Source organism: Mytilus galloprovincialis, chromosome 6, assembly GCF_965363235.1.
Source record: "Mytilus galloprovincialis chromosome 6, xbMytGall1.hap1.1, whole genome shotgun sequence".
NCBI classification, from domain to species: domain Eukaryota; kingdom Metazoa; phylum Mollusca; class Bivalvia; order Mytilida; family Mytilidae; genus Mytilus; species Mytilus galloprovincialis.
The window spans coordinates 82871205-82992646 of NC_134843.1; the positions used below are offsets into that span (position 1 = coordinate 82871205).

General features: G+C 31.5%; 4 protein-coding genes across 8 annotated transcripts; 2 read left to right on the forward strand and 2 right to left on the reverse strand.

The window, feature by feature from the left end:
* Positions 1-9184: 9184 nt before the first annotated feature.
* On the reverse strand, positions 9185-29749 carry LOC143080514 (retroviral integration site protein Fli-1 homolog). Of its 2 annotated transcripts, none has more exons than XM_076256384.1 (7): positions 29594-29749; positions 28015-28999; positions 21915-22118; positions 20758-20862; positions 15615-15671; positions 11231-11281; positions 9185-11001 (listed from the first exon to the last, which is right to left on the reverse strand). In XM_076256384.1, exons 1-7 carry the CDS (start codon positions 29594-29596, stop codon positions 10472-10474), a joined length of 1935 nt encoding a protein of 644 aa, XP_076112499.1. In that variant the 5' UTR covers positions 29597-29749; the 3' UTR covers positions 9185-10471. The 2 variants fall into 2 exon arrangements, with proteins under 2 accessions (XP_076112499.1, XP_076112500.1); XM_076256385.1 differs by lacking the exon at positions 29594-29749 and adding an exon at positions 29284-29414.
* Positions 29750-46775: 17026 nt separating this feature from the next.
* Positions 46776-49649, forward strand: LOC143081036 (uncharacterized). Its single transcript, XM_076257271.1, has 3 exons — positions 46776-46908; positions 47403-47556; positions 49498-49649. The coding sequence occupies exons 1-3, from the start codon at positions 46894-46896 to the stop codon at positions 49647-49649; spliced, it is 321 nt and encodes a 106-aa protein (XP_076113386.1). The 5' UTR covers positions 46776-46893.
* Positions 49650-52516: 2867 nt separating this feature from the next.
* Positions 52517-56090, reverse strand: LOC143080515 (uncharacterized). 2 transcript variants are annotated; one of them, XM_076256387.1, is made up of 2 exons: positions 55973-56090; positions 52517-53960 (listed from the first exon to the last, which is right to left on the reverse strand). In XM_076256387.1, exon 2 carries the CDS (start codon positions 53952-53954, stop codon positions 52776-52778), a length of 1179 nt encoding a protein of 392 aa, XP_076112502.1. In that variant the 5' UTR covers positions 53955-53960; positions 55973-56090; the 3' UTR covers positions 52517-52775. The 2 variants fall into 2 exon arrangements, with proteins under 2 accessions (XP_076112502.1, XP_076112501.1); XM_076256386.1 differs by having other exon boundaries at positions 55930-56065.
* Positions 56091-91066: 34976 nt separating this feature from the next.
* Positions 91067-117758, forward strand: LOC143080520 (purine nucleoside phosphorylase-like). 3 transcript variants are annotated; one of them, XM_076256392.1, is made up of 7 exons: positions 91067-91221; positions 105213-105628; positions 108019-108191; positions 109407-109510; positions 111643-111818; positions 112358-112548; positions 113425-117758. In XM_076256392.1, the coding sequence occupies exons 2-7, from the start codon at positions 105318-105320 to the stop codon at positions 113625-113627; spliced, it is 1158 nt and encodes a 385-aa protein (XP_076112507.1). In that variant the 5' UTR covers positions 91067-91221; positions 105213-105317; the 3' UTR covers positions 113628-117758. The 3 variants fall into 3 exon arrangements, with proteins under 3 accessions (XP_076112507.1, XP_076112508.1, XP_076112509.1); XM_076256393.1 differs by lacking the exon at positions 105213-105628; XM_076256394.1 differs by lacking the exons at positions 91067-91221; positions 105213-105628 and adding an exon at positions 105947-106266.
* The last annotated feature ends 3684 nt before the right edge of the window (positions 117759-121442 follow it).

Below are 121442 nucleotides of genomic sequence, written 5' to 3' on the forward strand. Positions count from 1 at the left end.
GAGTAGCCTATTCCACAATTATCCCACACTTCCGTGGCATATTCAAAAATGGGTCGAATAAAAACTAAGTATAGTTTTTCTAAATTATTTCGAGATAATCGGTATTTAAGTTTACGTAGAACATTTAAGTGTTTCTTTACACTTGTAATTATACTTTCAATATGATTGTTCCATTTTGCGTCACTACTGAAATTAACTCCCAGGTGCTTATGAGATGTACTTAAAGGTATATTTTTACCATTTAAGGAAAAGCTAAGGTCTGGAGTCTCAATATTTGAAAATATCATAATTTCGGTTTTATCTGGGTTAAATGACATAAGCCATTTAGAAGACCAAACATCCAGCTCTTTCAAGTCGCGATCGATAACAGATTTAATCTGTTCTCCGTCGTTACCAGAATAATTGAATGATGTGTCGTCAGCAAATAGCCGACACAGTGAAGTAAGCTTATCAGCAATATCATTAATATATAAGACAAAGAGAAGAGGGCCCATAACTGATCCCTGGGGAACACCAGCTGAGACATTACAGAAAGTAAAAAGAGAAAAAGAAAGTTTGAAAAGTCGTATAATTCTGTGACGATGACTTGTGAATTGATGACAATGATGACGTTCCGTGTCAGTAATAATAACGCTCTATCAAGGCATAAGAAATCTGTTTGACCTTTTTATGAAATTTTGAACATGTTTGAAAATTTGAATATTTTGTTCGATCGTTCGAAAGTTCCAAATGTCCGCAAATTAATAGTTTTGTATCTAAAACAAAGTTTTCAGATAGCCAGTTAAGGTTATGGAATAAGGTTTTTCTACATAATGTGTATTTTGGGCAAACGAAGAAGTAATGGTAGACATCCTCAATATCGGACCCACAATGGCAAGAAGGATCATCTATAATATTAGCTCTAAATAGGTCATTGTTTAGGAACGAGGCGGAACATCGCAATTGCGTTAAGATTATATTTAATTTCCTTGGGCCGTACAAATAAAACGTTTCAATTTTACATAACAGACTATCGTTTTTTAATTCTTTCTTAAATTTAGAAATAGAGTCGACACTGCGAATTTTTGGATCAAGTTTATTCCATTCACGTATAGTAGAGGGAATAAACGATTCAGTAGTAAGGGAAAGTCTACAAAATGGAACAATAATATCATGACCATTTCGCAACGGGTAGTTGGTTGTACTTTGTACACACGGAGGTACAAGATTACATAAATATTCTGGTGCATGCTTTTGGTTCATGTTATAAAACATCTGTAATTTTCTTCTCCTTCTTCTTTCAAAAAGAGATTCCCAGCCAACCTCAGAATATAAAGTTTCAGTTTTTGTAAATATTGGTAGACCTGTTACTATTCTTGCGGCCTCTGATTGCAAATTTTCTAATTTATGTGAGTAGCCTATTCCACAATTATCCCACACTTCCGTGGCATATTCAAAAATGGGTCGAATAAAAACTAAGTATAGTTTTTCTGAATTATTTCGAGATAATCGGTATTTAAGTTTACGTAGAACATTTAAGTGTTTCTTTACACTTGTAATTATACTTTCAATATGATTGTTCCATTTTGCGTCACTACTGAAATTAACTCCCAGGTGCTTATGAGATGTACTTAAAGGTATATTTTTACCATTTAAGGAAAAGCTAAGGTCTGGAGTCTCAATATTTGAAAATATCATAATTTCGGTTTTATCTGGGTTAAATGACATAAGCCATTTAGAAGACCAAACATCCAGCTCTTTCAAGTCGCGATCGATAACAGATTTAATCTGTTCTCCGTCGTTACCAGAATAATTGAATGATGTGTCGTCAGCAAATAGCCGACACAGTGAAGTAAGCTTATCAGCAATATCATTAATATATAAGACAAAGAGAAGAGGGCCCATAACTGATCCCTGGGGAACACCAGCTGAGACATTACAGAAGGAAAAAGACGAGTTATTTAATACTACTCTCTGTTTTCTGTCGTGTAGATAATCCTGAAACCAATTCAATACGTTTCCGTCAACACCATACGCTTTCATTTTACATATAAGACCCCTATGCCAAACTTTGTCGAAAGCTTTAGAGAAGTCACAGAATACAAAACAGTTTATATCTTTTTTTTTCCAAGGAGTTTAATATGCAATTATATATTTCTAGGAGTTGATGAACAGTTGAATTTTTAGGGAGAAATCCTGATTGATACTCATAAATTAATTTATTAGCTTTTAAATGATTGTATAAGTGCTTAAACACAACTCTTTCCATAACTTTTCCTACACAACTAATTAAGGATATCGGTCTATAATTTGATGGCAGAGATGAGTCTCCCTTTTTGAAAATGGGTATCAGATTTGCTATCTTCCAGCTAGTTGGGTATATCCCCTCTCTTAAGGACTTATTAAATATAATATGGAGCGGAACTGCTACCTTTTCTGGACACAGCTTTAGCATCTTATGACTGATCACATCAGGACCAGATGCTTTGTTTGGATCTAATATCTGAATAATATCTATTATTTCTTTTATATTTACTTGGATGTCTGAAAACTTACTATTAGTTTTTGTATCAAATTCGGGCAAATCAACATGATCTTCATCTAGCTTTGAAATCATACTAAAATATTTGTTTAACAAATTACATTTCTCCTCATCTTCATGTACAGTATCATTCAGTTCATTATCATTTATAATATTTTGGAGAGGGGGTATGGTTTCTGAACCTTTTTTGGATTTAATTAACGTTTTCATTAATTTCCAATACGTTTTTGAGTTTGAGGGTTGTTTCGATATTAGACAGTCCAAATTTGTTCCAAATTTTCTTTGGCGATTTTTTTCATATTATTTACTTTATTTCTCTGTTTTTTGTACTTCATAATATTATTTTCACAATTATATTTAATCGCTTTTTTTCTTAATCTATCTCGAATTTGAATTTCACGTCTTATGTCATTATTGAACCAGTGTTTGTCATTATGTCGTACAGTTACTATTTTAGTAGGAATGTATTTTTTAGATTTTTGAGATGTTGATAAGACGAATAAAAAGACCCTGAAATTATTCGCGAACTGTAGTTTGAAAACTAGTTTAAGGCGGGTTAATAACATTTATATTCTTGGAGCACTAAAATGCTATGATACTGGCTGTTTCCAATCGATATAAATGCCTAGTTCTAAATACTTGTGACGCCGGAATTCTGAGAATCATAGAGGATATGCATTTTGCAATAATTGGCATGGTTGGGCAGTGACAAATATTTGAAATTTACACTTTTATTATGTTAAGAATATGATGAGTTAAAGTTTATTTGTCAAAAATATATTCTAGTAATAAGTCATGTTAACAGGGTTTTTTGGTAAATAAATAGTTTAAACATCAAAATGCAAGCCGTTTTTTTGAAAAGCTGCAAAGCTTTGATGTTTGGTACAGAAGTAGGTTGAAATAATAGAAAACTACGTCGACTAACGTTACCAATTACTAAACCGAACACCGTGTGTAACGTCTGTATAAAACCCGCAAAGAAATTACATTTATGGAATAATTGCACAGCTCTGTTTTCTGTTTTATGGTACGTTTCTTTTTATACGGCTTTCAAATGCTCCTAATGTAAAGAAATATGTATTCTTATATAAAAATAAGACGTGGTTTGATTGCCAATGAGACAACTCTCCTTCAGAGACCAAATAACATTAGAATGTAACAATTATAGGTCACCGTACACGGCCTTCAACAGTGAGCAAAAAACTAAGCGTCAAAGTATGGGTAATTAGATATAAGAAGATGTGGTATGAGTGCCAATGTTTTTGTAGTGGCATAAATATAAACAGTTACATCTGCTGATTATTGATACTGTGACAGTTTATATGTATCTATCATTTCGCCCACACACGGGTTCATTATCTGCACATAGTTTAATAAGGTTTTTATTAGAATTATAATCATTCTGTAACTGTAGTTCGATCGTTTGAGTTGTATAATAAATATTAGTATTTACTCGGATTCTACTTTATATATGTGTAGCTAAGTTGCCACAGTTTTTTAATTGTTTTCTAATCAAATATACACTGTTAACGCATCAAATGATAATTGTAAATAATGGTTTATTTGAAATAGTTCATGAATGCGCAGACCCTTCATACGTTGCATAAAAACTGCTGAAAAAAAAACTCTTTTGGGCTTATCTAAAGTTTGACCGTGAAAGCAGATTTTATTTTTATGTGTAGAATTAAATTACTATTCAGATTTATTCCATTTGATTTACAATAAAACGGTTTTATCGACAAAAGTATGTATCTTGTGCATTCACTGTGTTTCTACAATGTGTGTCCAAATTTTGGTAAACCTCTGTTATAAGAAGGAGGATATTTTCAACAACAAAATAACATCCTGTTCTGAAGAGATGTTTCGTGTTTAAGCAGATTCCTTCTGTGTTATAAATTGAGTGGTGATCATTTAAGATGTTTCTGTTTTACTATTATCTTGCAGGTTGCAAGTTTCACAAGTACAATATATCGTGAAACAGTTGAATGTTGCAAATATGACGAATGAAATTCCAGTGTTGGCGGGTTTTCAATACCGCAATTGCTTTTTCGCATGTTTCGTATTCCCCGACTACTATTTTACGTATAGGTAGGTCTCTTGGTTCTATTTTTCACTATAGATGTAACTTTTATATATTTGAGAGTTGTTGATCTGCGTTAATGCATGACTGGAGGTGATGGAAAAGTAAGACCATTTCAATAAGACGACACTGGGTGCTTAAGGAAAATGCATAGGATAATTGTCAGCTAAAGATGACTGCTTCTAAACTGCCTATTAGCAATGTTTATGATGACAACTCTTCTGTAAATACATTGGCATTTCAGCTTTCTCTTTGCGAAGAATAAGTGTAATGGCGCTTTTAAAATTGTAGTGGCATCGAGAACGCATTTTTTGTTTAAACAAAAGTATTATATGTAATTTATTGTCCGAGAGAAAGTTTTTAAAAACCTATAAATATGCGTTGTTCTTGTTATTTGATTTCTATTCAGTTTTGAAAGTGAATAATATTGCAGATTTCATGGCAATCCATATATCAAACGTGATTAATTTTAACGTATACAATATGTAAACTCCTCCGGATGCGTTTTGGAAAGCTCGGAAACTTTTTTCCATTAAAGCTTACCATTTTTATTTCATTTACCATTAGCGGACATTCAGTTGTATTCAACGATGCATTGAAAAATTGTTAAAAACCGGATGTGAGCTAACAAGCCATTTTCCACAACACACAGGTAACAGTTCATTACGCCGAAACGACAATGTAAAAATTCGCTTTCTCAACGAGATTTAATGTTCGCCAAACGCCATTCGGAAAAAAATCAATAGCGCTATACTTAGATACCTGGTCTGTTGTTGAGATAGGTTTCCGGGCTTTTGTATGTTCTCATTTAACACACCGGAAGCCACTTCAAGGCTTTTTCCTCATTCAGGAAAGTGCTTCCATAATATCAGGATATTTGCTACGGCATAAAACACTTTCAGAACCCTGTGATTGTAATAAAAGTTTATGCTATCAAAGATGGCGATTGAATGTAATTAAAGAAGTTTCTTTAGCGGCTTAAAATTTACATTTACCTGTGGTTAATTAAGCATACTTTATTGAGTTTAGTCATATTTTTATGAATTTATTTAAAAAGCTTCTTTCTTATATCACATAGACATGCTATTTGGCATATATATTTGTTAATCTAGAATGACTAACATGCATTAGGAACTGTTATTTATGTTCATCGGGAAATCAACGTATAAACGGTTTGTCTTTTATTAGAATAAATCAATGTTTGGACCATAAAATAGAAATTCTACTGTGTTTGGTTAATTGTGACTTTTAAAACAGAAAACTTCCAGAAAAACCAGTCTACAGCTGTTGTTTTATGTCGTTATGTGCCAAAGAAGAAATTTTGCTAATCATGTTTTATAGAAAAATTAAAATGTTCTTAAAGAGCGTACAACATTGTCAGTGCTACAGCTTCTATACCTTTATATACGCCAGTTTGTTTTATATATATAGAATAATACATGGCAAAATCCGCATCGCATGCTGTATCACCACGAGAAACCAATATCAGTCCCGAGGGTCGAAGGTTTTTACTAAGTAAAAAAAATTGCTGTATTTTGTACTAAATATAACATATATAACGTTTAATGTTAATGTATGATACGCTTTCTACAGTCCAAAACACTCGATGTTATAATTTGCATGATATAAAAAGAAGATATGTTTTGATTGCCAATGAGACAACTTTCCAGAGTAGCCCTTAACAATAAGCAAAGCCGATGCCGCATAGCCAGCTATAGAAGGCCCCAAAATGATAAATGTACAACAATGCAAACGAGAAAACTAACAAACTTGTTCATGTACGAAATAATGATCGAAAAACAAATATGTAGTACAGCAGCAACCAACAACCACTGAATTACAGGTTCCTGACTTTGGAAAGGCACACATATAATGTGGAGAAGTTAAACTATAGATTGAAGGCGCCAACTCTTCCCTAAAACCATGGACAGTGGTGCAACAGTACATCATAAAAACCAACTATAAAAATCAGTTGATAACGGTTTAACTCATCAGATTGATACAAATAGAAATATCTAACAAAACAAAAAAAAAAACACAAAGAGGACGAGTACTTGTACATCCCAATAACAGAACCATACTAAAAAAGATATATTTAGTGAGAACTATGTTCAGAAGCGTATTAGCCTCATGTGATTTTTTTCGTAAACCTTTCGTTATTTTATTTTTTAATTTCATTCAGCATTTTTTAAACAAAGAGGTTAAAATGGGAAACAACTGTCATAATTATGTAAGATATATATTGAGGAAGCTATCAAATTTGATATTCTAGTATCCAGCGTTTAGAGAAATTGTGGAGTTTTTTTTTAGCATACTCATGGCAAACTTATCACAGGAACATGCTGAAGGTTTCGGCGCATACTCAGGGCAAACTAAGTGGAGAGAAATTCTGGAATCTTTAGCGCATCCTCATGACAAACTTATGAGACGGTACTTCTTGAATCTTTAGCGCATACTCATGGGAAAATAATACTAAAATGCATCCATGGACGTATAGTTTGTATAGATTTTTTATATAAATTTTATACTGACCTGAGTGCTGTCAATATGGGAACTCACTTGAGCTCTCTTATAGTAGATTTATTCCTTTGCCATTATGAATCCCGATTAATAACAAAGCTTCATATATTAAAAAAAAAAAAACATCATTTGGTTGATATTTTGCCCAATATCGGAAGATATTTAGATAACCATTCTCTAATAACAATCCAGATTTTTCTAAGATTATCAATGACTTTTTCTACATGTTTTCACTCTTAATAAATTATACATTAATAGTGACCAAATGAGACCTATATTTGAATTTTGCATCGTAACATTCATTCCAAATTTATGATAAATGGGACGATTTTTCCATTTTTAATTTCTCTTTTCATTGATCAACAGGCTCACAGATATCCAAAACACGTTTTCGTTTGTCCTATATCAAAATGAACTATTTACTCTTAAGCATGATACACAACTACCTAGTCACACAAGCCATGGTATAGACTTGGCTTAAACATGCATCAGTTAACGTGTTGTTTCAGAAGTCAGATATACTACGGAGTAACGTACGAACGAACAAATGAACGAAAGAACAAACCCATGACAGTAGTTAGACAGCTCATTACTCCGACAAGATATTTGTCCGACAGGAATGAGTTCTAATGAAAGGAATTGGTAACCAGATTAATTAATTTCTTTTTTTGTTTTGGTGTTTATGTTGCTTTTTTTAAGGGGGTGACAACTCGGGCACTTTGCATCTAGAGACCAGACGAACATTTGTAAATGAACTGTAAGTAAAGTATCAATGACTCAGAATATTAAGGTACTTTTAATTATGTCAAAATTGTTGCATGCCCATAACTTTACTTTTATTGCATGTGTCAATATTCCATAATTCATTGCACAACCTAAATTTCTTTGCCGCATTAGCTTTGTAAACTAGTCCAAAAGCTCCATCTATGTTGTATGATAGGTATCATTATGAATACGAAAGTTTACTATGCAAAATATTTTGATACTCTTGGAGACAAAGTCTACATTACTCGTTGTACATGTAGACTCAGAACACTGAGTCTTACATTCTCTATAGACATGTGCTATGTGAAATCAACTGTGTGATGCATATCACTACATTTTAGAATGTATTAAGCTTGTAAATGAGCGGAAACAATTCCTGTCATTCTTATCTCTTAACATAAAACTAATAGATTTCAATCATTTATCACTCTTATAACTTAATCTATTTTACGTATAAACAAAATTAGGATCTCAGAGTTAGTAAATATGTAATATGTCCTTGTATACGCAATATGTATCTACACATATTCCGAAACTCATGGCACAATTGGAATAAAGACACGATCTCAGTGATGAAGGTCGTTCTCTGAACTATAATTGTTAACTTTTTAAACAGTGTGATGAACAGTTGTCCCATTGGCACTCACTACAATTTATTTATCTATACTTTTTGAAATACATGTAATACATTTTTGAAGGAGTCAACCAACTTCTTTCTACTTTAATGCAAATTAATGTTTTTGTTTTAAATCAAACAGATATAAATAAAATATAATTCTAATGGTTTAAATCAATTTTGTTAAAAAAAAATATTTTGCCTACTATTTTTCAAAGTTTTTCTTTAGTTTTCCATTTAATGTGGATGGGAACCATTGATTTGTTAATTGTCTTTTTGTCTTGATCCAAAATGGTGTTTTTTTGTCTTGACATATAATTTTGATGTTACCTTGGTATTAATTTTTGTTTGTTTGTAAATCATCAAATAGCAGAAAACGTATTGTGCTACAAGTTTAACTAGCTATAAAACCAGGTTTATTTCACGATTTTCTACACAAGAAAATGCCTGTACCAAGTGGGGAATATGAAAGTTGTTTTCCATTCGTTTGATATGTTTGAGCTTTTGATTACGAACTTTTTAGTTTCGAATTTTCCTTGAAGTTCTGCATTTTGATTATTTTACTTTTTATGGGGGTCAGCTTACAAAAGAAATCTAAAAAACATGATTTTTTTAAAACAATGTATCTGAATATTAACAACTGAGGCTTTCCTTAAAACCGTTGAATGATATGCTTCTGAAATAGTGTCAAACTTTATTTTATGATTTTAGTATTTTCTTCAATTCATTCACAATTTGGCAATAACTACGCCCAGACTATAATGACAAACGTTCACGAGAATGGGTTTGCATACAAATCTGGTCAGTAAACTTTCTTCAAGTATCTATCCTGGAATTGTGATTTTTCAAATTTTTAGACGATAAGTACTGTTGGATAGATGCGGCTTATGTTTAAATATACTATCTCTGTGCGGAATATACCATGATTGTTACGTGTTTAACAGAATTATCGACTGAACAATTTATGTTGTCCTTTCTTTGGTATGTGTCGTGTGGTTGTGTGTTTGAGATCCATTGGTTCATATCCTTTCCAATTCTGACAAGAGCCTGCAATTCAATGCTTGTCCTCGGTTGCTGTGCGCTATGTTTGTTCTGGTTTATTGTTATTAATTTTGTCATGTCGGGACCCTTTATAATTTACTATACAGTATGTGTTCTGATAATTTGTTAAGGTTGTAAGGTGACCTAACGTTGCTTTCCTACGCCTCTGTCTTTGATGGATAATGTCTTATTGGCAATTAAACCTTATGTCATAATATTTCTTTTCCCAATTTTTTGGAATTAAGTTTAAATTGTAATTAAAAAGACATTATATATAACGGGATACACTTGTGAACGATAACTTTCGATAAACAAATAAATGTTTAGTAGGTTTCACATTTTGTGAGAACATATCCGCCCCTTTTAATTTCAATAAACAAAAAGCACAATAAAAAACAATATAAAGTCCGTACTGTAACAATCTGCATCTTTTCCTTACAACTCATAATTCCAAAGGAAATAAAAATGGAAAAACCCTCAACTGAAGATATGCATGAAGATAACAGTATTCAGTTTAAATGTTTTCGACGAGATATTTTACAAGTACATTTTTTCTCAATCAATTTTTATTTATGTTTTCATTTTATTATTCCCAGTCTATCTAAATTATATTTCAAAAATGTGTTACTAGCAGTTGAGACTAACATTTGTATTTACCACTAGGAAAAGGAAAGAACCAATGGAAAAGTTTGCAGAATATCACTAATCTTGATGTAGGATTACCAATAAAATATTAAGTATTTTTTTTCAAATTCATTCGGTATATGAAATCACAAATTGTAGAATGATACAAATGTCTCAATAAATAATCAAAGTCTGACAAAATGATTTATTCAACAAAATCAACATAAATAAAACGATTCAAATATCAATAACAGGAGTATTTACAGCAAAAATAGTACATGTAAAATTAATATGTTTTTAAAAGTTACGGATAGAACGACCCCACGTGCGGTTGTACTCCATGCGGGGATAACCCATGTCCTGGAATGTTAGGGAAGATATTATTGGTCGTTGATGGCCAATACGGGCTTGGAGAACAAAAGAGTCCGGAAGAAGTCGTTGGTGGCATAGGCGCATGCGGATTGAGGTAATTAAGAGGAGATGGACCATAACTTGGCATAAACATGTCTGATTGATATCGATGTGGTGTGTGATAAGTTTCAGGTGTTGTCTGTTGCATATTTTGAGCAAGTCCAACAAAATCAAATTTGTATGCATATCGCTTCCCGTGAACTTTTGTCATTATGTTCTTGTCGTAGTAATATCTTAGAGCACGGCTCAGTTTGTCGTAATTCATGTTCGGTTTACTTTTCCTTTCACCCCATCGTCTAGCAACTTCATCGGGGTCAACAAGTTTAAATTCTCCTTGTGTTCCTTCCCATGTTATACATCCCATGTTTCGTCTGTCGGATAAAAGTTCCAAAAGAAACTGCCATAACTGTATCTGACCTGTTCCTGAAAAAGAACGTTTTTATAATATAAAGCAAAATTCATAGGGATTGGAAAGACGTCTATGGCATTATGAATTGGACAAATTTGATATGGAATAAATAATATACTAGTCAATTGTTGATTAATTTAAATAAGACATTTTCAATTTATTTATCAGTCCTCGGTTCTTTTTGCATGGTAAAACAAGAAACGATATTTAAAAAACATATAAATTGACAAGTTGGAAATTTACCTGAACTGGAAAATCGACTCGATACATGGACCATTCGTTGATACAATTGTTCTAAAAGAAAAAGAAATAGAACAATTAGCAACAAACAAAATTACAATGTTCTTTGTACTTTATTGCACAAATACTGGCACACATTATTTCTTTATTTTGATATCATTTTATTACCATTCAAAGTACAGCAATGATTGAAAAAGAACAAATGCAGCGTATTTCAATTATCATATATGATTTCAATGTTTCTGCATTGTATTGAATACCCTTTTTCTGCTATATGTATTGGATACCTGATATCTGATAAATCAAAATGCATTGTAAGCAAGATAAATTAAGAGCTATATGCATCATTACTTTATCAAAGTTAGAATTTAGGCATCGAACAAAGTATTTCGAACAATTTTATTAAAAAAAAGCCGTAGTTATAAGCAAATGCCTGAATACTGCAAAAAAAATTCTGTTAATTTGTTATTTCGCGGGTTAATAGTTCGTTATTTAAGCAGTTTGCTTCATTTAACGTTTTCAAATGTCTTTTAAAAGATATTTTAGGTATGTTCGACCAATTGCTCTCACAACAACTTCAACAATAACGTACAAGGTCCCCACATTAATCAAAATCAATTTAATGCGAACTTTCGGAATCCCTCAGGACGAAAGCTAATTTCCGAGACGTGCGCATATCTAGATTGCTCGCATTATAAAGAATTGAAAAGGCAAAAAGATGGAATGAAAAAGTAAACGTATCGTCGGAATAGAAATCCGATTACACAGATTGTTACATTCATTAACTGTTTAATCGGAGACAAAAGTTAAATACAGTTCGATATTGGCAATTTTCTCTGTTAACCCGTTAATAAGGTTTCATCCAACCATAGATTGCTACTGCTCGGGGGATTGACCGGCGTCATAGGATACACTAATAGATATTTTTCGGAAAACTGATTGTACATTAGGAAGTTGCGAGAGTCTCCTTATTATATTGTTTGAATAGAGATTGAAAATTTTGTGCTATCTCTGTTTCAAAATTTACAGTATAAGCGGTGTACGGGTGAGGATAGGTAATTTGGAGATGTGATCCTGATAGGATGTCCACCGTTATCGGAAAAAAATAATATAATCTCTTCTAAATATTACTTAATACTCGTTTAATTCATATCTGGGGTATTTATACAAAAAGATTATTTAAATTTTCTTTGAATAAAACATAGATCTTAAAAAATGAAAACAACATTATAAATTTCCTGTGTCCGAAGCGCTTTCTGAATTTACCTTCGTCAGGAACGCTCAAAGCCGAATATTTGAAAGCCAAGGATGTATAAGAACCGAACCAGTTGAGCACCTTGATGATAATAAATAGAACCTAATAAATAGCCAAATCCATCTAAAGTCAACTTTGACGGAGGGTGTTGGAACCTTAGTTTCTTATAATTACATATTTTATTTGAGGACAATTTTAGAAAGGTTTGTTATCAAAGACGTAAGTACAGAAGTACTGACTATTGAGCTGAAGATACCCTCGGGGAATGATAGTCCCTCATCAAAAACAGAAAAGCTCTATACAAACTGAAACATTATCAACTTAGAAGTCGGCATTGAAGACACCTAATTAAAGGTGAAGTGTCTGTTTGATCAAATTGTGTAGTAGGTTTGCTGTCTCCTGTCTAAATAATAATGCTAATATTGTTGATGCATATGCCTTCTGTAATAGACTTTTTTGACGAAAAGAGGTCATAATCCGTGGACATTTTGCCTGAGGGTGTTAGGGTCTTCCATTTGCCAAGTGCAATAATCGCATGCAACTGACATCTCTACTCATGTTTGCGACATTCTCAAAACGTTGTTGGAACAACTTATTTCTAATCATTACCCCATCAGCGTTTTCTTTTTTCTTTTTTCTTATTACATTACAAGTTTGCGTGAGCGTGTCAAAACTTTATGTAACTTCTAATGTTTCGAGGAGAGGACTTTTCACCATGACTATCGCAGGTGCGTAGAATTATGTATGTTAATAAGACAATTCACAAATGATTAAATGAAAATCGGAAAATCTAAAGATGACAATTTCAAGAATCCCAATAAAAGAAAATATGAAATTGACAACGACGATCCAGAGACCATGGATAGGATTTCATATGATTAAATCTGTCATTGAACCGTTTTATTTAGTGGAGGTTAGTGACACTTCAAAACGGCGTGTGCCAGTTTCTGGATTATTACGGTAATTACTGGGATAGAAAGTTGAAAATTAGATGTTGTTTTCTATGAATAATTTCATCTTTTATGACTAAATTTGATTTTTAACACGCTTTACTCGAACACTTATAAGATACTTGTGAAGTGTTTGCATCCCCTTGTATTGTTTTATTGTATTTTGAATTTTAAATATGATTTTATTTATTCACACACGTGACCTGAAAGAATTTTTATAAGAAACAAAAAAAAATCAACATTTCTCTTATTGGAACAAAATTTTAACAACTTTAAAGACTTGATGGCTTTAATTTTATATTTTGCTATAAGCCCTCACATGATTTTTAAGCATTCTCATTTTTTCTCTCTCTCTCAGATAAATATGGTCATTAAAGATATGATCTTGTCAGATGATACACTTAGGTGTTGGGGAAATTGTGTCAGTTTATCACTATGTATAAGCCAAAGTATGAATTATATATAAACATAAATGTATCTTATAAAAAAGAAGATGTGGTATGATTGCCAATGAGACAACTGTCCACAAGAGACCAAAATGACACAAAAATTAACAACTATAGGTCACCGTACTTGTTTTTTTCTGATCAATTTTTGGGAGCCCAACATCTCCTTTTAAACATATAATAATTTGTAAACGTCAATGCGCAGAGTTGTTTAGCTTTTTTTTTATTATTTCTACTGATATGTTTTAAATAGTTATTAATAAAAAAAAAAAAAACAAGTTTAATACTTATTTCCGAGCAGGCGACAAGTGTTTCCTGAATAATCTTCACCAGACACGCTCGAAACAAAAAGTTTAAAAAGCATAAAAACATTTGAGAGCGTGAAAAAGGCCAGAACAGAGATCAAAAGTACCTTAAGGTAATTTTTTCTAATACCATTTGCAGCCTACGTTTTTATAAAATTGTCATGCTGGACATCATATAATAAAGCTTGAATTTGGTATAGTTTGAATAGAGTTAGACGTATCCAGAATGTCATATGTAAAAATGCATTGACTTGAACTAGACCGATGTTTCTGAAAACGTACAGCTTATTGCAAAAGTAAAAGCCTTACAGGTTCAGATGCAAACATTTCATTAACTAAAAATAAACAACACATGTAAAAAGCTCCTAACAAATGAAGTTAATAATATATAAGTGTATAGTTAATTGGTCAATGTGGACCACATTTCAGAAATGGATAGCTATATATAAGCCCACAACATTAGACAACATAGATGTATCTTTTTATGGATCTAAAGTATGCCATTAAAAAACCCACTAGAAACTTTTAAAAAGAAAACACCCTCGTCTCCGTATGGCAACGAGAATACCAGTTTAAACAGAATAACTGTTCAACATATACGTTATTGATATTATTACTGCATAATAATATTCACATACTGCTTATGGGACTTGTGAAATAAAAGTTTCAAGTTTTAAATTTGCAAACTGACAACTAGTACAAATGTAAGTCTGATAATCGATTAAAATAAATAAATGAGTTACATAAATTACTTGTTAACAAACTCAATACAGTAAAAAAAGCAAATATAAGCTAAAATGTTCAGTGAAAATTAAGTCGGACATATTTTGATGAACAAACAAATAGATAAAATTAACCCCTTAGTAGAACAATTGTTAGACTGGTGACTGTTAGTCCAAAAGGATAACATTAATTCAGTCATCAGTTCTTTGGTACTGATTTAATTTGAACCACATTTTGGTAAAACATCATCGTTGATAAATTAAGAAACTGTTAAGAAACAACGGTTTTAACTTCCTGAGAAATGTTGCTCTTAGGTGAATTTCTGTTTTCGTTTTGTGTCTTATTTGTTCATAACGTTCATCAAGTCCGATGTTCCTTATATAAAAAGACGATGTGGTAAGGTTGCAAATGAGACAACTCTCCACAAGAGACCAAAATGACACACAAATTAACAACTATAGGTCACCGTACGGCCTTCCAACAATTCGCATAGCCTATACCGCATCCTTATTTGAAATTGTTGGGTTACAAGGTTCTTGAAGGTTTAATCAGAAAAGGAGCTTCGGACACGTATAATTAATATTTTTTTCATCTATATACACATATAGGAATGGACACGTATAGGCACTTATAAAGGTAAAATACCACCCACAATTGGACTTGTAGTGGTATTGTTATTAAGCAATAATTATACATGTATGAACCTACCTTGGCTTGTTGGTGAAGGTTGTGGTGGCTGCCATTGTGACTTGGGGAAGCCTGGATCTGCAGATAGAAAATGGACAATGTATACATGGTTAACGCATAATGCTATCAAAAATACATTTTAAATGTAAGTTGTCTTATCCTTTCAATTACTATGTAATTTGTCTGTTTTTCTTCTAGTTATATACCAATTTGAAATAGTCTATCTTCAAACTAACAATTATAGTTCCTTACATTTTAAATTTAAGAGTGAATTTTGATATTTATAAATGAAAACTACAAATGTATCTGTATAAAAAGAACGGTTTTATTTAATTACAGTAGCTGTATATTTCACTAGATCAAATTTGATAATTTGTATTTTAATGATGATTTTTAAGAGAACCGAACAATAAAAAACAGGTATGATAAATTCAATCAACTTAAGATATTGGTCCCAGACCAAATACAATAAATGTTAAATTAGAAATATACTATCAGTTCCTATAGTAAGAAATTAATAATAATAAAAAAAATAATAAAATCTCTACACCATGGTTTACCTGCAAACATGAAATTATGAAATCCAGATAGAGTACACTGTCTAAAATAATTAGCTTGTTTAAAATAGTCTGGTTTGAAATAGTCACTTTGTTTTAAATAGTTACTATAATAGTCACTCTGTTTGCAGAGGTCTTCTTTCAGATAATCCTGTTTTAAATAGTCTGCATGTTTAAAATAATCCACTTGATTTAGAACCTGCATGTTGAGAAACTTTTAAAATTATTCAACTATTAGTTTTCACTTATTCTTATTGCTCATCTTCTTTTGAAATAATGACGGATTTTAAAAGTCTCGAATCGTTGTAGTTTTTATTTAGAAATATTTGTGATGTTGATTTTGAAGGAGATCATATAAAAATGAATACAAAACGGTAACTTATTTGTAATTATGAAAATGTTTTATTGGTTTCTCATAAAAGAAAAAATTCACGTGGATGATGTGAGTAAACACTGATTTTCACTTGTTAGCCAATCAAAGCCGTCGACGGATGTCACCATCGACCAATGAGTTCCTGTTTGTATTCAGACTTTGGGTCGATACTAGTTAAATGGCGTAACACGATTCCGGGGCACCTAGACACGTGGGTCCGTTGTTTACAAATTTCTTGCTTCCAGTTAAAGCTAAATTTTCTCACAGTCATCCTCAGCTATTGATTATTGGAACTAATAAATCTATGTTTAAAACGTTTAGTAAAACACATTTTAATGTGAGAGAAAACCGAAGTGAAGACAGTCCTTGTGTTAGCTTCTATGGGAAATTATTCTTTCTTTTTTAGGTCAATAAAACTTGTTGTTTGGAAAATGCGTTTTTTTGTTAAATTAGCCCTGACAATTAGCCAAGTAGAAAATACTAGAAACGAATATATTTAGAATCTTCATACGTACTAGCATACTATAAATATTCCGATGATTTTTTCTTTGAGGTCTGTCAGTGAGAAAATTCAAGAACTATTTCGAAATTCCAATATCTTTTTTAAAATGTAACTCTTTTGTGCTAGCTTTACTAATAAGACCAAACTATGATCTAGGTATTTGTATTATAACTGTAGAGCTAATCTCCGTAAAGAGAATCGCCAAAACAGTAAATATGGAAGGATAACGAAATTACTAGATATACATAGATCTACGGTATGACATTTTGGGAGTTGCATATTAATTACGATAGAAAGACCTTTTTTTATCAATTATTATTATTATTATTATTATTATTATTATTATTATTATTATTATTATTATTATTATTATTATTATTATTATTATTATTATTCAATTAGGTAAGGTGTTCAATTTAATCTCTAAATTTCAATAAATGTGATTTCGATAGTCTTTTGTTTACAAACCTTTTATTATCAATCGAAACTTTATGCAATGTGAGATCTAGTGCTTTTAAATTAAAAGGTTTTCCTATTGAATTTAATTACATCTGTGTATCTTTAACCCTAGATATCAAAATTATGCATAAAATCGAGAAATTTAGAATGACAATCAATTAATGTTTAATTTTTATGTATGCTTAAAGAAAATAATTCACTTCTAATGAATAAATTGTTTAAAAATAAACAATATAAAATGTCACTGTCGATATCAACGGTAATCGGAGAACTGCATGAAAAATGAAAATAACGATTAAAATCTAAATTTTATTAAACATTTGATTTTTCCGAAACAAATTTGTTTCATGGTTAAAAATGACAGATAAACCGGAACAAGGATAATTAAATATTTGTTTAATACTTTTTATCTTAACAAATGAATTTCTATCAAATTGGATATTTTATCTGTCAAATAAAGAGTAATAATTCTAGCTATTATTTAATAATATCGAAACAAACTGCTAAATGGTGTTCGATCATTTAACTTGATTTCACGACACGGTGACACCTGGAGGTGCGAATTGGAAATTAACATGTTCCGGTAATTGTCATTACTGCTTCTTATTCTGTCAGCCTTGCGTTCGGTATCGCCCTTAATCCGTCCTTTTCATATAAAATTGTTGCTAAAAAGACGTGATAATTAATTTTATGTATTCAGGAGGGCTATGTGTCTTTCTGAAAATATGAAAAGTTCTTATTTGTAACTCTGCTTCAGCGATTCATTTCTAGCAATAAGCCGCTACATTTTTTTTTATTTGCAGTTTGTTGAAATTTCACGTGTTTGCTAAAATCTTATATTAAAAGGGCTTCGCGGTACATGTTCTTTTCAAATCGTTACATTTTTTTGGTTACTTTTGCAGACGGTCTTGTGCAGTAAAAATTAACTAAAGCATTTATAAAATTTGCAAATATTCTGACACTCGACTCTCAACAGGACACTTTAATTGGCACGTTTCTGATAACTGGATAGGATTGTGAAAACAATTAGCCTCCCCGTACTACAACAGGATGCAGCCAAGCATAGATAATATTCAAAGCCTATATCGGAATAATCAACTTTCCGGTCGATAAATCAACTCAACTGAATGATGTGTTTTTTCGGATCCTTTTATTTTATGTTCGGTCCAAAATCTGGACACACGGTCTGCTTTGACCACTCACGTGCTTAAAGGGTTAACAAGTAGTTTCACCTGGTCAAAACTAGCCAAAAATACATTAAAACAAATTTAATGTCCAAAACTCAAGTTATAAAGAAAACTGACACGAGACATGGTAATTAAACAAAGTGTTTAATTAATAAATAATCTATTTTATTTCATAATTTATTTCAATCACACATTTATCATTTAGAAATATAATTGTATTGGAAATAAAACGAAACCAACAGGAACGAGCAAAAAATACAAACTGAAGAAGGGAAACTAATTTTTCAGAAATCATTTCATATAAAATCATGACTTATAGAAACCATAGAAAAAACAACGTACTGAAATCATGCCATTTGGAAGTGTCGGTAATTCGTTTAGAAATGGTGTTGCCCCGCGTCGTCATGTAAAGACAGTTCAAATCCAGCGACAAATCAAACTGCCTTATAACTTTTAAAAAAATATATATGTTATATGTTTTAATCTAACATATTTAATTTTCTTTATTTTTGTTTCAATCTATTATTATGTTCTGTTTATATTAATATTGAGGAGGAAATAACCTTTTTTTTAAATGACATTCTCACTTAATCTAGCAAAATTATAAAAAAAACGGTCGCAGTCTAATCTCGATAGTTGAAAAGATCCTATAAGTGTCCCCAAGACTGTTACACTTTGTAAAAGATACTATTTACATTTAAAGCGATCGACTACAAGTTACAATAGTCCCACCCTTTCATCCCATTAGAATGTCCTTGTCTGGTATTTAATCTCAGTCTGAAGAATGTTTGCACAATTGCTAATCACCTTAAATCCGATTGCTTCCGCATGTACACGATCATACTCAATCCAAAGTTTGTTTTCATCTTACTATACCAAAATGGCGGATCGCTACTTTGTCGGCATCTTTTAATCCTTGTTTGAAATTATTTGCTTGCAAAACAGGACAAAAAGTTTGTATTTGTATAATATCAAACCCCCCGAGAAAAAGAGAAAATTGTGTTTAATTCGTTTGAAGCTGAGTTTATTGAGAGTATTTGTTTTAATAATATTTACACTATTCAACAGAAATTTCGCGCGAATTTTATAACTTAATTATATGACTCTCTTTTCAAATCAATTCGATAGAAAAAAAAAAGAAATAACTATAAATTCCTTGAACTTTTTAAGGTAAATACTGGTGCTAACTTTTCTAACAACTTTAAGCGCCATTGTTGCATTCGCTTTTGACGGCTTTGAACCTTTTTGGGAATTGTGTCATACCGTGTTTGATATTTATTCGCACTTTCAATAAAGTAAAGGAAATATTTAACTTTAAGGTGTATGTTAGTACTTCCCACGAAATTAACTGTACAATAATCTCTCACTGTATTTTATTAATAATTTTAAATTAAACCAGTTTTTACCATTATAAATTAGCAAACTTCCATATTAATAAAGGTGGTGATAGTTGCTTATAAGACCACACGAAAGTGAGTATCTCCCAGTAGAGTCTTTGTGAACATGGACATGGTCAAAATTATTGAATAACAAATTACATTTTACAGGCTACCTAGTAACTGGGTTTGGAAGTCGGTGATATAAAAAATACTTTAATTGTATTCGCAACGTCTGCATAGAAGTTATTAAAAGTAAAGGACGAAAAGCCAAACCAAACTTATAATTTATAATAATTGTATATTATATGATAGTTCTCGGGTATTATATTAAACCCTTTATACTGAGTTAACAAAATATAAAAAAAAAATGTTAAAAAAATATAATTATTTTGAAAAAAGGTGTTCTTATTTTCCACCATTTTCTACATTTGAAAATGACTGTGCCAAGTCAGGACAGTTCTTGTCCATTCGTTTTTGATGCGTTTTGTTATTTGATTTTGCCATGTGATAATAGACTTTCCGAATTGATTTTCCTCTGAGTTAGTATTTTTGTGATTTTACTTTTTATATATAGAAAAGAGATGTTGATCAGAATAAAAAGAAAGACACACTATCATATATGAGTGGTTCGAATTTATATCTCTTCCTATCCATCTATAGTTCTTTTATTTATTTAGCTCTCGTTTTTTTTCCTATTTATTCATTACCTGCTTTACAAGCCACATAACTTCCGCCGCTGTTATGGTTATAGTTTATTGTAGATAATCCATTTGGAGATGGTATACTTGGGGGATAAGTCTTCTGTATAATTCCTTTAATTAGAAAGAAAAAAAATATACTAATTTTTGAGAGAAAAAAATCAACAACAAAAGAAATGGTTATAAAAAGTTCAGGATTTCTGATTATTAACAAAATTACCAAACTCCAAGGGAAATTCAAAAAGGGGAAAGTGCATAGTAAAATCTGACAAAACCAAACACTCAATGCCTGGGACTATTACACGGTAGTATATAAACCAATGAAACGACTGAAAACAACTATCATATTCCTGAATTTCTATAATTTGTCTTTACTGTTTGTATTATATTTATGAATGAAAGAAGATATTGGATATATATTAATGAGACAGCAACCTAACGATACAAGTATTGAATAACTTTTCTTATTTTCTCTAATTTTGATAGATGTTAAGATAAGTTTCATAGAAGCCCAAACTGACAAAACTTTATGTGAAATATTTCATATCGCTACACATGGTCCGAGTACACAGTTATTTCGTAGTGCATTTCTTTTAGACAATAAATGAAAATTAAAAAAATCCCACCTGCGCTTTCTCAATAATATTTTTACAGTGTGTTGTACTACTTTTGGGACAAATTATATCAAAATTATAGAAAACTTCATCAGCTCTAACTCAAAATATGGACAATCTTATGTTAAGGGGGTCTTGAAATCTTTTGACAGCTTCCGAAGTGCTAATTTTTGACCTTTTTCAGCTGGACCTAATCACTACTTTACATTAATATTTATGACCCAACTTTTTTTACAGTGTCATTTCACCCCCAACTTGCTATATGAGGCATAAAACATGGAGAAATAAATTTGGAAGGGGTATAACAAAAATTGGCAAGTAACACACTGTCCACACTAAGGACTATATTTGTGGACAACGAAAATCAAAGGACGATAACTGTGTACTCGGACCACATGATTTGCAATGAGTGCGCAAAACTTTTATTTCTCGGGAAGATTTTCTTCTGGTCTACAGACTTAAAAATTGGAAAGTGTGAAAGACAGTGATGCTATAGTTAATTTGTAAATAGCATTTACTAGTAATAAATGGGAAGAAAAATAAACTTCTTACTTCTGCGCAAAAAATTCAAATGGCCTAGTAAACAGTTGGCATTCATTTCACCACAAATCTGCGTAAAATCGTCCATCGTCCAAGTGCAAAGTTCAATTCCAGTAAGGGTGGCAAATCTTGATTTATCAACACTTCGTAATTGATATTCTTTCACTGCCCAGTCTATCCACTGCTGAACGTGTTCTGTTGTCCATACAGATGGGTCTTAAATAAAACAAAACATGTATTTACTATTAAAAATTGTTTCTAGGATGGAAAGTTGTCTCGTTAGCACTCACATCACAGCTTCTTATATCTATATAAGCAGTATCAATTGATGTTGAAGATGTCGTATGGTTGCAATGAGAGAATAAAAACTCCATTCGCATAGAACGAGAGAACGAACTAGAGATGAAAAGTTCGCAATATGATCGCAACTATGAAAACGATTCTACCGTTGAATAAACTGCGAAAAGCATCGCGAGCAGAGAAAGACTTTAATTTCCATTCTAGTAATGCTGAGAAAATAAATTCATATTATTTTGATTTTTTTTTATGACAATTTAAAGTAAATAAAAGTTATTATTTGAAATTAAGATAAGGACATTGTAATATTTCAATAACTTCTAATTTATTTTAATTTTACCATCACCAAATGTATCATGGAAATATAATCTAAATTCTACAGTAAATCCACTTGTTAAGACATTTGCTGTTAATTTGACTTTTTGTAGTAAACTGTATCCGTGCATGTGAATTGTGTTATGTAGCAATGGTTTCATATGTAAAACTGAAGATATGTTCAATATATAAAACAAAATTTTGCACAAGTCAAGCTATCATCTTTCACTTTGAATTGTGTTTTTTCTAACATTTACCTCAAACGGTTCGTATTTCCTACACACACGTTTATAATAAAAAGGTCTTTAATGCATATCATTCACAAATGTGGTTATTTTATTGAGAAATGCAACATTTCCTATCTTTTTATTATTATTTTAGATATCCATCAAAACGGCCACGCGACGTCAATAAAAAAATTAAAGATTCGCTGCAGGTTTCACGGAAAGAAACATACTAAACGTTGTTAAAAATTTGGAAACTGTCAAAATGTAAATTGAAGTAACAGCTAACACGATGCCTCGAAGCGGTTTCGTAGCCATATTGGTAATGTGTCAGATTATTTGTTTTCATTGGCACGTGGAAACAATCATTGTCCATTGACAAGAGAATTACATCTGCTGTTTTGTGGGATAATCAAGTAATTTTCAGTTTTATTGACAAAAATGTAGTGGTCATTTAGTGAGTGGACAATGGTGATTAATCGACAGGTGACTATCTTCACACTTTCAATCAAATGGGTACGGATTTTGTAAATAAATAAAATAAAGTACATGGATTTACATTTGTTTACTTAAATGTAAATTGTGTTTGTTGTCAATGTTCATGATTTATTTTAATTGGATAAAGAACTTGCTATTTCTCAAGCACATTACAATGGAGTTTTAATCCTTTCACGAAAAAGAAAAAGAAAATGAAATACAATGAAATAAACCACGCTGCATTTTATACATGTACATATAAGTTTTATAAAGCTATTGACTTTGAAACAACATGTTTTGTGCTTTAGCCAAATAGTTATTACATTGTCCGGAAGAGATTTTTGTATGTATATGCTTTCAAAATAACATAACTTTTTATTCTTTTTTATACTCTCAACCCGCACGATTATGTTTCGAGTCCAATTCAGTATACATGATTAATTGATTAAATAATGCATATACATTGTATCCTTTTCTTGTCTTGTGTAAGACATGCAGTTTTTATCGTATTTTGGTCGTATTTGAACTTTTGCTAAATTTGAATAGGATATTCCCTTAATAAGAGTGGTAATGATATAGTGTACTATATAAATACATGTACGGTGAAGGTACACTTATATTTTTATTTAAAGTGCGTAGTATTGAGTGCGCATATACGTGTTCAACTCTTTGTTCATTTCTTTCCATTAATGTATAAACCACTGACTGGTAAAGTTTCGATGTTATTTGGCCAGATTTTAAAATGATTTTGAGAAATAATAAATATAACAAAAAAATATTCTTTTAATTAACGCTCAATATATAATCAGAGTATAGTGTATTTGAAATGTAGTCAATAAAGAGTTTTGTGTGCACAGATATATTCCCCCGTTCTAGATATTATTAAGTGATTATAATTTTGCGAAAAGAAATATGATTTCCCGATGCTTTTCCGTCATTAACATCGGTTTTTGGATTTTATGTCTTCATCTCTTCACTCGGCAAACATCGGAAGACCCCGCTTCTCTCCGTCAGATGGACATACGGAATCTGCCGAGTTGTGACGAACGTACATCTTATGTTATAAGTGTTGTCTCCCTTTCCATCTAGGAAATATTTTAGAAGGTGGGACAAATCAATTTCCATGATATAATAAACCAGAAGAAGGTCTTTGATAAAAACTAACGATGGTTGTTTAAATCATAGGGGATATTATTACATATATTGGCCTTTCTTTTTAACTGAAATTGGAAAATATAAAAAATGATCCGTCTGCATTCACGTATATCTATATTTAAAGTGTCTTCGTGGGTTACTTCTAGTACAACTGACTTGAGAAAGTCTTTTTTAAATGGTTTTCATTTCACTTTTAGTCTTCCTCAATTTACAAGAGAGGTACTGACAATGGAAGGAAATAGTGAAGGAGGAACAACATTGATTCAGTCATTACAAGCAGTTAAACGGATACAATCTATCTTAACTTCATAATTCTCTATTTCCTTATAATATTTAATGCACTTAAGAGTTGAATATAGTTTTATTACATGAAATCTGAGTGTAATATTATTATCCATTTAGAATAGTAAAACTAGTATGTAGTACATGGAGATTATTTACTTCAAATTATCAATTTATTTTTGCGGCATTTTTATGTTTCAACTTTTAATCTTTCTATAATTAATAAGATGTACTTTAAAAAGAATCGGGGATATCCGGGTTTACGAGGGCTGCATGTCACAGCACTTGTCTTATGGTACAAAACTTCTTACATATAAAATAAATTTTATGATAAATAACTCGTACTGCACAATCGATAACAAGGCAAAACAATAGAGTAGAAAAGCCCTGAATTTAATTGGCAAAAAGGCCATTTTAGAAAAGTATCTCAATTTTTGCTAAAATGTATAGTATTGCAGCTTCATGATTGTTCTTTGGGATTCTTAGTTTTGTGTCACAATGATATGCATATGAACAATTTAGAAATGCTTAATGATTAAAATAACTAACTCTTAATTTGGTGTGCCCGAAGTATGTTCGAAACTCAAAGTTTGTTTTTTGGAAATCTGAGTTTTTTCCTACAATTTATCAGGATAATTATTATTAAATACAACCATAACTCTAATGGAAGGAACGCTTTTTATTTATTTTCAAATATCATCTATAAAATTCAATTAATTTTCGTCCAAAATTTAACCAAAACATGAAACATTTGCAATAGCCTATCTAAAAGTCGTCTTTGACATTAATGTGCCGTATTACACATTTTGTATGTGGATATGTAAACATATTTATCATATGTGGATACTTATAAAAATTTTTGGAGGGTTATATATATTCTTTGTTCTATCCAACTAAATGAAGAAAGAGAAAGCGTCTGAGTGATTGAAATAAATAAACACAATTTCGACTAACCAATGTTAAATAATGTTTCCTTATTTAAACTTTGATCTCCGTAAAATGAAAACAACATAGGGCGAACGAGTGTTGCATGTATATACAAATGCGATCAATTTTACAAACTTCTCAAATGAGATTTATCTTACAATCTTACTGACAGGTACATATTCAGGTTTCAGACTTTTCAAAAGGGAAATTTGCCACATTTAACCATTTCATTGTTGGCACATGCAGACATGAACAATTTATTTCAAGATTTCTCAAAGGGAACTTTGCCACAACTTCACTGACTGGCACATGCAGACATGAACACTTTAGTTCCAGACTTCTCAAATGGAAAACATGAATCACCCACTCCAACACAACCACCTTACACATGCTATCACCAATTCATTCATTCTTAAAATCACTTATACTTTGAATGTTTCAAAAGTACTTTATAGGATTTTTATATATTACAAGTATTATATCCATAAATAGGTCGGTATTAGTCTAACTTGTCAAATAAACATACTAGTAAACGGCTATGTTTACGATTATACACATAAAAGTTGTTCATTTAGTCAACATTGTGTTTTCAAATGTTTTAAGAAATGTGATGCTGTAATATCGCTAACGAAACAATGATCCACATAACATTATTTAACTCACTCAGATATTTAGAGGTCACCGTACAGTCTTGAGCGACAGACAAGCGTTCATACGGTATGACACACACATTCAAAATATAAGGAAACAAAAATGTGGGGCATTAACCAATGAGACAACCTACCAACTCCAAACAGACATATCAAGGTCAATACCAAGGTCAGCACAAGATCTTCAACAATTCTAATATATAAATTTTCAAGTATGTCAAGCCCCGAAATACAATAAAAAGTGTGAATAAATGCGTCATAGGTCACACTCGAATTCTCCATTATGAAAAATTAGCACCGACACCTTATAGTTATTTAAATGAGATGTGATACGAGTGCCAATGAGACAACTCTCGACCCAAATCACTATATAGGTCTAAGTACGGCCTGCTACACGGAGACTTGACTCACACCAATCAGCAAGCTATAACGGACCCAAAATGACTGGTGTAAAATAATTCAATCAAGAAAAACCAACGGTCTAACTCTTGCCTATACAAAAACCAAGAAACGAGAAACACATATGAGACATATGAAGCAACAATTAAACAACAACTACTGAACAACTAATTATATAACTTAATTTCTAAACATGTAAAATGCTGACATTTACATGGTTCCTGACTTGGGACAAGCTAGAAAATAATGCTTAAACACATTTTTAAAGAGAAAAACGTTAAGGGAGCAAAGACAATATAAATTTGAGCGATTAATCTATTAACAATTGAAAATAAATACTAGATTGAATTAAATACTGTCATTGTATCATAATAAAATGGCACTGTAGAGAATAGTTTCCCGAATTTATCTAATTAATAAAAAAAGATATTCTTGTTTGAACAGAAACAATATTTAGTGTTTGAATTTTTAAATTGATGAATCTGAAGTAGACATAACAACACATGTTTATAAAAATTGTATGAAATATAATGCCACTAATACTTTTTGGTATTTCTCATTATTATTTTGTATCAATGACTTAATAACTAGGAATGAAATAATAATTTTATTTTATTTCCTATTTGGAATCAATGTCATCATTATTTCTAATTCAAGCACAAATCATCTCTAATTTAAAAAATATTGCATGTATTTTTTTCAGCCTACACTGAACATTTTAGATTTAATTATTAGTCTGTTATATTTTATTTTATTTCTTTTTTTAAACAATCAAACCTTCTTTATTGTACCAATACAAGTGATGTTTAACAATTTACTTAGAGTACATGTAACTGTAGCATTGGCAAGGATTCCTTGTGTATTAATTAGTATATATCCACGGTGAATATATAATGAAATATATTTTTCTTTATTTATTTTTAAGAGAATGGGGTGGAGAATTGTTTGTTTGTTTGTTCTTTTATGTTGAAAATTATAGATTTAATATCTTCTAAGAGCTTGAGATTAAGCATATTCAAACAGGTCCGTGGGAAATAGATATAAATCGTGATCTTATTCAGTGATTCACATAATTAGAAGGTTTTTTTTTCTGGGAACCACTTATTTCAGAAACTCCAGATTACAGTTTAAATTCTTATTCATATTTTCTAATAAAAATACTTCGATTCTTTATACAGCCTGATTTTTACTTTTAATTTCCTCCATTTTTTCCCTCTTTTTTTAAAAATGTTCCTGTAATGACTAGTTATAAACTGGGAAATAAAATAAAAAAAACACGCATACAAAAAAAAAACAAAAAAAAAAACTGGTAAATGTCTTTCCAATTTAAACACTTGTGTAAAGACAAATCTATATTTCCAAAATACATAAAGAAAAGTTGATTACCTTCTGGGACAATGACTTTTTCTTCTGATGAAAGACTAGGGTTCTCTGGGTCATCACATGACTTTGATCTGGTTAGATTATTTGGGCAACTGAAATGTTCTCGATTATAAATTGTTGGATGAGTTTGATACGGCGTAGTAGAAGATCTACAATCTAGAGCCGATGGAGTTGTTTTTGTAAAATCAGGTCCATAATTATACATAGAGTTTTTGTTTTGGTGGAAATTGTCACTAGCTGAAGATTGCACCGCAGTAGTGTCAAAGGGATGCAACTCGTCTCCGTCATTTAATCTAGCAAACATTGGATCAAACAATGCGTTATTTTTGTTCGGAATCTGATAATTGTTACTTGGATCAAACATTGCCGGAATATTTGCATCAAAAGCACTTTTGTAATATGAAAATGGTTGCATTGTTGTTAACTCCCCAACGTCATTTCCATTCCCATTGAAAGAGTTCCATTCGTTGGAACACACTTCTTGTGTCGCATTTATTCCTGGTTCTAATTTGATTGTTGCTTTTGGTTGAATGGACGATATATCAAATGGTATCTCTTCATTAGTTAACTCTGTTTTTTGTTGCATTTCATTTTGGTGAGGGATTGACATTTGTTGTCGTGAAATGTCATGTTGCTGTACTTGAAAATCTTGAGCAAAGCGTTGTTGTTGTTGCATATCTTGTCGAAGTTGTTGTCCATTTTGTAATAATTCTGACTGATTAGTTAAATCTTGTGGGCCTATGTCTCGTTGTTGTGCCAGCTGTTGGATATCAGAGGTAGGTTGGAGATCGGTTGACGGTTGACTAAGTTCGGATTGAGGAATGACACACGAGGACATCGGATCATTTTGTTCCTGCTGTTGTCGAGATTGCAAAGGCGAGAAATTTTGGTTTTGTCCATCGTCGTTGTTTTCAAGAGAAGATGTTTCGTCATATTCACCATCAGAAGTCTGCGGCGTTGTTGTAATATTAACTTCAGGTTCTTGATCCTTTAAATTTAAAGTTTATGTATTTAGACAAAAGTCAATTTTAAGATAACCAGAACACTATTCAATTACTGTTTTGATTTTACTATGCTTAGTTATATCTATTTAAGAATCCCGATATTAAACAAGATTTATCAATGCAAAAAATAGCTTTAAATTTGTCTAAAATAAAATCACGTATTCACACAACACTGCAAATGTTGTTGACACATCATACATGTACATATACACACCAATAAAGAAACAAAGAAACGTTCTAGTCTCTTATTTATCATGCATGTACTTACTGAATATTTTAAAATTATTTTTTCCAACTTCAAAAATGAAATAAACACTTTTCATATGAGAAACATACGTTGTTAAATGAATTAAAATTGTTTTATTCATAATATATTATTAACTCCGGAATCGTTCTCTCAACTTAGGAAATCCTTGTAAACCGGAGCCTAGGTGGAAGTTTTAACTCTTATATTTCCTACAAAATACTTCACAGATTTCCCCAGTAAGGGGAAGTTTAGAGTATGTAATAGTATCTGTCATCTTCCTAAGCAATGCTAAAGTCCGTTTTACTAAAGAAATAACATTTCTGTTACTTACCATGCTCCAAAAGTTAGGAAAGTGAACACAATCTCTAACGCGGAAATTTTTAAAACTTTACTGTGTAAATTTTAAGCATTACAAGGTTAAAACTGTGTTTAATTGTGATAAATCTTGTTGATTGGGTCAGGCGCTGAATCATAATTCGTCAAACATGGCGACCGTCAAGTACACCGGAAACTGAGACTTATCTTTACAATACAGATAGGGAAGAAAAGTGGCGAACAGGAAAGTCGGTTTAGTATGCGAATAGAGATATACATGTATACATAAAGTTACAAACACTTATTTATAAAACTATAAGCTGATTAGTATTTGTTTCAGTCAAGTTTTCAAAATGGTTACCCAGAACACTTGAATTTTGTGTATATATGATACTGTGTTTTCCTTCCTTCCTTCATCCGCTAGATATGCTATTTTATTTATTTGGTATTGTGCCACACAAGCACAACATTAACAATCCCTGTTTTATTTTTAATCTCGAATCGAGAAAGAGAGGTCATGGAGTTCATAAACATATGCATGTGATTAAAATCTGATGCCAAACTAGGAAGTAACCAATATTATATGAATAAAAACAGCGCCATTATTGCTATTCTTCATCAGGACTGTGCTAATATGTTTGCAAAAGTTAGGTATGGGTTCACATATTCTGCAAAAGGAAACTACATCTAAATTCGACAAGCAATCTTTTTTGGAAATTCATTAATTATTGCTACCGATGACTATTAACAACGAAAATAGAACTTTAAAAATGATGCTTTTGAAGAAGCACATTTGGGATTGACCTTCAAACCATCAAACCACCTAAAATTTTAAAGATAAGACAGTTCAAGCAGTTGAACACACCTTTTTAGGGAGGGGGAGGCTTAATGACTAGTGGGGTAGTGGGGATGAAAAGGTACACGTCCACGGCCACTCTGTGTTTTTGTTAAATGTATTTCTATCTTATTACAATAAATACAGTAACGCAATATAAAATTGTTTCTGATAGAGCGCAAGCTCATTGCTGTTGGGATTTTCTTACTTAAAAGACCAGTGCTAGTAGTTTTTGGCGGTTTTTCATATTTGTTTTTTATAGTCTTGTTAAGTTTGTGTTCGTGTTGTGTTGTTACACCATTGTCCAAGATTAAGAGGTAGCTGACGCCAACCAACTTGTTAAAACCCTCAACAATTCTGTATGTGCCTGTCCCAAGTCAGGAGTCTCTACTCAGTGTACAATGCATGTTTGTTGTTGAGTTACATATTTGTGTTTCGTTAATTATTTTGTTCATAAATCTGGCCGTTAGTTTTCTCGTTTAATTTGTATCACATTTGTTATTTCGGGGTCTTTTATAGCTGACTATGCGGTAGAGGCTTTGGCAATTATACCACACTTCCCTTTGTATAGTCATGTCTAAGGATGGTGAACCTTTCGGATAATTTATCCTGATTACTTAAAACGAATAATGATCATGGGAATAGTAGTTATTTTGTATTTGGACATTTGACACAAACATTATTATTTACATTAGGACAGTTTACCCAGAGATCATATCGTATGTATCATCCTTTAAAATTTCTTAACTGTGAATATGTCTAGATTTTTTCATGTTTCTTGCAACAGCTGGTCAATTCAATTTGAATAACATCAAAAGAAAAAATAAAATAAAATACAAACTTCTTAATCTTGTGTTACTCTGATCAATCTAAGATACTTGCTTGACCTTATCAATTTTAATTTCAATATGCAGCTATATTTGTAAAGGTTATGCAAAGTCTTATCTTAATTAATCAGGCTTTTTGTGTCCCCATAAGACCAGGGTTATTAATTCGTTTGTTTACGGATTTAATTTCAGTTCAAGTCGAAAAAAGAAATTTTCAAAATTGTGTAATATGACCTTATCATCATGATCAGTAATTCCTGTAAACCCCTTGCATGGGAAACATAAAACATCAAACAATTTCAATTAATGATTTAAAATTGTCATATGTTAATGTCCTAAAAATGCAATGTCAATGCTTTGAAACCATCCAATGTATTTAGGCTGTTTTAGAAGTCTACTTGTTTGTTTATGTTTCCTTCATATTTGATTTTAGTACATTTCTAACTGCTGATCTATCACCTTTGTAGCTAGTCCGAGGGCTGTTTTGCCAGACAAGTTGGGGCCGTGTCTGGCAAAACAGCCGTCGGACGTCAGAGTAATCTCGTATCTTGATTTTTAATCACCTCAGTTTATCCACAAAAGAAATTCATCAGACCCCTGAACTTCTCTTCATCCTTTTACTTATACTATTTTTTTTTTTAATTGAAAGTCGTTGATCCAAGTGTCCAAGAACACTTAGCTCACGACCGATGTCTTCCATGGCCGCAACATCTGTGTATGGTAATAATTCTGTCCAGTGAATCTGTCAGCAACTTTTCTAATTGTAACAATGCAACTTTGAACTCTGGTTCTTTCTGGCTTATGTTTCTTACTTTGGTTATTGAGACATACCTATTTATCTACATTTTATAGTGATCTATCATGTTTGGTATTACCAAGGGTTCATTTTAAAAAGCATGATTCAATAAACTCATAACTCGCTTTGCTGAATTTATTTTTTAATTGCGAATAAGTATTTTATGTTATCTCTTAGATTCTCTTCTTGCAGAAAAATCCTTAACAAAGAGGGACGGCATTTTGGCCGGGCTGGATATACAAGTACGCAGCCATGTCCGGTTAGAAACGGGACGTTAAATCTGAATCCTCTTGGATAAAGAATGCCACGCTATTTACCCGTTAAGACCCCTTGTAACACATATTTGAGGGGTCCTTAGGTAGCAGGTTACAATGCAAAAAATCCGTCCCTATCCAATAACCCCCCCCCCCATCCTCCAGTTGCAGTTCTTATTTCCAGACCGGTATCTAGGATGGCCTCTACTAAAGGACCTTCCATTTATATATATTCTTAACTTTTTCTCGTTCTGAAAGTGTGAAAATAGTTGCCACTGGATGTTAAGCAACCAACAATCAATCTAATAACTGACGTGTTTAATCATACCGATTGCTGGGTTTAAAATCTAGTTTCTCCTTGTATATGAAATTTAATTCCAAATCAGATAACAATGTATACTTAAGTAAGTACTTGTTGTAATTGACTCTGTTGGCACTTTTAATACGGAGATTGAAATAACTAGGTTGAGTTCTATATATAGAAATAATTAGTAAAGCCTAAATAAAAATAGCTTTAGGTACTAATGATTGATGTTTGATGATTAACCGTTTTCAATACTTTCATCGTTTATTCGTGAATATCATTAGAAGTATTTTTTTTTCACCAAACATAATTAATTTAAAAAAAAAAAAGTAAAATATAAAACAAACTACTGTTAACTGATATATCCTTGTATTTCAAATATTGGATTGCGAGCGTTCCTCAAAACAAATAACCCAGAAGATCGCTTCGGATGCAAACAAATTCATCAAAGGTTTTTAAAAAAAAAAAATATTTCATGGAAAACTTGCAAAAGGATCATACTAGCAGCATCATATCCGCCAACTGATTCACTACTGTAGTATAAAATCAAACGCGTGACCTAGATTTTTTTTTCGGTCTTCGGGGTAACCTGATCTGTTTTCTCATTGGTATCTGGGATGAGTCAATACGCAGCCACGTCTTAGTGTCCGACTTGTATTATATGTCTATGTAGGACTTTTGTTCTGAAAAAATACCAAACCGACTTGCAACACAACTTTAAGGAATACACAAATATATGTTGCAAGGCAAAATATTTGATCTATCCGATATTAAACCATGTCCTCTAGATTAAAAACCTAGCTCTTCACCCATGCCGACCCCCTTTGTAGATTTACTTGTTATTAATTTCCGTATTAAACATGCATTAGATATTTACCAATGGACAATAACACACAATATCGAAATTAGAATAATTCGAAAATCAAAATAAGCAACGATATTTCCTTAATCAAAAATATTTCTTTTAAAACGTTACAGCTGTGGATAAGACTCAAAATAAATCAACACGTCTGTTTAGGGTGTGACCATGGCTCGTAACTAACTATTCATGACAACATCTAAAAGTGAAGATATAATAAGCATGTTCGCTATGTTTTCTTAGATGCAAGAATGTTATTTTCTTCGAAATCAAAACCTCAGGATTGACAGGTAGCGTCACATTCTGTATGTATGTGCCTGTCCCAAGTCAGGAGCCTGTAATTCAGTGGTTATGTTTATGTGTTACATATTTGTTTTTCGTTCATTTTTTTTTTATATAAATATAAAAAGCCGTTAGTTTTCTCGTTTGAATTGTTTTACATTGTCATATCGGGGCTTTTTATAGCTAACTATACGGTATGGGCTTTGCTCATTGTTGAAGGCCGTGCGGTGACACATAGTTGTTAATGTCTGTGTCATTTTGGTCTCTGGTGGACAGTTGTCTCTTTGGCAATCATACCACATCTTCTTTTTTATAGTGATTGTTGTAGATAAACAACCTTTTAATCTGATAGTAAATAAATCCAATATTATTAACTACAAATTTTACATTTTATCCCAATCAACATAGAGCCGCCATATATCGCCATTCTGAAGCATTTTTTCACCAAACAACCGATATCAAGCATATATACAAATCTTATATTTAATTCATTGTATATAAACTCATCATAGATACCAGGACTAAATTTTGTATATACGCCAGACGCGCGTTTCGTCTACAAAAGACTCACCAGGCGCAACGTCAGATATTGCTACAATTTAGTGTAACAAAAAAATGACGTTAAATTGGAAACACGCACTATCTAATTCTTCCTGCTCTCCTTTTTTGGGTAAATGCAAAGTATAACACACAAGTATAAATACCGTGGGAATCCAATCCAATATGATTTTATAATTAACATAGGATATTCAATTTTACTACTAGTAATTATGTGTTTTTGGATGAATATTACTGCATTATACATGTTATATATTCAACCCGAGTATGATTTTATCCAAGCAATGACATACAGTAGCTTATAGTTATGATACTGAAGTTTTCTTACTTTTTGATAGTCTTATAGATGTGTATTTTTGTAACGTCATTTCGTTTTGTTGAAAGCAGGACAATTATATTTAGTGGAGGAATGAACACGCGAATGCAGTTCATGCCGTCCCTAGCATATTACGCTTGTGGCGACGTCAAATTATGTTAACGGACAAACTTGCAAACATTTTCATTAATCCGTATTTTTATAGATATCCCTGTAATCTGAATGCTATTTGGTGTACCAAATTCAACTTTAAAAGTACTTTTTATTGGTTTAGGTATCAAAGACGAAAATTAATCTTCACGAAATTAAATCTCTGTTTTTTTTTGGGCCGTAAAAGTTTTGTGAAGGCATGAAAGTTTAACTCGGACATTTCCGCAAGACATTGCAAATCTATTGTTTTGAATTGAATATGTAGCTCAATTTATTTTTCAATTCGAATTTTGGAAGCTTAAATTACACTTAGTACAAAACGATCGTGCTTACAATTAAATAACTTATCTGTCAAAATTTTATTTTTGAACTGAAATGTTTCAAGTTTCCAAAGTAAATTTCCGATGGGACATTTCCGTACATCATATTCTTTTGAAAATATGTATGCAAATTTTAAATGGAGACAGCCATGTAAACCAATTCTAAAATATATCACGTCATAGAATGTTCATGCAAAATTTCGAAGAGTTGCGTGAACATTTCGCGAATTGTTCGAGTTTTATGTTTTACATGGGACAACGCTAAGTAAACGTTTTTTTCGGATAATCTGTGTCTTCCTAAGCCTATGAATATTATATTTTTATTCTTTCTCTGTCATAATGTGAAAATTTAAGAATTAATCTTCATGTTCATTTATAATTTGAAATATTTATTTCACCATTTCTATAAAAATTTCCCCGTCAAATATTACTTAACGCTATTTTTCGTGGTAGTAGCAATATCTAACGTTGCGTCACCAGTGACGCTCGAATCCAAAAAAGTTAAAAAGGGCCAAATAAAGAACGAAGTTGAAGAGCATTGAGGACCAAAATTCCTAAAAGTTGTGCAAAATACAGCTAAGGTAATCTATGCCTGAGGTATAAAACACCATAAATAGATACCTACTATTCAAAATCTATATTTTACTGCATGTCTATTGTTAATATCAGCAATGCATATTTGTTTTACTACATAGATCACTTGATCACCGAGGTCATAGCAAAAAATTGGAAGCACAAACGACAAACCACAAGACTTTCATATCAATACAAATATCTAGCAGACCTTATGTTTTATGAACTTTAGAATTTTATAATGCCTATTGATCTTTTTAAGATAAAGGGTAAACAAATTGGAGTTATAATCATGTTTTTTATAGATCCAAGAATAATGTTTCTTTTTATATGCATAAATTATGCAAGTTATGATTGTGCAAAAGCAAGTTTTCCCCAGCAAACCATTCCCAGTTTTGGATCAATATGGTCCAATATAAGATCAGAACCACGATGGCGACCAACCAGGGATACCAGTATAAAACAACCAGATTGGTTATTTCTTTAAACAAAAGAACAGTCAGCATTATGATAGATGATTAAAAAATTCTTATATGGCGTTGAAGTTTCTTGGTTTTGTTTTCAAACTTTATGCCATGCGGATAAATTTCGGGAGATTCCAGTATCAGAAGGCTATACTCATTGTAGGTAAAAATGTCGTATGGCTTTTTATTACTTGGATAATGTTTTTTGGCTTTGCTCATTGCTGAAGGCCGTACGGTGACCTATAACTGTTAATATCTATGTCATTTGGTCTTTTGGGGGAGTTGTCTCATTGCAATGCGCGTCAAATTCGCTTTACTGTCCGAACGACGTTAACTTTTGATTCGTATGAACAAAAAATTCTAATGCGAATTTGATAGTGCGAATAAGCCAATTCGAATCAATTTGAATTAAAAAGGAAGAGTGTTTGAAAGCGATTAGCGAATTTGATAAGCATTCGATTCGAATTAAATTCGAATTAAATGTACGCGTGAACGAGGCATCAAACTCCAAATGAAATTTGTGAATTTACAGTATGACAGGTTTGTATCAGACAGATATTTAAATTTGAGAGAATAACTGAAAACGAGGCTTTCGCATCTTCAGTATAGAATCTATATAATGAGCATGTCAAGGTTATCTAATGCTATAGCGTGGTTGTTAGTTCTCATGTTCTTTGGTAGCTGATGGATTGCTTGTTTTATACTTATTTTCCAGTGGGAAATACGTCATGCATATTCCAGAGGAGGACAATACAAAAAACGTTTAAACCCACTGCATTTGTATGCGCATATCGTTAGTCAGGAGCCTGTTCAGTGGTTGTCGTTTGTTGATGTGGTTAATAAGTGTTTCTCGTTTCTCATTTTTATATAGAATAGACCATTTGGTTTTCCTGTTTTTTTATACTGTCATATTGGAGACCTTTATCGCTCGCTGTTCAGTGTATATTAAGGTTCTTGTAGGCCGTATTCTGACCTTAATGTATATACCGTTGTTTACTTTTATACAAATTGTGACTTATATGAAGAGTTGTCTTCTTGACACTTATTCCTTATCTTATTATTTCATAACTGATAGGTTCCGAAGGTCTATCAAACATGAAGCAAGGGAAGTTTGGAATTTCGTTTAATAACGTTCATACAATGTATGTCTGATAATGGCAGACATTTTGCCCTACATCAGGACACCTTTCAACTGTCATATATAAATGTTGCTGTAAGGATTCTCTAACGTTAAGAGAGCGTGCCACTCTTATAGCACGGGCCATGTCTAATTCACCGTCCTCATTCCAACCAGGAGCGTGCCACTCTTATAGCACGGGCCATGTCTAATTCACCGTCCTCATTCCAACCGGGAGCGTGCCACTCTTATAGCACGGGCCATGTCTAATTCACCGTCCTCATTCAAACCGGATGTGGCTGTGTATTTGTTCATCCGACATTCATTTGTAGTGTTCTTTTTAGGTGTACTTGTTCTTCTATTTTATGATAGTAATGTTGGTTTTTTTTCTGTTCTGATTCTAAAAAAAACCCACACAGGTCTGTATGTATGTATATATAAATATACATTACTTGTATGTGAATCAATTTTGATATAAATTAAATTATCTTCTCGTTTTTATTGAAAATCTAAGCTCGAAAAACCTGAATCGTGGGTGTGTGACCTTTTTAATTTTACTAATGGTAAACACAAGGACACTACCACAGTTTGTTTACTACGTCATTAACAAGTTGTTGTTTCCGCTCGTGTATCGACTTGTTTTCCTGGCGCGGTTAAATTGGTTGTCACCTAACACCGATCATCAAGATATAAGCAAGAGTAGATCAGAACCGATAACAACGCCAAGTCATTCTCCATTTTAATTCAATAAACTGAAAAGATGCTTAGTAAGGTAGTATAATTAAGGCTCAACATGATTACGAAAATTATGTGTTCATGTTGGCTTTTGCAGATTTCTTTCTCGAGTTTACGGATTTGCTATGGAAATATGATTAAAAGCAATCAATTGATATAAGTTGTTTTAAATGCATTTATGGTATCATTGCAGCAAAAAAATGGGGGAGGGGATTGAAATAAAATTTATCATTCGTACCTCGGCTTCAGGCTACGTATTTATTTTCTTTTATTTTTAGCCTGTGCGTGAGCTTGTTTTAAGACATTGCCTTGCATACTGATTTTTGGCAGTATAGGTGGCGCTGCTTGAAAGTGTGGTGAAAGATTGCGGTGAGTACTCGGGTATGATATCAGCAGATTTGAAAGTTATGGGTTTATTTTCGACGCTGCAAATATTCTTGAATTATTAGTGTGTGTTGCCTCTGTGATGTTGATAAAAAAAAAACGATTTTTCAAATTTAAGCAATTCTAAATACGTGATCTTTATAAAAAAAATAATTTTAAGCAGTATTGTTCCGGTCATAAGTTTCGAAATATGTCCTTTATAAATATTCGGACCATTCAATGACCGGAGAGCAAACCCTATTATGAAATCAATTTTTCTTCTTTTTTGTGTCTTTGTGTTAGAAAGGAAGATTATCAGTGTTGTTTTCTTTGAGTGTTTGGTTCTAGTTTTTTCAACCTTAAATTCAATCTTGCTTTAGCCTCGGTCACATCTATACGAATAAAAGGATATTTCGGATATACGTTAATGTGGCAACCAACCGAATTATTCTCCTCAATTCGTGCAGTTCGTTTTTTTAATGATATTTTCATGATTTATTTCCTTCTGATATACCGTATTTCCCCTTTTGTCCACACCTCTTAAAGTAATCTATATAAAATCCATCTTACTTTTGAAGTTTATTGTTTCTGAAGTTTGATAAGACATGCACGCTCTAACTTATTTTACATAACATCAAAAGTAATGAAGATAATGTTTTACAGGAAACAATTTCTTAACATTAACTTGTCGTTCAATGTCAATAGTCAAAAGAAACCTTCAAAGTACCGGATATACCAAGTGTCATTTATAATGATGTTTGTTTCTTCGCCGGAAGTACCTGATTGCGCATGTGATGCATGCAGCACGCGATATTGGATGATTTTTAGTGATGATTTTCTAGGAACATAAAATTGTTTCTTTTTTTCCGAAACAGAAATCTATCCAACTTCCGTTATTATTGTGTTTAATGCATGATGGAGTTAACAAGAAGTTATTTTAGTTATGATTAAACGATGGTTTGCGATACATAGAAAATAAGATACTTCCCTCTTGGTTCATTGACTAGTATATGGAAACATTAAATTAAAAAGGATTATAAACAAAATAAAATTAGGGACTAGTAAGCATGTCGTTTGTGTCAACATATAGTATGTAAACATGACCATGTCTTGCAGGTAAATTATCTTTTTGAATTATTGAAAACGTATCCGAAAACCTCCAATAAAAACTATGACCATGATAGGCGTCAGTTTGGCAGTGCTACGTTTCAAAAAATTGCGCAGTCATATATTACGACTATGATTCAGAATAAAAGCCAATACATTATGTTCAGAGAGCCAATTTTGGTCTTTAAAAACGAACCCTTGAAGCAATTTAATTAGGGTTCTGTTGGTTCATGTCTGTCTCTCTCCGATAGTCTATTTTTTCTGAGAGGTAGTTTAAATGTCATGCTATTTAATTGCAGTATCTCCAATATTTCTTGATATGTCCCTAGAAATTTTGTGAAAAATTTGTCAAATTTTGTAAAATTATGTGTTGCTTGCAAATCATTTATCTATGAATTTGAGTTTTTCATTATGACAAGTAATGTAGATATACAACTGAAATCGATATTTCATAGGTGTAACGATAACCAATACGTGTCTGTCTCAAATAACGTCCGACATGGGTTTTTTCCAAGTCTTATATCTTTAGAATATAGTCATAAAATCTTTAATGTTACCAATTGTCTCCTATTCCCGTGTAATACATATTTACTGAGCGTAAATATGGACGGTAGAGTTTTTGATAGAAGCAGACGCAAGCCCTGTCGACGAACCCGGTGTGTTTCTGTCGTATCCCTCAGATAATTTTACTTATATCTGTATCTGTTTTAAGGATTGAACGTCGTAAGCACCCATTATAGCTGATGTGTTTCCCGCGGATTGTTATCTGGATTTGTTTTCTCTCAATTGTTTTATGACTTTTGAACAGCGGTATACTACTGTTGTCTTCAATGTAAACTACTGGCTCTTCTTTGTGTTTTTTTTATATCAAACTCAGAAACAGTGAAAAGGTCTTGCTTGCCACGGTGAACCTGATATTTAAGCGTAGCAACGTCACTGCTGTTTTATTGTTTGGTTTTATATATTACAGGTCAGTTCATAAAATCACTTGACTACAAAAACCATTTCACCTCATTTGGACGGTACGGATCTATATAAAAGAATGTAATGAGGTTGTTAAATTTGATATTTGCCTTTTGTGCTACTTTGTTACATATTTGTTTGTTGTTATAGTGATAAGGATTATTAAACAAGTTGACTGCTGTTCGCCTATTTTTGACCTTTTTACCTATAATGTCTGTTTGTTTTGTTCACGTATCGTTGTCAACATAATGAAGTTTGATGCGTCTGTCATACAAGTGATAGGATTAGCTAGCGATAAATCCAGGTTAAATCCATCATTTTCTACATAGAAAATGCCAGTACCAAGTCAGGAATATGACAGTTGTTATCCATTCATTTGATGGTTTTGATCTTTTGATGTTGATGTTTTGATTAGGGACTTTCCGTTTTGAGTTTTGTCGGAGTTCAGTATTTTTGTGATATTACTTTTTGGTGTGCTACGTTGATGTTTAGGACATTCGTTTATGAAAAATGTAAAAAAAAAAAAATATCTGACGGTAAAAGTCCGATAACTCTGGAATGACATCTGTTTTTTTTTTCAATGGTGTAATATGGTAACAAATTCCCACAATTAGACCAATTTTTCAGTTTGATTTGATTATATTTTATTGCAATAATCAAGCAAAAGGATTGAACACACATACATGTATGATGACGGCAAGCACATAAATATTAAAGCTTTTGGTTTTATGAAACAACAGAAGGAGTCTCACAATGGCATTGCAGAGGGAAAAAAGCGAACAAGACAATAGAAACAAAAGAGTCAAAATTGCCGACTTAATGAAACATTAATCTATCAGTTAATAAATTCAAACAAATAATTTAAGAAACTCAACTCTTGAACGACAACTCAAATAATTTAAAAAGGGAGCCTTCTTCCGTCAGTGCTAATATGTGGGGAAAAATGGATATCAAGGCAAATTTGAGCTTTCGCACCAAGTGTTGACTGACGGACGAAACGTAGAAACCCACAAATTCCCAAAGCTGTGCAAATGCAAGTGGCTTTCGAATAAAACAATAAGAGGGACACTTTTAAATTCGAGGTTGAATAAAATTGAGAATAAAAATGTGGAATGTGTCATAGAGGCAACAATCCGATCAAAGGACAGAAAACAGCTGAAGTTTGAGAGCATTGAAAACTATGTTTCAAAAGGCCATCTTTGTCTTTAGTGTCTCAGTAATGCTTTAACATTAGATTAGGAACAGAAGTTTTACAGACTGGTTAACCACAATTGGATTATAAAAGTACTTTCATCACAGTACTTCTTATTAATTTTTTAAAAGACATAAGGTAAATAAATTCTTTCTATCAATTTTTTATGATGATAGTGTTTACATGCTGTCAAGTACAACACAATTTAGAAGTTTTATACTTAACTTTGCTGTCAGTTGACAAACATGTCTTGATTATAGTAACAATTAAAGTATACTAATCCATTGACACGAAAACAATTGAATCAATATATTAATTCTGTACGATTGAATTGAATAATTCTCAAAAGTTATGTACCGTGTTTACATAAAAGAAGGATCAAATTATAGTTGTGTTCTAATAATTTGGCAGTTTTTTCAGAATGCTTTTAACTGTTGTTAGATCATTCAAGATTAGGTTCACTTCTCGTTGATAAGGTACAATTAGATTTAAAAGAAAAAGTGATCTTATTTTATCATTTTTTTTAAAACCTAGTCATAGAAATTATGTGTTTATAAGAATTATTTTGAATAATTTGAATAAATGAAAACATGTATTGTTATTACTTTCAAAAGAAGTTATCTCCTGCACCAAACATAAAACGGTGCATTTACAGGTACGTATTTGTCAGTCCAACTTTTGGTGGTTGATTTTTAAGTACTTTTCATACATCATTCCTCTTTTGTAACATTAGATTTAGATAATAACCAATAGTCAATAGTTTGAAATCACACTTTCAGCACCACCTGCCCAATGTTCGATTCAGTTAAATGTTGAAACTGTTCGCTGAATTTCACACTTTCTTTCCCTAAATACTGCCAGCATTTTTTCAAAAAGAGGGGCGAAAGACACCGGAGGGACAGTCAAACTCATACATTGAAAATAAACTGACAATGCCATGACTAAAAAATAAAAAGACAAACAGACAAATAATAGTACACAAGACACATCATTGAAAACTTGAGACTAAGCAACACGAACCCCACCAAAAACTGGGGATAATTTCAACTTTCTGTTCACCACATTGAACAACTAATATTATTTCACATTGTTCCAGCTTCAAGTGGTTATGATATAGAACCTTTAAGATATAGACTCCATCCCCCATTTACTCTATAAACGGAACAGTTTATCTCTGAACATATCGATTAATGCACAACAGGATTTCGAATTTCATTTGTTTGTGAGGACTTTTGCCGATTTTTTCAGTCTGTCCGAAGTTAATGTATTTGATATCATTGCATCTAACGTTGGTTTATAATGAGCAACACAACAGGTACCACATGTTTATGGATCACGATTAGGATTTGCTTACCCTTACGGAGCATCTGAGATCACCAAGTTTTCGAAGGGGTTTGTGTTACTTAGTTTTAATTTTCTATGTTGTGTTTTGTGTATTATTGTTTGTTTATTGGTCTTTTCATTTTTTAGCCATTGCGTTGTTCGTATATTTTCGAAATTGTTTGAATGTCTAGTTGGTATCTTACTTAGAAAGGGGTTTGGGTAAAATATTTACTGTTTGTTTCATAACTGTTTTATTTTATTTTTTTACAAGTTTAGATCATGTTTACAAGCTACGTTAAGACATTGTTTTGGATACCGTTCTTTCTGTGGTGCTGATTGACCCCAAACTGAGATAAATGTAAGAAAAAATCAATTTGTAAAAAGGTCTGACCTCTAAACTAAATTACTTACTGCTTATGTGCTTTATCCATATGCTATTTGGTTTTCTTTGTAGACTGATTTGTCTGTTTTTATAGTGATTACGATTTTCCCACCATATTGACTGATGTACCCTATTTTTTGAAATTTTTACCTAATATGTCTTTGTTTGTGCTAACATATTATTGAAATTTTTACCTATTATGTCTTTGTTTTGTTCACATATTTTTGTCAATAACATTGAATTTTATATGTCATGAGTGAGAGGTTTAGCTAGCTATACAACCAGGTTTAATCTACAATTTTCTACAAAACGGAAATGTGTATACCAAGTCAGGAATATGACAGTTATTTTTCATTCGATTGAGCTTTTGATTTTGATAAGGGAATTTCCAATTTTTAATTTTCCTTGGAGTTATTTTTGTTATTTTACAATTTTTGAATACTAATCATCTGCTCTCTTTATTGCATGTTTGGCTGTGTGGGAGGAGTTTTTAAACATCCATGTTAAGTTAGGCAGACAAAGCCAATACCTTTGACACGATGAGTGTAACGCTCTCTACATTATAAAAGAACACAAGAAACATCTCTTTAGGGGTTCGAAGATGACCTTTTGCTGGACATCATCAAAATCTTTAAAAGAGGTCGACAAACATCGCACAACATACCTACTGAATAATGAATTTATAGGTTCATTATTCTAGTATTGAACATGCATGAACAATTAGCAATGGACATTAAGCATGTCATATATCCGATTAAATCTGAGATATATTGTTAAACTGAAGGTCTATTTAACATATTAACCACTAAGTTCCCTCGATAGTGATACAAAAAAAGAACCTAAAACTAAAATATAAGACAAATGATTTGATTTCATCTTTCTAATTGTCAACTTACCATTTCTAAGCACTAACATTCGTTCTGTACAATCGTATATAGTTATCAAAGGTACCAAGATTATAATTTAGTACTCCAGACGCGCGTTTCGTTTACATAAGACTCATCAGTGACGCTCAGTTCAAAACAGTTATAAAGCCAAACAAGTACAAAGTTGAAGAGCATTGAGGACACAAAATTCGAAAAAGTTGTGTCAAATACGGCTAAGGTAATCTATTCCTGGGATAATGTATGGCGTATACATATTTCAATTATAACGTTACGGTCGTTCATGATCACATAAAATAATTTCGTTAACAGTGGTGTGATACTGGCCAAAATCGCGCCAACAGAGATATAAAGATAAACGACTGAAATCGGCACTTCATAATGTTTACGTTCACTTTCACAAAATTGTTGACCGATACTATGTCGGTGTCTCAACTCACTTCAAACATACTTTCGTGGTCTTATATCTTGAGTTTATCAACTAATATGTAAATTTACCGATATTGTCCTAATCCAGAGAAACGAAATGCGCTTGGTGGTTTTTCTCATAGTAGAAGCTAACCCTGTTGACACAACCGGACTCGCTTCTTTCTTTTCCTATTAATGCGATTCATCAGTGTTTTTATTTTATCTTGCTATGTATTTACTTAAATGGTTTATGAGTTTTGAACATGAGTAACTTACAATAATGATCAGTTCGGAAATCGACTTAATTATTATGATAACGTCAGGCATACGAATGCACAATAGGTACACATAATAACGCAAAGTAAAACATAATTGAGAAAAGCACTGATCACAATAATACCTGGTCAAAATCTCTTTTAACTAATGTAGAAAAGTGAAAAGTATAACAAAATAAATCCTTACACTTTTATTTCGAGACTGTTTTAGAGTATGAAAAAAACTAAATTGTTAAGCTTTCTTCATAATCTGACAGTGTTAGTGTACAAAAATGACCCCTATAAATCAAAATTCATAAAATAAGTTCAACAGTTCATGATACAAATTCGTCAAAGATTACAGACTCATAATTTAGTTTTGTCTTCACATGATCATTGAAACTTTTATAAAACTTTAGGCTCCATAGAGCCTCGGTCAATCACTGGGGTCTATGTTAATTTAAAACAATGACTTTCCAATATCATAGACCTGAATGAAATTCATAACTAGATTATTTTTGTGTTTATCTTAGATTTAGGATTATTTTTGCTGATTACAGTTTTCTTCATCTGCTAGAGTATTTTTTCTTCAAAATACGAAAACAAGGTAAATATCTTGATCGAATATAATTACTACTACAAAAGAGTCTAGGCTTAATTATATAACTTCGCCTATGTTGATCTTTGTGTATATCTTGACGTGTTGGTGATTTTTCTGTTTTTTTGTGGTTTCTGTTTAGTAAGTATATTTTAAAAATCCTTATTTAAGTAAAAGGAGCCGACAGAACATTTTGTCTACATTAGACTAAGCAGATCATGCGTTGCTGATTATTGTTGATGTTTTAAGCTATAATTGTTTTCAAGATTATAGCCAGAAACAAAACAAAAACAAATTTTAGATAATTCATCGTTTTAAATTGATAACTCTTATATGGAGTCGACATAGGTGTTGATATGAATATCAATTATATGGTAATTTTTGTAAATTAACTAAAGTATGAATTATTCGGAGTACTAAGGATTTCTTATCGCAGTCATGAGGGGGATGGGTCCTGATTCCGAAATCCCGGCCCTAAAAACATGAAATCCCGAGGTCCCGAATTTAAAGAAATTTAAAACCCGACATTGCGAAATTGAAAAAAAAATCCCGGATCCCGAAAGGGTCAACTCTGAAATCCCGAGCTTAAAATACCCGATCCCGACGTCCCGAAAAGGTCCTACCAACCCCCACCAGTCATAGATTACCGTAGCCGTATTTCACAATTTTTTGAAATTTTGGGACATCAATGCTTTTCAACTTTATACTTGTTTGGCTTTCTAGCTATTTTGATCTGAGCGTCAATGTGGAGTGTTATATAGACGAAACGGGCGTCTGGCGTATCAAATTATAAGCCTGGTACTTTACATCTCTGGGTCGAAGCCACTGCTCGTTTCGTCCCCGGGGGAATCACCAGCCCAGTAGTCAGTACTTCGGATATCAATTATTTGTCCATTTTTATAAATAAACTGTTTGCAAAAGTATGAAATATTAGAAATACTTAGGATTTTCGTATCTCAGGCATAGATTAGCGTAGCTATATTCGTAACAACGAGCATCTGACGTTAAAAACTATAGACATTGTATTTTTGATAACTATAAATAACTATATTTTTCTTGTGTTAAAGAATGCGAAATAAAAAAAAATATTGTCATGGACTGCATTGTTCATGAATTATAAAGTAGGTTATTACATATGTATTTTCACATACTTTTGATAACCTTGCAAAGTTTATAGTATACTTTATTTCTGTTTATTTAATACAATATAAGTTCAACATGCTTGACTAGTTTTATGACAATATATGATCTTAGATATCAATAGGAATTCCGGTAGTTAAAAAATATACATTGTTAAATCTAAGTTATTCTTTCAATGGGCTGCAAGGTGGTATATTTAAAACCGTCACATTAAATATTATTCCTTTAATTTAAACAGCTTTCATAATTCATATTTTTAGAATAATATAGGATTTTTTTTCCAAACCGAAACTGCTCTGAATTTAACACAACATGGGGGTGTTACTGGTAGGTATAATATATATGTACAGCTATATTCGTTTGGCTTTGTTGTTAGTTTTCTATGTTGCGTTTTATGTACTTTTGTTTTTCGGCTCGTCTTTTTCTTAGCCATGGCGTTGTTAGGTTTTTTTCGACTTATCAGTTTGAATGATCCTATGGTATCTTCGCCTCTCTTTTGAAATCCATCCGTCAATTCATGTTTACAAAACGTTTGTTCATCCGCATTTCCTACCTTGTCATTGATTTATACACAATTTCATTTTTTATTTATTTATTTTTAAACATTTGATTTTAACACAATATCCCACAATAACAGCTCAAACCACAATTTATTTTGTATGTTTTTACTTTGCTTTTATGTATTCAAGAATAAATTGCATCAGGGAGTTACAAAAAAATGTTTTCCCATACTCTATATTTTAATATGCTAAAAGCTTCATACTACATATGTCTAACATTGTTATTGAAGTATATATATGATTTGTTTTTGTTTTATACAGAAAATCCATCGCAATTTAATTAGATTCAAGAGGCTACATTTTACCATGATTAGAGAAGTAAGCATCGACACTTTCAGCATAGCCCTTCTCGACATCTTCCTAAGATTCAGTTACCAGTATTTAGGATGGTTTTCGTATATTTTACGACCACTAGGTAATGATAACTTTTGTATATTCTGATTTTACCATCACCCAAAATGTGGTTGTATAGTATAACTGTGTATTGCGTATTTGTTCGCCATATGATGTTGTCAAAACTTAATAGAAGATGAAATAAAAATAAAAATTTGAAATATTACAGTAAAAGAACTCTAGCTACACAAACTTTTCAACAGTATGTTACACGTTTCTAAAATTGTATATAAAAAAAAGACAAACATTAAACATATGGTTTCATTCATGAACACAATTCAAATGTTTGACCTCAATATTGTGGAACATTGGACATGAGGTGATGTCCTCATCTGGTCAAATCCAATTATTGCACAGCAAAAAATGGACTTGCAGCAGTTACAATTTTTTGTGTACGATTTTAAATCAGCCCGTGCAATATGTTTCATATTTAATTGTGACCATCTTCTATACTGTTTGCGATGTGATATTGCTATTTGTAGAAGACGAAAATTATGAAAAAAGAAACTACAGCGGGTTTCTGTCCGTGACAGAGCTAAGTCGGAAAGTTCCAGACCAACAACACAGCGTTTACACAGATTTTTTAAAATTCGTCGATGTATTGACGAGTAAATGCATTATGCTGCATTATTTTTCATTTGCCTTTTTTTTTTATAAAGTATCAATTTCGAAATTTTATTCAAAAGAGTGTGCTACAGTGTTTTGTGTCTTTTATATGTTACTGTTGGTTTAAAAGCAGTAGGAGGATACATTGATTTATTGACACCTCGATACCCAAAATACAGATATAAGATCTTTTAATGTAACTGTATATTAATTTCACTGCTATTTAAGACTCGATACTTTTTACATCATGACATATTGTAAAGACACCCGTCTACTTGTAAAACCATTCCGTCTATTTTTAAAACCCGTTTGTGTACTCCTGGTTGTATCGTTGGGTCTCTATCGCATTGACATATCCTTATTTTATTTATACCCGTAGAATGAAACTTAGTTATCTCGTTTGTTTTTACGTTAATTCCCAACAACCTTCACTGTCACTCTCTAGACGTAAGTCATAATATGAAATAGAAATAACAGTATCGGTAGTGCTCTTTATTTTAAAAGCAGAAAAGAACATATGCGACCAATGTTATTGCAAAATAATGCTTCTAAAATTAAATTGTTAAGTTGGTAAGAAGAGGACAGTTTGTTTCTTTAAGAATGAGGACTGTCAGATAAAAACACAACATCAAAACGCTACACAAATACTGTCAATTAAAGTAGATAATGTCGGTTTCCGAGATTTTTATTTCGATTCGGGTTAGTTTCCTACAAATTATGATTTGTCCACATATTATACCAGATATTTTCCATAGATATATAATGTTTAATATTCAGTGTGCTTTTTTTTGTTATATGGAAAAAAAATGTAACAAAAGTGAAATTCTTCTGATCCTCCAGGCATTTATTTATTATTGTTGAAGTATATGTTGAATTTCCGAGTAAATTGTCAAGTCATATTCTCCTGCAGTAACTTGAAGTATTGAAATTGCTATTCAACATTTCAACACTTCATTTTAGTCCACCAATTTTTTAGTAAATAACTATTGATGTATTCAAAATATATTCTATTTCTGCATATGCATCTTTAAACTATTGCAACTGGACATGAAAGAAAAACAAATCAATCAATCAATGGCTAAGATCCATACATACAATAACGGTATTGTCTGAGACTTCTGGTTAGACATATCTGTCATTGAAATAAGATCAGTGTATACATGTAATATCATTTGTAGTCTTTGTAGTGATGTGTTTTGTGAGTGTTCAAATTACATGATGATTTATTTCAATTTCATGACCTCACTGCCTTAACCAAATCGTCTACCTTGAGTTCATTGTCATATATGATATGTTTTTCATTAACAATAAACCAGTAAGTCAATAAATCAGTATTTTTATTTATTTTATTTTTTAGGTTTATGTTGCTTAGCAATTATGTTTAATCTGCATAGCCGTTATCGACGAAAAATGTTCGATGTTTTGCTGACACTTGGATTCTTAGAGAAAATGACACAGTTGCAAGAAATATTGTTTTCTACCAATTTTCACAGATTTGCCTCGGTTTGATTGTTTGTTATATTTGTAAGATAAATACACCACGTCGTTTTGGAGCTTATCTATACTGCTGTTTCTTTGCTGGAGCGATTTTGCAGCACGAACCTAGCTGGCTTCATATCTCTGCTGTAACTTTGATTTCAGTTTTGTTGTTTATCTGGTTCATGATAACTGAACATGATTGGATGATTGTCACTAATGTTCTTAAAGACAATATTATGGAAAAAAAGAATTTTAATAGGAAATTCTATAATGATCCTGCCTTTCAGACATATTTTGTGTTAATGTTTATTTTGACATTTGTTTGCAATTACTTCAATACTGATCTATCCGACATTCGGACTTGTAATTTAAAATCGATTCTTTTGTCCACTCTTGGTATGTGTTGTTGTTCTTTATTATCAGCAAACGCTTTGGGTACTTTTATTATTGAAATTTCAAAACGATTATTAAAGTGTTGCTACTTCACTATCTCAGGTTTGCTTGATATAGAACCAGAAAATATTATGGGCATGTCTTATATCTTAGATGTGTATTTGATGTTAGCGGACATTGTTATATATGACATGGAACCTTCTGAACGAGGACAGCTAGCTATTAGCAGGTGTCTATTGATTACGGCTTTGTGTATTGGCTACTGTTTAATCATAATAGAGGCAATGATTTCCAAAATAGAAATAATACAAGGCAATATGTTGACATGTATACGTGTTATTTTTATTCATCTGGTATTTATTTTTGTACCTGTAATATTCATATATGTTATATTTTTTCAATATAAGATGGATGATTTAGGTATCTTTTTAACGATGTCTTTTTTTGTAACACACGCGATTTGTACAATTTCTCTTCTGTGTCTTTTTATTCTATTGAAATACGATGCAGTTCGTCAAAATTTCTGGGATGGATTTGACGACCTGGTGTTTTATATTCGAATTTCTATGGGGATATTTTTTATATTTATACAAATATGTACAGTCGTGTACTCTCTGTGGACATTATTTTTTGGTTTTTATAGCTGGGTAGAGTTGTTGATGTTGGTAGGGATTACTTACGCAAATATATACACCAGAGTTATTAGATTACAACTTGTCATCAACCATAAAAACAAGATCAGGCAGTTTACCAGTAATTTGATTGACGCGACAAGAGATACGCTTGTTGAACATGACGACGCCTGCTCGATTTGTTTCCAAGAAATGGAAGATGCAAAGGTTACACCATGTGCCCATTTATTTCATGAATCATGCCTTCAGAAATGGTTAAATACAAGACTTATTTGCCCAGTTTGTCAACTTCCAATTTTCATATGACATTTTCAAATCTTGTGTTAGTAATATACATGCTTCTATTATAGGCACTTCAAATAATCAGGTTGTATTAATAATCTGTTGAAAAACTAACATTTTAATAAATGAAATATTTTTAGATTTGTCTTACTTAATGTAATTGAGATTGTATTTTCGTGTAAAGGAACCTCTTCTTATATCGAACTACCTCCTACAGTTTTTCTCTATCTTGTATAATTTGAGAGACAAAAGCAAAGCATGATAAAATTATTATTTGAAGGCAATAACTCTTATAAAATGTTTTGCTGAATTTATTTGACTGTTTCTTGTTAAGCAGTTTTAATGTGTACAGAATATAAAAAAACATGGTATAATAGCCTGTGAGACAGTTATCAAGAGTCTCTGTAGTTGATAGGTTTCTCGCGATTATTGCTTATTTTTCAGATATCTTTTCCATTGAGGAATCGGATCTATTTTCCTGTATCAATGTTTTCTGTTTTTCTTTAAAAATATTTTGAAACTTTGGGTTAGGAAAATTTGATTGATCAGTGTAAATGATCTTTATTCCTAAGGTTTAGTGATTCAAATTGTCGAAGCAACTGATTTGTATATGTATTTTTGTATGTGTTGGTGTAACAGTTTTCAATGTTTTTAAATCGCTTGTATTCTGAATTATTAATATAGTTTAGTTGTATATTTTGGATTTGATGTCGTCAACGGTTTATGTTTTTCTTTAATTAATGCACCAGATTTAATAATAAAAAGGAGAGGCGAGACATACGCTGTTGAAACAACAATAACCAAAACATGTTTCAATAGAAACACAGTATTTATCATCAAACATGTTAATACATATTGTGTCTTCAAAACGTCTGAATAAATTTAACAGGAAAATTCAAAATCAATATTTTACACATCACAATTACAGGTGGGGCTCTTGACACAGGACAGTAGCATAAAAATGTTTTATTCAAAACTTCTAGCTCCCATTTAGTATATAGTAAAGAAATCCATGTCTTTGTTTTTGTCTCAGAAAATGCGATTTTCTCAGTTTTTTGTTTATTACTATGAATTGATCATCAGTAAACTATTGTTGCCTGTATTTAACAAATCTCGAACTTTATTTATTTGGAACTGTTTGCAACCGAAATATAAATATTGGATGCACATATATCTACAGGAACCAGACTCATAGTTTCGAAAAGGTGTCATTGTTTTTACACTATCACGTTATTGCCCCACAAATGACCACGGATATGTTAAAAATTGTCTTTCTACAATTCCGCCCTCTTTTTTTACAATTATTACTTCGCCAAATGATTTATATCGCATAATTTTAAATTATCCATGAGAAGCACGATCTATGTCTTATGTGGAGCAGAATTTGCCTTTCGATGCAGCTTCAATCCCTAGGTCTGTATTTAAGTTCCTGTGCTCAGTCATAAGCTTCCATTTATTAATTGGTACACTGATGTTTGTCAATTCGATCTATTAGTATTGATAGTTTCCAATTATGAGGTTTTAAAGTCTTCAACACTGCTCTTTTTGAACTCATTAAAGGTTAATGCAAAAAAAAAAAAAATACTTAAAAACAGAAATTTGAAATTTTATGCCACAGATATTAATAGAACAAAGTAGGTCAATCAACAACAACATAAACACTACCTATGATAAAAGTGAGCACAGTTTTTACGATATTACTTTGCATGCAAATCATTCAATCATCAAGATTTTAAAAAGTTTTGAATGTTGTGTTTCAAAATGTCATCTCCATTATATATCTAAAAAAATTAAAATATATTCATTCGTTGGTTTCATTGAAGTATTTACGTTTTGAATACTTATTTGTCTAAATTAATGTGTCAAGGTATTTCTTTGATATAGACTCTTTAATTTTGTCTCTCTCATAGTCATAACTGCTTCCTGAAAGTCTTTCCATTGACCTCAAATAGTCTGTCAAGGATCTTAGTGAAGTCAGGAGACACAAGTCGCAACGAATCTTTGTTCTATAGTCTACTTTGTATAAGCTAGGGAACTCTGATGTGTTTTCATATCTACATAAGTCGTCCAGTACATCCAATATACATGGTCCTAAATTGACACTGCCGAGCGTTTTACAATTGTAATGGTGATATATCATCACAGTTTTAATCATATACGAGGAGTAAGGTTTATCAAATCTTCCTAGATTATTAAGTTTATCAACATCGCCATGTCCATTTATGAGATATTTCAGGATTCTATAAATTTTTCTATGATTCTCTGATAAGATGGTTCTCATGATACGTACCTCCGTCTGAGTTAAAGAAAAATTAGCTCCTATACAAAAGCAACTACCTACTGACAACGTTTCTTGAGCAAATTCTGTCAATACACACAATTCGTTTACAACCCGATTCAGAACATCCCTGTTAGTTATATGTAAAGCTGCAACATAATCTACATCTATCTCTTTTTTCCTGTTTGATTCGCTTTCGTAAATAAATCTTAACCATGTTGCCGGACCGTGTTGACGCAAGTATTCACTAAAATACAGTTTTCGTTGACTTTTCGGATCAGAAGCAGTATAGATTAAGGCATTTGTATCTACTTCGGACAATTCTTTCACTTTCTGTGAAAAAGTGTCTGAAACTGTATTAAAAACGCTTGCTTCAAGGAGAAACTGTTTGTATTCTTCAAATGTACCTTCACAACAGAAGAGAGTTAGAATAAAATCAAATTCGTCAGGAAAATTATTTCTGGTCCCTTCATAAAAACTTCCAACACCAAATACATTTTTTGGACTTCTTTTCACTATTCCCGTAAAATATTTTTCAAATTTAACTTTCATACTTTCCTGTAAAGTATTATTGTCTAGGATTTTATCAGCAATCCTCTGAACAATGGTCTCTATTCCTGTCTGGATAAATTCAACTTCGTCTTGTTCTATTTTATAGGCACATTCCCTTTCAAATACATCCTTCAAGTATAATTCAACTTTATTTCCCTCAGTCATCTTCTGTCTTTCTTTTACAAATCGATTACCCATGTGTATCTGAAAATATTTTGATTGCTGATGTACAATTTGTTAGTCTATACCGGGTTTGCAACTTGTTTTATAATCACAATTACGAAAATTTGAATCAAGCTAATTTTTGATGGTTGAAAATAATTGCACTTTATTACTTATGTCACTTCTTGAAGGTCATACAATATAGTTTCAGGGGAGGTAATAACGTTGCTACGGTAAAATGTTTTTTTTTCTGCGGTGTCAAACTGTGACATATCGGGAAAAGATGCATTTTTCGACAGATTTTAGTTATTAGATTCAAATCGTGCACATTGGTCCCACTTTTAAAATACAATTTGTCTTGATTACGTATGAAAATTATTTGAACCCCTTTTTTTCATTTCGACAAAAATGTTTGATAGATATAAAAATTTGAAAAGAAGAATTATTACCAAAGAATTGTTACACAAATTTAGAATACTTATGTAAAGAACATATTTATAATGATTTTACAAAAAGCCGCTTGTGTTTTTCTTTTGAAACAAAAAGTTTAATAGGTATAAGATTGAAAGTAGAAATGGGAATATGACAAAGAGACAACAACCCGACAAAAGAACAAACAACAGCCGATGGCCACCAATATGTCCAAGGAAAAGTAATGTAAAAAAAAGAATTTTGAGTAAATGTCTGAAATGATAATCGCATTTATCTCTAAAAGTAGCACATATATTTTTATAACATATTTTAAATGACTAGGTGAAAAATAGCTTGAAAACAAATTTTCGGCAAAAAATAACCTCAGGATCAAACCAGTATCGTGACATTATCGAATTTTTAACATATGGAAAAGCTACGGTGAGACTTAGATCAGAGAGATAATAATGTAATAGCAGTATATTTCAGATGGCTTTAAAAGAAAATCCACATATACGTGTTGTGCTTGGATGGAGATATGTCTCATAGGCACTCACAACACATCTTCTTATTTTTATTCATTTTAAAACATATCTATTCAAGTTCAATAAAAATATTCAAGTTCTTGTTCAATTTCAAAGATCAAATGACGTATAAATAGTAAAATCACCGTTCCTTCATGTGGAGTTCTCAAAAGGATCTCATTTACATGCTATTAACTTCGTTAACTTCATATCAATTATAAGTGTTGCTATATAAAAGCAACAGCTCGGTTCATATAGTATGTTATTTCTTTAACCCTAAAACATGAATATTTGGTTAAAAAGATGATGTTGAATAAAGAATGAAATGACAAAGATCCTGTATTTTTATGCTTTTACTTAGCACACAACAGTATAACAAAATATCGAACTCCAACGCATATTCAAAGAGGGGAGGTCCATTAAACTGACAAAATCAAACTCTACTTTTGACCGAAACAAATAAAAAGCAACTGCCATATTCCATAGTTGGTACAGGCATTTTCTCATGATAAGATGGGTTAAACCAGGTTTTATAACTAGCAATACAAAGAACAAAGTAATTAATATATGCAATATAGGTTCTCAATAAGTTACACAAGCAAGATAAGATTAAAAACTAATGTCACATTATTACACTATTTAGCTTTCTGTAAATCTATCCACCATACGAAAACGCCTGTACAAAGTCAAGAATATGACAGTTGTTTTTCATTCGTTTGATGTGTTTGATATGTTTGATAATGCCATTTAGTTTGGGACTTTCATTTTTGAATTTTCATCGGAGATCAGTAATTTTGTGATTTTATTTTTACATTCGTTAGGTGTGTTTGTGATTTTTATTATGCCATTTGATAAGTGACTTTCTATTTCGAAAGTTATCAAAATGTCTTGTTGTCTTGAATGAACGTAGGACAAGCAATTCTTGCACACCGGCCTTCCGTTTGACAGTGTAGTGAATGTGTGTGTGTGAGTATTTTCGTTTACAATGTTAAAGTTGTGTATGACAAAAGTTAAATTACTTCCTTAACAAGAAAATCAGCGTGGTTGCGCTACGTTTTCTATTAGCAAATGCTTACTGCTAGTTATAACTTTAAAGGCTTGAAATGCTTCAATATAAACCTATTTTAAGACATTTCCCCTTCTCTTGCTGAACTTGTCGACTTCATTTTAGGTCCCGTATAACTGTTTTGATTGGCTTAACTTGTATCGTTAAGATTCTAATACACTATTAACATAGATCGTTTTGGGTCGATCGACTTATTTCCCTTTATACAGGTATTTACTCGTCAGTCATTTGATTTTTACATAAGTTTTATGTAAGAATTAAACACTTTGATGTAATACATGTTTAACTTTATGATCTTGGTTTTTTTTTTTGGCATTGTTATAAACTGCTATTGACGAAGCAGAACTTGCATTTTTTGTAAGACTAGAACGTGAAACAAACCATATATAAAGACAAATAAATGAACATAGACATTTATCAGTATATTTATTTACTTCACCTTTAGTTGTCGTTTTAAAGATAAAAAAAAAACTGTTGTTGTCTTTTTATTGTTTATTATTAAGACGCATGCTGTTATCTGTACAGATATTTGTTGAAATATCTAATATTAAGATTATATGATTGTTATATAGTTAGGCAGCATATTGATACAATGCCATTAAGAGTCATATCTATACTTTTAAACGAGAAGACCTCATTTTGTGTGTCGCTTCTCTTCCTTCCACATTAAATTAATCATCATGACTCTGTGTTCTTTAGGTAACATGCATAGTCGCATTTGTCATCCATTCTTATGATTATTTTGGGAGAAATACGACAAAACAGGTGTCCGGATATTGTTTCCGTTATCAGACTGACTTTTAGTCATAGATAGGACTTCCGGTTTTAAACATCCACAAGAACAACCAATCGTATGATAGATTACAAAAATGAAAAAGAAATAATCAAAATAAATAAGCCAATCAGAGCGTTCTCCATATAATGGTTTTTAGATCGCAAGAACCACAACTATTATGCCTCCTAAGGGACAATTATGTTTTCGCGTTTATCCACCTGTAAACTATTAAACTACTATAATATACAAAGACTCTCTGTATTCTGTCTACTTTTTTCTGAAATATTTACTATCTAATGGGTCATACCAGTTGCGTATATATTGAAATAAGTAAAACATATGGAAACAAGAATGTGTCCATAGTATACGGATGCCACATCGGCACTATCATTTACTATGTTTCGTCGACCGTGATATGGGGTAAAATCTCTAATTTGACATTAAAATTAGAAAGGTCATATCGTAGGGAACATATTTACTAAGTTTCGAGTTGGTTGGACTTCAACTTCATCAAAAACTACCTAGACAAAAACTTTAACCTGAAGCGGGACAGACGGACGGACGAACGAACGAACGGACGAACAGACTAGAAAACATAATTCCCATAAATGGGGCATAACAAGTTATTGTTGAAAGTGAAAACTTTAACCTGAAGCCAAACAGAAGGACGGACGAACAACGAACGGACGAACAGACTAGAAAACATAATTCCAATAAATGGGGCATACAAATTATTGTTGAAAGTGAAAGTAGTGATTTGGTCAAAATGAAAGTAAGGTAGAGATTAGAGGGAGGCAGGACTTATTCGGGACGTCGGGATCGGGTGTTTTTAAGCTCGGGATTTCATGATTGATCCTTACGGAATACGGGTGATGGATTGTCCTAGAAGCATATTTTATTAGAATAATAATGGTATATAAGCCGTTTCATTTATTTCATGTTTGAAGCGGTGCAAATTTTTAATTTAATTTGACTTTTACCAAAAAAAGCATTGTAGCAAAGGGGAAGAAAAATTGTGGTATAATGCCAGAAACACAAAAATAATTGAATATAACAGAAAGGAAACACATAACGGACTTTGGAAAAAAGGGAGAGGGCTTTTGATACCTTATATGAAATTCTCCAGTCATTATATCTTTTACAAAAATTCTTCCTACAACAGTTTACAAGCTGTATATGCCCGCGATTTCGCGGGTGTGTTCTAGTGACTTTCTAAATATGGACTTCAAACTTTGAATAGATTTACTAAAGATATTTCGGGATTGATCTTTACGTCTTTACGGGATGCGGGAATATTTTCTTTTTTAATTTCGGGATGTCGGGATATGAATTTCGTTAAAATACGCACCTCGGGATTTCATGTTTTTAAGCCTGGGATTTCGGGATCAGGGCCCCTCAGACCACCCATCATTTGAGCCTTAGTCATTTATACGATATTCAAATCCTACCATTGGCATGTTAATAGGGCTCTCAAAGGGAAAAGCACTGATTGAGTGTCCTAGAAGCACATTTTATTAAAATAGCAATGGTCTATAAGCAGTTTCATTTATTTCATGTTTGAAGCAGTGCAAACATTTTAATTTAATTTGACTTTTACAAAAAAATGCATTGTAGCAAAGGGGAAGAATAATTGTGGTATAGGGCCAGAAACACGAAAAATAATTGAATTTAACAGAAAGGAAACACATAACGGACTTTGAAAAAAGGGAGAGGGCTTTTGATACCTTATATGCAATTCTCAAGTCATAATATCTTTTACAAAAATTCATCCTACAACAGTTTACAAGCTGCATATGCCCGCGATTTCGCGGATGTGTTCTAGTTTTAATGAAATTACGAATTCAAAGAACCAAAATTTAAATGTTTGGTGAGTATGACAACAGAGCAGGTGCTTTTGAAAAAAAGCTACGCACTAGTAAAAATGTTAAAACAGGAGGTGTATTTCTGATTTTAAAACGTTTTGATCCCTTGTTTTGAAATTTAGACCGATTGACTATTTAGACCTCTTGACTGTTTTATTCATCAACTGTGCTGCCAAAGTAAAAGTAGGAAAACCCGTTCACTAAAACCCATTAAAGTTCTTTACAACAGACTTCTTTTTTATTTATAACTTTTCAATACATAATTATTGCATGTGTGTGAGTGTTATCATGGGTAATTAGTCTTTCATATCTGCACACTTTAAGTTTGCTTTCCATAAAATATACAATGGTTTGATTTATTTTTGAAAATTCCCTCATGACAACTAATAATTTTAATTTAAAAAAGAGCTTAATGGAAAATAATTGTCCCTTTTTTGGAATCTTTGTCCGGAGCGATTTTCTGTTATGGCCGCCTTCAGAATCCCCTGTAAAGCTTTATTGGGTTTATTTTAAAACATTTTTCGCCAACTACCTTAACTCGAAACGGTGTCTTCTGCGCTAACATAAACACTCCGTTTACCTGCAGCAGGGACGAATTGTGAGAAAAACATATTTATCTTTCATAGTTGATATTAAGAACATATTTTACCTTTAAAGGTAGTTATAGATCTGAACCTGTCATTTGACGTTCAATGTAGAATAATTGTGTTTTTTTCTGTAAACCCAAACCATATATAGTCTTTCTTAACTTATCAAAACCTTTTCAGCGTACCTGTAGATCATTTCCTTTCAACTCGTATGATGAAATACGTTTAACGTAGAGAAAGGGAAAATGGGCATTTTAATATTCATCTACAAAACATATTTGAAATATATACAAAATATAAAAGATTCCCTATAACCTTTGGGATATTTGCTTTCATTCAATCTTTCGAAGTTAAATATAATTTGTTTGATAGCAAGTTTGAAATGTATATTTTTTCAAAGAAATTATAAACATGATAAATACCTTGAAGTTCTAAATAAAAAATCCATCAAAAGAACTCGTACATCTTCACTGGGAAAAAAAGGTAGAACAACTGTCAAACAAGGGAGAGGGAGAGAAAATTAGTTCAGCAACCAAAACATAAATAATAGGTTAATGCGACAATAGTTGTGATCCAGCAGTCAAAACTATGTACACATAAATCACAGACATATAACACAACTGACTGATAAATTACAATTTCAAACATAATGATAAATCTAACAAAGACTCCGAAACAAACAAATTAATGTAGTTGATATAAAATTGACAAAGATACCGGAAAGAAGTTTTGTAGCTGATAGTACATACCGTATATCTATAATACTAAAATTACGAGGTCCAATTTGTCAGCCGTCATCACGTAAAAACGATGAATCAAAGAATTCAACTTTATATACAACTAATATAGTACAAAGGTGTAGATTAAAAATTACACCACTCCAGGCCCTTTTGTTTTCCACGTAATTAATATCGCCAATAATTAGGAAGTTCCGGGTCGAGTCCAATATCGATACCAATAGTATAATCACCTGTTACCTATTACCTTATCTGTACGTTCCGCATCTGACAGGCGCACCACCAAACGGTGTATTCAGGATTAATATGCTATATAAACGGGTCATAATCACAGGGTTGACACTACTAAATTGTCAAATTGATACCTATTGTAGCATTTTAATCCGTAAGACTTTCTAAGATAACAATACGAATACTAAAAATCTGGACTAAAAATAAGTTTCAATTTGTTAGCGGGCATGACTTAAAACAGCGAATCAAAGAATTCAACTTTATTTATAACTATTATAGGACAATGCTGTTGATTAAAAAATACTCCATTCCAGGACCTTTTGTTTTCCAAATATTTAATATTACCAATAATTGATAAGTTCCAGTTCGACGGCTTCAAACAGAAAGATTTGAAAGCAGAGAAAATTGTGTATCTTATAATCTGCATGACTTTATCATATGACAGTACTAATACTAAGATAAGGCTTGCGCATAGTTATATACTTTAATTCAGTCACAGACCCGCGATATCACGGGTGTGTTCTAGTAATATATAAATTCCTGAGAAAATACAAATTAAGTTAAATATAAATACAAGGGTCAACAAAATAGAAACAACACTGTAAAAACCTCTTGCGTCCAAAATCCCACTCACATGAAAATAAGAAGGGTTTGTCTAGATAAGTTGATATCCTGTTCGAAGTTTCACTTGCACCATCATGTTAAAGATGTTTTGTATACATATTTCTCATTTTCCGACCCTCCATTATATTCATATCGACAGTGTGTTTCTCATGAATGTTCATTGGGAAAAAATGGAAGGATGCACTTTCAACGATACAAATTTATACTTTATATTGGTTGGTTTTTCATTTTTCATTGAGCAAGCATATAATACAGTGTGCGAACACGTTCTATGTTGTTTTGTTCAAGCCACAAAAGTTAGTTATGGGGGAGGGGGTTTAAACACGTATACGTCCAGAGTCTATAATGTTCTCCTTTTAAGGATCTGGTGGTTTTGCAATGGCAGGTGAAGCTTTTTTATTCAATGAAAACTGTAACGCTTTATCAAAAGTAATCCAATGTCTTTCTTTAAAAAATAATGTGTGTCGCATTTGACGTTGAAATTTCCTTGAGTTCTGTGAAATTCTAACGAATATGTTCCAGTTCCCAGGTAGCTGTTGAAAATAAAGTCTTCTTTGCGATAACTTTAAAAGTAAAACGATTTGGGATTCTATGATTTCAAACCAACAGTTTATGCAGATCCTAACTGTTTTCTTGGTTATACCATGTTTACTACAAAAGAAAACAGTTTTGCACAATCACAATAGCATTTTATGTGTTTTGATATTTCGATACAATGACCGAACATGTTCGCCCACAAAAGACATTATCGTTACTGCGGGGACATTTAAAGTTCTTACTTATAAAATGTAAATACAGTGTGTTATGAAAATCATCGAATTTGAGTTATAAATTCATTACTATGGTTCATTGAAAATTGAAATTTGATAATAGTTTATGGTAATGGATCGACACACATTGTAAATGTTTGTGTCAACTAACCAACTGTACATAATTAAGATCCGTCAGAATTCATGTTATCACGGTAATAGAACAAATATTTCGATTAATTATGTCTGATACTTTGAAATTATGTCAGCATTTTTTATTTTTATCGAAGCATGTTACGCTTCCTGTTGAGTTCTGAAAATTTAAATCAGATTTAGAAAAAAACAATATGTTTATTTTATTTCCATAAACTTGATTTATAAATACATGTCATGGCAATCATACTTAAAAATAAACGGGTGTAATAACTCTATATATAGAGTGTTTTGATTCCTTGTTATTTTCTTTATATTATACAAAACATGGAGCTTTACCAGGTAAGTATATTTTGGCCATATATACTAATAGTAAAACATACATTAAAACTTTATTAACAAATAAGGTTATGTGGTATTATTATCATTGAGACAACTATTCATCCGATACCGAAAGACAAAGAGGTAAACAGTTATATGTCACTCTACAGCCTTTGAATAAGCAAATCCCGTACTGTATAGTGAGCTATATCATGTATATATTTGATTTTTATATCTTGCCTACTTCATTGTCAATATAGGCAATTTGTTAAATATTTATGTTATTGCAATAAGCTTGTACCGTATTAAACTAGGTTTTATACAAATTGACAATTGAGGGGTTCAGTTATTTTAAAATAAATCTAATCGCATTTTAACTGTCTTTAAACTAGTAAATAATAACTTTATATTTAAAACCCAGTCAGAACAATTATATGCATTACTAAGTTTAAATATAAGAATTATGGATATGGCTCTATTAAAAGAAATTATGTTTGGAATTAAATAAACACGGATCTTGAATTGACTATTTTTGATGTTGTACGTTCAACTAGGCGTCTTCTGCAATTAAAACACTTTATGAAAATGTTATGTTAGATGATTCGAAAGGGAGAGTGTATAAAAAAGACAAAATCAAATGCCATCATTCAACGGAAGAAGTGAATTTGCCATATTCCTGACTAGATACTGGCATTTTTAGAAGAAAATGTTTTACCTGGTTTGAAAGCTAGCTCAAACCTAACTTGTATGACTGTTATACAGATTCCCACTATACTACCAATTTGGTAAGCAATCCAAACATAGTAATAACCCGTCGTAATTGCATTTAAATGATAAATCCAACAAAACTTTATCTTGATGAAATTATTCGTTAAATAATGAAGAATTTTTTAAATATACTGCCGAAATTTACCCAAAGGAACTTACTTTAAATTAACAAAATTTAAACAGAAATAACTGTCCTTTCTCAGATTTAGATATTTCGGTTTTACACAGAAAAACCGCACTTTGATTCATGACAAAGAGTACGAATATTGGTTCCCTATTGTTAAGTTTCCCTTTTTGGATGGTGATGTTCGCATCTTACGGTGTTTATATTTCACGACCAGTTCGCTATGCCCGTGTCTAATGTGACGTTTTTGATTTTAACGATTTAATCTATGTATTACTGGTAAATTATTAAGCAAGGGATTTCGTTACAACAAATTCCTTAAAACCTATACTCAATTCTTCAAAAAGATTTGGTTTTTAATATTGGTTTGGTTATTTTAAACATGATAGCACATCTTCATTTTTTACGGAAACGTTGTTTACCGCGACCGGGGATTTTGAAACGATCCTGGTAAACATATTGATCCTTTAAATAAACTTATTTTAAAAAGTTAACAATTAATCACTTTAATTAAATCATTGAATATTGTTTTTATTAGTATTAATATTGATTTTGTTATCAGTAAATTACAAACAAAACTAAATTCTATTGTTGTATACATATAAACATTCATGAATCTTGGTATTGCACAAGGTCATGTTTCCCTATGACTGTTTATGACGTCTTTACACTAGATTCATTGGATGTTAGATGTGTTCTGATTGATAATTTAGTCTAAGATGCATGTTTTTCTTATTAGTTGTTAGTGGCTTTGAACTAGCTCGCAGAAACTGCGAGCACTCTCCGAACTGTACTTAGTGTCTTCTTGTTGTTGGGATATACAAGTACTCGGCCGCGTCCACTCTGTGTAATATTTCTGTTTGTATCTATCTGTTGAGTTAAGCCTTTTTCAACTGATTTTTTATAGTTTGTACTTATGTTGTAATGTTACACCACTGTCCCAGGTTAGGGGGGTTAGGATCCCGCTAATATGTTTAAACCCGCCACGGTCTGTATATATGTGCCTGTCCAAACCAGGAGCCTGTAATTCAGTGGTTGTCGTTTGTTGATTTGTTACAAATTTGGTTTTTTTTTTACATTAATTAGGCCGTTAGTTTTCTCGTTTGAATTGTTCTAAATTTGTCATTTAGGGGCCTTTTATAGCTGACTATGCTGTATGGGATTTATTCATTGGTGAAGGCCGTACGAGGCCTATAGTTGTTTATTTATGTATATGTTGGTCTCTTTTGGTGGGTTGACTAATTGTCAATTAAACCACGTCTTCTATTTTATAAAATGGGTTTATGTGGCAATAATTGGGACCCAGTAGTCAAAAGTCTGTAAACATACATCAAAGAAATACATATTTATGAACAACGTGAGGCACTTGCAATGCATTTTCAAGGGAGACCGATTGATAGGCGTTCTTTACAAGAACTAAGTTCTCATTATACTCTTCTTTTTATGCCGTCTTTTCTTTAAGATTCCGTCCACAAGTATATCCTGGTTTGTTATAATCTTGAGTCTACAAACATGACTGTCTAAGACTTCTCTTGCTTTCAGTGTTTTCACGGCTGCTTTGTTCGTTTATTCCACAACTGCAACTGTGATTTTTACGCATTGTTGCTTTTTCCATTTATTTATTTTTCTAGATTAATAGGTAGGTTCGTTTGTTCGTTTAAACTGACGATATATTTTTTAAGACTTTCTTTCAAAATATTATACCACATACGATTGTTTCATTTGCTAAACATTAAGTCTTCCATCTGAATGCTCGATCAAACGCTAGTTTTATATATAAAGGTAGTTCAGGGGTATACTGCCATCTTGAATTGTACAGTCACATTAAATAATCGGTCTAGTATTATTCCCAAATCTTCAAATTTAGAGACTTTTGCAATTTATTGGTTACACTGTTTATCTATATAAAGAAAACTTATTTATTACGTGCATTATCGAAAATGATTTAACATATACCAAATATATGTGTTTCTAGAATAGTTTTTTTTCAAACAAGCCATTTAAGGGGAGATAACTCTTTTCGTACAAAATTTATACTGGACATATAGGGAAATTTTCTATTTTTTACGTGTAGTGAAAAAAAACAGTTCGGTGACACCATTTTTTCTTTTTATTTTCTTAAAATAGATTATAAAACCTATCTTCTCATTTTTCATTTTAAAATTCTTTCTCATATATTTTTTTAAGGCACACATGTGTGTTTTTCATTAACAATCTAGCAAGTTTTTGCAATTTAGAACGACTGATACCTTGAAATATTGTGTGTTGACTCATACAGTTTGTTTGGCTTTATAAATATATATCAGCGTCACTGATGAGTCTTGTGTAGACGAAACGCGCGTCTGGCGTACTATATTATAATTCTGGTACCTTTGATAACTATTTTATCATTGTTTTAAAACAAAGTTTAGTAAAATCTTCATTTTTGCAAAGTATCAAAAACAATTCTGTATTTTTTTTTTCTATACTCCTGAACTACTTGATTTGCGAACATTTGTTATTTTTGTACATTTCAGAAAATCCAATCAAGTTTATCAAGATTTATGAGGCAGAATTTGACAATTTTACTGGATTCTAGTTTAAACATTTTTGGCATAGCCTTTATAGACATCTTCTCCAGATTCAGTTATCAGTATTTGGGATGGTTGCCATATGTTCTGTGGCCACTAGGTAAGAATGATGACTCCATACGTGTTTTGTACTATTATACAAGACATGATTATATAATATCTTTATTTATCTTACCTCCTATACATTTCCAGGAATATGATTGGTTAAAAGCGTCCGCGTGCAAACCGTGTATATTTGATATTAGGTTAGTAGGGAGGCGGGGCTTATCTCATACACGGTTAGTAGTGGAGTTACGTCCCTTTATATTCCTTATAGGGTAAGAAGAGGGCGGGGCTTATTTCATACACGATTAGTAATGGTGTTATGTCCCTTTATAAAAAACAAAACGGTACTGAGAAAAAATCTTAAAAGTTCCAACAGACGAAGAAATTGATGATTAAGATAGAAATAAGTTCATAAATCACATTTAAACCTTACAAGTCGTTATTGTTGGCATCTGTTTTTGTAGGATCAATGGAAGTATTTTCTAAGTGCTAACAGTATTGAAGACTTGCTCATTTTGAGAAGCACTAGTCTTAATTTCACACGTTAAGATAAATTCGTTACATAGTGTGCTAGTGACGAAATACGGTATATATGGGGTCAGTAAATTCCATATGGGGATTCGAGCTTCGTTTTCACCCCATATGGAATTTACTGACCCCATATATACCGTATTAGGTCACTAGCACACTATGTAACTAGTAGTATTACACTTAAACCTGATATTTATTTCACAAAACTTATAGTTTATCGCAACACCAATACAACATTATGGGTATCTAGTCTATTCTACCTTATATGCATATCCAAGAGTGGAATATTGTTGCTCTGTACATTCTGAATGGTATCAACATTAATTCTCACTGTAGTATTCTCACTGCACCGGATGCGCAATTTAGAAAATCTGTCATTAGTGCTTGGGATCAAAAATACAAAATTACGGAACTCAAAAAATATTATAAAAATTGCATTACTATGAAAATAGCACACTGGTTAATAAAAGTGCTTCAAGTGTTTAATGAAAACTTTCAAAATAGATTTTGGCATGTAAAGAGTGTTCTCGAACTTAAAATTAAAAAAAAAGCTATTGTTACCAAGGTAACAGGATATATGTGAACAAACTTAATAAAGGTAACAGTAGCATACCGCTGTTCCAAAGTCATAGATTGACAGAGAGAAAACAGATCCTACTATTAAACATAGAAACGAACTATTTGATAACCACTGCCATATTCCTGACTTAGTACAGGACATTTTAATTAAAATTACTGTGTTAGAACTGGTTTTATTGCTAGCCAAACCTTCTACGGATATAAAAATGCTAAAAGTACAGTTAAAATGACATCGAACTTTTCTGTATATTAGTATAAAGTATAAAAAAGAAGATGTGGTATGATTGCCAATGAGACAACTATCCACAAAAGACCAAAATGACACATACATTAACAACTATAGGTCACCGTACGGCCTTCAACAATGAGCAAAGCCCATACCGCATAGTCAGCTATAAAAGGCCCCGATAAGACAATGTAAAACAATTTAAACGAGAAAAATAACGGCGTTATTTATGTAAACATAAATGAACGAAAACAAATATGTAACACATAAACAAACGACAACCACTGAATTACAGTCTCCTGACTTGGGACAGGCACATACATAAATAATGTGGCGGGGTTAAACATGTTAGCGGGATCCCAACCTCCCCCTAACCTGGTATAGTGGTATAACAGTACAACATAAGAACGAACTATAAAAGTCAGTTGAATAAGGCTTAACCCATCAGATGGACATAATACGTATATTCTGAAAATAAAAACTAATACAAACAGGTCGAAGGTAATAGACAACAAAAGTGCCAACAAGTTTATCCATAAGTTTCAAGACCCAATTATAACCAGATTTGTATTGAGTAATGGATTCTAGGCACTAAAGTTGTATATCTTTTCAGTATACTTAAATTGCTATAATTTTCTTTTAGTTTATGCCTTTTAACCTGTTTCGGTATTTATTAGTTTAAGTAGCCTCGAGGGTACAAAAATTTCAGCAAAATTTTGAACATTTTTTTTTTCATTACGAATTTTATTTATTACACTATAAGTTGTAACTTTATGATATGGTACAAAAATTAATAAAAAAAAATCGGTTCGTGTTGTCCCCATATGACTTTTGAAATGTGTATATCATTGAAAAAGCTCAAAAATATCTCCTTTTGGTGTAAAAATTCAAATTTGTTTGTATGAACATCGAAATATCGATTTTAACTCATCTGTGACCTATACTTTTTCCTTTTTTTTTCAAATCAGCTGTACTTGAACTATATATTTGTAAAATTTAAGCGATTTCTGTAATTAAGTTCTTTTTTATTTTGATATTACCTCTATTTATCTTATTAGTTCAACAAAAAAAAGTAACTTAACAAAACGCATACTTCTTTCGAATGCAGATTGTGAGCTTAAACGAACGGTGACCCCATTTTTTTCTATTTTTCTATTAAGTATATGATAAAGTTCATTTATAGGGGGAAGCGAAATCCTATATTTAAAAAAAAAAGGATTTGTACCCGCGAGCCCCCTAAAACATATTTATTCTTCAAAATGACAAATGGATCCGCCACAAGTTTTACAACGTAGTAACGTCTTTGGTATTTATGCATTCTACTATCGGGATTAAGAAATTTTAACTCGGGCATTTTTGGTACAGGTAATTCACGAGGTGCGATTCGGACACAGAAAGATTTTTAGAGTTGTTATTTTGTTTAGGTTTACTTGATTTTTACTTTATCCAGAAAGTGTACACTAAAAACAGTATTACTATCAACGACAAAAACTTTTTTGTTGACGCCTTTGTTAAGTTTAGTATCTACTTCATCTTTGCTGTTGGAGTCTTTGTAAGATCCTTCTTGTTTGTTTGAATGTTTTAGTTAGTTTAGTGTTGTATATCTGTAATATATGTTTACATAGTTTATGCTGCTGCATTCCAACTTTTTTCACATTAACCTCTAATGTCTTGTCGGACTGCTCGTTAAATTTTGTCAATAAAACTGCACTGTAAACAACTGCTATACAAGTCGCAGGCTATTAGGGTAGCTATAAAGCTAGGTTTAGAAAGTAAATACAAGTTATACTGTTCTTTTTATTTATCTTAGTATATTTTTAACCTTAACTGTTCGGTCCCTTTATTGAAATATGCTTTTGGCGCCTTTTTCCGCCATTGTATTATCGTCCTAGGGATTTTTTTGTATTCTTGCCTTTCAACTTCTTATATGCTTTGTCTATAAAGTGTCTTTATGACTTTTTTTCTTTTTTAAAAGAGTTGTTTATGTTAGTTTTAATGATTAAGATTATAACACAGTGTTGACTGTTTTATCCCTTTTTTGACATTTTTACCAATTATGTCTATTTGCTTTGCTGTCACTTTGTAGTCTATATAATGGAATTATATACGACTATAATGCAAGTGAGAGGTTTAGCTAGTTATAAAACTAGGTTTAATTTGACGTTTTCTACAAAAAGAAATGTCGATACCAAGGCAGGAGTAAGATAGCTTTTCCATTCGTTTAATGTGCTTCAGCTTTTGATCTTGCTATTTGGTAAATGACTTTCCATTTTAATATTTGCTTAGAGTTATGATTTTTATTATTATACTTTTAATTAAATATGTATTATAAATCTAATAGATTTTACGCCAAATTTACATAAACCCTAGATTAGGTAGTTTCAGTTTCTCATAAGTACAGTTTAGTATGCTGATTGGATGTTTGCCACTAATTTTGAAAGGGTTTGTGGGTTCCTGAAGCATTCATAATTCAGCAAGAAATATCTCATTTATTGTAGTTGTAAGCACACTTTAGAAACAAAAATAAGCAGTGGAGCGAAGGAAAGTGCAGCTCTTCCCCTTTGATTGAAATTTAAGAGGAGCATTGTACAAACTATAATTGTTCACTATTATGGTTGTCAAAAAATGTTCTTGGCGTAACCATCTAAATTGATATTACACACAAAATGTAACTAAATGTCTTGAACTGTTTTTTTTTTTTATATAAAGTGATGTACACACACAAGTAAAACTATTTGGTGTTTTATCTGCAGAGTAAAACTCTGTACATTCTGAATGGTATCAACATTAATTCTCACTGTAGTATTCTCACTGCACCGGATGCGCAATTTAGAAAATCTGTCATTAGTGCTTGGGATCAAAAATACAAAATTACGGAACTCAAAAAATATTATAAAAATTGCATTACTATGAAAATAGCACACTGGTTAATAAAAGTGCTTCAAGTGTTTAATGAAAACTTTCAAAATAGATTTTGGCATGTAAAGAGTGTTCTCGAACTTAAAATTAAAAAAAAAGCTATTGTTACCAAGGTAACAGGATATATGTGAACAAACTTAATAAAGGTAACAGTAGCATACCGCTGTTCCAAAGTCATAGATTGACAGAGAGAAAACAGATCCTACTATTAAACATAGAAACGAACTATTTGATAACCACTGCCATATTCCTGACTTAGTACAGGACATTTTAATTAAAATTACTGTGTTAGAACTGGTTTTATTGCTAGCCAAACCTTCTACGGATATAAAAATGCTAAAAGTACAGTTAAAATGACATCGAACTTTTCTGTATATTAGTATAAAGTATAAAAAAGAAGATGTGGTATGATTGCCAATGAGACAACTATCCACAAAAGACCAAAATGACACATACATTAACAACTATAGGTCACCGTACGGCCTTCAACAATGAGCAAAGCCCATACCGCATAGTCAGCTATAAAAGGCCCCGATAAGACAATGTAAAACAATTTAAACGAGAAAAATAACGGCGTTATTTATGTAAACATAAATGAACGAAAACAAATATGTAACACATAAACAAACGACAACCACTGAATTACAGTCTCCTGACTTGGGACAGGCACATACATAAATAATGTGGCGGGGTTAAACATGTTAGCAGGATCCCAACCTCCCCCTAACCTGGTATAGTGGTATAACAGTACAACATAAGAACGAACTATAAAAGTCAGTTGAATAAGGCTTAACCCATCAGATGGACATAATACGTATATTCTGAAAATAAAAACTAATACAAACAGGTCGAAGGTAATAGACAACAAAAGTGCCAACAAGTTTATCCATAAGTTTCAAGACCCAATTATAACCAGATTTGTATTGAGTAATGGATTCTAGGCACTAAAGTTGTATATCTTTTCAGTATACTTAAATTGCTATAATTTTCTTTTAGTTTATGCCTTTTAACCTGTTTCGGTATTTATTAGTTTAAGTAGCCTCGAGGGTACAAATGTTTCAGCAAAATTTTGAACATTTTTTTTTTTCATTACGAATTTTATTTATTACACTATAAGTTGTAACTTTATGATATGGTACAAAAATTAATAAAAAAAATCGGTTCGTGTTGTCCCCATATGACTTTTGAAATGTGTATATCATTGAAAAAGCTCAAAAATATCTCCTTTTGGTGTAAAAATTCAAATTTGTTTGCATGAACATCGAAATATCGATTTTAACTCATCTGTGACCTATACTTTTTCCTTTTTTTTCAAATCAGCTGTACTTGAACTATATATTTGTAAAATTTAAGCGATTTCTGTAATTAAGTTCTTTTTTATTTTGATATTACCTCTATTTATCTTATTAGTTCAACAAAAAAAAGTAACTTAACAAAACGCATACTTCTTTCGAATGCAGATTGTGAGCTTAAACGAACGGTGACCCCATTTTTTTCTATTTTTCTATTAAGTATATGATAAAGTTCATTTATAGGGGGAAGCGAAATCCTATATTTGAAAAAAAAGGATTTGTACCCGCGAGCCCCCTAAAACATATTTATTCTTCAAAATGACAAATGGATCCGCCACAAGTTTTACAACGTAGTAACGTCTTTGGTATTTATGCATTCTACTATCGGGATTAAGAAATTTTAACTCGGGCATTTTTGGTACAGGTAATTCACGAGGTGCGATTCGGACACGGAAAGATTTTTAGAGTTGTTATTTTGTTTAGATTTACTTAATTTTTACTTTATCCAGAAAGTGTACACTAAAACAGTATTACTATCAACGACAAAAACTTTTTGTTGACGCCTTTGTTAAGTTTAGTATCTACTTCATCTTTGCTGTTGGAGTCTTTGTAAGATCCTTCTTGTTTGTTTGAATGTTTTAGTTAGTTTAGTGTTGTATATCTGTAATATATGTTTACATAGTTTATGCTGCTGCATTCCAACTTTTTTCACATTAACCTCTAATGTCTTGTCGGACTGCTCGTTAAATTTTGTCAATAAAACTGCACTGTAAACAACTGCTATACAAGTCGCAGGCTATTAGGGTAGCTATAAAGCTAGGTTTAGAAAGTAAATATAAGTTATTCTGTTCTTTTTATTTATCTTAGTATATTTTTAACCTTAACTGTTCGGTCCCTTTAATGAAATATGCTTTTGGCGCCTTTTTCCGCCATTGTATTATCGTCCTAGGGATTTTTTTGTATTCTTGCCTTTCAACTTCTTATATGCTTTGTCTATAAAGTGTCTTTATGACTTTTTTTCTTTTTTAAAAGAGTTGTTTATGTTAGTTTTAATGATTAAGATTATAACACAGTGTTGACTGTTTTATCCCTTTTTTGACATTTTTACCAATTATGTCTATTTGCTTTGCTGTCACTTTGTAGTCTATATAATGGAATTATATACGACTATAATGCAAGTGAGAGGTTTAGCTAGTTATAAAACTAGGTTTAATTTGACGTTTTCTACAAAAAGAAATGTCGATACCAAGGCAGGAGTAAGATAGCTTTTCCATTCGTTTAATGTGCTTCAGCTTTTGATCTTGCTATTTGGTAAATGACTTTCCATTTTAATATTTGCTTGGAGTTATGATTTTTATTATTATACTTTTAATTAAATATGTATTATAAATCTAATAGATTTTACGCCAAATTTACATAAACCCTAGATTAGGTAGTTTCAGTTTCTCATAAGTACAGTTTAGTATGCTGATTGGATGTTTGCCACTAATTTTGAAAGGGTTTGTGGGTTCCTGAAGCATTCATAATTCAGCAAGAAATATCTCATTTATTGTAGTTGTAAGCACACTTTAGAAACAAAAATAAGCAGTGGAGCGAAGGAAAGTGCAGCTCTTCCCCTTTGATTGAAATTTAAGAGGAGCATTGTACAAACTATAATTGTTCACTATTATGGTTGTCAAAAAATGTTCTTGGCGTAACCATCTAAATTGATATTACACACAAAATGTAACTAAATTTCTTGAACTTTTTTTTTTATATAAAGTGATGTACACACACAAGTAAAACTATTTGGTGTTTTATCTGCAGAGTACAATAACATATGTATTATCGAGGTATGACATGTGTCTAGTTGCATTTCTTGGTCTTTTGACATACCAAAGAAACCCATAATATTTTAATTTTAATTTTAATTGATATCAAAATTAGAAGATGGTGTTCGATTACCAATGAGACAACTATCCCTCAAGTTTTAATAAAGTGCATGACCTTTAAGCCATAATACATTTTGAAAGATAGATTATGTGGAATATACTGGTATATTAAACTTCACTAAAATCTAAATATTTTATTTTATAGGTCCATGTTGCCTGGGATTGTTATTTCAAATGTCATACATTAATAAACAAAAAGTTATCAAAGTCTTGCTGACAACGACACAGATTATATTTGCCTGGGTGCTTAGAGAAAGTGATATATTTGGAAGAGGGGATATTTTCTACCTGTTATTACAGACGTGCCTTAGTTTGTTAGTATGTTATTTCTGTAGCATTAATACACAATGTCGTTTTGGGGTTTATCTGTTTTGCTTTGTTTTGGCTGGAGCGATCTTGCAGGATGAATTAAGCTGGTTTTATATCATTGTTGTTATTTTGGTTTCATTTGTCATGTTTATACAGTTACTTACACAAAACCATAGTGTAATGTTCGACAACTTCAACAAGCTTTCAGACACACATGATAAAGGGAAAGTAAAGTTCGTAGCGGAGTTCACCTATCCTATATATTATGTGTTGATGTTTATTGTGGCATTAGTATACAATTACTGCATTAGTGACTTATCTGAGTTTGGTGTTAAGGGTCAAATAACCATACTTTTGTCAACACTTGGTATGTGCTGCTGTACAATTTTATCATCAAATGCTATGGCTTCTATAATAGTTTTAATCTCACAAAGATTACTTAAGTTTTGCTACTTCATCATCACAGGCTCGTTTGAAATTGAGGGTGAAATTTTTTTACAACCTTCATATATATTCAGCGTTGTTTTCTTTTGTATAAGCACAATAATATCGGACATGGGACATTATGAGCGCGGACAACTAGTGAGCAGCAGGTTATTATTGATTTTGTCGTTGTTTATTAGTCACTGTTTACTCATGATAGAAACTATGACATCAAAAGTAGAAATTATACAAGGAAGTATGTTAACCTGCATAAGAGTTATCTGTATTCATCTGATATTTGTTTTAGGTCCTGCAATAATAATGTATTATATGTATTGTCACTATACGATGGATAATTTAGGAATATTTTTAACAATGTCAGATTATCTTATAAATCTAATATTCGCTGTTTACATTCTATTTCTTTTTATTCTATTCAAATATGATGCAATTTGCCAAAATTTCTGGGACGGATTTGATGACCTTGTGTTTACTATTCGAATTGGTATGGGGATTTTTATAATGTTGATTCAAATATGCACGGTAGTGTTCTCTGTGTGGACATTATTCTTTGGTTTTTATAGTTGGTTAGAGTTGTTACGTTTGGTATTAATTTCTTATGTCAACATATACATCCATGGAGTCCGATTACAACTTGTCATCAGCCATAAAAAGAAGATCATACAGTTCATAAATAATATGGTAGACGCGACAACAGATCGACTTGCTGGACATCAAGATGTCTGCTCGATTTGTTTCCAGGGAATGGAAGAAGCAAAGGTTACATCATGCGACCATTTATTCCATGAATCGTGTATTCGGAAATGGCTAAATGTCAGACTTACTTGCCCATTGTGTCAAATGCTAATTATCTTATAAACCGTTCGAATTCATCATATTTATGTAATTGTCTTGAGTACATCCGTGTAGTCACGTCAAAGCATATATAAATCATTATTTACGTCAAATATCTACATTTAAATAATCAATTATTGTCAATATTTTTTGTTACCTGATATTATCTAATGATACTTTCTTTTAGGCCTAGGTTTTAGATGCAATATTGCATACGTTTCACATAATTATTCTGTGTCATTATATCTTGTGTGTTGTTTACTATGTATAGAAATATCCGACTGAATAAAATAGTAATTATAGTTTGATAATCATGATGTATGCATCAGACGTTAAACAGATGAACGGTTATTTTTATGAAAAACTTAAGAAATTGTATTAAGTTGAATTTTTGTATTTTAATTTTTTTTCTCCTTCACAACAATTCCTATTGAGTTCTATGAATTTGGTACACGTCAAAGTTAAGATACGTAATATTGTAGACTTCACATAATATGATACTTCATGAAAAAAAAATTAACTGATCACTGTTTACATATTTGTTTGTTTTATAGTTATTGAGATTATAATACAATGTTGACTGATATGTCCCCTTTGATGACATTGTTGCCAATTATGTCTGTTTGTATTGTTCACACATTGATGTCAATAAAATGGAATTTATTAATGCGACTGTCATTAAGTGAGAGTTTTAGCTAGCTATAAAGTTCAATATATAGTTTCTACATAAGGCTTGTACAAAGTCAGAAATATGACAATTAGTTTCCTTTCTTTTGGTGTCTTTGAGCTTTTTGATTTTGACATTGGATAAGGGACATCCCTTTTTGGCTGAAAACAATTTTCATATTCCTGACTTTGAACCAGCATATCCTGACGTAAAAAATGGTGAATTAAACCTCGTGTTATAGCTAGTTTAACTTATCACGCGCCGCATATAAGTTCAAGGTAAATTAATGAAAACAGTTGTATTTGATCCTGATTTGGAATGTTTCTTACATATATTTCTAATTATATCCCCATTAGACCTATTTTGACAGGAAATGGCTCAGGAATGAGATGTTTATGCTTCAAACAAATGAAATGATGCACTATTTTCGAAACCCTCATTTTATATTGGTTGGTATTTCATGGCTTAATCATGTTGGGCAGTCTGCAAACCCGATTCATAATATTCTGTCCTGGCCGCAAAAGTAAAATCCTCCTACAGATCCCATGATCGCTCCTACCAGCCATATCAGTGCATCCATGCTAGCCATATTTAGACAAAGACAACTTTATACACATCGCTAACCTACAATTTAAACTTTATTCCTATCACAAGGGGAAAAAAGTGTCTGTGTCTCAAATGGCCCTGAAAAGATACATTGACAGACTGCATATTCGCTATATATGGAATTAATTTCATATTTGTTCATGACTTTGAAAGTTAATATATCTCTCCAATCTTGTTAATATTTTTTTACCGCTAATATTCAAAACTTTTAATACATGTATGCTAATTAAAACAATCACAATATAGATTCACGCGGTATTTTTTATGCTGTTCACATGGCATGGTGCAAAAACACTATCGTGTTTCGATGGTTTCCTTCGCTTTGCATTAATTCAACTAGTATTCTATTTTGTAGTATAAATTTCAAGTGCATTGAGCATTATTTTATTCACTTTTTAAACATCAGTAAATTACTGCCTATATTTATAGTTAAATATTTATTGGAAATGCTATCTATCAATTAGAATACTAGTAAAATCATAACATTTTACCTTTTTGGGGGATTTTCAAGATATCCTACTAACTTTCAAGTTACAGTATCATAACAAGATAAAAAAAGACCTTGTTAAATCAAATATTGAAATATCAATGTACTAATAAATAATCTGTATCTATATACCCTAAACATAGTCCTAAAATTATCTCTAAAAATATTCCGAAAACAATACTCGGTTGTTCTGTACTATTTTATGATGAATGCTGGTAACCTTCATTAAAAACTGACATTAATTTTGCGATCTTACGTTACTCATACCCGAAAATTCATAGGTCGGTATGACGTACTTCAGGGTAAAGGGGAAAAAAGTAATTGAGGTCCACCTTAAAAATGTATTTGTTGGAGATATTATCTAAATACTTATTGACGATCAGGTCTTCCGGGTTTTTGCAGACAACTCTCTTTTGAGTGTGTGGTTGTTGATGATGTTGATGTATTTACTAGATGTATCTTTAATATGTACAATTTCAAATGTAAAACTAAACAAAGAAACTATATAATGCAATTCTAGTTAATAATATTGAATACGAATTTAAGAAGTCGTTCGGTAAATAGAGGACCTTAAAGGCATGCATCTGATATGCCGTATACTTTCACCAATGTCATTGGCAAGTGTCATGCTTATCAGATCTCCACACAATTGTTTCGTGAGAACTTTAAAAAGTGGCGGATTCCAAAGGATAGTGAGTCGAAGACAATCTGACAACGCCAAGACAAAAAAAAATACAAAAGAAGAATCACAACATAGAAAACTCAAACTCAACAAAAAAACCGGGGGTGATATCATGTTCTCTTTTGGGGTTCACAGACGCAGCTCTATGTGATACCTAAACTGTAACTCCTTTAATATACGACAATAAAGGTTACTACTGTTGCTTTTATTTATCAAATAATCATGATTCACAGTAATAACGGTTTGGTCTGTCTAATAATAAGACATAACCAAATTTTATAAACAATAAGTCGTGTAAATTTGTCCAACCCTGGAGCGTCACATCATATGAAGTTTTGAAAAAGAAACATGTTTTGTGTGGCAAATCTGATTGATAGAAAATAGATATTTGAAGATTTGGTATGAGTGCCAATGAGACAACTCCCCATCCAAGTCATAATTTATAAAGGAAGCCATTATTGGTTAAAGTACGGTCTTCAACATAAGACTGATACTGGTATAAACAACTCAGACATTCAAGTTACAGTATTACTACTAGATAAAAATATATGCTGACTTTAAAAGGGGAGGATTCATACTACATCTTCTTATATCTATTGAAAAAATACCTAAAGAATGAGAAATCTTACTGTTGCTTAAAGATGAAGAACATCAAACAAGATGTACGTTTGTTTGGTTTATGCAATGTTTATAAAACGTGTGTTGTATGAGGTCATTAAAGTGAGAGGGTTAGCGCTATAGAACCAGGTTTAATCCACCATTTTCTACATTTGAAAATGCCTGTACCAAGTCAGGAATATGACAGTTTTTGTCCATATGTTTTTGGTGCGTTTTGTTATTTGATTTTACCATGTGATTATGGACTTTCCCAATTGATCTTCCTCTAAGTTCAGTATTTTTGTGATTTTACTTTTTGATACACCATATCCATGTAGAGGAATTCATTCTCGTCTTGATGGAGCCGCCTTGCGTCGGTTAGATACTTCCCTTCCATAGAATAACAATACCATGAATGCATCAATTAAACCACTGACTTGAAAAGTTGTACAAATCGTTTAGGGAAACCCCGAAACTTAACAGGTGATTAAATTCCACAACATAAACGATCACAGCACGATTTGAAAAAATCACTTAAGCTGTCCGTAACTTCAAAACAACTTGTCCGTAACTTCAAAACAACTTGTCCGTAACTTTTTTATTATACCAATATGGATGTCCGTAACTTTCAAAGAATCGACATACGTGGATGTAATGTTTAAACTTATGATAGAGGATCGAATATATAATCAGAAATGAAGTACATTGGGAATAATATGAAAAAATAACGATAAATCCGTAAAACTCGTGTCTGATTTTGTATAACGTCAAGGTATCCAAATCGCCCAGTTCGAAGGGTGGTTTCCGACCATTGCAGAAAAACTGTTGAAAACATCAATGTTGATTTTTATTTTTGAACAAGTAGACTATACAAGTAATTTTTACACATACATGTGGCGTGTATACACTTACTGATTTTCTGCCAGCAATGACAAGGGTAGCGTGAATCCGGGATTTTGGAGGGGAACCCAAATTGCCCCCGCAGTGGATAGACTATACGAGACTTCAGTGCACAAACTTCTTTCCGTCTTTTAAAGCCACAAAACGTTTCTCTCATTCCCACAAAAAAATAATCCAATCAGCATTGACAGTAAAAAAAGGGGGTTTGGCAATCTGGGCAAAGTGGGAAGTTGCGCACGATATTGCGACACGCTGCTGGGTGATTTAGGTTCCCCAACGTTAGCTACTGTTACTGTTCTGAGTCTCTTTTCTCTTGGTTATTTTGACGCATATCGTTAAATTGTGTAAAACATCTCATGACAATTATCAGCTAAAAACGAGTATATTCAAAAGACATTCACTTCCATTAATTTAAAAAAAAATCACTTAGTTTTTAAGTTTAATGTCATTACGATTCGATTAGAATGTATTTGAGGCTCGAACTTTAAAGATTTGCATTAAATGAGGAAACTTGAAGAAAGGACATTTTATAAAAATGGATCAACCTAGTTTTACATCTAGCTGCATATTTCACGTGTATTCAAGTTGCAATAAATTTCATTAAATTGAACAAAACTAAAAGACACAATAGGTAAAAGTCGGTGACAACAAAAGGAACAGAGCAGTCAATATAGTGAAATAGTATATGAAAATATAAATAACTTAGACAACATGGAAATTTAATAGTATAACAATGTCTGATAACATACAAAGAGAAAAAAAATAAAACCTTAACACTAGAACTAACTGGTGGGATGTATAAATACTGAGCCGCGTCAAAGAGTATTCATCAAAATACACATAAAATAGAAACAGAGGTGAAAGTGAACCGCCAAAAAATAATTAAACTCAGATTTTTTAAAGAGTATGACAAAGCCATCGTCCGAAGCGAAAAATGTCGATAAGACACACATTAGTTTATAAAAGTTCAAACCATAACCAGGATCGAATACCACAAACCTCATATAAAACTTCCGTTGTGTAAGAATGATGCGTTAATAAAATCTCATTTGGCGGTGAATGAGCAGTATAAACGGCCGTGTAGGTTACACAAAAGGGTTTTATGATGTTAATTGTCCTTTATTTGTTGAAATTATAACTCTTTACAATTTTATATCAAAAGTTACCCACATCTGAAAATAAAGTTACGGACAGTCTGCTGAGTTTCGATCAAAATGTTACGGACGTCTTGTGATTTTTTAAAAGTTGGCCTTGCGCTTTAGTGAACTCTTAATTAACAAGCTTATTGTAATTGTTAGTGATTTCTTTATTCAAGAATCCTATAACTATTTACATTCTGCATGAAAAACTTTAGAGTATCATCGCACTTTAGAGTCCTACATATATACAGTAATTTAGTAAGCGGAACAAACAGACACAATAGGTAAAAATTTCAAAAATTGGGGTACACCAGTCATATTTGTGTTTGATAGATATTTATTCGTTGTCCAACTCTACCAAAATATTAGTTTTGAGAATTGTAGTTATCATTTTCAAAATGTCATTATTTTGTCAGGACGACAGGTTTATAAGGTACTTATCACCAAGACACAACATAAAAGATATGACTTTGTAAACAGAAAAGGTACAATTCATATTTGTCTCTTGATGTGAATTTAAAGCGGTTGTGCCTATAGAAAAGGATGTTTCAGATAAATCTTACCTTGATGAATTTTTCAACTTTTTTAATTTGAAAGAAATATCTCTATGTCCACACATTCGAGTTAGTTATCCTTTCACATTTGAATATTAAAAAGTACAAGTCCTATAGAAATTCGTCACATAGCAACAATGATTCAGAACAAACATTAAATCGAAAGTACTATTGGAAAAGAAACGTGTGCATTGATGGTGGCTAGATTTACATGATATCTGTTTCTTTAAAGTTTCCTTTCATATATTACATACTGTTACTAAAATCAAAGTTTCAACTCAAATGTGCAAAAATTGGACTTTTTCTTTTTGAATATATATTGGAATTGGATATCTTTTATACACTTTTCATTAACATCAAACAGCGAAAACAAAAACGAAGTTTTATCAACTTGAAGACTAATTTATCTTACTCTACGCATATTCTTAACGACATACCTTCAAGTTTACTTTGTACTTAAAATGTATCGTATGGTTTAGGTTTTTATTTTGACAAAATCTTTTACCATTTGTAATTTATTATCTTATGATATTATGTAAAACTGCACTGCTGTTTGTAGATAGATTTGTTGTGTTCTGTTAAATTGTTCCTTTTAAAATTGTTATACGATGATGACTGATGTATCTATATTTTGACTATTTTATTTATTGTATCTGTTTAGTTAACGCATCAATGTAAATATAACGGAATTTGATGAGACTGTCATCAAAGTGAGAGAGTTATCGCTATAAAACCAGGTTTAATCCACCATTTTCTACATTTGAAAATGCCTGTACCAAGTCAGGAATATGACAGTTCTTGTCCATTCGTTTTTGATGAGTTTTGTTATTCAATTTTGCCATGTGATTATGGACTTTCCGAATTGATTTTCCTCTAAGTTCAGTATTTTTGTAATTTTACTTTTTACAAATTGCATCTGCATATTGACATGCAATAACCTTTTTGGTTTTTTTTCGACACAAGGGAAGATAATCAATGTTTCCCTATTGTATTCTATTTATCAATACCTGAATTGATGATGTTATGTTAGCTTTAAACTTCGTCCAAACGAATATTAAACATTTCTCAATATTTGATAAAAACCAACATATCCAACTGATTAAGACGAAACACAAACCTGTTCTATATCTTGTTCATAAATACGTTGTGTTGTTCAAAACATTTGAAGTTCTTCATTAATAGTTACAAACATTTACAAAATAAATAATGTTTTATATTAATCTAAAATATTAGGTACTTGTCAGAAATAAATATTTGCATGTTTAATGCGTCTCTGATGAGACTTATGAAGACGAAACACGCGTCTTGTGCATCAAATTATAAGTCTGGTACCTGATAACTATTTACACCACTTGGTCCATGAAACTGCTTTAGGGCGTTTCGTCCCCTAGGGTATCACTAGCACAGTAGTCAGCACTTCAGCGTTGACATAAACATCAAGTATATGGTAATTTAAATTTTATAAATATACTGTTTGCAAATGTATGAATTATTCGAAATGCTAAGGATGTTCTTATACCAGGCATAAATTATCTTAGCCGTATTTGGCACAACTTTTGGGGACTTTAGGTCCTCAATGCTCTTCACGCGTCTGGCGTATCAAATGATAAGCCTGGTATCATTGATAACTATAATGAGGCTTAAAAGTTAGAAAGTTGCTAGGTTTAAAGACCTGTTCAACAGTTTTGTGTAGAAACCAACATCAAAATCATTAAAATCTATGCACACATACCGAAAAATTTTGTTTGCGGATAGATATGTCATTGATATAAAGTGTATTGAATAATTGTTAGGTGTACATATCTGCATCTGGCAGGTATCATATTACTGCATGTCATTTATTCATCATCCACGGGTATAACCTGTGGTCATTCGATGTTCAGTACTTCAGTACTTTGATTAGTTCAGAGTTTGAGTCAAACTGTATGAACTAACAAGTTTACACACTTTGTGTTCTCTTTGATTTTTTTTTTATATCGACCTTTTACAATTTCAAAGTTATGGTCACTTACACGGAATATTGTTTAAAGTTGACGACTATTTAATCTGTTTAGATTGTGCAAGAGTCTTTCAGTTTTATTTCATTGGAATGTAAAAATAAAGTTTTGAGCTGTTATCGATTGTTGAAAGTTTTTCAAGATCAATTTTATCATACTTTTATTAAACACTATGTTTAAAAGATTGTTTACGTGATTTTTTAATAGGTTGAAAAGGTTTATCAAAATCAATTATCATATTCTTTTTCATCAATATCAAATTCTTTAAAAATGTGCTTGGCAAATGTGTACCAAGTATATTTTTCATCTTCAGACATAGACTTATTTACTTTAGAAGCTTCTTTAACAGGAGCATGAGGAGGTTAATTTCTTGGTTTATTTCATGGCAGTAAATTCTACAAAAGATAATATAACATGGTGTTAAAGATTATTGAACGAATAGAAATATTGAATGACCGTAAGATTTAAGTTCAATCTTGACCATAAGTATTGCCAAATATCAATTTATAATCTATCATGTTTCTTGTTTTAACAAATATTTCGGACATTCTAAATTGTTCCTGATGTAAACAAATATTTCGGACATCTATTATTTTCCTGGTGCAAACAAATATTTCGGACATCTATCATTTTCCTGGTGCAAACAAATATTTCGGACATTTTATGATCATTTTAGATCTTCGATCTATGAGTTTGACTGTCCCATTGGTGTCGTTCGCTTCTCCTTGAAATTTATTTTGAATCAGTTTGGAATCATTACTTTTGTCTGACGTACTGAACAAACTAGATAAGCCTGGTACACATGCACGTGTTTTTTATTTTTAGCTCCATAAGGAAGCGGGTCCCATGTGTACCATCTTCGTAGAGGAGGGGACTGGGTCGAAGCTAGCGAAGATGCATCGCCCTTTTCAAAATATTTACTGAGTTGAATTTATAAAGACGAGAACTAAACAAATGGGATAAAACTGGTCACTATAATGGTAAAAAAACATCTTAGATACCGCTATTAAAATATTAAAGCGCTAAACGTACGCGTCGTCTACATGTCGTTGTTTATTCTTTAGTTTTCTATGTTGTGTCATGTGTACTATTGTTTGTCTGTTTGTCCTTTTCATTTTTAGCCATGGCGTTGTCAGTTTATTTTCGATTTATGAGTTTGACTGTCTCTCTGGTATCTTTCGTCCCTCTTTTCTTCTACATCAGACGTATCGATGACACTCAAATCAAACAATTTAAAAACAAGTACTAAGTTAAAAAGCATAAAGAACCATATATAAAAAATGTAGGTGGTGCCAAAAATAACTACGATAATCTAGTTCTAGTACTTGAATTTCAATACAAAAGCTTCTTTAAGGATGTACTTAGGTGAGGTTAAGTGAAAATTAATAAATTAAGAAGTTAAAATTTATACTATAAGCTGGTAGAGCATCAATTAAGGATAAAAATAAGCTAAAAATATTGATAGGTCATGGACCTCCTTTTCGAGATATTTGAGATTTAAAATATGGCGGGAAAAGGCTGACTCGGACTTTTACCTTATACTTGCATTGGTATTATTAGGTCTCAAAACAAAAGAAAGAAAATTAAGAATCTTCTAAAATTTTAGTAAATGACCTTTCATGAGCTATTAAGTCTTATATGAAAAAATAAATGGGTGTTATGGGGCAAAATATTTTACATTGTATTGTATGGAAAAACACCAAGGAGTCCGAACATTTGTCAAAAATTTCAAAACCTCACCTAAGTACATCCTTAAGGTACACATAAATATTATTAGTCTCTTTCGTTAATCTTGAAGATCTTGACATACACATCTCGGAAAGTCAATGAGAAGATTTGAACACAAAAAAGCATAGCATTCATTCCATTGAAAATTTGGTGATGGTTCCGAATGAATTAATTGTCAATAAAAGTTAAATGGAAAAAATAAATTCTAAAGCAATTTCAAAACAGAAAGTCATTGAATGAATGACAAAATCAAAAGCTTGAACACATCAAACAAATGGAAAGCAAATGTCAAATTTCTGACTTTTGCGAATTGATGCAGACATTTCCTTTTGTAAAAATAGTGGATTAAACCAGGTTTTATATCTAGCACTTGCATCACAGTCACATAGAATTCCTTATATATAGACAGTACCATAAATTGTGATAATACACAAGTCATATTTGTGTTAGATAGATATTCAATCGTTGTCCAAATCTACCAAAATAGTAGTTTTTTTGCTTTTTAGTTTTCTTTTTAAAAATAAGGCACATGATAGAAATACGTCATTATCTTGTCGGGACGACAAAAAGGGATACCTGAAGCTGTTACACCATTTATTGGAGTGAAGATTGAAAAGCAGAGACTGATGAAGATTGCATCGGTCTTTAATCAAACTGAATATTTGCTGTGCACTGTTAGGCAAGCCAATCCTATACAAATGGGTTAAGTTTATTTGTAAATAGTTTATGTTATAATTGAGATCGTAGCTTGATATATTTCCGATGGTATATAAGGTACTAGTATATAAAATGTATTCCTTTGTAACAAGGAAAGGTACAATTTTATGTTTGACTCTCAAAATGAATTTAAAGCGGTTGTGTCAGATAAATCTTAGCTTGATGATTTTTTTCAACCTTTTTTTTACTTGAAAGAGATTTGTATATCCTTAAATTCGATCCTTTAATATATTGTGATAAACAAAATTGCTGCGCTTTGATGTTAAGAGTCGAGGTCCTAGAGAGTAAATTTATAATCTGTTTTAAGAATGGAATTTTATTTCATTACTATTTGGTAAATACATGGGACATGTCAATAAACTAAAAACATATTACACATTTCATGAAATGAAAGAAACCATCTCATTTGGATAAATTAGTAATACTTTCAATTAAAACCTCTGCCAGGTATGTGTATGTTTATTCCGTCAAACATATAGGATTTCAAAATGACTGAGTCTCTACATAAAATTAACTAAAACAGTATTTTCTTATTACATTTGACTATTTAAAATTACAAGTCCTATAGAAATTCGTCGTCACATAGCAACACTGATTCAGAACAAACATTAAATCGAAAGTACTATTGGAAAAGAAACGTGTGTATTGATGGGGGCTCGATTTACATGATATCTTTTTCTTTAAGGTTTCCTTTCATAAATTACATACTGTTACTAAAACCTAAGTTTTAACTCAAATGTGCAAAAATTGAACTTTTTCTTTTTGAATATATATTGGAATTGGATATTTTTTATACACTTTTCATAAACATCAAACAGCGAAAACAAAAACGAAGTTTTATCAACTTTCTTTATGAAGACTTATTAATCTTACTCCAAGTTGTATCCTATTCTTAACGCCATACCTTGAAGTTGTCTTTGTATTTGATGTATCATATGGTTTAGGTTTTTATTTTTACAAAATCTTTTACCATTTGTAATCTATAATTTTATGAGATTGTGTAAAACTGTGCTGCTCTAACAAATTGCATCTGCACATTGACATGCAATTACCAGGCTTCTCACAAAAGATATCAAAGTTACTCAATTTATTACGGCACAATATATACACAAGACAAACAGATATATTTCACAGCACAGGACAAACACTCGACTATACCACTGACAGTCACATATAACATGTAAAGTTAATGTTAAAGAGCAAATATAGCGTCTAGCCATTAGAAATGATAAATACAATGTATATTCATCCAAACAGCTCGAATAAACACAAGAGCTAGCCACAGTATACACAAGCACATCTTATAAATAAGTACATAAAATACAATAAAATTCATAACTAACACAGTTGTATGCGGCGGATGGGAGGGTAAATAATTTCAATGAAAAATTTCAAATGTACCGCGAATCCCGAAACAAAGAAATATATAAGAGCGTCCTGTATCCAGGTAACTTCTTCTCTGGATCTTTACACCCTTTATAGGGTAACCATACTTTGTATGTCGAACAGTTCCACCACCAAAAAAATAATTGAAGAATAAATTAACAATCGTAACACAACAACATTATATACACTATATACATTTTTTAAGTCTTTATGTGTTTTTATATAGGAGGTTTACAGGTTTTATTTTGACTTTTACATAGGAAGTTTACAGTTTAAGTCTTTAACATACAATTAAAGGAAAAATTATGATTTTTACTTTTAGCAGTTATTTTTCATATATTTTTTTATTTTTGGTTTACTGATCAATATTTAATATAATATTTACAGTAACAAATTAACCAATCAAAATAAGGAATACTCGGAACAATTTCTTCCGAGTAAATGTAAACAGTGATTCACGTGGTAATTATCCATTTTTATAAAATCAAAAATTACACAATAACATTTTTTTTTAATTTTCGGGGGATAATCAATGTTTCCCTATTGTATTCTACTTATCAATATCTGAATTGATGATGTTATGTAAACTTTAAATTTCGTCCAAACGAATACTTAACATTTCTCAATATTTAATAAAAACAGACATATCCAACTGATTAAGACGAAACACAAACCTGTTCTATATCTTGTTCATAAATACGTTGTGTTGTTCAAAACATTTGAAGTTCTTCATTAATAGTTACAAACATTTACAAAATTAATAATGTTTTATATTAATCTAAAATATTAGGTACTTGTCAGAAATAAATATTTGCATGTTTTATGCGTCTCTGATGAGACTTATGAAGACGAAACACGCGTCTCTTGTGCATCAAATTATAAGTCTGGTACCTGATAAATATTTACACCACTTGGTCGATGAAACTGCTTTGGGGCGTTTCGTCCATTAGGGTATTACTAGCACAGTAGTCAGCACTTCAGCGTTGACATAAACATCAAGTATATGGCAATTTTAATTTTATAAATTTACTGTTTGAAAATGTATGATTTAGTCAAATTGCTAAGGATGTTCTTATCCCAGGCATAAATTATCTTAGCCGTATTTGGCACAACTTTTTGGGGATTTTGGGTCCTCACTGCTCTTCACGCGTCTGTCGTATCAAATGATAAGCCTGATACCATTGATAACTAGAATGAGGCTTATAAGTTAGAAAATTACTAGGTTTAAAGAGCTGTTCAACAGTTTTGTGCCGAAACCAACATAAAAATCATTAAAATCTATGCACACATACCGATTTTGTTTGTTTGCGGATAGATATGTCATTAATATAATGTGTATTGAATAATTGTAAGGTGTACATATCTGCATCTGGTAGGTATCATATTACTGCCTGTCATTTATTCATCATCCATGGGTGTAACCTGTGATTATTCGATGTTCAGTACTTCAGTACTTTGATTAGTTTAGAATTTGAGTCAAACTGGTTAAACTAACAAGTTTACACACTTTGTGTTCTCTTTGATTTTTTTTATATCGACCTTTTACAATTTCAAATTATGGTCACGTACACGGAATATTGTTTAAAGTTGACGACTATTTAAACTGTTTAGAATGTGCAAGTAGTCATTCAGTTTTATTTCATTTTGAAGTTCACTGTAAAAAAAAAGTTTTGAACTGTTATCGATTGTTGAAAGTTTTTCAAGATCAATTTTATCATACTTTTATTAAACACTATGTTTAAAAGTTTGTTTACGTGAATTTTTTATTAGTTGAAAAGATTTATCAAAATCAATTTTCATATTCTCTTTCATCAATATCAAATTCTTTAAAAATGTGCTTGGCAAATGTGTACCAAGTATATTTTTCATCTTCAGACATAGACTTATTTACTTTGGAAGCTTCTTTAACAGGAGCATGAGGAGGTTAATTTCTTGGTTTATTTCATGGCAGTAAATTCTACAAAAATATAATATAACATGGTGTTAATGATTATTGAACGAATAGAAATATTGAATGACCGTAAGATTTAAGTTCAATCTTGACCATAAGTATTGCCAAATATCAATTTATAATCTATCATGTTTCTTGTTTTAACAAATATTTCGGACATTCTAAATTGTTCCTGGTGTAAACAAATATTTCGGACATCTATTATTTTCCTGGTACAAACAAATATTTCGGACTTTTTATGATTATTTTAGATCTTCGATCTATGAGTTTGACTGTCCCATTGGTATCTTTCGCTTCTCCTTGAAATTCATTTTAAATTTCGGAATCATTACTATTGTCTGACGTATTGCACAAATTAGATATTCCTGGTACACATGTACGTGTTTATTTTTAGCTCCACAAGGAAGCGGGAACCATGTGTACCATCTTCGTAGTGGAGGGGACTGGATCGAGGCTAGTGAAGATGCATCGGCACCCTTCTCCTTTTCAAAAAGTTTACTTAGTTAAATACTAGTAGAGACGAAAATAAAAACAAATGAGATAAAACTGGTCCGGAAATGAAGTGCTCCTCACATTTTTAATTATAATCTTGCGAGGGACATGTTAGAATTCTTCCGGTTCGTATCACATGCAGGCGGATTCAGGTGGAGGCCCAGGGGGCTGAAGTCCCCTCTTGTGCTTGGATAAATTGAGTGATATAGGGAGTCACTGTAGCATTACTGGATCGGGTCCCCTTTTAGGTAGTAAATGGTCCCCCACTAAAGTTTTTCATTTGAGGATCCGACACTGCATGTTATCAATTATGCCATCAGATTCACCACTTCTTCCCAATTAAGTTGTCACTTTTAAAAATTCGGACTTAAATTCAACTTTAGAGATGGATTTGCATGGGATGGCTTTATATAAACAGGACCCCTTGTGTTCGCTTATCGCTACACTACGGTGCGAAGATTTAGGCTGACCAGTTTATGCCTTATAGAGCTTCAGCATATGGTAAAATGATACATTTTCCGTTGTTTAGTTTGGGGTCCCTTTCTTCAAATTTTGTATCCGCATGTGAATTTTGACCCAGCCCTTCTCAAATATTTTTGGCATAAAATAGTTGACTGAATACACCAACATATACATGTATGTACTTTTGAATACAAAAATGATTGAAGTCCGGATCATTCAGTGAAATTTGAGAAAACCTAAACCCCGGAAAGATCTTGAAAGAACCAAAAGAGGGACAAAGATACCAAAGGGACAGTCATTCTAATTAAAATATTGATATCTGATTACGTTATACTCATATGTAGCATAACCTAATCAGAGATCAATATTTTAATTAGATTGAGGGACAGTCAAACTCATAATCGAAAATAAATTGACAACGCCATGGCTAAAAATGAAAAACTTGAGACAAACAGACAAACAATAGTACACATGACACAACATAGAAAACTAAAGAATAAGCAACACGGACCCCACCAAAAACTAGGGGTGATCCCAGGTGCTCCGGAAGGGTAAGCAGATTCTGCTTCACATGTGGCACCCCTTGTGTTGGTCATGTTATAACAAATCCGGTAAATAGTATATTTCTGTAGGTCACATTCATGAAAGGGAAATGGATTGTAGTTACGACGTAAGGAACATATCCATATCATTTGAGAAACGGTTATTCTATGAAGGTCAACCAACTCGTGATTGCGTCCGTAAAATTGACGAAGGGATGATTTCAACTTCACCATTTGGAACGCTTGGTTTAATAGCTTCCTAGTGAGCAGCAACCCTCTATCAAGAAAATCATAATGGGAAATGCAAGCACGGGAATATCGTATCAATTGGAAGATATATACCACGTATGGAGGTGCTGCTGGAATGATGCTCCTTAGAAATGGAAAGTTCACACTTGGAAAGCTGAAATCATCTCTTTTGTCGTAAAGTTTTGTTTTCAATCGACCCTCATTGTCAATTTCTAGATGTTAGTCAAGATATGAGGCAGATTTAACCGTATCTGTTGTATCCTTTATCTCTAGTTCGATGGGATATATGCGTTAAACATAGTCACCAAATTTTGAATTATTTAGTGAAAGAACGTCATCTATATAGCAGAAAGTAGTGAGAGTTAAAGGATATTGATAACTGATATCTTGCTTCCTAAGAAGTTCCTGTATGAATTCAGCCCTCATAATTATAACGAAACAAGTCGGCAAGATGAGGGCACAATTGGTTCCCATTGGAATGCCGACAGCCTGTTGTTAGATCTGAGACCATTTCACTCACGGGGGCGGGGGGGGGGGGGGGGTAACTTCCTATTATTGGGTATACGGGGATGTGCCAAAAATATGGGTCATAATGTTGCGAGATTTTATATAAAAATGACCCTCCTTTTTAATGACATCCTATATTAAAATTTGAGATTAAAATGCATTTACGTATGATAACTGTATATTGATTTGGGGTATATATATATATAACGATAAAATATATGTGCACCAAACGATGTCAATTCATATATAAAAACTTAAGGGTAGCTGGTGTATTTATGAATTATGAGTGATGATGAGTTAGTGCTTATATAAGCATGGGTCATATTTTAAATATTGTATATAAGTATAGGTCATTCTTTCTTAAATATTTATATAACTATAGGTACTGAATTTCAGTGAATGTTATATTAAAATGGGTACGTTTTTTGTGGCAAAAATGGCATACCCCTACCAAACAAATATCGAAGTTACAACACCCCAATTAAAAACTAAAAATAAATACTTTATTGTTTGAATTGTTTTGTGGTGATGTAACTGTTTACTCAATGAGTGGGTTATTTTTTGGGAGAAGCCTTTCCTAGCAGTACTTTTGTTGGTGCATGATGCAATTTGATGTCACGTGACACCATCGGGAATTTCATTCATTGTTTGTTGACCCTGTTCGACCTCTTTACAGGCTAAAATAGTACCTCATGTTTAACAAATCTGTCAAGCATCCAGATGATCTTTAATGTAAAACTTATTATATTATAACACAATTCAATCTTTTTTCTAACATTTGAAACTTATAGGTCGTGACAAGTCCATTTCAGGTATTCAATTACAAGCAAATTTTCCATGTTTTCTTCCGCATTACAATTTACCGCCAAATATTACACTATTTATTTACCAAATATTGGATTAGTGGTAAACAAGATATAAACGACAAGGATGAAGAGAAGTATTGACGGCAAAACTAAAATGAATGGAGATTATTCTGGGATGAATGGTGACAGCAAACCAAAGAATGGTCATCTGTATTTAGCTGGGTAAGATTTTGACTTAAATAATCTGCCGGCACGTGTAGCTCAAGCCACAAAAAAATATAAGACAAGAGCAGACAACATGATTTAGCTTCACCTTGGTAGACCATTTTTAATTTTAAAAACATTTCATTTTCTACTCGAGAACTGTAGATATATTATACCAAGGAATTGTATTTTAAATATACAATTCCTTGTTAAAACCAATTAGGCTACTTTTATCTATCTACAAGAAAATGTCATGACAAAAATATGAGGACATAGAAAAGAGGTTAGAAAATGCCCTTTTACTGTCAGGCTTCAATGTTAATATATTTTACTAGTTAGCATCAAATTGTGAGTTGTCAAAATATCCTTGTTGTGATAATTATTTGTTACAGTACGGTTATTTTGGAGAAAAATTAATGTGCTTTGTCAAAATCTGTCATTTTTTTATCGTAATTAAGAAATATGCATTTTATCAGTAGGCATCAAAAATTATCGTTTACATCATTTGGCAAGATTTTCCCCCATTGCTCGCAATGAAAGTACCCAAAACGACCCTAAGTAAAGAACAGAGATTTGGAAAGGAATAAGGATATAACATGCAATTTCCAAGAGTATGTATTGTTAAAATAGATAATGTGTTAAAAGTGCCACGGCATACAAACTGTAAACCTGTCATTTAAATGATATTAGGGAAACCTGTGTTTACCAAGTATAGGTTTTCATAATGGACAAGATGTTAAATTTAATAGTTATATACATGTAAATGTTATTTGTATTTAACTTATTCTTGACTAGCTGAATTTAAAAAATATATATTTTTAGAACGATTTTTATTTTTAATTTAAAGCTGGATATATTTTGCCATATGTTATCCATTTTAATCATGTGTTTAGATCATATTGTTACTAATTAGATTTTACAATGACGGGTTTCCTTGGAGATGATTGTCAATTTCTTCTTTATTACGTATTAATATTATAACTCATGTCTTAGCTGTGCTTTTGGTTTGAAAATTTTTGATCAATATTTACTGTTTTAAATTATGTTATATTTGTTTAAATCTTACAATTTTGTACCAACTTATAACTGCATCATACAGGTACTAAAAACACTATATATTTATAACAGATGTGTAAAAAAAGGACAAAAGTTCAATATCTGACTGAATATCAGTGTGTCAGATGTAATTTCTGTTGTCAGTAATGTTTTCAACATATATATACATGTACATGTAGATTTGTATCACATTTATACAGAATTTCCTCTGGAAACTTAAAAAAAAATGCCATAATATCTGTTCCTGTTGGAACATTCCCTGTATTTTGTTAGGAAGTACATTTTTACTATGCTCTTCAACTTAGTTCTTCATTTGACCTTTTTAATATTTTTGGATTCGAGCGTCACTGATGTGTCTTTTGTAGAAGAAACGTGCAACTGGCATAAATACAAAATTTAATTAATGGGTTGAGGTCATAAAACTTTGCTCAGTGCTGAGAACACATAAATCATGCTCCAAACATGAAATCCAACATTTTGATTGGTTGATTTTGGAGTATGAGCATGATGAACTGAAACAAGGTGATATCTATGATGAGTTAACTTTATTTACAGTGTAATAATAATATTAATGATATTCCAGAATTTTTTTTCCATTTTAAAATAATATGAAGGAACTTGTATTTCATGACAATGTTTCATTCAGAATTCATCTTAATTTCTTGTATGTGCAATAAAAAACCTAAATTCCAAGGTTAAGATTAAATCTACTGAAGGTGTCTGAATTTAACAGACTAAGTTCCTGGACATTTGTAAAACGCTGAGGGTGCAAAATTGCGTTATTACAGCCTTCTATAATTAAATTTCATTTGATATCTGCCCTCTTAGCCTGACTATTTACATTGCCTACATGAAATATTTACATGTCACAATGGATATTGTATACAATGTTTACATTTCAACGATTGACCAAATAGTTTTCTTTTTATTTATGTTTATTCTTTTCCACCCTTTAGATTCAAGCTTCAATCATTTGGGTGGTTTGAATTTATCGATAACCTGTATTTAATTTAATAACTTGAAATGACATTCAGGTTTAAAAGGTAAAATGCATGCTTTGTTGTTGTTCAGACCTGTTAAGTATGTTTGTGATCTTGAAAATACACATGAAAAGAAATGTTCAGTCTGAATTCATTTATATTTTGTGTACATATTGATATTTAGTCGTGTGTTAAATTTCTAGTGATAAACATGAAGGGAAAAATTATGATAAATATGGTGTCTGAAGGTGTGTCATTTTGTTTACAGTAACTAAGCTGTTGATTGGCTCAAAAGAGAGTGTGTGTCTTGGTCAAGGTTAGAACAAACGTGTTCTATTTTCAGGACATTTTTATTATGTAGTATTTAATTTTTGACCCACTTTAAATTAATTCTTAGTAGTCTAATTGCAGGGTCTTTTTGTCATGTTTGTGTTGAATATATAGTTTTTAGGCAAGAGAAAAGGAATTCAAATGATCTTGTGACATTAAAAATAGATTTTGTTTAATTTAACTCACAGTTGGCAGTTTGTGTATACATAACAACCAAAAGCATTAAGTTTCTAATTTTAGTTAAAATATTATAAATTTATTGAGTACTAGGTACAATGTCAATGTAGTTATAATTTCATAAAGTCAGATAAAAATCTGCAATTAAGCAGTTCTTGATATACATAGAACATGTGACAATTGCACGTGATCTGCATTCATGTGGTATAATACTTAATTATGATGCAAGTTATGTCATTTTGATGTTGTAGGCAATAAATAACAGTTCACCTTTAAGTTTTTAAAAACATAAATAAAAAACCACCTTGAAGCTAGGTTTATGAATAAAGAAGATATATATATGATTTCATTTCTTTTTGATAATGTGTTTACCATGTTTACATTTTATAAAAGGATAGAAGTACATTTTGTGACATTTTAAAAACAAAATTTAAACACAGGGGAAGTGGTAAGATTTACAAAGAGATAACTCTCCTATAAAAAACATGTGACGTAGAGGTTAACAGCTATACCTAACCATACTAACCGCAACAATGAACAGAAACTATACTGCATATATAGCTAACTTTTAAGAGAACATTTTCTTAAATATTTGCCTACAAGTCATACTGTCATAATAGGTTGAGCATTTTGATTTGAATGAATATGTTTTTAATAACGATGGGCTATTACCCTTTGAAACTTATTATGATTGTAGTGTTAGAAATAATGATGAATAAGGCAGTACATATAACCCTCTTCCCTCACAGAAATAATCTTTGATCTCTGATGTTAATACACACATATTTGTTTTGACATGTTTGCACATTGAATTGATCAAGTCAAACAAAAAAGTATGTGTGTTTATTCTACCGCCACCTACCCTAATCTTTTTTTGGTTTGACCATTTTTGATATCTAAGCACTGTCAAATTCACATTGTTTTTCCCATAGACTCAATGTAAAACAAATATTAAAAGAAATCCTTACCTACCTACCCTATTTATTTCAGCATGTTACAGTAAACACTCATACATATGTACTTTTTTGTTTGGCCTAGGAAAGGGTTCTCACTTACAGTCCTCAGCTCAAATCATTTAAGACTCAAGTTACCATTTAAGAGTCCCAAGGTACACTAAGATTATGGTACCTTATCTAGAAATATATAATGCTACAAGACTCAAAATGAGTTCCAGCTTTGATTACCTTGATTGTTCAATAAACTGTGGATTACCCAGGGGTTTCATTATCTTTCATGTTGACTGGTACTTTCCACATTTCTAGGTGGTACTTTTCAATTTATTCCATGAATATCTTATATAAAAATTCCTACATTTAGGCGGTACTTGTCAATAGCATAGGAGGGTAAAAGTACCAGGTACCTCCTCCCATTGAATGGCCTGATTAATTGACCCACAGTCAAAATTAAGCTTTCCCTTGATTCATATTTATTGGAAAATAAATCCTGATGTGAAAACCCTGTAAACATGATAAAAGTAAGAAATTATTTTGATAACAAATTAAATACACTGAATTTAAAAACAATAAAACATGTTCTTTTCAGGTGGTGAATTTTCACTTCCCCCTTCTTCTGATGTATATGATTGATATAACATTTAAACAAACCGATAATAAAATTACACAAACATATTTATTATACATGTAACCATAATAACAGGATAGTCATACATTAATAATTAAGAAAAGATTTATTTTTATATCATTAATAATGAGAGTGACGAACGTAAATGACAATATCCTTGACTCGGGTTATTACTGTGCGCCTGTTTTGATTTCACAGGAAAATCACATCATATTTCAACCAGTGTAATTAAACCACTTACAGTTTAGAGTTGTCTTGTGTGATTCCCTGCCATATCCCTTCAGAAAGTACACGCAGTAATCTAAATTTTCCTTTAGTCATGCAAGAAACAGATTTGACCACGATCTCGGATTAGTACAATATTTATCCACTCAGAATAGTTAAAAGTTATAAGTCTTATAATTGAGTGGTATTACCTCCAATTTTAAGTTTTTAAATTTTAAACTATCTTGAGGGCATGGAGGGGATAAATATCCTAATCAATGTGGTTGTGTTTTGACTATCCTCATTCAAGGATTTGTCACTATAGGCCCGAAGGGCCAAGTGAGCTTTTCCCATCACTTTGCGTCCGGCGTCCGTCGTCGTCCGTCGTCGTTAACTTTTACAAAAATCTTCTCCTCTGAAACTACTGGGCCAAATTGAACCAAACTTGGCCACAATCATCATTGGGGTATCTAGTTTAAAAAATGTGTGGCGTGACCCGGTCAACCAACCAAGATGGCCGCCACGGCTAAAAATAGAACATAGGGGTAAAATGCAGTTTTTGGCTTATAACTCAAAAACCAAAGCATTTAGAGGAAATCTGACATGGGGTAAATATGTTTATCAGGTCAAGATCTATCTGCCCTGAAATTTTCAGATGAATCGGTCAACCCGTTGTTGGGTTGCTGCCCCTGAATTGGTCATTTTGAGGAAATTTTGCTGTTTTTAGCTCACCTGGCCTAAAAGGCCAAGTGAGCTTTTCTCATCACTTGGCGTCCGGCGTCCGTCGTCGTCCGTCGTCCGTCGTCGTCGTTAACTTTTACAAAAATCTTCTCCTCTGAAACTACTGGGCCAAATTAAACCAAACTTGGCCACAATCATCATTGGGGTATCTAGTTTAAAAAATGTGTCCGGTGACACGGCCAACCATCCAAGATGGCCGCCATGGCTAAAAATAGAACATAGGGGTAAAATGCAGTTTTTGGCTTATAACTCAAAAACCAAAGCATTTAGAGCAAATCTGACATGGGGTTGAATTGTTAAACAGGTGAAGATCTATCTGCCCTGAAATTTTCAGATGAATCGGATAACCCGTTGTTGGGTTGCTGCCCCTGAATTAGTAATTTTAAGGAAATTTTGCTGTTTTTGGTTATTATCTTGAATATTATTATAGATAGAGATAAACAGTAAACAGCAATAATGTTCAGCAAAGTAAGATTTACAAATAAGTCAACATGACTGAAATGGTCAGTTGACCCCTTTAGGAGTTATTGCCCTTTATAGTCAATTTTTAACCATTTGTCGTAAATCTTAGTAATCTTTTACAAAAATCTTCTCCTCTGAAACTACTTGGCCAAATTAATCCAAACTTGGCCACAATCATCTTTTGGGTTAGTAGTTTGAAAAATGTGTCCGGTGACCCGGCCATCAAACCAAGATGGCCGCCATGGCTAAAAATAGAACATGGGGTAAAATGCAGTTTTTGGCTTATAACTCAAAACCCAAAGCATTTAGAGCAAATCTGACATGGGATAAAATTGTTTATCAGTTCAAGATCTATCTGCCCTGAAATTTTCAGATGAATCGGATAACCCGTTGTTGGGTTGCTGGCTCTGAATTAGTAATTTTAAGGAAATTTTGCTCTTTTTGGTTATTATCTTGAATATTATTATAGATAGAGATAAACTATAAACAGCAATAATGTTCAGCAAAGTAAGATTTACAAATAAGTCAACATGACTGAAATGGTCAGTTGACCCCTTTAGGAGTTATTGCCCTTTATAGTCAATTTTTAACCATTTTTCGTAAATCTTAGTTATCTTTTACAAAAATCTTCTCCTCTGAAACTACTTGGCCAAATTAATCCAAACTTGGCCACAATCATCTTTTGGGTTAGTAGTTTGAAAAATGTGTCCGGTGACCCGGCCATCAAACCAAGATGGCCGCCATGGCTAAAAATAGAACATGGGGTAAAATGCAGTTTTTGGCTTACAACTCAAAACCCAAAGCATTTAGAGCAAATCTGACATGGAGTAAAATTATTTATCAGGTCAACATTTATCTGCTCTGAAATTTTTAGATGAATCGGATAACCCGTTGTTTGGTTGCTGACCCTGAATTGTTAGTTTTAAGGAAATTTTGCTGTTTTTGGTCATTATCTTGAATATTATTATTGATAGAGATAAACTGTAAACAACAATAATGTTCAGCAAAGTAAGATTTACAAATAAGTCAACATGACTGAAATGGTCAATTGACCCCCTTAGGAGTTATTGTTCTTTATAGTCAATTTTTAACAATTTTCATAAAATTTGTAAATTTTTACTAACATTTTCCACTGAAACTAATGGGCCAAGTTCATTATAGATAGAGATAATTTTAAGCAGCAAGAATGTTCAGTAAAGTAAGATGTACAAACACATCACCATCACCAAAACACAATTTTGTCATGAATCCATCTGCTTCCTTTAATATTCACATAGACCAAGGTGAGCGACACAGGCTCTTTAGAGCCTCTAGTTGGTTATTATCTTGAATATTATTATAGATAGAGATAAACTGTAAACAGCAATAATGTTCGGCAAAGTTAGATTTACAAGTAAGTCAACATGACCGAAATGGTCAGTTGACCCCTTTAGGAGTTATTGCCCTTTATAGTCAATTTTTAACCATTTTTCATAAATCTAAGTAATCTTTTACAAAAATCTTCTCCTCTGAAACTACTGGGCCAAATTAATCCAAACTTGGCCACAATCATCTTTGGGGTATCTAGTTTAAAAAATGTGTGGCGTGACCCGGTCAACCAACCAAGATGGCTGCCACGGCTAAAAATAGAACATAGGGGTAAAATGCAGTTTTTGGCTTATAACTCAAAAACCAAAGCATTTAGAGGAAATCTGATGTGGGGTAAAAATGTTTATCAGGTCAAGATCTATATGCCCTGAAATTTTCAGATGAATCGGTCAACCTGTTGTTGGGTTGCTGCCCCTGAATTGGTAATTTTGAGGAAATTTTGCCGTTTTTGGTTATTATCTTGAATATTATTATAGATAGAGATAAACTGTAAACAGCAATAATGTTCAGCAAAGTTAGATTTACAAATAAGTCAACATGACCGAAATGGTCAGTTGACCCCTTAAGGAGTTATTGCCCTTTATAGTCAATTTTTAACCATTTTTCATAAATCTAAGTAATCTTTTACAAAACTCTTCTCCTCTGAAACTAATGGGCCAAATTAAACCAAAGTTGGCCACAATCATCTTTGGGGTATCTAATTTAAAAAATGTGTGGCGTGACCCGGTCAACCAACCAAGATGGCTGCCACGGCTAAAAATAGAACATAGGGGTAAAATGCAGTTTTTGGCTTATAACTCAAAAACCAAAACATTTAGAGGAAATCTGACATGGAGTAAAAATGTTTATCAGGTCAAGATCTATCTGCCCTGAAATTTTCAGATGAATCGGTCAACCTGTTGTTGGATTGCTGCCCCTGAATTGGTAATTTTGAGGAAATTTTGCCGTTTTTGGTTATCTTGAATATTATTATAGATAGAGATAAACTGTAAACAGCAATAATGTTCATCAAAGTAAGATTTACAAATAAGTCAACATGACCGAAATGGTCAGTTGACCCCTTTAGGAGTTATTGCCCTTTATAGTCAATTTTTAACCATTTTTCGTAAATCTTAGTTATCTTTTACAAAAATCTTCTCTGAAACTACTGGGCCAAATTAATTCAAACTTGGCCACAATCATCTTTGAGGTACCTTGTTTGAAAAATGTGTCCGATGACCTGGCCATCCAACCAAGATGGCCACCACGGCTAAAAATAGAACAGGGGTAAAATGTAGTTTTTTGCTTATAACTCTGAAACCAAATCATTTAGAGGAAATCTGACAAGGAGTTAAATTGTTAATCAAGTCAATATATATCTGCCCTGAAATATTCAAATGAATTGGACAACCGGTTGTTGGGTTGCTGCCCTCCAATTGGTAATTTTTAAAGAAATTTTGCTGTTTTTGGTTATTATCTTGAATACTATTATACTATAGATAGCGATAAACTTTAAACAGCGATAATGTTCATCAAAGTAAGATCTACAAATAAGTCCACATGACCTAAATGGTCAATTGACCCCTTAAGGAGTTATTGCCCTTTATAGTCAATTTTTAACAATTTTCATTAATTTGGTAAATTTATGTAAATTTTTACCAAATATTTTTCTCTGTTACTAATGGGCAAAGTTCATTATAGATATAATTGTAAGAAGCAAGAATGTTCAGTAAAGTAAGAACTTCAAACACATCACCATCACCAAAATACAATTTTGTCATGAATCCATTTGTGTCCTTTGTTTAATATGCACATAGACCAAGGTGAGCGACACAGGCTCTTTAGAGCCTCTAGTTTGTCAATCTTATTAAATTTCAATTTGTTCTGTATGATCTGTTTCTGATTGTGTGTTAGATCTGAAAACAACCCAGAAGTGTCATCTTTAGATGAACTTGTACATGTATGCAAGATTGTTAATCAACCAATTGTTTCAAGTGACACACTGGCATATTGATTACATACTGGTATTTTTAATCACAATTGAAAAACAAAATTTCCTTTATATTCATTCAAAAGTTTATTGGACTTTTGATTTATGATATATATAAAGTATAGAAATGTTTATTTTAAGGATCAGAGCATAAAATGCAAATAATCTACATGTCTTCAAGAAACATAATTAGAACATTAGATTTGGGGACTATATTCTGAAATATTTCACAGTTTAATTGACTGTTTAACATAGTTATATGCAATGTTTTTGATATAGAAATAAAGAGATCGATGTGGTATCTGGTATGGTTGCCAATGAGACAAAAGGACTCGATCATCTGATATATACAAAACAGAAAAACATCTAACAAAAACACAGACCAGACAGACATGGCAGTGTGTTCATACTTCTATCTAACAAAAAAGTCACAAAGTACAGATCAGAGAGTACTCAGAGTTACTGACAGCTTAGGGTCAATATAAATAACAACTTAAATATAAAAAAAAATCCTGTATGTCAACTCTCAAGAAGAAGAATTATCAATTAGTACAAATGAACTAGTTTCCTTCTTAATAATTTCTTTACATGATCTAACAAAGTACATCATACCTAACAGTAGTCTCAGATCATACATGTATATATATTGACAATACAGATACTTAAAAACTTGCACTAAATACTGTACACCAACTTCTTTTCACGAGCGATTTATTTTTTCGAATTTCGGGAGTAAAAAAAATACGCGAATATAAATCTGCGTGAATATATAAATGTGTGTCCGTTCGAGGTATTCATTTATACATTTAAAAATTAGATTTTTCCTAAACAAACTACACAAAGTTAATTAGAAAATTGAGAAATTAAATAGTTGCAAATTGGACTTGAAAGGGAAAAACGCGAGATAATTCACAAAAAAATAAGTTGGTAAACAGTAATTTTGACTATTTTAAATGAAAATAAGAAATTGTTGACTGAATGAAATGTAATGGGTACTTAAAACATTTCATCACATTCACTATTTTATGATTTCAGAATAAACAAGTACTTAAAATTATGTTTGATTTGAGGTTTGATAGATAATCAGATGTTATTTAGTGAAAATCATATACCATTACCTAGTTAAAGTGTAAAGTTTAAATGGTAAAGAAAGTTATACATTATATGAATAAATTAATTCTTATCTCTCTTTTATGGAAAGTCATAATGACAGGAGAAAAATCGATTGCAATCTCCTGCACACTTAATTTGATAAGAGTACATCTGTCACTCTTTGTTTTTTTACATGAAAGTTGAAAAAGAACATTTAAGTGTGTTTTACCAAGATATATGAACTTAAATCTTTATTTATCATAATATGTTTTCTTGGAACATTAGTTGTACATATTGTACAATTAAAGTATGGATTTTAAGGATGTATAACTACTACCAAGTAGTATCCCTCTAATATATTGATAATGTCCTTATGTGTCATCATACCTGATCATTGGATGTACACCTGATGTCTTAGTTTTTCTTAACTCTTTTACTTTAAATAAGCTGTATTTTGGAGCATACAAATCCACTATTTGTGTGGGTTAAAACTGCTCAAGATTGTTTATATTTTCCACAACTTTGCTTGTGTCTGAATTGAGCTTTCAAAACTTTGCTTGTGTCAGAATTGAGCTTTCACAACTTTGCTTGTGTCAGAATTGAGCTATCTTCAAATAAGGGGTTATACGTATACATGAACATATACCATGTATTTACAATTTGATCTTTAATGATGAAGAGATACTGATAAACTCTTTACTAACATTTTATATTTCACAGTTCAAAATGTGCATGTTCATCATTTCATGACTTTCATGTTTATATTCTACAAATTCACTGACTTTTTATGCCCCATTTATGGGCATAATGTTTTCTGGTCTGTTTGTCCGTTCGAGGTAGTTTTTGATGAAGTTGAAGTCCAATCAACTTGAAACTTAGTACACATGTTCCTTATGATATGATCTTTCTAATTTTAATGCCAAATTAGAGATTTTCCCCCATTTTCAAGGTCCATTGAACATAGAAAATGATAGTGCGGATGTACTAGGGACACATTCTTGTTTATAATTATTTCAAACTTCATGTCTTGATGTGTTTGATATTTGGATTCATTATTAGGCTATGGATTGTCTATCATTATCTCATTTTAATGCATCAAAGGGTCAATCAAAGTTTTCTAAAATCAAATCTTCTACATTAATTTTCATTATATGCATGGTGATTGAACAACGATTTGGATATTTATTTGTTTTGACAATTCTGTGTCAAATTGCTTGACCTGTTTTTGGGGAAAGACGGCTTCAAGCCGTCAATTCCCTAATGGGGTTGGCCAGAGTATCATTCCCTCACGTCAATCATTTTGTTTTGATAGTTTGGAAACCTCTCAAAATGTCATACTGAAATTGATGACAAGGAGAACAGATTGACTTTAAATACATTTTTTTACACATTTCCCTTTTGTTTCTCGTGAAATTATCGTATAGTAAGCTTTCCCTTACACTATATACGTTTCTTTTACAGTCCGGAAAAATCAGTATTACGAAATATTCTAAATATATCTAACCTAGTGACGTCATTGTTGGAATGCCACACTACACAGGGATATCATTCACAGTATTTGTATACTAATTCAAAATCCGTATTTGTTAAATGTAAACCTAATGATGTTTGCTGTAGTGTAGATGATTCACACACCAACATGCAATGATAATCTGAGGCTATAATCAGATAATTTGTAGGTCAACTTTCGCGGTAAACAATGTCAATGAGGATACATGAGATTGGGGAGAGAAACTGCAGTTTTCATTGTTTCTGTAAAGTTCTGTTTTTAGAATCTTCCTCCAATTCAGGAGCACCTCAATTGATGAGTAATTATACACTAAAATCAAAGTAAATGTTTCTGAACACTTAAAATGTGACATTTAGTATATGATAAGTAGTCTTCTACATAAAAAAATTTTTGTGTACCAACTTAATTATTGAAATGGTTAAAACAAATATGAAAAAAAAAAAAAAATGTTGCTTGTTGTAGTTTATACCTATTGAAATTGGGGAGAGCAACTGCAGTTTTTATTCTTTCTGTAAAGTTATGTTTTCAGAATATTTCTACAATTAAGGAGTACTTGAATTGATGAGTAATTACCCACTAAAATGAAAGCTAATGTATCTGAACACTAAAAATGTCACATTAAGTATATATATGATAAGTAGTCATCAATTAAAAAATAATTTTGCGTACCAACATAATTGTTGTAGTGGTCATTTTTTTTTTTTTTTTTAAATATTGCTTTTTGTAGTTTAAAGCTATTTATTCATGAATTTTACAGATATATCAAAATGTGGGATCTGGAAACAAACTTCACACAGCTTATATCAATCATATTTGATTTTATAAATGCATGCATGTATTCCTGTGATGAGAGTTGTAACTGGGAACTTTATCAATGGAAAATTAAAACTGAATAGATTTTTCAGTCCTCACATTCTTGAGAATACTGTCATAAAAAAATGAAAATGGTCTTAGCCTGCCGTTCAGTTGTATATAATTAAAATTCTAAAATATATTGTAGAAGTTGTTAAATTCAATTGAATTTTAGATAATAAACTCCCAACTTTAATCAAATGTTTTGATTTAGAAGGTGCAGATCTCATTGGTCCAAATTGTCTCTATGATGAATTCTTGACTAAGGAAATGAAATAACAATAAACAACAATTAGTTTCATTATTGTCAGCCTTTCTATATGTTCTAGCTGTTCTTTTGCGATTACTTTGTATGTAGACTATCAAAAGATACCCCCTAAAAATTGAAACAATGGCCGTCTTTTCCCTCAGAGCTCTTCAGCTCTTTGATTTTTTACTGCTTTGGTCAGTTTTTCTTTATTATACCCCATGCAACGAAGTTGCGGAGGGTATAATGTTTTTGACCCGTCCGTCCGTCCATCCGTCCGTCAGTCAGTTTCTTGTCATCGCAACTCCTCTCAAACCACACAACAGAATTTCACGAAACCTTTTCAGATAATAAGGACATACTATGTAGTTGTGCATATCGACTGGAAATTGCGATTCAATTTTTTTTCTAGGAGTTACGCCCCTTTGAACTTATTTACTTTAATGTACTACTGCAACAGTTTGTCATCGCAACTCCTCTCAAACCACACAACAGAATTTCACGAAACCTTTTCAGATAATAAGGACATACTATGTAGTTGTGCATATCGACTGGAAATTGCGATTCAATTTTTTTCTAGGAGTTACGCCCCTTTGAACTTATAAATTTACTTTAATGTACTACTGCAACAGTTTGTCATCACAACTCCTCTCAAACCACACAACAGAATTTCACGAAACCTTTTCAGATAATAAGGACATACTATTTAGTTGTGCATATCGACGGGAAATTGTGATTCAATTTTTTTTCTAGGAGTTACGCCCCTTTGAACTTATTTACTTTAATGTACTACTGCAACAGTTTGTCATCGCAACTCCTCTCAAACCACACAACAGAATTTCACGAAACCTTTTCAGATAATAAGGACATACTATGTAGTTGTGCATATCGACGGAAAATTGTGATTCAATTTTTTTTCTAGGAGTTACGCCCCTTTGAACTTATTTACTTTAATGTACTACTGCAACAGTTTGTCATCGCAACTCCTCTCAAACCACACAACAGAATTTCACGAAACCTTTTCAGATAATAAGGACATACTATGTAGATGTGCATATCGACAGGAAATTACGGTTCAATTTTTTTTCTAGGAGTTATGCCCCTTTGAACTTATTTGCTTCAATGTACTTCTGCAACAGTTTGTCATCTCAACTCCTCTGAAAACACACAACAGAATTTCATGAAATTTTGTAGATAATAAGGACATACTATGTATATTGACAGGAAATTATTATTCAATATTTTTTCTTATACAATTTTTTTTCTTATACTTATTTAATTTCTCCAATGACAATGTGGGGACATGGGGTATGTGAGCGTGCTCACTAAGGTTCTTTAATGGTACATTAAATTATTAAAGTATTTGTTTGGATAAGTTATTTATCTTGTTACTATATGATTTTGTCATGTGACCATGGTTTTCTTTTTCATGCTTTGTAGGTAAACTTCAATGACAGCAACCAAACAATAATGAATCCAGGAAGGGTCTCCACAGATTTAAATGTCTGTGTCTACTTCAATTGATATCAATTTATACCTTATACCATGGGCACTGTGTTAAACAGACTGTTTAAGGAAAATTTTGAACCGGAGGAATACTGCAAAATAGCTTTACCCTTCAATCACAGAAGTGCTTTCGCCAAATTTAGATGTGGTGTTGCTCCCTTAAGAATTGAAACAGGGAGATATGAAAATATTGTTTTAGAAAATAGAGTGTGCCATATATGTGACGTTTTTATTGAAGATGAAGCGCATGTTTTATTAAGATGTCCTCTTTATGACGATTTTAGAAACCATTTATATTATGTTGCTGAAACTTTTAATGACAATTTAAATACTTTAGATGATAATCAAAAGTTAGTGTTTTTATTCTCAGATGTAAATATGATACGTGTGTGTGCCAAAACCTGTCATTTGATTTTAAAAAGACGTAGAAATTTTATATATTGTAAATAGTATTTTATTTCATATTGTGTATTATATCTATGCATTTTAATAGTCTCTTATAATTCTGTATAGAATGGCTCTCATTTTATCTAGTGTTATTTTACAATGTATAAAGATTGATTGTACTTGTTGAGAGATGAGACTTTAATAAAACATTGAATTGGAAAAAATTGAATTGAATTGAATATAAACAAATTAAAAATCTTGACAAGTTTTGAAAGCAATTTAGATAAAAAAGTAAAGTTTTTCTTACCAAAAAAGGTATAGTTAATTCTGGCTATAAATAATACCAGGAATAAATTAAAGGTGATTACTAAATTATATCATTATATACGTAGGTATACTGAGGACATTGTATAAGAATAACTAGGATTAAAGATTTGATCACATATTTATATACAGGATATTTAAAAACTGACACATTCATACATGACTTCTGGTAGAACACTAAGATCAAAAATAAATCCATTGTTATTCTGGACGACAGTTAATGTAAAGGTCGAAAAAAATAACTGGACTTGATTTTTAAAATGAATTTGTTAAACAAGTAAGTTGCCATATGTGTTTGCATTGTACATACATTTTTCTTTTTGTATGTTAGTATCTTCTTAATAAGTTTTAGGTCACTAACTGTCATACTGTATGATATTTACATGGTAAAAATATACAGTGTAAGACAATTAATGCTTAATAAAAATAAAAAAAATAAATTTACAATATTTTTTTTGTTTTTTGGTGTGCAGAGAAGCATACATATTACATAAACATGTAGGTTAATTATTTGATGTCTATCTCTTAATGTTTTAAAGGCAAATACCATGGTTAATATGGTGACCTTATAGTTGTTAACTTCTACTATACATGAATGTTACTTGGTCTGACTGGTAAGTTGGCAATCATAAAGGTGGTACCTACTAATTATTTTTATATATTTAAAAATAAACAATGAAACCAAGTTTAAATTTTCAAAAAAAAAAACTGTTATAAAATATAAACTTACAGTAATAAGTATTAAGTATGACGTTACAAATTTTTATGAATTTTTATGATTTTTTTTTCTTTTATCTATATTTTGACTAATAAGTGCAAAATGTAAATAAGAATAAGTCAGTGGTATTATTTTATAGATATAAAAAATCCTAAATTTAAATTATTATTTTGTACACTCCATATTGTCAAATCAGAAAGTGTTATAAATTTCTTGGCAATTTTCCTCAAGGCTTTCATTAAAACTATATAATTAAGTCAAACACATATATTTATAATAATGCATTTAAACTTTTTCTTGCGTTTAATTATTCTTAACATGCAACACATATTAGTAATAATTGATTTAAATTTTGTCTTTCATTTTAAAAGTAGACTCAGTACATGTATTTATTTTCATTGTTGAAGGCTTTAGGGTGAACAAGACTATATTTGTTTACTTCTATGTCATTTGATATCTGGCAGAGAGTTATCTCATTGGCAATCATTCTGCATCTTTTTATTTGTATCATAATATATAAGGCCCTCAAAATGTTTAACAACCTTGCCCCATAATACAGTGAAACCTGGCTAAACCAGATCCTGCATAAACCGAAAACCTGTATAAACCAAACATGTTCCTAAGCACAGTCATATCAAATTGTATGCACTGTGAACCTGATAAAACCGAACATCGGCCAAAACCAACAAAATCTTCAGTCCCGAAGAGGTTCGGTTTAAACAGGTTCCACTGTACAAAAATATTTTCCTACAAGATGTTGATGTAATTTTATTTTTTTGTTCATCGATACATTTTTGTAACTAAAACTACAATAAAATTTTGTGCAATACATTATATATTTAAAGAGTTTTTAAAAGATTATTTAATCATTGTTCATTTGAAAATGTCATCCAAGTTGGTCCATTGAACCATTATGTTTTTTTTTTGTTTTTTTGCAACAATTCCACAGAAAAAAACATGAAAGTTTAATGGAGTGAGGATTTTGTACCTTCATACATATATATATATACTACAGATTCATTATTAATAGTTGGATACCAATTTTAGGGGATTTGTTGTTAAAGGTGATCTACAAATTAAAATGCTCAAGAATTACATTTATTAGCTTTATATGCAGAGATTGACAAAGCCAAGAAATAAAATATCCACAAATTTGTTTTCTCAATCCATGGAAACTGAATCACATGAAAATAAAGGAATTTATAGTATCTGAAATTCCTATAGTTCTATTAGAAATTTGGAGAGTTGTCTTATTGGCACTCATACCACATGTTCTTATTTATCTATGTAGTATTTTTAATTATATTACAGGTATGACACTTATGAAGAAATTGATAAAATAGCAAAAGACATCCTGAAGCGAGTAAAATGTCGACCGCAACTTGGAATTATCTGTGGTTCAGGACTTGGTGGGTTAGCAGATTTAGTGGAAGAAAAAGAAACAATTAGTTATTTTGATATAGAAGGATTTCCTGTTAGTACAGGTATGTACAAGAATGATCAGGTAACTAGATTAGAACATTCATGTAGCGGAAACAGGAGAGATGGTAATTTATTACAATACAGGATTTTTAGTTGTTACATATCGTTACATGTAAATGAACTCAGTCATATGTAATTAATATTTAACCTGAGCTATCAAAATGTAATGTTTGACAGACTTTATAAATGTACAACGTAAAAAAACATGATGAATTATTATCTGTTTTCACATCTATTTTATTTTAGAAATACATATTATGAAACTTCTATTAACACTTGCAATCAAACAATACAATTAGCAGGTGTTTAGTAGTAAAACTTGTCATTGATTTTTCACTCAACATCAATAAATACATCAAGGTTTTCAATACACTTTATCAAGCTATTGTGTCGTTCAATTAAGTATAGTATGAAAGGAAAGTACAGTCATTACAGAAGTCAGAGCCTTCAAGATATTCCCATACACCACTCATTTCCAGTTGTACTTGTTTCTGTGTAGTTCTGAAAGTACTAACGCTTTGCTGAACCATATATAAGATAAGGAAATGAAGGAGATGGGGTATGATTGCCGGTGAGACATCTATGAGTCTATCCATCCCGAGTCAAAATGACATGGATAAAAGCAACTGTATGTCATTTTATGGCCTTCAACAATGAGCAAAACCAATATTATGTAGACTGCTGTTAAAGGCCCCTACATGACAATTTAATCTTTAAAAATATAGTTTAAAATATTTGTAGTATATATATATAAACCCAGAGACAGATTTAGAGTGGGAAAGGGTGGCCTGGTCTTCCTTGTGTTGGAAAATACTTAAATTTCTGGATACGCCACTGAAACTTTTAAGACATTCTGTCGCTGAACTTATTTAGTTTCACTTTCATGTCTTTTATCTTTCTAATTATATAAATAACCTCATAAATGAGTCACTGTGTTACTACAAACATAAATACAAAAAAATTTTTTTTTTTGAAAAATTCAATCAAAATGCTTTGACCGAGGTAGTGCAGGACTTCAAGTGTTGTTATAAAACATGTGGGTATATTGACATTTGCTCTCATGCTATCTAAAGCAATCACTGAATCACTACAGATCTGCTTTCCATTTTGCTCTCATGCTGCCCTTAGCAAACATCAATCACTCAACCATTCAATTTAATGCTACAAATTTCCATAAAACATTTTAAATTGTGAAGAATATTTGTTTTTATTTTCAGTACCTGGACACCAAGGCCAATTTGTGTTTGGTAAATTACGTAATAAACCGGTGATAATAATGCAGGGACGAGTACATGTGTATGAGGGATATCCATTGCACAAGGTAGAATGATACTTGTCATGCTTGTCAGAGGCTGACTAATAAAATTGAGAATGGAAATGGGGAATGTGCCAAAGAGACAACAACCCAACCATAGAAAAAAACAACAGCAGAAGGTCACCAACAGGTCTTCAATGTAGCGAGAAATTCCCGCACCCGGAGGCGTCCTTCAACTGGCCCCTAAACAAATATATACTAGTTCAGTGATACTGAATGCCATACTAATTTCCAAATTGTACACAAGAAACTAAAATTAAAATAATACAAGACTAACAAAGGCCAGAGGCTCCTGACTTGGGACAGGCACAAAAATGCGGCTGGGTTAAACATGTTTTTGAGATCTAAACCCTCTCCCTATACCTCTAGCGAATGTAGAAAAGTAAATGCATAACAATACGCACATTAAAATTCAGTTCAAGAGAGGTCCGAGTCTGATGTCAGAAGATGTAACCAAAGAAAATAAACAAAATGACAATAATACATAAATAACAACAGACTACTAGCAGTTAACTGACATGCCAGCTCCAGACTTCAATTAAACTGACTGAAAGATTATGATTTCATCATATGAACATCAGGCACAATCCAGACCTGTAAGGGGTTTAGTATCATACCATCATAAAATATATGAGAAGAACATAACCCGTGTCATGCCAACAACTGTTTTTTGAATAAATGTGTTTAGTTCCGATGCAAAGACCCTATAAGTGAATCAAAATTTACGCCAAAATATGCAATCTTTAATGACCTGACAACAGTATCGTAACTATAGCCCTTCTTAATAAGTCTATTCAAAGGTTTTGTTAGTTTTTGAGGTGAATACTGACACCTTTGTGCTTTATAAAGAATATTTCCATAAAAAATTGGATGTGAAATACCTGAACGTATAAGAAGCATGCATGTTGAGCTATATTTACGAATGATGTCCTTATACCGATGATAAAATTTAGTAAATGTTTTGACTAGTTTGTGATATCGAAAACCCTGGTGTAATAATTTTTCAGTAAGACATAAATTTCTCTCGTTAAAATCTAAAACATTGTTACATACACAACGAATCGTACAAGTTGAGATGGTGACAAGGGAACGTCACCATCTACAAATGGATAATTAACGATAGGAAATGAAAAATCATCTCTTTTATCATAAATTTTAGTATTCAGCTTTCCGTTAGTGATATAGATATCAAGATCAAGGAAAGGGCAGTGGTCATTGTTAGTATTAGCTTTATTTAAAGTAAGTTCAACAGGATAAATTTCTTTAATATACATACTGAAGTCGTCATTATTGAGAGCCAAAATATCATCCAAATATCTAAAGTATTATTAAATTTGTTTATAAGATGTTGTTTCTATGGGTCTTTGCTTATTTTTGTCATAAATTGTAACTCATAGCAATACAAAAACAGGTCCGCAATAAGTGGTGCACAGTTCGTCAATTTTTTATTAAATGAACGTTGATATTTATGTTTAAAAGTTTTCACTTGTATAAATTCATCACTGATTTCACAGTCACCGGTAGATAAATTTGAGTTAGTTAAAAATTTTGAAATGAGAAGAAATTCTTTGATAAAGTTTAGCAATAGACTTAACTCCTGGTTAATATTTCCGAATAAAATAACTAGTAGAAATTCTAAAACAAATCTTCAGATGATGATGCAGACCCTAGTAAGATTGTTAAAATAATAACCAATATACATCACTAGTATAACAATTATGATTAAAATTAGATGTTGATAATACATTGACACTTAATGAGTTTCAGATGATCATGACGATTTTGAAGAAATTGTAAAAAAAAAAATCAACAAGTTAATATTTTAAATAATTTTTTTTATAAATAAGAAGATTTCTTTATAAGCTTTAAAGCAACTACATGTCTGTCTTAACATTGTGATTTATGATTTAACAACCTAAAATAGGGTAACCAATGAAGTTTAAATCATATGCATAAGGTTGTTTTCTATCAGACGCAGCTCATACGTAACACTTACTGCCCTTAAAAAGTAAAAAAATAAAAATTTTAAAAATGTAGTGTCATCTGCCACAACATATTATTAAAGAGCATGCATTAGCACAGTATTAATCTTATTTTTTTATCTGCAAGTATGTAAATTAAATACTTTTTCATTTCAGGTAACATTACCAATAAAGATATTGAAACTGATGGGCGTTACAACGCTTTTTATAACAAATGCTGCAGGTGGTATTAACAGAGACTATAACGTAGGGGACATCATGATTATGAAGGACCATTTTAATATACCAGGATTCTCAGGTTTAAATCCACTAATAGGACCAAATGATGACCGGTAAATATCTCCTTATATATTTAAAGGACCCCCAACCCCACCTCCATCACTCTCTTGAGTTCAAACTGGCACCACAAAATAGCTGGCAGTGCTATAAGTGACATGAAAATCTATATCATTCTATCATCTCATTTATATATTGGTAGATACAGATAGTGGAGAACTTATAAACTAAACTCTATTTTAGCATAATTCAAACTGAAATATGGCATTTAATGAAAGCTTCATTATATAACAATTCTTTCTAGAAGTACACTTGTACTTTCATCTTATTTGCGTCTGATAAAAAATAATATGAAACATTTATTGATTTCTTTTATAATTAGGGTAGAAGTAGAATGAAGATGTTTTTCATTTTTATTCCTGATACAAATAGTGTTCAGCAATAATAAGCTGAGGATTCAGAATTAAAGGACGTAAGTAGTTATGAATGGAAAACCTGAAAACCTCTTATTGGCCACTTATATAAAAAGAATTTGTTCTAAACATTGTTGTCAAAATACTTGTAAAACAAACATGAACTTTGTCTTCTTTTGTAGATTTGGACCAAGATTTCCAGCATTATCTAATGCTTATGATTTCAATCTACGTAATCTGGCAAAGAAATGTGTCAAAGAACTAGGTTATACAGATTTCTGCAGGGAAGGAGTTTACTCTATGTTAACGGGACCATCTTACGAGACAGTCACAGAATGTAAATTTCTACTCCAATGTGGGGTTGATGCAACAGGTAAGAATAACATATACTTTTCAATGTATGCAGTTTTACCTGTACTTTTTGTGAATCGGTGATTAAAGTTTTATAGTCTAGTTACTTTTTAAATCATTGGCACTTTTTTGAAAACTCGCCTCATTTAATTATCAAATACTGTATATATTCAGAAAATATTGCATGCATTTGATATTGAAATTTTTTATATGGACAATAATGCTAGATTAATTATAAAAATTTCAGGAGAATTTGAATGCATATATATATATATATATATATATATATCAGATATCAGGATGGGATTTCTTATTATTGCGATACTCACCCAGTGGCATTATTCACATTAATAAAAACTTCGCAATAATTTCTGAATTTATAAGATTAGAAAAAAAAGAATTGTAAAAATCCTTAGGCTAAAATGAAATCTTTACCTGATACATGTATAGGAATATCTATTTTTATCAGACTTTTTATAATTTAGACTTTTTGTATTGAATTTCTTCAATTCATGGATATAAAGCAGCTTTAAGTGGTCGATTTTTCAGTAGCAGTTGAAGTTATTTCTTCTCTCTTCTTTTAGCAAGTCTAGTCCAACACTTGATTAATCTTAAAAATGTATATGTTCATTCTTTTTAAATCTTCAAAACATGCATGACATATTGCCATCACATGATAATTAATCAACAGCCAAGAAAATTAACAAAGTTTTCATCTGAACAATGGAGACAATAAGATTTCATGTTTAAGAATTTGAATTTATAATCAAGACTCTATTGAAATACACCTCACAATACACTGAATGCACAGGACTGATAAAGTTACCAATGTTCTATGTTTTTATAAGTCAGACATGAAGATTTGAGTCGAGGTTAATAATTTGTTTATTTTCTATAGGTATGAGTACAGTACCTGAAGCCATCGTGGCTGTCTATTGTGGCATGAAAGTGTTTGGATTATCTCTGATTACAAATAGCTGTATTATGGAGTATGACTGTAAAACCTGTGCAAATCATGAAGAAGTTCTAGAGACTGCAAAACTCAGAAGTAAAGATGTACAGACTCTCATTTCCAAAATGGTGGCTGAGGTTGAAGTGTAACAGCCAAATCACAATTCATATGTTGTTTATCTCTTTGTTGATTGTTTTTCTTGTTAAAATTTATTGTTATACAAAAATGGACTAAGAAAGTGAGAGAATAAATCCTTGAAAAATGTCTTCCCCTCAAAAAAAAATAGAATCCTGTAGTTGTAATGAGATTATTTCACTCAGTTATCAGTTTTCATGGTTACAATAGAATCTCAGATGTTTTTTTTTTTATAAGCTAGATAATAGTAGATTTTTTTCAGAAATATTATCAGTAGGTTTGGCCATGTAATGGGTGGATTTATGGAACTGCATAAAGTCATTTTCATTCATAAGGGGAGATTTTTCTTGTATTTTAGATCATGCATCAATTTCTTGTGCTTTATTTTCTGTTTTGATGTTAATAAAAAGATGTTCAAGGGAGACAATTGCCTGTGTAAAAAAAAAAATGCAAGATTACTTCCCTTTAAATTTATGGTACCTTTCTGATTTAAAGTAAAATAAACAGACAATTACTCTAAAAATCTATCGAAATTTTATACAAATTTATAAAAAATAATAATAAAATTGTTTAATGAATTTCTGTTAAAATGTCTATGTTAAAAACAAAATTTGAGCTGATATACTGAAATAAGCTGACTGTAGTTGTATATCAAATGGCTGTGAGTTTATTTGTATATGGCATAATAATTTTATAATTCTAACGACTTTTGTATTGAATCTCTCTATATGTTGAGACTGTGGTTCTTATGTTGTAAATTTTAGAGGGTTTTCGGATGACAACTTTTCATTTGAATTATGTTGGTGTAGAAGTAAGCCTCTATATTTTATAAATATTTTGTGTGATACTTGTTTTGTATAGTATTTTAAGACTGTAATTTATTGTTATATGAATGAATGAATTAAAAAAAGGTAAATTAATCCTGTTTATAAGTTTAATGATCATAAATATTATCCATACTGTCAAAACCGTTAAAAAAACAGCATTTGAGAACAATTGATGAAAGAACTACTTATAGTTTAATTTTTCTGTGCACATTACTGAAACAGCATGGGAGTTATAGTTCAATATTCACATATATGGAATATATTAAAGAAATTACCCAACATTAGAAATGTTTTACAAACATTGTTTTAGGTATGGATATTATAATTATGAATTGATATTGAATGCTTAAATGATCAATTACTTAGTGCTCTGTATGTAAATATGGTATGATATATTTCAAGCAGTTTGAGTAGGATGTGTGTGCTTTATTTAATTTGTAAAAAGTTTTTTATTCATCCACTGAATATGTAAAAATCCTTGTATTTTGCAGTTAACCAAAACAAACAAAAATCAATTTAAAACAATCAACCTGTTTTGTTTCAAGTACGAAATATATATTTTATTTTCATATTTTATAAACATATAGTGAAAAATGTCTCAAAAAATTTAAATTGAATATTTTTTATCTATATAAGACTTTATTTCATTGTTTTTTGTTGAGAAAGGCAGCTATGTTCCTATGAAATGAGTTTTGAAACATAAACCTTTCATAAATTCTTCTTTCACTTTTATACTTAAAATGGCTCTACTGAAATTTTAGGTCCAGATTGTTTTCAATGACATATTACTTTCAGTATCCTGGTTTAGGATACAGAAAAAGAAACTGTTCTGTTTTTTAATATTTTTTTAGAAGATTAGCTTAATTATTGAAGATTTTATCATCAGCTTTTCCTTTGAAATATCCTTTTAATATGTAACAATTAAATTAAGATACATCAATACTTCTTTTCACCAAAGATCATGCATGGCAAAAGATTAACAACTAGTAGCTACTTATTTAAAAATTAGAGATAGAATTTATTTATTTGAAAATTAAATTTTTGATGAATCTCATATATTGGTAGAGGCCAAAAAAAGATACAACTATGTTTCTTGCATCCCTACCTATCCAGAATTTCCAATGCTTTTCTAACACGTGTAATTGACCTTTATATTGCAGTTCCTACCTGGTACCCTATTTTTTTCTTGCAGGAAACTGCACGGAAACTGGTATCTAAATTTTTATGTTTTACCATCATAGCTATAGAAAGTTTCTGAACATAGTGTGTAGTGTTGTGAATCTCAAATAGTACAGGAAATTAAGTTTGTTTTTAGAGATTATTTTTTATATTATTTTTTGTTATTATATTTAATCACTGGCTAGAAATTCCCTCTCATCATGATAATTTATTATTGACACCAAGTTAAGATTACAAATCAATGATAGTACAAAATGGTTACTGTTACTTATTTTGAGTTTCTTTGACAAAATTGTAGTGTCTTCCTGTTATACAGGACCTTGATGACACTTAATAAAAGACCAAAATCATATGAAAAGATTTCAGGACCATTGTACGACATACAAGTCTCATGATTGTTTTTTAAATAATATTCTGCAAATGTGAAAATACAGGTATATTTTTCAACTGCCTTAAATACACAGGTTAACATATGATTGTTTGTATTGAATGTTGTTGACTTGAGCTATGCTAATAACAAAAATGCAATTTATATTTTTGAATCTTGATGTTTATATTTTTTCCCGGTGATGAAGATCTCATGAAGAAATATATATGACATTATAAATAAAATATATTTTATGCCTCGGCTGTGATGGAAGGGGCAGAAAGGTTTACCTGTGACAATATGTCTCTAACTTCAGTTTGTTGACCAAATGTTATTGAATTCTTACACAATGATTATTACCACAAAAATGCATAGATCAAATTTGAACTTGGGTGTGGTTGCTTTCACTGTTCTTGAGTTATGTCCTTTTATAAATAGAAAAATAGCTGAATGTGCTGTTTTTTCATTCCAAACTTTACTTTTCTACAATCTGAAACTTATATACAATGCTGACTGCCGCCAAACACAGATCATTTGAGGATTTGAGGAATAAATTAAAAACATTTTGCGGTTTGACTCTCAATACATGTGTAATAGTGTATTGTTATTGTTTACTCTTTAGTGCATAACTTGTTGACATTAAATATTATTTTATATGTTTTAATATTGTTATTTTCCCCAATCATTTGGTTGGTCATATCTCAGTTAGTGAAGCCAGATTTATTTTTGTTTATAAATATTATTTTATGTGTGCATGCCTTTATTTAGACACACACCTTTTGTTTATTTTTTATCCTCTAATACTAAGTGTAGCATACAGAATGAGTAAATCGGATATTTTCAGTAATACTAGATCTCAAATACCAAATAATGTCCAAAGAAGGTAGAAATATAGAGGTAGGCATTGTGACATATTGATACTTAATCTTGTTTTACTACCATTTACCGTTAACATGTTAATTTAACTTTATATTTGAACTCAGAAGAATAAAGAAATTGGGTCATTATGGTCAATTTACAGTGAAAATGCTCATTCCTGCATTCCCTTATCATTATTTATTTATAAGCATAAGTTTTCATATCCAAATTCACTTGTAAGTAGGCTTTCCCATTTGCTGACAAAGAATTGTAATAATTATTCTTTCTGAACTTCTAAAATGTATTTAGAATAATGTGTGCTTAATTTAGATTGCTGTGTATTTATATCTTGAGTATAATGATTATATGCTATTTGCTATTGTTTACATACTATTGTTATGATTTGAATATAAAGCTAGGAACAGAAATGTCTACATGTTGAGTATGTATAAGTATGATCTCTTAAGTGAATCTTTTTAAAAATTACTTAAACATTTGACATAAAGGTAGGTCAGGTGTTGTCACACTGAATGCAATCTGGTGCAAACCTCTGCTTTCTAATGTACCAAATATTCAAACATAGATATGTGATTAAGGAAAGTTAAAGCTTGATATTTATAATACTATTAAGTTTAGTAAAATACAACATCTATCATTTTGTTCAATTACTTTAATATGTAGAAATATATCAGAATTAATTGAAAGCAGGTTGAAATTTCAATATTGTAGGTGTTTCAAAATACATCATATGATAATATCTCAATAGAGACATTTTGTATGTATTATAGAAGATATTTAAATGCATATCAGCATACAGAGGGTTAGTTGTGGTAAATTATTGGTATTGAAGCATAGTGTGTAAGCAAATAAAAGATTTGTTGTTGAGATTTTATAAATAAAGGACATGCATCATACTTGATGACTATTTTCTTAGAATGATAAATTAGAAGCAAACACCTGTCCACTACAACAGATGTTACCTTAAGTTGGTCAAGGTATTTACTAATGAGAGTTATATTTAGAAAATGTGTCCTTTGGATAATTGAAATAGTGGCCATGTAATAGTTAAGATTTATTAGGACACTTCACAACAAAACAAACAAGACATTATACATATTAAAATATAATGGGTTCAGCAAAAGTCTGAACAATGAGTAGAAGCAGATTTTAAAAATGATTAGTGAATGCAAAATAGACATTTGTCTGCATACATATTTAAAATGTAGAAAGTTTACATGCACTGCCAGAAGATGCTCCCTAATCAGAAGATTTATTGAGAAAAAAAAATGCCATACATATGGTTGGTCTTGTATTTGAATGTTAAAATACTTGTTTACTTGTAGGGACCAGCTATAAAATCTTCAATCATTGTTAATGTTTCATCTGTACAGTGGACAATCCACAATGAGATACCGGTACTTGACTTATTCAAAAACCTGACTATAAGTAAGCACTATTTGTCCTAGGTACCTGGATACTGTAAATCAGAAATTATTCTTTTTTTAGAAGAATGGAAAACTATGACTCTGGATTAATTGTTGCAATTTCATGAAAAATTTGCATACTGATACATTTTTCAGATATCACAATCCAAGTTATTTCAATTTTCACATTTGCAATAATTTCTGAATTTACAGTACATGTATCTAAGATGAAGATTAATTATAAAACATGGATATAGGTAACCCCCAAATTAAATATAACAAGGTATGCGTTATCTATAGGCTTGTATGCACTGCAATATCAAATTGTCATGACAGTACAAGTTCTTCTTCATCCACTAAAATAAATGAATCCAAGTTAAGTACATATCAAAATATGACCACTAAAATACAGGCTCCTGACTTAGGACAGTCACATGCAGAAGCTAAAGGTTTAAACATGTTTACAAGTACCAAATCCTTCCTCTTAACATGACAAGTATTGTTAAAGCACAACATAAATTAAAGACCATACTATAAATTTGTGAAAAAGGATTGAATCATCAGATTATAACAAAGCATACACACACAAAAGGACATGTTCAGTGGTTGTCATCTGTTTATTTGGTTCATAAGTGTTTCTCTGTCCTTGTTTTTATATAGATTAGACAGTTGGTTTTCCACTAGTAATTTTTGGGGCCCATTATAGCTTGTTGTTAGGTGGGAGCCTAGGCTCCGTGTTGAAGACCAGACCTTGACCCATAATGGTTTACTTTTATAAATTGTGACTTGGATGGAAAGTTGTCGCCTTGGCATTCATACCACATCTTCCTATATCTATAAAAAAACTTGAGTACCAATCTGAGAGTACTTCAGCAGCTACTGAAAGCCAACTGAAAAATTCATGTGTCCAAGAATTAAATTTCAATCAGTACACATGCAATGGATTTGATGTTACTATTATTTTGTTGGATTCAAAACTTTTATCAATACCTTTGCTTGTGTCTGTTTCAATTGGCACAATTTATTTTGGTGATTTTGTTCTATCCACAAATATAAGCTAAAATTTACACCCACGAAAATAACCCGCTATACGGTATGACCTTGTTTAAAGGTCTACATGTAGGTCAGACAAGGTTCACCTGTCAGACCTCAACCTTATTGCAAAGATCAGTGACCAAGGATTAGTTTTTATGGTCAAGATTCTACAGCAATATGTCAATTATATTTAATGTAAAGAATGATTATAAGGTGTAGATTCTTTCATTGATCAAGGTTAAGTTTAAGTGGTTAGTTCCCATGTCTGAAGTTACTATGAGCACGTTTCAACTTTATTTGGTGTACAGCATGATTGCCATGTGTACATGTCTGTCTAGCAGATTTCATATGACCATGACCTCATTTTCATGATTCATTGGTCAATGTTATGTTTTCACAGTTTTGATAGTTTTTCAGATGCTATAACTTCCGTTCTAAGCATAAGGTCAACTTTATTTAATGTATGGAATGATTTTAATGCATGCCTATCTGTATGTCAGCCAGGGGTAATACTTGTGCACATCATATAAAAAAGAAAATGTGTTATGATTGCCATTGAGACAACTCTTCACAAGAGACAAAATGACACAGATATTATCAACTCTATGTCACTGTACGCCCTTGAACAATTAGACAAGCCCAAACTGCATGTCTATTTACTTGTAGAAGTAAATTTGTATGACTTTCATATTCATCAAGATTTGATTTATCTCCCCTTAATCTCCTCTGTAAAATTACTTATAAATGCCTTAGTGTACATATTATTCTTTTTTACAGGCTTGTTTATGAGCAGTGTTCTGAAGATAATTGACAAATGAGTTTTCATAGACAAAGAAATTACACAATTATGAATTAAGTAAAGACAAATCTTTAAGATGAATTTCAGAAATTATTTTGTGCATTTAATTATTAATGCGATTTTGTCAAAAAAGACTAAAATGGGATTTTGATTTTTGCGATATTGAGAAAAATCCTGTCTAATTCATATAAAATATTTCAAAATGCGAGTTTTATTTATTGCAATAATAACCCTGTCGCATTTTTTGCCATTATTAAAACATTGTAATAATTTCTGAATTTACAGTAACACTAATTTACAGCAATGTAATCAGAAGATGTTCAAGAAAAGAAGAACACATGACTTTTTTTACTTATATCACTGAATGTCTAAGGGATATAACTCTACCTCCAAAGTACAAGTAAATAATAAAAAAAAAAACACACTTCAAATATATTTTAAGTACAGGGACTATTATACAGTTGGTATAATAGTCCCAGATAAGTATCACCCTTGACAGTTATAAATCATGTCAGTACCAAAGTATAGATTACTGAGCTGAAATGACAACCTTAGGGACTGATAGTCCACCAGTAAAGCAGTGGTATGGCTTGGGGCTTTTAAAAATAAGAATAATAATTTCAATTTATAAATTTATAAACAAACAATTAAAGAAATACGTCAGTCTTGTAGGGTTCATTTGATTGTGACCTCATTTAAAAATGGTTCATGGGTCAAGTTCTTTTGACTGTCATTTTCTTCTATACTATAAGCAAAAGCTCAGCTATATTTGGTGTATGGAATTATTAAATGTTGAATTGTTCAGTTGGTTTTTCAGATGCTATAAGCATAAGGCTTACTATATTATGTGAATGGTATGATTGTAAGATTTACATGTCTGTCTGATAGTGTTCATCTGACCTTGACCTTCCTTTACATGGAGTATTGTCTAGATAATGTAATATTTGTAGTAAAACCTTCATAATGAAGTTAATACGGACTCAATATAATTTCAATCATAATAACTATAACAAGTAAAGTAGACAAGACATTTCAGCTTATGAAGTCTTGTTTTCAATTTTGACCAAACTAAAGTAAATAGAGGAAAACCATGAACAGCAAAACTTATCAGGCAGACATTATAGTAGACAAGCATTCTGTGAGCATGGCAATTCATAGTCTGCTACTGGCTAAAAATACATTGTATAAGAACAAAATTCAAACTTGATCTATAACTTGTCATGGTGAAAACTATTTAACAATTATCAATTCAATATCTTCAAGTATGAAGAAAAAGTGATGAAAACTCATTGTTCAAGAGAATTTTCAAGTACAAGGGCCATAACTCTGCACAAAATAAT

Excerpts from the sequence above, each read along its gene's own strand:
- LOC143080515 (XM_076256387.1), bottom strand. The coding sequence starts at position 53,954 with ATGGGTAATCGATTTGTAAAAGAAAGACAGAAGATGACTGAGGGAAAT.
- LOC143080520 (XM_076256392.1), top strand. The coding sequence starts at position 105,318 with ATGGGCACTGTGTTAAACAGACTGTTTAAGGAAAATTTTGAACCGGAG. Across the intron at positions 109,511-111,642 it reads AGGGATATCCATTGCACAAG|GTAACATTACCAATAAAGAT; the intron begins GTAGAATGATAC and ends TTTTCATTTCAG. Across the intron at positions 111,819-112,357 it reads ATAGGACCAAATGATGACCG|ATTTGGACCAAGATTTCCAG; the intron begins GTAAATATCTCC and ends CTTCTTTTGTAG.
- LOC143080514 (XM_076256384.1), bottom strand. Across the intron at positions 22,119-28,014 it reads AAAAGTCATTGTCCCAGAAG|ACCCATCTGTATGGACAACA; the intron begins GTAATCAACTTT and ends GTTTTATTTAAG. Across the intron at positions 20,863-21,914 it reads TTTGAATTTTTTGCGCAGAA|GAATTATACAGAAGACTTAT; the intron begins GTAAGAAGTTTA and ends TTCTAATTAAAG.
- LOC143081036 (XM_076257271.1), top strand. Across the intron at positions 47,557-49,497 it reads GTATATTTTACGACCACTAG|GTTTATGTTGCTTAGCAATT; the intron begins GTAATGATAACT and ends TTTATTTTTTAG.